This window comes from Ochotona princeps, chromosome 9 (genome assembly GCF_030435755.1).
Source record: "Ochotona princeps isolate mOchPri1 chromosome 9, mOchPri1.hap1, whole genome shotgun sequence".
NCBI classification, from domain to species: Eukaryota; Metazoa; Chordata; class Mammalia; order Lagomorpha; family Ochotonidae; genus Ochotona; species Ochotona princeps.
The window spans coordinates 45650094-45786703 of record NC_080840.1 but is presented as its reverse complement, the minus strand read 5'-3'; the positions used below and the strand labels follow the sequence as shown (position 1 = coordinate 45786703).

At 42.6% G+C, this 136610-nt stretch overlaps 3 protein-coding genes across 5 annotated transcripts; 2 read left to right on the top strand and 1 right to left on the bottom strand.

The window, feature by feature from the left end:
* Nucleotides 1–27580: 27580 nt before the first annotated feature.
* On the top strand, nt 27581–108876 carry NSMAF (neutral sphingomyelinase activation associated factor). Of its 2 annotated transcripts, none has more exons than XM_036498407.2 (31): nt 27581–28149; nt 45357–45446; nt 58422–58500; nt 58595–58662; nt 58739–58775; nt 63860–63910; nt 66910–66981; nt 67261–67308; nt 67417–67469; nt 82034–82163; nt 84960–85031; nt 87374–87482; nt 89583–89759; nt 91062–91141; nt 91666–91756; nt 91853–91916; nt 92818–92869; nt 92963–93083; nt 93432–93563; nt 94421–94463; nt 94762–94925; nt 97724–97823; nt 100072–100130; nt 103007–103074; nt 103819–103886; nt 104264–104387; nt 105265–105348; nt 106214–106364; nt 107019–107121; nt 107236–107345; nt 108176–108876. In XM_036498407.2, exons 1-31 carry the CDS (start codon nt 28091–28093, stop codon nt 108268–108270), a joined length of 2754 nt encoding a protein of 917 aa, XP_036354300.2. In that variant the 5' UTR covers nt 27581–28090; the 3' UTR covers nt 108271–108876. The 2 variants fall into 2 exon arrangements, with proteins under 2 accessions (XP_036354300.2, XP_058524631.1); XM_058668648.1 differs by having other exon boundaries at nt 27582–28149; nt 97715–97823.
* LOC105941566 (mitochondrial import inner membrane translocase subunit TIM14-like) lies at nt 84202–84585 on the top strand (the record flags this gene model as incomplete). The annotated part of the gene is given in 1 exon segment (XM_036492244.2): nt 84202–84585. A coding segment is annotated over 1 exon segment (384 nt), but the record flags the coding sequence as incomplete, so codon positions are not given.
* A 571-nt stretch (nt 108877–109447) lies between the features above and the next one.
* On the bottom strand, nt 109448–135297 carry SDCBP (syndecan binding protein). Of its 2 annotated transcripts, XM_004580573.3 has the most exons (9): nt 135207–135297; nt 125733–125797; nt 120716–120794; nt 119298–119407; nt 116192–116353; nt 114345–114520; nt 113349–113520; nt 111397–111488; nt 109448–110602 (listed from the first exon to the last, which is right to left on the bottom strand). In XM_004580573.3, exons 2-9 carry the CDS (start codon nt 125781–125783, stop codon nt 110548–110550), a joined length of 897 nt encoding a protein of 298 aa, XP_004580630.1. In that variant the 5' UTR covers nt 125784–125797; nt 135207–135297; the 3' UTR covers nt 109448–110547. The 2 variants fall into 2 exon arrangements, with proteins under 2 accessions (XP_004580630.1, XP_004580631.1); XM_004580574.3 differs by lacking the exon at nt 135207–135297 and having other exon boundaries at nt 116192–116350.
* Nucleotides 135298–136610: the final 1313 nt, after the last annotated feature.

Below are 136610 nucleotides of genomic sequence, written 5' to 3'. Positions count from 1 at the left end.
CTTTACAATGGTCAATACTCAGGAGTTCTTCATGATTGTGACTTCATAGTTTTAACAACAAATATATGGAGGAATCATCACTGCCTGTGTGATTAAATGCTCTCCATGCCAACAAACACTAAAAAGATGAATGTCTTCATTTTCCTTTGTTTATAGTGTCTTCTATTAGAACACCTAGTGGATGCCTTCTAAGAGGGAAAGAATAGCCCTAATAACTGCCCTAAATCTACCTGTTGGGAGCTGCATACAACACGTGTATGCTCTTTTTCATTTGGCATGGAGATCAGGAGGCAGGGATGCAGAAGACGATGTTGACCTCTGTCTGTGGGAGGAACTTCGGAGGTTCTTGGGCCTCTGCATCATGTGGGAAATGCAGAACAAGCTCCTGGCTCCTGGCTTTGGCCTGGCGTAGCCCCAGTCATTGTGCTATCTGGGGAATAAATCAGTGGATAAAGTTCCTGCTACCCCCCAACCCCGTCTCTCTGTAACTCTTTCAAATTAAAAAAAAAATCGCTTTTGCAAAAATAATTATCTTCATGCATGGCAGAATCCTAGAACAAGCATTAAACCCCAACTTCTGCACTCTATGGTTGTTGTGGGCTACTGAGTGAGTGAACAGGGAACTGGAAAAGTGGAAGGTCCAGCTTTAGTTCTCTCTTCCCCAAAAATAAATACACACACACAAAAAAACTTTTAAGTAGTAATTAAAAAAAAACTCTTAAAAAAAACTCAGAAGTGCATTACCTTGAGATTCTAAAAATACTAACAAAAAGTTAAGTATACCATGAATGTATAAAACTGTTGTTAAGTCTACTTCATCATTTATTGCCATGGAATATACACAAATCTATTTAAAAAGTTAAAATTCATCAAAACTAAGGCACACACTCTATATGTAGTACCATTCAAACTCAAGACAAACGTGAACAAACATGAACTTGCGGTACTATCATAATTGCACCAAATTCTCAACAGCGGTACCACTATGACAATTTCATGTTGTAATTGTGGCAAGTCAAAAGGTAATGTGGTGGCCTGGTACCCCACTCTCTGTGTTGTTTAAGGGTCTCCAACACCTTTGCTTTACTGAACCCTTATGGGGTTAAATTGAAGAAGTTGTGAAGTATTGATACAAGCACTCTCTTCTACACAGCTGAGACTCATGCTCTTTGGGTAACAGATTTTAGCACATTTATATGCACTAACATATGCTTAGATGGAGACTTATTCATATTGGGGATCTTTGGTTACAAACACAAAACAAGATGTTGGGGTTCTGGTTTGCTTGAGCAAAAAAGGGACTTTTTAAAATGTTTCTAATCTACCAATTTATGAGACACTAAATGAGCTGTGACAGGACTTAATGAATGAGCAGTAAAACAAGTGGTCAGAAGTACAGTAACAGCAGTAAGCCCAAGCCATCACCATCCATCTGGAGTAGCACTGAACGGTTCCTGCTGTGGCTTAGCTGTGTGCAAATATGCAGTATGGCGACAGTCCTTTCAGCCCAGTGCTGTGTAACAGTCCATTTAGCCTCTGCAGGCAACTGTTGGAGCCTGAGCATTGAAGGAGTCATTGACTCAATTAACTGGCATTAAAGCTTGATACCTCCAGAATCATAACCAGGGAACACGGTCAGTTACTCTGGAAAACATCAGACATTTTCCCTACCAGGAAGAGAGGGCAAATTAAATTATACAAAATAAATTCCCAATTCTCCATGTGTGAACTATCCAGAACACAGATGATCAGTTTGAGACCTGCTATTTGTCACAACAGCCATGACCATGATCCTGCTACTCTAACAGTTGAGAAATTATATGTGTAAAAATTATACTTCTCTTGCTATTTCAATTGCACACTTTTCAAAAACTACAGGAATAAAAAGTGCTTCTTATAATAGAGGTTTTATTTTACCTGGTCCCACATTCTTGTTTGAAGTAATTTTTCAACCACATTAGAAACTCAACTCTTGGGCCTGACTCAGTTTTCTAGTGGCTAAAGTCCTCACCTTGCACACACCAGGATCCCATTATGGGTGCCAGTTTGTGTCCAAGAAGCCCCGCTTCCCATCCAGGTCCCTGCTTGTGGCCTGAGAAAGCAGTCAAGGATGTTCCAAAGCCTTGGGACCCTGCACCTGCATGGGAGACCCGGAAGAAATTCCTGGCTCATTGACTTTGGATCAGCTCAGCTCTGGCCATTGCGGCCACTTGGGGAATGAATCAGCAGACAGAAGATCTTCCTCTCTGTCTCTCTTCCTATCTGTATACATGACTTTCCAATAAAAATCAGAAAATAAATCTTTGGTTAAAAAAACAAAACAAAACAAAACTCAAGTGTTTTCATGCTCTATAATCTTGCTCACAACAGGTTTCCTGATGTATATTTTCTCTAGGATGGTCCCATAGGTGTCTTTTGTTAAAGATATGCTTATTTATTTGAAAGATAGAGTGACAGAGTGGGACAAAAACACAGAAAGACATCTTCAATCCACTGGTTCACACCCAAATGGCCTGAAGAGTCAGAGCTGAAAGCCTTATCCAGATTTTACACTTGGGTGTTAGAGCCAAACACCTGGGCCATCTTCTGCTGCTTTTCTCAAGCCATCAGTAGGGATTTGCATGGGTAGAAGGGCAGCTGCAACATTTAATTGGCACCGGAGATGCTGGCCTCTCAGGCAGCAGCTTTACGTGTTACACCACAACAACAGTCCCAGCCACCAAAATTTTATTTTTCTATATCTATCTCCAATCATGTTTCTTGTGCCTTCTTGTAGCAGGCGCAGTTTCCTCTTATAGCGAAGGGCCAGAATCCCTTTGTGAACCATATTTACCCTTACCTTTGAATAATAAGGTGCCCATATTTGCAAATCAGTGTATCTTTTTTTTTAAGATTTATTTATTTTTTATTGGAAAGTCCGATATACAGAGAGGAGGAGAGACAGAGAGGAAGATCTTCTGTCCATTGATTCACTCCCCAAGGGCCAAAACGGCTGGAGCTTAGCCGATCCAAAACCAGGAGCCCAGAGCTTCATCCAGGACTTCCACGTGGGTGCAGGAACCCAAGACTACGGGCCGTCCTCAACTACTTTCTCAGGCCACAAGCAGGGAGCTGGATGAGAAGTGGGGTTAGAACCTGTACCCATATGGGATTAGAACTTGTACCCATATGGAATCCTGGCACATGCAAAGCAAGGACTTTAGCCACTAGGCTATTGCACTAGGCCTGCAAATCAGTATATCTAATAAATAAAAATACCAACAATTATGTGGGTAACTGGAGCCGGCCCGACTGTGATATTTTTAGCAATTCTTAAAATGAAGAGATACTAAGCAAGACATACAAACCAATCTTTCAAAATTTCGTTGTCAGAAGCTTTTGGATTCTAGAGATTCTTCATGGTTTCACTTTTTAGGCAGATCCCAAATCTTTTGCTCTCCTAACTCAGCTAACTCTCCTAAATCTTTAAAAATAAAAAATAGGGCCCAGCGGTGCGGCCTAGCTGTTAAAGTCCTCGCCTTGAAAGCCCCGGGATCACATATGGGCGCCGGTTCTAATCCCGGCAGCTCCACTTCCCATCCAGCTCCCTGCTTGTGGCCTGGGAAAGCAGTTGAGGACTGCCCAATGCATTGGGACCCTGCACCCGCGTGGGAGACCCAGAAGAGGTTCCAGGTTCCCGGCTTCGGATCGGCGCACACCAGCCCGTGGCGGCTCACTTGGGGAGTGAATCATCGGACGGAAGATCTTCTTCTCTGTTTCTCCTCCTCTGTGTATATCTGGCTGTAATAAAATGAATAAATCTTTAAAATAAATAAATAAATAAATAAATAAATTTGAAAAGAGCTTTTTTAGAATGACTTTTTGTTTGTTTTGTTTTAAAGCTTTATTTATTTTTATTGGAAAATCAGATTTATAGATAGAAAGAGCGACAGAGGAAGATCTTCTGTCCAATTGTTCACTCCCCAAGCAGCCACAATGGCTAGAGCTGAGCCGAACTGAAGGCAGGAGCCAGGAGCTTCTTCCGGGTCTCCCACATGACCCCAAAGCTTTGGGCCGTCCTTGACTGCCTTCCCAGGCCACAAGCAGGAAGCTGGATGGGAAGTGGGGCTGCCAGGATTAGAACCAGCACCCAAAATGGGATCCCGGCGCGTTCAAGGCGAGGACTTTAACCACTATGCTATTGCGCCAGGCCCTTTTAGAAGGATTTATGTGTTTTAGGGGCCTGTACAGTAGCACAACAGGTTAAACTTCTGCTTGCAAAGCTGGCATCCTGTACGGGTACCAGTTCAAGTCCCATCTATCCCACGTCTCATCTAGCTTCCTATAAATGTTCTAGGAAAGCAGTAGATGGTAGTACAAGATGAGACCAAAGGAGCAGCTCCTGGTTTCTGGCTTCAGTCTGGCCTAAACCCAGTTATTGCTAACACCTTAGGAATAAACCAGAAGATGGAAGATCAGTGTGTGTGTATGTGTGTGTAGCTCTGCGTATGTCTTTCCCTCTCCCTCCATTATACTTTCAGATAAATAAATCTTTCAAGAAATTTTCACCAAAATTAATTCACTTTTACAAAAGATTTGCCTATTTAACAGACAGAGTAACAAAAAGAAAGGCAGAGATACAATAAATCTTCCATCCGGGGGTTCACACGGCAAACAGCCAGAGTGGGTTATTTCAGGAACCAAAAACTAACTGGGTTCTCCAGATGGAAAAAAAATGAGTAATTGGGCCATCTTCTGCTTCCCAAGCACATTTGCAGAGAGCTGGAACTGAAGAGAATCAGCCAGAGCCAGAACCCTTCTCCAATATCCAATCTTACAAAAAAAAATGACAGTAATGGGACACATTACTGTTGGCACAATGGATTAAGCCACCACTGCAGATCAGCATTCCACACAGGCATTAGTGTGTGTCTTGGCAGCTACACTTCTTTTTTTAAGATTTATTTATTTTTATTGGAAAGTCAAATATACAGAGAAGGCAAGAGACAGACAGGAAATTCTTTAGTCTACTGATTCACTCCCCAAGAGGCGGCAACAGCCAGAGCTGTGCCAAACTGAAGGCAGGAGCCAGGAGCTTCTTCTGGGTCTCCCATGTAGGAGCAGGGTCCCAAAGCTTTGGGCCATCCTCGACTGCATTCCCAGGCCACAAGCAGGGAGCTGAATGGGAATTGGGGCTGCCAGGATCAGAATTGGCACTCAAATGGGATCCCAGCACATGCAAAGGTGAGAACTTCAGCTGCTATGCTACAGTGCTGGGCCCGGCTGCTATACTTCTAATCCAGTTTCCTGCTAATGAATTTGTGAGGGCAGCAACTGTGGCCCAAGTGCTCAGGGATCTACTACCCATGTGGCAGTCTCACAGCAAACTTCCTCCTTTTAACATCATTCTGGCCTAGGTTTGTCCACTGTGGCCATTTGGGGCATGACCCAGCAGACAGAAGACATCTCTCTTCTCTCTGTAACTCTTTCAGATAAATAAATCTTTAAAATAAATAAAATGGGAATAATGGGGCCCATGTTGTGGCCACTGCTTTCAATGCTGGCATTCCATATTGGCATACTAGTTCATTCAAATTGCTGCATTTTCTTTTTTGTTTAATTATTTTTGTTTTTGATGATTTTTACATAGTTTACATAGGGTGATAATGATTGAGGGCTACAGGAAGGTGGGTGAGATCACCATTTCCACATTCTCTCTCTCTTTTCTTTTTAAATCCCTGTATCTGGGGAGGGAGATAAAGAGAGAACCCACACCCAGTCTCCCACTATCCCAGGGTCCCAAGTATGGGACATGCTCTGAGAGTTCTGTTCAAGAGGTTTTCATAGTTCAACAGTTCTGAATTGCTGCCATTCTTGCCACTTCAAGCATAATGAAATCTCTCCAGAATCCACCGGTTGACATAGTTCAACTTAGAGTCTCCATTTGCCCAGATACTTACTGCTAACATCTGGCTGGGGAAGTTGTTAGATTTGTTCTGTCCTCTGTTTTCTGTTGTGGTACTAGGTATTCTCTGCAGACTCCAATGTCTTTCCATATCCACCATGTGCACCTGTATATGCTGGTCACTGCTCTTTCTAAGCCACTAAGGAGTTGCAATTCTGACACATATGGTCCACGGTCAGACCATGGAACCTGTAATTCTCTCCATTGTTGGGTTCTGAGTCCAGCAATTCAGTTGGAGGGATCCCAAAAGAAACCTCATCTGAGGTGATCCCAGGCCGGATTCTTGTGTGTGCTTGCTAATACAGGGTTTGGCACAGTCTGGTGCCCCAGTTAGCTTATGCATATGCTGGTGGCTGCAATTGCTGGGACAGTTTTGCCTCCAGCCCTGTCTTTTACAAAAACCAATGGGTGTTGTAGCTCAGCCCAATCCTGCCCACTGAACACTTGGCCCTCAAGCAAAACAGTGGGAGTTGTAGCCTAGTTGGAGTGACCTGCAATAACCCTCAGCAGGTCCATCCCCCTGCCCTGGTTGCCATGCTTGCCAGTATGTACAACTGGCTGGTCCAGTCCATCACACATCCCACTCAGGTCTCATACATGTCAATGGACCTTGAAGCCTAGTTCAACCTGAGCAGCCCCACTATCCAGCCCACACACATGCTGATGGGTGCCACTCTGTCTAGCCATTCCTGCCCCAGTCCTGGTTCTCAGGCTCTCCAGTGGGAGCGGCAACCCAAGACGGAAGTGCCTATCTTTTCCCTACTAGGCCCACTCCCACTCCTGCATCCTGTGCTCTCCAGGTGTTTCTGCAGTTTAACTTGACAGAATTTGCCCCCAGTGCCAGCATCTGTTAGCTGATGCTGTGGCAAAGCCCAACCAATCCAAACCCACTCTGTCTTATTCATGTACCAGTAGGAACAGTCAACCTAGCCTAGCTTTCCATGATCCAGCACAAATGAGTCCAACAGCTGTTATTGCCCTACCTGGCCTGGTCTTCCCTCATCCCAGCTCTCACACTTACCAGTGGGAGTGGTGGTCCAGCAGGGAAGCCCACACAGCCACCCTACTGGTTTTGACCCCTTCTATCCTGTGTCTCATGTGTGCTGGTTGGATGCTGCAGCCCACTATAGCATGGCCCACCTCACCTCGGCACTTGCCAGAGGGTACTATAGCCTGACTGGGCCAGGTGCAACCCCAATTCCAGCTCATGCTGGTTGGGGCTACAATCTACCCCGGTCCATCCAGCCCCCAGTCTAGACCCTCATGTGAGATGTCATGTGTTGTGGCCCAACTTGGTCAGATTCACACTCCATTCTGGTGCTTGGATTCGCCAATAGGTGATATGAACCGGCCCAGCCTGGTTCGCCCCCAACCTGCGCCAAATTTATGATCATGGGTACCATTCCCCACTGGGCTGCTCCCTACTGTTTGCACTCACTTACAGGGATTGTGTCCCAACAGAGGAGTTTCCCAAACTCCTGCATCTGAACCTCTCCCAACGCAAGATCTCATACCTATCGATGGAGCCACGGGCCAGCCCTACTTAGTCCACCTCCTATCCTAGCAGGAACAGTGGCCTTTCCTGACTTGGCTTCACACATTCCAGTTTTTTACCATTGGGTGTTACAGCCCAGCCAAGCCTTATCCACACCCAGATACAGCTCACACATGGCTCAGCAGGGGTAGAGACCTGGCCTAGCCCATCTTACACCTATCCCAGTTCTCATGAGAACCAATGGGGGCAGGAGTCTAGTCCATTCTGGTGCATCCCAGACCCAGCCCACACCTGTGCTGAGAGACACTGCAGCCATGTCCAGACCAGATAGCAGCCCCGATTCTGGCCCTCACACTCATCAGTGGCAACCACAACCCAGCCAGGATGTCCCCTTAGCTCCCCAATCAGGCCTGATCCCAGCCGTAGATCTTGCATGTGCCAGTGGTTGCTTTGCTTTGACCCAGCTTGACATAGTCTCTCACCTCTCTTGGCCTTTGCCTTTGAGTGCTGTAGTCTATCCTGACCCAGCCTAGTCCCAACTCTCACTGGTAGGTGCTGGAACCTGGCCCTGCTCAGTCTGCTCCCTTCCCTGGCTCATGCAAGCCAGTAGGTGTGACAGCCTAGTCTGGCATGACCTGTGCTCCAGCCTGGAGTTTGTACTTGCCAGTAGGCTAACATTTTTTAGCCCTACCTGGTCTGCCCCCTTCCAAAACCAATCCACACATTCGCTAACAGTCGGAGCTATCTTGTCTGACTTTCCCCACTCCCATGTCTGGACCACGTGCTTCCCAATGGGAGCTATTACCCACTAGAGGAATTTCCCAAGTTCCCCCACTCAACCCACTCCCAGAACCAGACCTCATGCATGCCAATGCCTCTGGGACACTGCCCGGGAGGAGGGCGGAGCTGGATTATGCTGAATAAGGACCTAGCACCTGCTGGCACACATCAGAACTGGGTCTGGGTGTGGGCCTGTTGGGGAATTTGGGGAACTCTCCTGGTGGGCTATAGCTCCCACCAGTAAGCATGTGAGTCAGGCCTGGATGTTGGTGATGTCAGGCAGGGCTGCTCACTTGTCAGCAGGTGGCTGATTTGGCTCTGGAAGGCAGACAGGGTGAGGACATGCTAAATCATAGTACATTGGCATGTAAAGGATCCAGGATGGGGTGTGGGGCTTGATGGGCTAGGCTATTACACCTATTGGTTTGCTTGAAAACTAGAGATGGGGGAAAGCTGGGCAGGACTAGGCTACAGCACCCACCATTGAGTTGGGACTGAGGGAGGCCAGGCAAGGTCAGGCCCGGCTGCAGCACCCGATGGAAAAGGCAAAGATGGGGAATTGGCTATGTCAGCCTGTGTTGGAGCAACCAGTGCATACACAAGATCTGTGACCAGGAGCAGATCTAGTCGGGGATTTAAGGGAATGCACCAGCTAGGTTGCAGTTCCCACTGGGGAGAGCAAGAGCCAGAATGGGAGCAGTGAACTAGGCTGGACATGGCTATAGCATCCTTCAGCATGGGTGTGGACTGGGTTTGAGGTGTACCAGTCTGGGTTAGGGTCCAAATGCATTGGTGCTCACAAAAGCCAAGGTGGGTATAGGACAAACTATGTAGGTCTTGGTACCTGTTGAACTACACAAGAGCTGGGTCTGAAAGTAGACCAGGTAGGGCTAAACTGTAGCACCCAATGGTAAGAGCTGGATAGGGTATAGACCAGTCAGGCAAGGCCATTGTATCTGCCAAGACAGGAGGTAGGCCAAGTCAGGCTGGGCCAAGAACCAAGCGGTGTGCATAAGACAGACCCTAAAGGTCAGTACAAGAACCTAGGACGGGAGCAGCCCAGACTAGGCCAAGTTACAGTACCTGAAAGCATATGTGTGGGAAGATCTGGAAGTGAGCCAGAATAGGCCAGTTCATAGCAGCCACTGGCAGATGTGAGAACCAGGATGGGGAGCAAGACAGGTCGGATTGAGCTTCAACATCAACCAGTTCATACTTAATAGGGCCAGGATTGAGGGCTGGCTAGGGTGGGCAAGGCTGCAGCATGAGCTGAAATTGGTGACATGCTTGGCTGAAATAGTCTGCAAAACCTGCTGGGAGGTGAGGCAAGCCATGCTAGACATGGCTACAGCACACAGCACATATAAGATCCCCTGGGGTGAGGACAAGCCCAGTAATGGGACTGTGGGGACTCCCCTAGTGTGCCAGTGCTCCTGCTGGTGAAATGGAAAGCTGGGGCTGGGGGAAAAACCAGGCTGGGCAAGGCTGCAAGCTTGTTGGCCTGCAAGTGAGCTAGGTTGGGGGAGAGCCAGTCTGGGCTTAGTGACTATATCCACTATTATGGGCCAGAGTAAGTGCAGGCTGATAGAGCCTTGTCTCAGCACCAGATGGTAAGTGCCAGGAATGGAAGCAAGTCCTATCAGGCTAGACTGCAGAACCACCTGGAAAGTACAAGATCTGGGGCTGGGAGTGGGCCTAGTAGAGAAATTGTGGGCACCCCTTGGATGGGCTGCAGCTACCACTGGTGAGCATAAAAACTAGGGCTGGGGGTGGGCCTAGCTGGAAAGACAGTAGTAGCACATGTCAGCATAATTGTGGACTGGATAGGGGGTCTGAGCTAGGATGCAGCACCCTTTAATATATACAAAAGCTGAACAGGATGCTGGACAGACTGGATTAGTCTGCTGCACATACCAGCATGCACAGGAGCCCAAGCTGAGAGCAGGCCTGTGGGGGTTATTGGAGATCCCACTGCAGATCCCACTGGTGTGCATGGGCTGAGTGTGTGGTGGGCAGGGTTAGGCTGAGCAGTAGCATCAATGGTTTGCATGAGATAAGGCTAGGAACAGAAGTGACCCTCAACTACAACAACCAGTGTGTGTGTAGAATGATGTGGGTGAAGGACTGAAAAAGACTCACACTGGCTGGCACACACAGGAGTCAGGTCTTGGGTCATCTCTGGTGAGTTTCTTCGGGGAAGCCCTCACTGGACCACTGGACTCAAAACTCCAACCATGGGGAAAATTGCAGGATCTGTGGTCTGACCATGGAGTGCATGTGTCAGAACTGGGCCTCCTCGGTTGCTGATGTCTGTGTAGTAGACAGCATGCTGAGATGCACATGGGGGACATGACAGCTTACTGAAGCCCTTCAAAGAATGTCTACAGGATGTACAGTAGAACAAACTGGACAATTCTCCCAGCCAAGTTTCAACAGGAATTATCTGGGTGAACGGAGACTCTAATGTGGACTAGGTCAGCCTGTGGATCTTGGAAGGATTTGCTCAATCTTGGAGCAGTGAAATCACTAACATCTCAGAACTATCGATACCACTTAAGCAGTACCTCAGAACATGCTTCCACATCAATGAGGCAGGGATGACATTGAATGGCTGTCCCACATGCAAAGGTACTGATGTGGTTAGCATGCTGGGTGTGGACCTCACCCCTTCTCTCCTGTCTTCCCCCAGACACAGAAGAAAAACAAAATTGGAAGTAATTGTCTCATCCACTTTTCCCTATCTGTTGACCTTTTCTACTCTAATAAGGTTTTCCAGATGGGTACGCATCTGCCGGAGTCCAGCTCCAGCTGAGTTCAGAACTCGAGAAGGGTACATGGAGCAAGCGTAAAGAGTAAAGAAATGGACCACTAGGATTTCAGGATCATAGTGGACAAATGCAAGAAAGGGGACCCTTTATTTATACAGAAACCCTCACAAGCTCTGGCACAGACTTTTGACATCAAGGTCAAGTGGGTGTATCCAAGAATAATTCTGCCATTTGTTTCACCTAAAAACTCAATAGAAGTTCCTACTGCAATTCTTATTCTACAACTCAATCTTGAATCAGTTAAGGGACAAAATGTATCACAAATCCTAAACATAGGTTCCTTGATTAGCATGAGGAAAGAAATGTATCACAAAGAAAAAGAGAACCTAAAGATCAAGGAAAGAGTGAAACCCTAAACATAGGTCCCTTGATTAGCATAAGGTCCACAGGGACAGCACGAATAATAAAACGCCCTTTTGCAAGACATTAGCAAACATTAACCTCCAAACTCAAATTGATAGTAAAAAGCCAACTCCACAGCAGCAAACAAAGCCTGAATAGATTACAAAATTCTTCTGCAGGACGGGTCGGGTGTCCATGGAAAGGTAGTTGGAGCTGCATTCAGGTGGTTGTGGAGATATCCACTGGCCCTGCCACACAGCAGGAAATTCCTTGTGGCCCTGCCTGCAATGGAACAATACTATTCACACCTTCGTGTTCCCCACATCCACTGCACGGACCCCAGCATGCATCCTTCTCAACTATGTAGACATCATCAAACAATTTTTAAGTACATTTTAAAAAGAGAAAGATATGTGTGGGTTTATACATAATACAAAAAAAATACAAATACCAAAAAAAAATGGCTTTTCCAGATCCTTGTGATATGTGTAATTTTGGTTGAAGGATGTGGCAATATCCAGCCTTATATTCAGATGCAGTTATAAATTGGAGAAGGATTTGATAAGGAAACAATTCTCCTTTGGTCAAGCCTGGGACTCTAATAGTTGTCACTTATTTTTGCATGTGGCATCAGTTAAGAATCCAACTCCATTCTTCGCCATGTACATTCTCCTTACTTATGTCTCTATTTTACTTCCAAGCTGTTTATAAAGTTTTTAATAAGCTTAGAAATTAGGGGGTGTCCTTAAACCTTGGCCTTTTTCAAGTTTGGTTTGGCTAGTCAGGATCCTTTGATACTCTGTGTGAATTTTAGGATATAATTTTCTATTTCTTCAAGAAGTATCATTGAGATTTTGATAGGGATTACATTAAATCTATTAGCTACTTTCCATAATATTGACATCTTAATAATATTAAGAACACAGAAGTGTTTTCATTTAATTTTGTCCTTTCTTAAGGTTTCAAAGTTCTGTCAATTCTTCAGTGCTTTATTTCTTGATGCTATTATGAATTAAATGGTTTTCATAATTTCCTTTATAGATTTTTTTTATTGTTAGTCAGCAGCATCATTTAAACAATAAAGCAAAAAAAAAAAAAATGCACTATACTGGAGCTGGCAGAGTAGCCTACTGGCTGAAGTCCTCGCTTTGCATGCACTGGGATCGCATATGGGCACCAGTTTGTATCGCAGCTGCTCCACTCCCCTTCCAGCTCCCTGCTTGTGGCCTGGGAAAGCAGTCAAGGACGGCCCAAAGCCTTGGGGACACTGAACCTGCGTGGGAGATACAGAAAAGATCCTAGCTTCGGATCACATCAGCTCCAGCCCTTGCGGCCACTTGGGGAGTGAACCAAGAGACAGGAGATCTTTCTCTGTCTCCTTCTCTCTGTAAATCTGACTTTCCAATAAAAATAAACAAATCTTAAAAAAAATTTTTTAATGTACTATATTGCCTGAAGGATAACTGAGAGGACAGAAACAGTGGGCAAGGGAATCTGGATTGAAAGAACAAATCATAAAATGTGGAGTCTTCAGTTTATCAGGATATGACTAGTAAGACACATATACTCTAGCACACGAAATCTATAACACAGGCCTGGCATGGCAGCCTAGTGGCTAAAGTCCTCACCTTGCACACACCAGGATCCTATTTGGGTGCCAGCCCCGCTTCTCATCCAGCTCCCTGCTTGTGGCCTGGGACGACCCAAAGCCTTGGGACTCTGCACTCACGTGAGAGACCTGGAAGAAGCTCCTGGCTCCTGTCTTCAGATTGGATCAGCTCTGGCCACTGCGGCCACTTGGGGAATGAATCAATGGACAGAAGATCTTTCTCTGTTTCTCCTCCTTTCTGCATATCTGACTTTCCAATAAAAATAAAAGAAAGAAAATCTATACCACCTATACAGGGCAAAATGTTGTTTGAAGGCAAGTGTTCTGAAACTTGAACAAAATGACAATAATAAATAGGAGAAAGTCTAGCTTCACAAAGTGGGTAATAACCTAGTGGAACTGTAACTCATGCTTTCTACCAAGAGTAACTGGTGAGATATACATGATACAGAACTCTGCTAATTGTCAGGAATCATGAAAAAGAAAACTAGGCTCTGTTGTTAGGTAGCTCTTATTAGAGCAAAGTGAACATGCATATACATGAATAATTATGTTTAGATGGCAGATATTTGTCAAATATCATTCATTTGCTTATAATTGGTCAAATTCTACTGGATTTGAATTATATCTCAATATAATTGAAAATTGACTTGTGTGGTGGGCATTGCTGTGCCGCAGGTAGAGCCAGCAGTGTTGCTCCACTTCCCTGCAAGTGGCCTTGGAAAACATCAGAAGATTACTCAAATGTTTGGGCTGCTCCTGTCCAAGCAGGAGACCATGATGGAGCTGTAGGCTCCTGGATTTTATCTGGCCCAGATTATACTGCTGTTACCATCTAGGAAGTGAAACAACAGATCAAAGATTTCTGTCTCTCCTTCCAGTTTTTAAAAATGGATTTGCAACTATATAATTATAAATGATTATTACTAAGAGAAACTGAAAAAAACAAAAGCTTTAGGATGTTGGCAGAATTATTAAACCTGAACTGTCTGCTACCCTTTTCTGTTGATACTTCTGTTTTCTGCAAAGACTGTTGAGATAAGAACTATGAGATAGGATTGTTCAGATCTACTCTTACACATCAGTATGTTGTGACTTCCCTTTGTATATACAGACAGGATTAGAGAACAATTTATTTCCTGCCAGGAAAACCCCTTGCAGCCTTACTCCAAGTAATGAGGATTTCTGATTCTTATCAGTTTTTTTAAAGGCCTTATAATTGTTGTTGGGGACAAATAATTGCAAAGAATGTAGTCTCAGGCAGACATGGGATGAAATCACATCATTGCCATAAATTGAGTGGTATTGTTCACGTTATTAAACTGCACAAAATCTTACTTGTCTTCTAAAAATTTGAAATAATGGAACAATACCATGAAGGGATACCAAAGATTTGTCAAGAATCTAGAAGGTTTTTTTTTTTTTTTAGGTGATGTTTATGTAGTTGATCAGAGTGGGAAGGATCAAAGATTAGGGAAAAGTGGGTGTGATCATTGTTTCTAAATTTTCTATTCTTGTTTATAGGGGGAGTGAGGTTAAGGGGGAGAAGCCATATCCAGCCTCCCAACTGCCCCAGTACCCGAGGATGGGGAATGGCCACCCGCTATCAGTCTAGGGTCTCAATGTGGCACACGCTCCGAGGATTTGCCCAGGTCCTTAGGATAGTTCTGAAATGTTGTTGATCTTGTGGAATTGATGTCCACTCACTAACACAGTCAACCTCAGAGCCTCCATTCACCCAGGTATTTGCTATCATCCTTTGGCTGGGGTAGTTGTCCAGTTAAAGTCTAGCAGTTTTAAGGAACAGGAGATGACAGCTCTTAGATGGGTTTTCCAGATAGCCTGGCTGGCTAGAAGATGCACAGTTTATTACTTATGGAAGAGCAGAAGAGCCAGAATCCTAAGCTTGATGTTTCCACTAGTTTCTCTTGCTCCTCAAGCATGATAAGAAATGGGCCAAACTGGAAACCATAATGCTAAGGGAAATGAGCCAATCCCAAAAGGTTAAATACCACATGTTTGCCTTAATTTAAGATGATATGATGTTATGTATAACATGTTATGTTTTGAATGTTATATGTTGTGTATAAACTAAAATTGAAGTATAGGTGAGGTGGTCACAGAAGGTGGCTGGGAACCCGCATTTACTTTTAACATATTGGTTACTCATTACTATGTCAATTAATTCCATAATGATGTAAATTTTTGCTGATGGTATGTTGGAGCTTTCAATTGACTGGGATGATACTCTGCTGGCTCTGTCATCAGACCAGAGAGGGTATACCTAAGAAGCCGTTGAACTTGACGGGACAATAAGATGCTGGACTCTATGTTTGGTATACGCTTGCAATGGGGAAATCTCAACTGAACTTGAGCTGTGGTTATGCAGCAAGGTGGAGGAATCCACCATGGTGGGAGGGTTTGGGGAGGGGTGGGGAGAACCCAAGTATCTATGTAACTGTGTCACATAATACAATGTAATTACTGAAGTTAAATAATAAATAATTAAAAAAAAAAAAAAGAATGATGCATATAGGGCTAGATGAATGCTGCACACACAGTGGTTCTGTGTGAACCTGAGGAACAGGCCTTCTATAGGAACTTCTCACAAAATCTCTTTTGGAGGCCTGGTGCAGTGGCCTAGCGGGTAAAGTTGCCACCTTGAATGTGCCACAATCCTACATAGGTACTGGTTTTAATCCTGGCAGCCCCACTTCCCATCCAGCTGCCTGCCTGTGGCCTGGGAAAGCAGTCAAGAACAACCCAAAGTCTAGGGATCCTGCACCAGCATGGGAGGCCTGGACAAAGTTCCTGGCTCCTGGCTTCAGATCAGCTTGGCTCAGGCCATTGTGGCCACTTGAGGAGTGAATCATCGGGTGGAAGACCTTCCTCTCTGTCTTTCCTTCTCTCTATTATCTGACTTTGCATTAAAAATAAATAAATCTTTTTAAAAAAATGTCTTTTAGAAAGAGATATTCCATTTTTAATCCTGGGATATTAGTAAATATGTCTTGGCATGTTATTTTCACTACTTTTGAACGGAGAGAGACAGAGGGAAAGAAAGAGAAGGGGAGAGAGAGAATGTAAATAATTCTAAACAAGTTGATTATTGATGTCTAGACATAGAGGAATCTTTGACATTCACAGAGAATTCTCTTACCACCCAATAAAAGAAAAAAAATAATGTACACTATTGAACTATTTTGCTATAATCACATAATTCAGATAGAAATATTGACAATTATAATAATAGTGGAAAATACCATATTTCCCTAAATATGGCACTATCATTCTTTATAGGAAGTGAATTATATAAGGAAATTTTTGCCTGGTGGCGTGGCCTAACAGCTAAAGTTCTCATCTTGAACACGCCAGGATCCTATTTGGGCGCCAGTTCTAATCCCAGCAGCTCCACTTCCCATCCAGCTCCCTGCTTGTGGCCTGGGAATGCAGTCGAGGACGGCCCAAAGCCTTGGGACCCTGCACCCATGTGGAAGACCTGGAGGAAGTTCCTGGTTCCTGGTTTCAGATCGGCGCAGCACCGGCCATTGTGGTCACTTGGGGAGTGAATGATCGGACAGAGGCTTTTCCTCTCTCTCTCCTCTCTGTGTATCTGACTTTGTAATAAAAATAAATAATGAATCATACAAGGAAATTTTTAAAGTTCATGAAAATTGGCCCAGTGCGGAAGCCTAACAGCTAATGTCCTCACCTTACACGTGCCAAGATTCCATATAGGCACCATTTTGTTTTGTTTTTTAATATTTATTTATTTATTTTTAAATTTATTTATTTTTATTGCAAAGTCAGATATATATACAGAGAGGGCAAGGAGACAGAAGAAGAGCTTCTGTCCGATCATTCACTCCCCAAGTGACTGCAACGGCTGGAGCAGGAGCAGGATCCAAAGCCAGGAGCCAGGAGCTCTTCTGGGTCTCTCAAATCGGCGCAGGGTCTTAAGGCTTTGGACCATCCTCAACTGCTTTCCCAGGTCACAAGCAGAGAGCTGGATGGAAAGCAGAGTTGCTAAGATTAGAACTGGCGCCCATATGGGATCCTGGCACGTTCCAGGTGAGGACTTTAGTCGATAGGCCACTGCGCCTGGCCCTAGGCACAGGTTCTAATACTGGTGACCTGGCTTCCCATCCAGCTGCCTGCTTGTGGCCTGGGAAAGCAGTCGATGACGGCCCAAACCCTTGGGACCCTGCATCTGTGTGGGGTGGCACATTCAAGGTGAGGACTTTAGTCACTAGGCCACTGCGCCTGGCCCTAGGCACAGGTTCTAATACTGGTGACCCCGCTTCCCATCCAGCTGCCTGCTTGTGGCCTGGGAAAGCAGTCGATGACAGTCCAAAGCCTTAGGACTATGCACCCACATGGGGCAAGAGGCTCCATGCTCCTGGCTTCAGAGCAACACAGCTCTGGCCATTGTGGCCACTTGGGGAATGAATCAGCAAACCAAAGACCTTCCTCTCTGTCTCTCCTCCTCTCTGTATATCTGACTTTCTAATAAAAAAAAAAAGTTCAGGGAAATTGAATTAAAAGTTTTGATGTACAAAAAACCTTCTGAATCTGCGCATAGTTTTCCATAGTATGAGTTATCTATGATCTCTTGAAGATCTTTATACTTGTTGGAAAAGTGTATTGATCAAGTATTTGTAGCCAAATGTTAGCTTCCAAGGGCTATTATCACAGCTATTGAGAATAGGATGGAACTATTTGCTGTGATATCTGGTGTATAGATCTATACCAGGTGTACTAATTTATAGTCAGTATATTGGTACTACAATAAAATACCGCATCCAACTAAGCTCGTGAAAAGATAAGGTCTTTTGGCTCAGAGTTTTATATGTTCAAGGCCACTCTCAGGAAGACCCACTGGATAAGTAACCATTGAGGGTGGCAGATGACAATCATGGAAGGCATAGAGAGGATATCTGAGAGAGGAGAGAGAGAGAAAGAAAAAGGAGAGAGGCAATGCCATAACTCGGGCTTTGAAGTAGTAACTTTCTCGCTGGAACTACCCAATCCATATCCCGAATCAGGTCCTGTGTCCTAGGTCTCACACCTGGAATAGGTTTCTGTCCTCAGAGCACCATTAACATAAAATTTGGGACACTAAGTTCCTGAATACTCTTCCTTGGAGCAATGCAGACTCAACGGTGAGTGGAGTGGGGGAACAAATATCAAGGATCAAACTATAGCTCCTGAAAAGGAAACCGTGGTTCTCAATATTTCAAAAAGTGCGCTCTCAAGATCAACGTAGGCATTTTCTGGAGCTTAACAGAAGTGCAGATTCTGAGTTTGTACTTTGAACTACTCAATTAGAAACTCTAAGGCCCCAGAAACCCAAGTTTTAAACTGATGTTGCAGGTGACCCGAGTGAATCTTTACTCAGAATTAAAGTTACTATTTTAGAGAAGAAATAAAAGTGGATGTGAGAAAAAAGAGAAAGGAAGAAAAGTAGAAGGCATATGATTGGACTCTACTAAAATAATACCTTCACCTTACTTATTTGTATTTATTTATTTTAAAGAGGGATAAATAAAGAGGCTTTACACTTGCTTTACTCCCCAAATGCCTGCAACAGCAGGGCTGGAGCCAGGCTGAAGCCAGAAACTTGGAATTCAGTCTAAATTCTCCATCAGTGGCAAGGACCTAAGTACTTGACATGTCACCTTCTGCCTCCCAGGATGTGAATTAACTGGAACCAGAGGCAGTGCTGGATCATGAAACCACATATTCTGCTTTGTGGGATATGATGCCTAAAGCGGTAAGTTAGTGCTATTCCAGATTCCCTGTCTTGGACTCTTCATGGGAAAAATAACATGAAAGATCTTCACTGGCAGACTAAAGGTCTCAAACCATAGACAGGGAGAATGAGTATGCATTTTGAAAAGGAGTTTTCACTGTTGAATATTCTACCTTCTTAGGGTTATGTCTATCTATAGAGTCTAGGATACAGCAGGGCTGGGGAGGAGGCGGTATCTTCACTCATTTTGTATTATTGCTGATGCAACACAACAGGTAAAGAAATGAAGCATATTTGGCTCATGTTTCTGTTGAGAGGAAAGCCAAACAGCTTGGGGCTGGTATCTGGCAAGGGTCTCCTGGCTATGTCACAACATAGCAGATGGCTTCACATGGTGGGTCCATGTAGGAGAACGGTCAGTGCATGTGTGGAAGACAGCAAATCCACAGGATACTTGTTGTGAAACAACCTGTCCTTGCAACTAATCCAGTCTTGAAAGCCCTAACTCATTCCTGTAACAATAATAAGAGGTAGGTTTGGTGCATGATTAAGCACCACTTAGGATACTGCTAGCATCCCAAATCAGAATACCTAGGTCAGAGTCCAGGTTGATTTCAACTCTTTCCTAATGTATACCCTGGGAGGCAACAGGCTGTTGTTCAAAAGTGCTTGAGACCTGTCACTCACATTGTAGATCTGAATTGAGTTCTCAGCTCCTGACATCTTGAGGGTGAACCAACACAATCTCCCACAAACTAATCCACCTGACACTTACATATTTTTACCATGTTACTCTCATTCTTTGGGAAGAACTAACTCCTGCTTCATTCAAGTGAAAGCTCTGTCTCATGCCACAGAGCATTTATTCCTCTTGCCAGAGTCCTTGATTCAGGGAGGTCAGGCGACCTCACAGGAACAATGAAGGTGACTGTATTGCTGCAAGGCATGCTCTTCTCCACCTGGCTCCTTGCCCTGAGGGAGAAAGCTTATAGCTACTTTGATACTGGCAGCTCTACACCAACAACGAGAAGACAGTGGCTAGTCTTACAATGTACTTTTTAGTGTTGAAGGCCTAACACAGAAGTAGAAGGAAATCATGTTTTTTAAGAAACTGTGACCTCACTAGAATAATAAAAAGTGAAGTGCATCATATTTCTGATTTCCAGGTTCCTGAAATTCTTGTGCTAGGTACTTCTGCATGTGTCAACTTGACTGATCCTGCTATTAGGTTAAACATGATTCTAGAGTGTCAGAGAGGGTGTTTCTAGATGATACTGACTTGGATTTGGCAGGCTGAGTGGAGCAGATGGCCCTCTCCAGTGTGGATAGGCCTCACAATCTGTTAGAGACTAGAGAAAGGGGCGAAATATGAGAGAATTCTCTCTCAATGTCTGTCTTTCAGTTTCTTTTCCCAGTAGACTTGAGTTCAGCTGGAGCTTAAGCCATCAACCCTACTGGGCCTCAGGCTCTAAGACTTGGGCTCAAATATACTAGTCTTAGCATATGTGTGAATTATAAATACCCAAGATACAATTTTAACGTAGCCTAATACATAATACCATACAGCCGATAGGATTTTGGAGAATCCAGACTAATATAATTTCCTGTTATTTAAGCAAAGAGTAAAAAAGTAAATGGATGGTAAACTTTCTATATTAACTTTTCATGATGTTCATAGAAATTCTGACCTATCAGGCTAACAGTGGTCATATTTAAAATCTGTCTCAGATCATGCCATGCCCTGCTCTTAATTCTCCAGTGGCTTCTGTCACACATTAATCATAACAACAGTAATAATGAAGAGTCTAGTGCCCTTTCTGCCCTTCACACTCTGGGCCCTGGACCTTCAGCACCTCACTTGCTCTGTGTGCTCTAGCTGCTAAAGCTCTCATCTCAGGACAGCTGCCCTTGCTGCTCCCTCTGGATGGAATACCTTCCTGAGATCTTCACAAACAAGTCTCAATTCGTTTACCTAGCAGATCAAACAGCAGACATCAGAGGTGCCTTCTCTGACCCTTTCACCTGAAGCAGTACTCAACCCCTCCATGCTCTATCCTTCCTCAATTCTGTTCCTACTCACGATACTTATCCTTGCCTGAAATCATCATTATTTCTTTATGTATTGGTTTTTGCGTTTGGGAGGCAGAAAGACACAGGGAGAGAACTGTTCAGACTGACAAAGGGTGGGAGACAGAGAGGGCACCCTCACCTACTGGTTCACTTTCCAATGGCCTGTGGCAGCTGAGGGCTTGGGCAAAACCAGGAGCTTGGAATTCATTCCAGGTCTTCCATGTGGGCAACAGAGACTCAGCTGCTTGAGTTATCACAGCTGATTCTCCAGGTCTGAATTGGTAGAAAGCTGGAGCCAGGAACCAGAGTCAGACGCAAAGCCAGGTACTCAGAAACGGAATAAAGTCTTAACTGCTAGGCCAAAAAAATACCTTCCTTACTTATTTTTAAATCTGTCACTCTTGTCACAATGTTGCACTCATCAGAACGTAAGTTCTACAACGATAAAGATTTTATTTTTCCCGTGACTGTGTCTCCAGCATCTAGAATGTTTTCTTGTACACAGATGATTAGTAACTAAAAGAGAATGTGGAAACAATGGTCTTACCCACTTTCCAGTCGCCCTTGACCTTTTCAGCCCTAATCAACTATGTAAACATTATCAAAACAAAAAATAAATAAATAAATAAATAAAAAGAAATTTAGTAACTATCTGTTGAAGAATATGCAAATGATAAACTGCTGGTTTCAGGTGATACCTTATGAAGAACTTTCAATGTGTAATCCTGGCTAATCTTCATTTTAGCAATGGGAAGAGTACTGCATGTTAGACGATGCAAGAGCCATTCCCAAACCCCTTGTGCCTGGCTGCATGCCACTGACTACTGAGGCTGTAAGACTTAAATATTTGTTTTTCTATTTCCAACATCTACACTAGATTTCTGGCAAATGAGCTGTAGGTAGAAGCTTGGAGTGTTTCTGGGAGAGTTTTTGGTTTCTGGGCAAAAGGGACAGGTAAGGCTGACTGTGTTTTCTTCTTATTTCCTCTAAGAAGCTGGATGTAGTCATGGTGATAGAGTGGTAATCAGTGAAAACAAAGCTAAATGTGTAAAAGGCAGACTTTCACCGCTAAGCTATTTCACCAGTGTCAACGACTAGAAAGCAAATTATGACTTCTGATGGAATCATAGTAGACACTGGGCTGTAAAAAGGGCACTATTCAATCCAAGAAATATTTATTGGGCTGACACTAAGTAGAAGACATAGTATTGAGTAGAAATGTGGATACAAAGACCAATAAGTTATTATTGTTCCCTAAGTATTTAAAAAAGATTTATTTTATTTTTATTGGAAAGTCATATATACAGAGAGCAGGAGAGACAGAGAGGAAAATCTTCCATCTATTGATTTACTCATCAAGTGGCCGCAACAGCCAGAGCTGAGCCAATACAAAGTCAGGAACCTGGAGCCTCCTCTGGGCCTCCCACATGAGCAGGGTTCAAAGGCTTTGGGCCATTCTCTACTGCTTTCCGAGGCCACAAACAAGGAGCTGGATGGGAAGTGGGGCCTTCAGGATTAAAACCAGCACTCATATGGAATCCTGGTGCATGCAAGGCAAGGACTTCAGCTGCTAGGCTCTAAAAACTTTTTTCTAACCCCGCCGGGCCCTAAAAACATTTTATAATATGTACAAAACCTTTGAAGTTTATTTTAAAATATGTATGTACGCATGCATTTACTTGAAAGGTATAAAGACAGAGGGAGGAAGAAAGGGAAGGAAAGAAAAAGAGAGAGAGAGAGAATCTTCCATTTGCCAGTTTACTCCCTAAACAGCCATAGCAACCACAAAGCCAGGGTTGAGCCAGTCTAAACCAGGAGCCAGGAACTCCATCTGGGTGTCCCACGTGGATGGATCATAACCTGCTGCCTCCCAAGGGCATTGGTGGGCAGCTGGATAAGAAGCAGAAGAACCAACTTAGAGCCAACACTCTGACATGAGGCCAGTGTCTGTGTTGTAAGCTGCAGCTTAAACCACTGTGTCTCAATGCCTGCCCATGTTCATAATATACCAAGTTAAAATATTATGAGGGCACACAATGTATTTGTGACAGCAACATATCTCCAAATAAAAATTTTTATGGGAATAAGAATTGGGGACGAGGTTTCTCTCAGAGCTCACTACAACTGAGCTTTTCAGTCACTTTCCCACATGGAAAAGTATTACAAATATTTATTCAGTTACACAATACACACCCCTAACCTCCAAAGACAACTTACCAATGTACAAATGGTTTCGTGTTGATGGGAGTTTTATCCTGGTAAAACACAACAAACTTACAGTATCAGACATTTCTTTCCTCAACATCTGTTTGATTGCTCTAGCATGGAACTGATAGAAATTATGTTAACATTGAGCATAGAGAACGTTCATTTAGAGGCAGAACAGCAGTGAAACCAGCCAAGGAGACTGAGGAAGAAAGCAAGATAGGCGACGTGGTAGGATTTTGATAGTAATGGGGGAGAACAGGAGCTATGTTGAATGTGATATCCAACTACATTGGATTCTACTGAGAGTTCAGAAAGATGAGGCTACAAAGGTGATCAATAAATGTACTGACTTGTCAAGAACTGCTTTAGTGAACTAGAAGAAACAGAAGTCCAACTGGATGAAAGAGAACACATAACAAGAAAATGGTGACATATTTGGGGCAATGCTTTAAGAAATTCTGATACGATGCAGAGATGGGGCAGATGTAAGAAAAGGGGAACATTCTCTGAAAACCATGCTTATTCAGATATAAGGCAAGAAACATAAACAGACAAATCAAGAAAAAAAGGTTAGTTATAATGGCTAAATTGTTGGACGAAAGGAGAAGTTGGCCTTTTAAGGGGAAAATACACTTGAAATAGCAGAAATAAACACCAGGCATGGATGATTTGGTGGAGGCAAGAGGGAGTGTTAATCTTGAGTTATCTCTCACTTCTCCACAAAGACAAACTCTGTTATAACAGAAGTATCTCTCTTCTCAGCTTTTGATCCAGAAAATATTTTCAAATGTGTTTCTTCTCATCTTCTTTTCAAAGAGAAGACCAGACCATTGGGAGAAGGCAAACGGCAGATTTTAATCAATAATCCACTATGGAAATAGGCAAGAGGACTCAGCAGAAACTGAGATCACTTTGGTCAATGCAAAGGTGAGGCTAAACATTCTGCAGGGAGAATGAGGAAACAGAGAGCGGAGCTGTTGGGGTTCAACAGAGTCAGGGAAGTGAAAAGGGACATGTCAGTCAGTGTAAATGTGAGGAAGCCAGTGCTAGAGCAAGCTGGCAATGGCCAAATTTAGGTGTCTGTCTTTCCAGAGAGACTAGGAAAAAGTGACCTTAACTTTCATTGTTGTTACATTGCCAAAAAAAACAAAGGCTTTTAGGTCCTTGAAAAAAGAACTTGGACATTGTAAGACGCCCACTCATTTCCAAGGGACAAAGGAATGAGTCATAACTGTAAGCCTTTCTTAGGAAATGTTCTAAGAGATGGGGCTGAGCTGTTGACTGGAGCTAATGATACAGTATTTGGGTAGCCTGGTCCCTCAAAGACAGACACTTACAGCAGGATGAGGCTTCCCCTGAGAGGTGTGCAGTCTTCAATGTTAGAAACTGCACTGGCATTACAGACTGACAACGCAGGGGGAGGGGAAGGATGACATTATCTGTGCCATCTGCAGCATTTATAGGCCAACATGGAGGTCTACTTGGGAAGAGAACTTAGAGGAACCCAGCTGGTGTTAGGTCACAGAGAGATTTTTGTTATTCTTCAGCCATCAAGACCATATCTGAATTCTTGAACTCACAACATCTACTGTAGTTTCTCTCATAGAGAAACGTATCATGCGGCATTTTTAAAAAAGATATATTTAGGTTTTTTTATTGGAAAGAAGGATATACAGAGAGGAAGATCTTCCGTCCAATGGTTCACTCCCCAAGTGAGCGTGTTGGGAGGAGCCAGGAGCCAGGAGCCAGGAGCCAGGAGCCAGGAGCCAGGAGCCAGGAGCTCCTCCGGGTCTCCCACGCAGGTACAGGGTCCCAAGGCTTTGGGCCGTCCTTAACTGCTTTCCCAGGCCACAATCAGGGAACTGGATGGGAAGCAGGGCCGCCGGGATTAGAACCGGCAACCATATGGGATCTCAGCGCGTGCAAGGCGAGGACTTTAACCACTATGCTATCGTGCCGGGCCCTCATGGCATTTTGAGGGCAGATTTTATCATCTTATTTCATCTTGTTCTTGCCCTCGTATTTATATCTTGGTTACCTTACAGGATCACAGTTTCCTACAGACACATAGAGCCAATGTCAGTCACCTTTTCATCTGATATTGGTTCTATGCAACACTAGGACACAAGCAAGGGATTAATTCAAAAGTGCCAGGTTCCTGATTCATTCCCAAACTCTTAACAGTGCCTGCTTTATGCAACACATTTTGTCCCATGCTGTTAGGGATCAAAAAGACCTAGGGATAGCCATGGTGCATGTTAACTGCTTAACCTGCAGCAAGTGAACTTGGAATTTGTGCAGTTGGCTTCTCCTATTCCTAGCTACTCCACTTCCCATCCAGCTGCCTGCTACTGACCCTTGGGAAAGTAGAAGATAAAGCAGGTACTTGAGTTCCTTTTATCCATGAGGAAGACCTGGATGGAATTCCTGGCTCCTGGCATGGGCCTGGCCCAGCCACTGCTGTTGTGGATACTAAAGGGAGTGAACCTCAATCTTTCTGTCACTCTGCCTTTCAAATGAAGAAATATTTTAAAAGATTCTGCCTGGTTTTATCCTGTTTCTTCAACCTTTCCTCAAATTTCTACCGCTTTCTACAGAGCTGAGATACCATTCACATTGAACATTTAGAAAATCCAATCCTTAAGACAACATCAGATGACATTTTAGCACACCCACAACTTGGAAGCTTGTTATTCAAGAATCCTTCATGTTAACTGCCTGGCAGTGATGGACTTGGTGCACAGAGCTGATAATCACACACATGGACTACTGACTGATGGTCAACAGCTGAAGGTCATTAGTGGCATCAGGCCTTTATAGACGGAGGGTCACACAGGCTAAGGGAGGAGGCTTTGAGGAGCTAACACAGTTCCCATAAACCTGTCTATGGAATCCACCCATTGTTTCCACACCCTAGCCTGGAAGTATCTCTCTTTGTTTTGTATATCCAATCAGTTGTCCTCCCACACCTTTGTAGGTAAACAGGCTCATTCTAAGGACATATTAAGTCAAAACCACAAAGAAATACCACTTGTACCCACTAGGATAGCATTAAAGTCAGAAAATAACAGGTATTGGTGAGATGTGAGGACACTAGAACTCTTCTACCCTGCTGGTAGAATTAAATGGGCAGTCATTTTGGATTCTAACTCTCCATTCACTAGAAATGAAAACACAGGAGTACCTGTGCAAAAAAGTTGTGAATGTTTATAGCAGCATTATTCATAACAGTCAAAAAGTGGAAACATTATGCTCAGTGAAATAAACCAATCCCAAAAGGACAAATATTGTATGTTCTCTCTGATATAAGCAACTTTCATACAAAATACAATAATGGGGCCTGGCGCAGTAGCTTAGTGGCTAAAGTCCTTGCCTTGCACACATCAGAATTCCATGTAGTAACACTTCATATCCCAGGTGCTCTACTTCCCTTCCAGCTCCCTTCTTGTGGCCTGGGAAAGCAGTCAAGGATGGTCCAAAGCCTTGGGACTCTGTACCCACACGGGACACCTGGAAGAAGCCCCTGGCTCCTGGTTTTGGATTAGCTCAGCACCAGCCTTTGCGGCTACTTGGCGAGTGAACCAGTGGACGTCAGATCTTTTTCTCTGTCTCTCCTTTTCTCTGTAAAAACCTGACCTTCCAATAAAAATAAATAAATTGTAAAAAACAAAATACAAGATAAATGGATATATAGGTAAACATGCATATACATATATCTTCACAGATGAACTGCATAATGCAGCTAGCCCACCAGGAGGTGAAGTGATGTTGCCGTATACATTTCTACTCCTGAATAAAAGGATTACCAACAAAACTGTGAAGTATATCTTAGACAATAGCATAGACAATAGCTTAGACTAGCCTTTCTACCAGTGTATATACCTACAATACCATTAACAATTAAATAGCACAATGTTGGGCTTGTGTCTACTGTCGCAGGACAATACTGTTCCAGTAACATGGGGGAAAACAGTCGAAGGGAGCAGAGAAGGGGGAAGCTCTGTCTATGCCGTCACACTGTGACAAATAAACAAAAGATTGGGAGAAAAAAAGAAAATATCACATTCAAGGTTTTTTACTATCATGTGGATATATACAAAGAAACATAAAATTTCATGTAATTGCTGGTGAAAAAGTGGAAATAACTGAAATACCCATCAAATGATTTACAGATAAACAAAACGAGGTATATCCATCAGCAGTAAAATGGGAGGAAATACTAAGCCATGTTATCACATGGCTGAACCTTGAAGAATTAAAGAAACTGGACAAAGAAGGTCACACGTTACCATTGCATGACTTCAGTTATGGAAAAAGTTAGGAACAGGTACATTCATAGAAACCAGAAAGTTGTCCTTTGCTGGGAATGAGGCTCAGGGGGAGGAAGGTGTAGGAGTGACGGGTAGCGAAGATTTTTCTTTCAAAACAATAAAAAAAAAAAGAAAACAAAAAATGATATTCCTTTCTTTCGGAGGTGATGAAAATATTCTAAACTTGTGGTTATAGTTGCACCTAGCAGTGAAATTGTTTACTATGCGAATAACAACTCAATCAAGCTGCCAGGAAAAGGAAGTCACCCAACCAATCATTTGAAGTAAGAGGCCAAGGACTTAAAAGAGCATTATTTGAAGTTTCTGTGGCCAACACATTGGAAGTTTTTAGGGAAACATCTGTTTTCATGCATAAAATATTAAACGTGAGAAACGGCAGCGGCGGGTGAATCGGCGAAAGGTTTGGGGCGGAAGAAGGATCCTGGTCTGGCCTCAGGTCCTTGGAGGGCCTTTGGGGCGGCCCTCTTGGGGTGCCCCGGGTCACCACGCGCCCCTCCTCCGGGCCTGAGTCACGGCACCGCCAGAGTCCCCACGCGGGGATGCTGCGGTGAGCGCGGCCAGGACGCTGCGGGGCCCCGGGGCAAAGCGTCGGGCTCTCGGCCACCCAGCGGCGCCCGCACGGAAAGCCAGGCCCGCGTCCGCCTCCCCGGCGGCGGCTGCTGCTCCGGAGCTCCTCGGCGGGCGGCGGCGGGGCCTGCCCTGGAGCCGCGCGCCCGCCGCACCTGCCCTCCATGGCGTTTATCCGGAAGAAGCAGCAGGAACAGCAGCTGCAGCTTTACTCCAAGGAGAGGTGCGCGGCGGGCCGGGGCAAGCTGCGGGGCTTGGACTCCAAGGCCGGGATACCGACCGGAGCCCTAAGGGACGGAAGCCGGCGCCTGGCGTGGGGGGTGGGGGGACCAGGCACGGAGCCGGGGGGTCGGGAGTGCGTGCAGGGCCGGTCCAGGGACAGTGGGCAGAGCCTCGGGTCGCGGTCCACAGCCGAGAGGGGCCGGGCCGAAGGCCTGGGGGCCGAGCACAGCGAGGCGGCGGAGCGAGCCGGCAGCCCGAGCCCGGTGTGCGGCTCAGCTCTCCCGGAAGGCCGGCGGCGCCGGAGCCCCGCAGTGCGGAGCCGCGGAACCCCTCGTGAGGGTGGGTCGGCGTGCTCCGCGTTCTCCCACCTTGCCCTGACCGCCTTCCCCAACCCCTGAACCGGCGTCGGGAGCGGCACCGCTCGCTCGTTTGCCCGGACCGGACGGGGCAAACACGGGGGGAGGGGGTGGAAGTTGACACCTCACGGCGCGGCGCCCTTTACCCGCCGTCTTCTTCGGGCACCTGGCAGAGGCAGACTCCCTGCCGCCGGAGTGGGCCGGGAAGAGCGCCGCCAGAAAGGCCGCCTTCTGAGGAAAGCCGAGGTCTTCTCGGTAAACGCTGGCTCCCCGGGCGATTCTGAGTGTGTTCGAAAGACTGCGCTCCAAAGCGCTGTGCGGCGCGGCGGGACTGGCGTCATCGCGGGCGCCCTGGAGAGGACTTGGAGGTCCCGCTAGGGGAAGTGTAAATGGGCTCACAGCAGCGTCGCTTCAGGCTTGTCCCAGCCCGGAGAGAAAGCTCCTTCTGTGACCGAAATACCGTGCTGATCCTCCGGGAGTGTGGTCCTGGGTGCCAAAGCAACCGGGGCAGTGTTTGGACAAATTGGGCTCCGGTCCCCAGAACTGCCCGCTTCTCCTACCACTGCAGTCTTCCTCGCCCATATAGCTGCAAACTTGAGTGAGTGTGTGCGTGTTTGAGTGGTTTGGCAGTGTCGACTTGATCCTTTACATCCAAAAATTCACGGGCCTAAAAACCACAGGGCTGCTTCAGAAAGTTTGCGTTTAAGTAGAAGCAAAAAGATGACTGGGTGCAAAAGAGATCAGAAGTTCACACATAGTTTTCCTCATATAATGTATGTTCCATGTACTCTGAGGCCCTCTGGTATCTTGCATCTGGTCTCCGAAAGTGTTTTTGGTAAGGCGATTCAGTCACAGAAAGGATTTTGTTTGTTAAATAACAACCAGATTATAACTAAAATAACTTACACTTGAGGATGATGATGTGCCTGCATTTACATTGTGTGTTTCCTGTGGAAAGAGTTTGCCGGGGAGTTTCTTTATTCATTGTCATCACCACTAAGGCATGTTGGCATTCTGTATTGAGAATAAACGATCAAGCCTTAAGCTGTAAGGACTTTGAAACGCCTGAGTTGTCATCCAGCTGTAAGATGTGTCACTTGTAACAATTCTTGGCTTGCTAAACGAGAAAAACTGTTGTCTTTAGAGCTGCTTGTTATTTAGGTGAAGGTCATTTGTGTTTGATCGGGTTAGCGTAGGTAGCAGCGTGGTGTAACACACGTCTTCAAGTCTGCACTTGTCCTTGAACATCTAAGCTGTATTGTTAGTGTTCCATTGATCAGACAACAACATGACCAGCTAGGAGCTCTTACAGCCACACACTGATGCTCAGGAGGCATCGGCTGCTTCTGAGTTTCAGTCATCTGAAAACATTGATGCCACGTGTGTTGTATTTCTTCCCTCTCTTGCTGACGGCTCAGATCCTTTAATGCTGCAGCCTTGGGCTGATGCGCATGCTCCAACTAGGGTGGTGTTAGACGCTTGATCCAAAGGACAGGAATCTGTTCACACAGTCCGACTCGGACCAGAGGCAAGCAGGCGCTTTAGAAGTCACAGCTTTATTGGGCTTCAACATTCACCATTGCCCCCACCCCCATTTTTTTTTTCTGGCTTATTCTTTGGAGACGGTGGATACAAATTAGTGAAAATAAGTGATGAAGGTGATGCCTCCAATTTTCTCAGAGAACTGTTGCTTTCCTTGGGAAAACTGAAGAGTTTGCCAGGGGTTACCACCGGAGGCCTCACCTTTTTATTGTGAGTTCCTTGAAGGTAGAATTTTTATTTTATTTATTTCTTTGTTCATTTTTTACTGGATGTTGTATTTAGAGTAAGTGATATATTTTCCATGAGGAAAAAAAGACTGATTGGGAGATTCTTACATTAGTGGCATAAGCCAAGATGGTGGCAGAAAAAAAATGGAGAAAAGTGCACAGATTTTAGCTATTTTGGGGGGTGGGATGGGGTAGAATTGGCAGGTTTTGGTGAGGTGTATAGCGCAAGGAGATGTTGAAGAATCCAGGTTCATATTGTCAGATAAAATGCAGGATACACAGTTAACTTTCAGTAAACAGACCTGGTGTGATGGGATGGCTCAATTGGCTAATCGCCCTTCAAGCACCGGGATCCTATATGGGCACCAGTTCATGTCCCAGCTGCTCCACTTCCCATTCAGCTCCCTGCTAATGGCCCTGGAAAGCAGTGGAGGATGGTCCAAAGCCTTGGGACCCTGCACTCATGTAGGAGACCTAGAATGGGCTCCTGGATCCTAGCTTTGGATTGAGGTCTGGCCACTGCGGCCACTGGGGTAATGAGCCAGTGGTTGCAAGATCTTTGCCTTACCTTCTCTCTGTAAATCTGCCTTTCCAATAAAAATAAATAAATCTTCAAAAGTTTTTCCGATAAGCAATAGTATTTTACTATAGTCAGGACCTATAGGTATTTTAGTAGAATGATATTTATTGCTTATTTGAAATTCAAATTTAACTGAGCATCCTGCATTTTCATTTGCTAAACACTTGATCATGGCCAAAAATCCAAAAGTAATAGAATTGCTTTTGACTAAGATCAAGTGTAAGTATGACTATTCTGCTATGTGAATAACCTTACAGTGGTGCCATTTATTTGTGACATTTATAAAGTCGAGGTTGGGTAATTTTAGAATTACAAAACACACAAAAACTTGGTCATTCACATTGTATACTGAATTGTCCTCGTTAAGATTTAGGCCATAGGACCCAGTGCCATTGCCTAGCAGCTAAAGTCCTCACCTTGAACACGCCGGGATTCTGTATGGGTGCCAATTCTAGTCCCGGCTGCCCCATTTCCCATCCAGCTCCCTGCTTGTGCCCTGTAAAAGCACTGAAGGATGGCCCAATGCCTTGGGACCCGGCACCCACGTGGGAGACCCAGAAAAACTCCTGGCTTCGGATCGGGGCAGCACTGGCCATTGTGGTTACTTGGGGAGTGAACCACTGGATGGAAGATCTTTCTCTCTGTCTTTCCTCCTCTGTGTCTATCTGACTTTGCAATAAAAATAAACAAAAATCTAAAAACAAAAGAGAAAGTTTTAGGCCATAGCACCCATATTGATTTTATTCATTTTAAAAGTCCAGTGCAGGTGTTGATAAAAAAAAAATAGAGTTTACCTGTTTCCCTTGATATTGTAAACATTCTGTACTGGTGATAATGCAGTTGTTTCCCTGTTGGGAAAAATGATGTTCAGGGCAAGTTTCTTTGGAGGGAGAGCTGGGTTCTTGTCCTTACAATGCCATAGAATAAATCACTTGGTTGTGGTTTGTAAGCTACCAGGCAAGGCGAAACCAACTGTGGTCCTTAATTCTTTTGGGTGTTTGGATATTATATTTATAGTCTTAGAGACACTGCTGAGATTTCAACTTTGCTGCTCTTGGCTATTCAGTTATTAAATTTCTTTTACTCAACATGTTTGTTTCATCAACTGAGTTTGTGTTCATTATATTAAAAACTTGTTGAGAGGACAAAGTGATTTGTTACACGCCAGTGTTTAGTTTTTCATTTCTTAGGCTGATCAGACAGACGGCATCTTTTTAGGACATACCAGGTGTTTAAAATAGATAAAATAGATGCAGGCTTAGACTGCTGTTTTTAATCTTTTGTGTTGTTTGTCGTTTGCTTAGATATGGATTTCTTCTTTGTTCCTCTTACCTGGGTTCCTAAACTGAAATAGTTTTAGAAAATGTGGAACTAGCTCTTGGAACATTACTTCTTACATTTTTGTATATGTCTCAATGAGTCTGTGATATTTTTTTTTCTGTGGTCTACTGGGGGTTACTTAAATCCATTTTATAATTTACTAGATTTTTCTCCAATTCCCTTATTTGCTGTATAACCTATAACTTACATTTTAGTCTTAATTATTTTTGAGTTTTTCATTCTACATCGTTCATGTTTATACCTATTCTTTTCTTTAAACTTATAGAATAATTTGCATGTTACAGAATATTTGTAGTCTTTACAAGTTAGATTATTTTGTTTTCTGACTTAGTAATTCTACTTTCTTGTGTGTTGTGATTTTCGATTGTGGTTTCTTTTCCTGAAAGTTTTTCAGTGGCGATTGTAACAAGCACAAATTTAAAGGGCATTTTTTTCAGAAGGTTTATATTTTTTTTCTGCTGGGTCAGGGTAGGAGCCACATTCATTTTTCTTGGATTTGATTGTGCTGTCCCCTTGAATGTCTTTATAATAAATTCAGGGTCACTGTTCCTTGAAAAGCTGAACAGAGACCCCAGGAAAAAGCCTGCCTTAATGCCAAATTCTCTAGGTTTATGTTTTATGTTTGTTTTGCACTTCTAGGACACTGCATTAGTTTTCCCTTCATTCCAGCTAAGCATTTTAAGATTTTAAACTAATGTATCCAGCAGTTTCAGAAAGCCTATAGTTAATTATTTTATGGATAGTTGAACTGATACCACAAATGAAATTCGTAATGATTTCTTTGTGCCGTTTTATGTAATAAATCTAAGACTGCTTAAGAAAGGAATTTCGAGATAATTTAATCTTTATCTCTCCCTAATTTTATGTTTGAAGAGCATGAGACCTAAGTAAGTAAAGTGATTCAGTTAAGGTCAAATAGCTATGTTATGAGCCAAGGCTAGAACTAATGTTCTCTGGTCCAAGTTCAGTCCCTTTCCACTGTGACGTACAGCTTTTGTCTTACACACTAGACATGAGTGCTACTGAGCACTGCTATTTTTCTGCGGTATCTAAAATTTATAGTGATTCAGAAGTGATTGAAACCTGGTTTATGTTGATGCTAGAACCCTTGTGATGAAAATATGGACCATGGGAAAAGTGAGGGTCTAAATTCCTCTTCCAGGCCCTTGCCTTTTACATAGAGAGTCTTTGTAAGTATTGACATTTAGATGGTACACAAAGCAATAACAATATTTAGAAAGTAAACACACATGCATACACACACACACACACACACACAGGTCATAGATGGAATGGATCAGAGAGGAAGTGGGGGAAGGGAATCAGAGTAAGGATGAAATACTGTGCGCCTTCTGAGCCTTGTCTCCAATCAGACTGAGCACTTCTCAGAATCTCCTTTTATGAGGCTGTGTGATCACCAGGGTGATTTATGATACTTCATACAATTGCACGTGGAGCTTAATATGCAAATTTACATGGTGACCTTCTCCAGGTCCCCTGTGAAAATAGGGCATCATAAGAAAGGAATATTGTGACAGGATAGAATTACACAGAAGAGGACAGGACCTTACGGGTTTTTAAAAAAATTTATTTTTAATATTATTTACCTAGTTGAAAGGGATGCATGACCATGTGAACCTCTGGTTATGGTGAGGAGGGTTGAGGTATGGAGAAAGGTGAGTGGGATAAGTGTTCCAATTTTTTTCTTTTTATTCTCCTGTTCTGCTGGGGGAAGGAGGATAGGAGGGGGACTGCTCCTTTCTGTCAAACTGCTTCAACACCTGTGATGGGGAATGGTCATTTGATGGCTTCTTAGAGACCCTGATGTGGGAAAGAATGTTTTGAGTGTTACTTGATGGGTTTGATAGATATTTTGATAGTTCTAAGCAGTTGTTGATTTCATTGCTCCAGGGTTGAGAAAACTTTCCAAGGTTTGTTGGCTGACAAAGTCCACCTCATTGTGCATCCATAGCCCCAGACACTTGCTGCAAAGCTTGACCAGGAAAGTTGTCCAACCTGTTCTGCTTTCCATCCTCTGATGAAATGCTCAATGTCCTTTGCTGGCCTAGATGAGCTGGCTGTCATGTTCTGTCCCCCTTGTGCATCTGGACTTGCAGTCCACTGCACAGGCATACCTAGTGGCGGTATGTGCACTCCAAGATCAGACAATGCATCTTGTGATTTTTTTCCCCTATAGTTGGGATCTGAATCCAGCAGTCCAGTCAGACAGTCCACCAAGAAACCTTGCCTGGGGTGACCTCAGACTTAAGTCTTCTGTGTACCATCCAGTGCAGGGTCAGGTATGGTCTGTCCCTTGCACCAGCCTACTACATATTAGTGGATGCAGCTGCCTGGTCAGTTCTGCTGCGATCCCCATCTTTCATGTAAACTGACAGGTACAACAGCATAGTCCAGCCCAGACTGCCACAGGCCCTATCTTCATGCACACCAGTGGGTGCTACAGCCTATTTGGGACTATACTTAATAACTGCACCAGGCCTGCCTAGAGTCCTGGTTTTTGTGACCTAGCCTGGGTCTGTCCTTCATCCCATCTGGCTTTTGTGCACAACCATGGGTGCTACAGCTTAGCTCAACTCAACCTGCCCCCAACCCAGCCCACACATATGCTGATGAGTTCTGTAGCCTTGCCTGGCCTGGCCTGCCTCCAGCATTTAGATGGAGCTGTTGTGCTCCCCAGTGGGAGCTGTGACCAGTAGGAGAGTTCGCCATTGCCCAAACTATACCAGGAGGGCACTTAGTTCCAGATCTCAGGAGTGCCTTTGTATGTTGCTCCCCTGCTTGGTATGGGCTGCTGTCAGTCCCAGCTTTTGTATATGCTGATGGCTATTGCGGCCTGGTCCAGCCTGGTCTCCTCCTGGCCTTGGCTTTTACAAGAGTCAGGTGAGTTTCTGTCATGTGAGTTTTGTGGTCCAGCCTTACTCTACCCTTCACCACTCCCAGCTCTCAAGGAAACAAGTGGGTGCTATAGTCCCACAGAGGAGAGCCCACAAGTCCCCTACAGAATCTGCCCCTACATCTGATTCTCTCATGTTGTTGTTGGTGCTGTGGTTCAGCCTGATGTGGCCTATCCCCTACCGTGACACTTGAGGTTAGGTGCTGTGGCCTAGCCTAACCAACAGGCATTAGGTAATGATATTTAGCCCAGTCCAGGTTTCCCACGTGGGCAGGTGCCTTAACCTGACCCAGGCATGCTCTCCAGTTTTCTGCTCTAAAGCACCATTCTCAACTCCCTTACCTACCTGCAACTGCTGTGTGTGACTGTGTCTGTAGGAGTCCCCAGAATTTATTTCTCCCCTGTCAAATATGCCCTCAGCTACTCTTACTCCTAAACGTCTGTAGAGCTTCTTCTCCAGGCAGTCTGCAGGCCTTGTGCCTGGGAGCCCGGGTGATGTGCCCCAACCCAGCATTCTCCACCTTCCCTACAGCCCAGCGCAGTGGCTCAAAGCAGGCTCCTCCCTTCTGGCTCCAGATCGGCTCAACTCCAGCCGTTGTGATCATTTGAGATTGAACCAGTGGATGGAAGATCTTTGTCTCTGCTTCTGTCTGTCAATCTGCCTTCCAATTAAAACAAACAAAAAAGCAAAAACACCTGAAGATACATGTTGGTACAAATTTGGCATTAACCTGGCCCAGAATGCCTGACGGCTGTTGACAACCCAGGTAGTTACCTATAGTTGGGGTATGGTTTGTGACCTTATCCTATGTCAGTCTGGCAACATGTACTTACCTAGACTTGTTAGCAGAATCCAGAACCCCGCTCCCAACCCCAGACCTGCATTCGAATCTGCATTTTAACAGGAATCTCAAATGTCGTATGCGAAGATGATTGTTTGAGAAGCACTGGTCTAAGTAATAAAGTATTCCTCTCGCTTTTCTTGTTCCTTCTAATTATTCTTTCATATTCTTGATTATAGGAAAGTGATCTGCTGTGATCCTTGTTTTAAAAAATCTTGAAACACTCTTATTTATTAAACTTTTTAGATTTTTTTATGATGTTTATGTAGTTGATCAGGGTGGAAAGGATCGAGGGTTAAGGAAAAGTGGGTGTGATCATTGTTTCTAAATTACGTCTTCCTCCTGTTTCTGGGGGAAGAGAGGAGATAAGGGGATGAGCCATGCAGAGCCTCCCCAGTACCCGAGGATGGAGAAAGGCCACCCGCTCTCAGCCCAGGGTCCCGATGTGCTGCACACTCCGAGGGTTCTGCTCAAGTGGCTTCAGTAGTTCTCAGGTGCTTTGAATCTCACCAGTCTAAGGATGAGGAGCCCCTTCCGCCATCCGATGACTGACATAGTAGACTCTACAGTCTCCATTCAGCCAGATTTTATTGTCATTGTCTGGCTGGGGTTGTTGTCTGATTTGTTGAAACACTGTTAGAGCATAAGTTATGTGTTTACCATTTCTTCTCATTGATGGTTGAGACTTGAATGTAGAAAGAACTAGCTTTGTAGATGATGTCCATGTAAGGAATTTTGGTATCTGAACCATATTGGTGGGAAGCACCTCATTGCACGTAGTCGAGGGAGAATAAAATGTCTTAGTCTGCCTGAAAGATGGAATGGAAGGGAATGGCTAAAAAAACCAGACTTTAAAAAATGAAATTTGGGCCCAGTGCCATAGCTTAGTGGCTAAAAGTCCTTGTCTTGTACGCACCTACATCCCAGATGTATGCCAGTTAGTGTTGCAGCAGCTGCACTTCCCACATAGCTCCCTGCTTGTGGCCTGGGAAAGCAATCAAGGACAGTCCAAAGCCTTGGGACCCACACCTGCGTGGGAGACCAGAGGAGGCTCCTGGCTCGTAGCTTCGGATCGGCTCAGCTCCAGCCATTGCAACTGTTTAGGGAGTGAATTAACAGATAGAAGATCTTCCTCTCTGTCTCTTTGTATATCTGACCTTCCAATAAAAAAAAATAAATCTTAAAAAAAAAAAAGAAATTTGTTTTACTGAACAATAGCAGGCATAAGATGAAATGCTGTGTTATGGAAGGCAGGGTCAGCACTGTTCCTGGGAAAATAACTGGTACAGGAGCTGCATATGATATTTAGTGACCGTGCTATCTCTTTGAACATGTGTAGAGCATGGACAATAAAATGAGTTGGGCTTTATCACAAAGATTCATGTCCGTTTTAGGTGTTATTAGGACTCAAGATTGGAGTGCTGACAAGCTTCAGGCCTCGTCCAAAGGAAGGACTCTTGGGGTGAGAAGCAGTGTACTCTGAATGCCAAGAATATGCTCGTCTCTAGGGGAACGCAGGACCATAGAGGACACACTCAGAGGAATAATAACATAGTTGTGTTGATTTGTTACAGGCCACCATTAAGTAGGTGGGTAACTTGGCAGGTGTGTAGTTGATGTAGGTGGTAAAAGAGGAAGTGACAATACAAATGCTCACAGTATTGGTAGCAGTTCCTTGACTTACCTAGTCAACTTCAGAACTGAGTTACTTATTTTTTTAAATGAAAGATTTGTTTCTGTATTTGAAAGGCAGAGATAGAGAGACAGAGACAGATCTCCAGTCCTTTGGTTGACTCCTCAACTAGGGAGACCAGGAGCCAGCAGCTTCTTCCAGGTCTCCCGCATGGGTGTCAGGGGCCCCAATCATTGGGCCACCTTCCATTGCTTCACAAGTACGTTAGCAGAAAGCTGGTTTGGAAGCAGAGCAGCAGGGACTAAAACGAAAGCTCGTAAGGGATGCTGATAGCGCAGGCCGCAGCTTCATTCTAGCCAAAAGCAACTTTACTTAGTTCTGAACAATAAAGAAAAATTAAGATGCAGCGAAAGGTATAAACTCTCTAGGTGAGTTTGTATCAAAATATACATTGGTGAGACTCATGGGGAATAGATCATAGTAGAACCCAGATTCTTTTAAAAAAGATTTATTTCATTTTTTATCTTATTCGAAAGGCAGAGTTACAGAGAGATGTCCTTCAGAGAGAGAGAGAGACACAGAGAGAGAGAGAGAGAGAGAGAGAGACTTCATCTGTTATTCATTCCACAAATGGTCACAGTAGCCAGAGATGAGCCTATCTGAAGCCAGGAACCAGGAGCTTCTTTCAGGTCTCCCATGTGGTTATAGGGGCACAAGGACTTTAGTCATCCTCTCTGCTCTGTTCCCAGGCCATAAGCAGGGAGCTGGATCAGAATTGGAGCAACTAAAACAAAACAAAACAAAACAAAACAAGCAAACAAAACAAAAAAAGAATTGGAGCAGCTGGAGCACAAACTGATAGCCTCCTGGGATGCTGGCACTGCAGGTGGAGGGTTATCCTATTACAGCATGGTGTGGGCCCCGAGCCCAGAGTTTAAAAAAAAACAAGTCATCAAAGTTTCAAAGAAGGAAAGGACACGTATGGATGAGTGGACCATTCTGGAAATATTATTGACCTAGGAAGTTTGTCCAGACTTACTTCAGAATGTCTGGTCCAAATGGTGTTTTCAGAGGAGATGAGGCAGATCAGAGAGGAAAACAAAGCAATGGGAAGGGATCCTACAGGCAGTGTTCTTCCAGCTTATCTTAAAAATTTAAAAGCAAAGAAGTCTTATGCAGTTAGCTTTCAGAGAGCCAAAGCTTCTAAGCAAATATTGTGAATTAAAAAAATAGCAACAAAAATAATCTTCTAAAACTGTTTTTGAAATGAGGAAGTCCTGGGCTACTGCCTGGGGCTAGCATGCTAGTGCAACGCTGATTTATGACAGAAAATGTGGCTCTCATTTTCTGTTCTGTTCCTGATAGCATCAGACTGAAAGAGACAGTCTTTCCCAAGATGTAGGAGGGTGCAGAGGGCCCCTGTGTGTTTGTGTCGCCTGGTGTTAGCTCCCGGGAGAGTTTGCATTTAGAAACACAAAGCTGTTTCAGTGATCCAGCAACTGTGAAAGTTCCTGAAAGGACATATGGACGTAAACAAGTCTAGTGCTAAATCTGGAAGAGGCAGATTATTTTTAAACTCCTGGAAGAGGAGGTGGTCCCTGGACTCCAGCATCGAGTCGCTACGAAGTCATATATTGTTAAACTGTTCAAGTTCTGGCATGCAGATCGGGAAAATGGATTAGATTTTGTTAATATGAACTTGGGCAGAGAAGAAGGGTTAATTTTATTATGCCTTAGCAGGTTTAAGAAGGAAAACATGAATGATAGCACAATTAGTTGGAATAATGTTGTTTGAGTAGCTGGATTGAGGGATCAAAAATGAACCCCCCAAAGCATGGTGCTTTGGCACACACAGAGTGCTTCACACTGCCGGGGGTTGGGAGGTCCCAGAAACAAACAAACTTTTCTTGCCTTTTGGTTTCCCACCTCTTTCTTCCCTGAAGTGAGTCATGGAAACTAGAACTTCTCTTCCCCAAAGTTAACCACAAAACTTGGTAAGATTGTGTTCGCCCTTCTCCGTGTTGGAGATTCTCATTCTAGAGAGGTCCTGTTCCATACCCAGGAAGAAGAAAGGCCACACACAGAAAATCAGAATGAATCTGGACTGACAGGCCTTGCTGAGCTTCCTTCCTCAGTCTTGCTATGACATGCCTGTTTGTCTAATTGGATTTCAACACAGAACTTAAAAATGGGCACCCTTAGGCCCAGTGCAATAGCCTAGTAGTTAAATCCTTACCTTGCGTGTACCAGGATCCCAAAATGAGGTTCATGTCCTGGCTGCTCCACTTCCCATCCAGCTCCCTGCTGTGGCCTGGGAAAGCAGTAGAGGATGGCCCAAAGCCTCAGGACCCTGCATCTGCGTGGGAGACATGGAACAAGCTTCAGGCTCCTGGCTTTGGATTGGCTTTTAGTTCTGGCCATTGTGGTCACTTGGGGAGTGAACCAGTGGATGAAGATCTTTATCTCTGACTCTCCTTCTTTGTAAATGTGCCTTTCAAGTAAAAATAAATAAATCTTAAAAAAAAAAGGGGGTGCTCTTCCCTGTGTCTTCTTTATGGTGGAAGCCTCCTGTGTCAGGTACACTTGTTATACTTTTCTCTTGTTAGCCTGTCTTTTGCTATACGACAGTAAGGAAAAAGATAACCGCCTCCATTGCCTTAACTCCTTGAGCCTTCACACTGCTGTCCAGTGAATTGCCGGAAGATGCTTCCAGTGGTTGCAGGGCAAGGTGGTGGTCACAGTACTGTGGTCTTAATCTAGGCTAACAGTTTACTTAAATGTATTGCCTATTTCACAAATAATTTTTAGACGCTTGTAAATGTGTCCAGTTTGTTGAACCTAATCCTTTAATGAAGATGTGTAGTTCAGCTTGACCTAAGGATGCTGTTGGGGAATTCAGAGCAGAGATCGCAACACCAACGGCCTTTCTTGCCTCCACGTGTTTCACCTGGGGAGTCCCAGAATTCTCTCCCCTTGAGCTGGTGTCAAACTCAAGACACTGAAGCCTGTTTTATATCGCCAATCTAGAGAAATGATTGAGTAGCAAAACCTTCTTAATCCCCTGTCAATACTGATCACCAACAGGGTGTTGAATGATTGTAAGTGACCATGAATGTGGTTATTCCATAAGAGCTGAGTGGAGATAGTTTATGTTGTTCTTTGGTTTTAAATAGTATGCTTTAAAACTCATTGACATGAGGCCTGGTACGATAGCCCTGTGACTAAAGTTCTCGCATTGCATGTATCTGGATCCCATATGGGCACGGTTCATGTCCTGTTGGCTCCACTTCCCATCCAACTCCCTGGTTGTGGGCTGGGAGGGCAGTGGAAGAATGCCCAAAACCTTGGGACCCCGCACCTGCATGGGAGTCCTGGAAGAGACTCCTGGCTCCTGGGTTTGGATCAGCTTAGCTTTGGCTGTTGTGGCCACTTGGGGAGTGAACCAGTAGACAGACGCTCTTTCTCTCTGTGTCTCCTTCTCTGTATATCTGCCTTTCTAATACAAATAAATCTTTAAAAAAAAGTAATTTTAGTCTAGTACAGTACTAGTGGCTCAAGTTCTCACCTTGGACGTGCCAGGGTCCCATATGGGCTCCAGTTCGTGTCCCGGCAGCCTCGCTTCTCATCTAGCTCCCTGCTTGTGGCCTGGAAAAGCAGTCAAGGAAGGCCCAAAGCCTTGGGATCCTGTACCTACATGGGAGACCCAGAAGAGGCTCTGGGCTCCTGACTTCAGATCAACTCAGCTCTGGACATTGTGGCTACTTGGGGAGTCAGCAGACGAAAGATCTTCCTCTCTCTGTCTCCTCCTCCTCTCTGTATATCTGACTTTGTAATAAAAATAAGTGAATATTAAAAAAAAGTAGAGCAGCTGGGACATGAACCAGTGCCCATATGGAATGCTGGCACCACAGGCAGAGGATTAACATGCAACAATACTGCACTGGTCCCAAGATTCAGACAGGTTTTAACTTTACATGATAAAATTTAGTTAGTTCTTTAGTGTAATTTTGCATTTCATTAAAAATGTGCACATTGAAAAACAGGCTAATTATGCCTATGAAAAATATGACTTTAGTTGTAAAATAACTGATTTGATTACATTCTAATAATCATGTGGAGGAGCTAATTGTCTCTGAATTCTGTTTGCTTCCTAGTAATATAATTATGCGATGGTCTTTTTTAGGATTTTTTTTCTTCGAAAGGTAAGAGATGTCGGCGAGGGTGATGGAGAGAGGGAAGAAGGCAGAGAAAGAGAATGAGAATTTTCTATCTTCTGGTTTACCTCCCAAATGGCCACCAGCCAGGGATGGGCAAGGTTGAAGCCAGGTGCCTGGAACTGATTAGCAGGCAACTGGGTTGGAAGTGAAACAGCTTGGACTGGCATCAGTACATATGAAATGCCAGCATCACATGTCTGAGGTTCAACATGCTACACCACTATGCTGGCTTGCCATGGTTCTTTAAAGCTTATTTACTGGGCGTGGCGGCGTGGTCTAGCGGCTAAAGTCCTTGCCTTGAACGTGCCCGGATCCCTTATGGGCGCTGGTTCCAGTCCTGGCAGCTCCACTTCCCATCCAGCTCCCTGCTTGTGGCCTGGGAAAGCAGTCGAGGACGACCCAAAGCTTTGGGACCCTGCACACGTGTGGGAGACCTGGAAGAGGTTCCAGGTTCCCAGCTTCGGATTGGTGCAGCACCGGCCGTTGCGGCTCACTTGGGGAGTGAATCATCGGACGGAAGATCTTCCTGTCTGTCTCTCCTCCTCTCTGTATATCTGACTTTGTAATAAAAATAAATAAATCTTTAAAAAAAAAAAAGCTGATTTACTTGATTTTCTTATCTCTCCAAGGAGACGGGAGGAAAGGTTAGGAGAGAGAAAGGAGAATTGTATAATTTCCAGCCCAAGGAAAAGGTTTCTAGTTATCAAGATATGAAGTAAGCCATATTAGCTAAAAATAAGGGGTGAGGTAATTAGTGAGGGCATCCCTGATTCCTGCCTTCCTGGAAATTATTGGAGTCACGGAAGGACTCTTGCTAGCAATCCTATACCTTAATCATATTGACATCTGTATTATGTATTGATAGTGAGCATTTATTGTTGTACTCCAGCTTATTATTAGCTCATGACTCATTCTTGTTCATAGATTTAAACTATGGAGGACAAGTCAATAAAAGTTACCTAGTAGGATGGTGGAACTGGTTCTTGCTATCATTATTTAAAATCTTACGAGTTGCTTTTCTTTCTGTTCACATTTTTAAGATGAGCAAGCTTTTGTGTCATGAATGTAATTTCTTCTGTGTAAGGATGTTAATTATAGTCTTTTGAACTTTGTCGTTTGCATTGTCTCCAGGCCTTTCAGTTGATTTCCTGCTCGTCTTGGTTTGGTTGTTTTGCATCCGAGACTGGCAGTCTTGTGCTGTCTAGTCATACTTGGCCGTGAAGCATGTAATTCTGTCGCTGAGAGTGGGTTTTTCCTGTGGGGCTTTGTTGTGGGATGAAGGTGTAGACACTGGACTCTTGGAAACGCCCCTTTCTACAGGTATTTTCTCAGGAGCTATTGATGTTTCTTCTTTAAACTAATTTACCAGACTCCTAGCTGGAGTGGTATTCTGTTTTCCTGCTGGTGTTCCTGTATTCAACAGTTATTTTTATTTGTTTTTAATTTTTTAATTATTTTTTATTTATTTATTTATTTATTTTTATTAATTACATTGCATTATGTGACACAGTTTCATAGGCTCTGGGATTCCCCCAACCCCTCCCCGTACCCTCCCCCCCATGGTGGATTCCTCCACCTTGTTGCAGTATTGCAGTTCAAATTCAGTCATGATTCTTTCATTGCAAGCATATACCAAGCATAGAGTCCAGCATCTTATTGTCCAGATAAATTCAACGGTTTCTTGGGGAGACCATCTCTGGTCTGAAGGCAGAGCTGGCAGAATATCATCTTGATCAATTAAAGGCCACAACATAACATCAACAACAATTTACAACATTATGGAATTAATTGACATGGTATTGAATAATCAATATGTTAAAAAATGCAAGTTCTTAACCTCTTCCTGTGACTATTTCAGTGACATTTCAATTTTAATTTATATACAACTGGCTTATATACACCTTAAAACAGCTATAGGGTACTATTCAACTGTCTCATGTCTATTTTCATTTTAGTATTTAGCAGTTTATAGTGTTGAAGCATAATTTTGCTGAACTTGGCAGATTTTAGGATAGTCTAAACTGGGTTATAACTCTAACAAGTTGAGGTGCAGAACAGTTTTAGGCAGGGTGTGCAGAGAAATCCCAATACCCTAGTGAGGAGTAACTAATCTTTGTGTCCTACCTAGTGTGTGAGTCCACGCTGACCGTTACCTTCTGGTTCTAAGCTTTCCTTATTGTTCTCTGTCTATCTATTTTAATTTTGTTGTTGTTGATGTTGTTTGGTGGGGGCGCTCTGGAGCTACCCTGATGGTCATTGCAATAGAGGGTGGGGATCCAAAGTTGGAACTAAGTAAGGACCAGAGAAAGCTCCTCTTCCTAGTCCCGAAGTCAACAGTTATTTTGAGTTTTTCGCTTGATTGCCCCCATTTCATATCACTCCCCCGCTGTCTGCCTCATGTCTAGTTTGGAACTGCATGCTCAGTTTTTATATAGAAAAGCCATGCGCTGCTGTGAGATAGGGATACTTTACCGGGGGCAGAAACTGGAGCCATCACCCCAGTCATATTTTAACCTGTCCCCCAGTGCTGCCTGCCTGCGCGCTTGGCACCTGATCTGCAGTTTCTGAATACTCATGAACTCCTTGGTGAGTGTTTGTTTTTCTTGCATGAGCCCTTTTCTGTGAGCACTGGTGATTCCTCTCATCTGTTTTTTGTCTTAGAGATTTGCACATGCCTCCTGTCTGCTTTGATGCTCTCCACCAACAGGATTTTAGCCATCTGTGGCTATACCATTTAAATAGTGCATTTATTCACATTTTGGTGCTGTTTCAAGAGGAAGTGAAATCAGCATGTGTGTCAACTACCTTATTTAATCTATTTGTATCTCACATCAGAACAGCAGGACACATCCCAAGTCCCTTACTTTTAATGAAAGCATTTCCCCTTAACTTTATGTGGTGTTGTGGTTTTTTGGACCTTAACACGAAATAGATAAACTCTTGTTTTCACTTCTTTGCCCTGTATTTGTTTCTGTGACCACATAGCTAGACTAATGTATGCTTCTTATTGTTTCATTTCTTAAGGTTTAAAACACTTTAAAGCGAAAAAGAAGTATATTTTAATTCTACTCAAGTAAATTGATTTATTTTATTTATGTGTAACACCCGCTGTCAGAGAGGACTAGTTGAATTTAATGGTTGAATAACTGAAGATCTGTCTCCAAGATCAGATAAACTCAAACAGCTATGTGGCCTGGCACTAGAGCGGTGTCGGGCAGGGAGAGGGTGTGCAAACCTAGCGTGGATGGGGAGCTCCAAGGTTTGTGCAGGCAACAATAATCTTAATTTCATGAAGTTTGGAATTTCTGTAACGAACTAAGTACATCCACCTGACAGGTGATTTTAATTTCGGCACAGCAGTGATTTGACCCACATAGCAGGCCTGTTTGCATCTTTTCCTCATACTGAATTGGTGGAGAGGAGTGCCTGGCATGAAATAACTCTTCTGAAGTGGAGGTCACTTAAGGAAAAGCAAGAATTATGTTAAATGCACTGCTTTCATGTTCATGCTGAAAGATGAGTGTAAACTAAAGCGGTTTTCTCTCCCTAACTGTAGATTTTCCTTGCTGCTGCTCAACTTGGAGGAGTACTATTTTGAACAGCACACAGCTAATCATATTCAACACAAGGGCAGCCATGATGAAAGGTAAGAAAAAGCTGGGTTGTTTCATGGACTAACAAGTGTTTCTGATGTCTGGCATTTTAAAAATCAAATGCATGATCATATAGGGATTTCCGCCTTCTTTGTTATGGGGAAAGTAATGAGAAGAGTGGATTTAGAAATTTGAGTCAGGATGACAAATATTTTTCAGAGCTTATTAAGTGTTTCAGTTCCCTTAAGGCTATCTTTATTTTTAAAAATTTTAGTTTTCTTTTTAGTGTTGCTTACATAATTGAGAGGGATGCATGCCCATGTGGAGCTCTGATTAGTGTACACATCAGGTGTGGAGGAAGCTGGTTTCATGATTTTGGTTCTCCTGTGTCCACGGGGGAGAGGTGCAGGAGGTTGCTCCTTACTGTCAAACATGGATGGGGGATGGTCATTTGATGATGCCTTAGAGACCCCAATCTTGGGAAGAGTATTCCCAGGGTATTGAATAATTTTCGTAGTTCCATGATGTCATTGGCTTCAGTGCTCCAAGGATGAGAAAATCTTTCCAAAGTTAACTTGTTGACAAAGTCTACCTTAGTGCATCCACAGCCCCAGACACCTGCTGCAAAACTTAGCCAGGATAGTTGTCCAACCTGTTCTGCTTTCCATCCTCTGATAAGATGCTCAATGTCCTTTGCTGGCCTAGATGAGCTGGCTGTCCTGTCCTGTCCCCCATGTGCATCTGGACATGCTGTCTGTCCTCTGCAAAGGCATCTGCAACTAAGGAGGTCCAGTGGTAATGTCCTGTCCAGCAGGACAGTCAACGGGGTCGCAGCCACCTAGGAGAGAATGAAGGGACAAGAGACACAAAGAATGGACAGCAAGACAGTAGGTCTGATCAAGCTGTCAGTTTATTGATTTCAACTGAGGGTTTTTATATTCTTCAGTAACTAAGGCTCAGGGAAAGAGAAGCTGGGACGCAAGCCATGGTCTCAAGACCGATTGTTCTTGAGCAGCCACCATATCAACAATAGTAACCAACATATCGACAATAGCATAGGTAATCAGTAACAAGATGTTGGTAAGTACAGCATCAATCACATTCTGAAACAGTTGCTAGGAACAATTGAAGCTAAGCGTGTGATTAGTTTCATAACTTCTTTCCCAAGCATCTAGCCAACCGGGGGTTTCCACTGTCCCATAAGTCTATATTCAAAATGGCTTCAGTGTGGCTATAGTGCACGGCTCCTGACATCTCCCCCTTTTTTCTATATATCAATGAAAGCGGCGAAAAGAGAAAGGTTTGTGAAGCAAGATAAGCGCTGCCTGTCTTAGGTTCATTCTGAGGGACCCTCAGCTCTTACCCGTCTCTGGGCAGCCCTGCCAGTCATCCAGGGCTCCCTGTCTTAGGTTGATGGGGTATCAGAAAGGTGCCCGTCATTGGCTAAACACTTATCTGGCAAAGGCTGTGCCCCATTATATTAGACAAGCCTCTTTGAAGACTGGAGCCGCATGGCATGATGTGGGGGGTTATCACTTGGAGAGTCCCGTCAGATCTTATCCGTCTCTGATCACCTATTAACACATCATGCTCAGCCAAACTTGAGCGCTAGGATTTTCCACAGCCAGTGCCATCACGGCTTGTCCAATGACAACTTGCTCCCAGGCTTGCTGTTTGTGTATGCAATACAGGAAGAGCATGGCAACTACTAGTGCAGCAACCATCGAGGTTTCTAAGGCCATAATCCTGCTCCATTCCTTGAACATGCAAGCTGCCAATTTAATGCCATTTAGAATAACTTCTCCTGACATGGGTAGAACTCGGGTCTCATTTACTTTAATTATACTGGTGGCTAACTGGTGAAATTTAGGAAGGCACTAGACCATTGTCCCTGGAGGTATTGATTGATTTTTATCACTCTGGCCAAAACATTGTGGACTTTTACTGGAGTGACACATATATGATGGTATATTGGGGAGTAGCTGACTGGTGAAATTCAAAAAGACATATTTAACAATGTACAAGTATTGTTGAAAATACAAACATTCAAGAATCTCATAACACTAACATTGTTACATGTACACAAGACAGTTTTACCAGGAACCGGGGACCCTAACTGCCCATTATCCCATCTAGCTCCTACATTTCCAAACACAGAAATGGACCCCAGCTGCTTTTAGGGAAAAGGGACGCCGTCATCTGTTCTTAACTACTTCCTGCTGAGAGGGGGGCGCCGTTGGGTAACAGCAGCTGTAGGGGATCCATCTAGTGGTTCCTGATAGAAGGCAGAAGTCATTAGGTGTTCTATGTACATTCTGGCACGTGAAAGGTTTCTCTTTCTTGAAGTCTAAATAACAAGACATAACATAGTTAACTTTCCCAGCTTAGCAGGTTGTGAGTTCGGTTAGCAATTTGAATACTTGAGCTTCAGAACTTAGATGTAAAAGAATTGTTAGCTTTCAATCTTTGTCAGAGTAAACTTTAATTTAAGACTGTGGACTAGATTTACACCTGTCTAAATTAACTCCTTGAAGTCTCAAATTTTGGAACATATTCAATAAGCTCAATGGAATACATGAAACTTCTTTTAGCTGCATAAAATTGCTAACCTAGATCAATCAGAAGGCACAGTAACAATGCAAGGATTAGCATACAGCATCAGGATATAAGACCATCACAGAACAGGTAAATGCAAGCTGACTTCTTAGAGCAAAAGAGTTAAATATTCAGACATAATAAAAAACTGAGATAATAAATCTTTATACTAAAATACAGCAAGGTGTACTATTAATTTTACTATGACTGAATATACAGTCCTGCATGGGAAGCCAGTGTACACAGTGACTCTAGTGGATTAAACAAATTAGCACTCTTATATGTGACGTCAGTTATCACCTGAGGCTCCAGACACGCAATGTTTAGGCTGTGGAAGCCTCTTGAATCAACAACAACCCCATCAGACCTGGCAACACACAAAGTGGAAGTTCTCTCCTCCATTGAGAGAAGAGCACAACCATCCTCGGTGGTTGCTTCTTTGCACTGGGGCGTGGACCACTGAGTTCCTTCACGGAGGGACACTCTTAGCAGCAGCGTCCTGGCTTTCCACACCTGATATGCTTGCTCTCTTGCTGGCTCTCCTGTCAGATCAGAATGCCTTTTGGGCTGATTCTGAGGCCACTGAGTGCTGCTTAAAATTGACAGTCTATGAGTCTGCTGTAAGAGCTGTTTCCCATGTTGGAGCATTTTAACATTCTCTGACATCTGAGTTATCATTAAACACTTGCATACATATACTCATATATTTTCCATCTAGCTTATGAGGATTTGGGCTCCCATGGCCAATCTTGAAACTGTACGCTAGCAGTAAGTCCATTTAAAATCGTGTAGAACTATTAAGCTGAACAGATCTTGTAGGTCCTAAGAAAACAGTAACAGACATGACTCTCTAAGAGCTTAATTATGCATCTATACATAATTTTTAAAAAGGATTTAGCTTGGCAATTTTCATTCATAAACATGTACATGCATATCAGATAACACACATAAAACAAAACAGCTTTTGTAACAGCTACTTGAGAATTCTGTTAAGTATGTTCAAGTTACCAATTATTTAGAATTACATTTTGCTCTTAGTAATCTGAATAAACCATACCTATAGTTTACAATTAAACTTTAGCTTTAATGGATGCAATAGGCTTGCTAGAATCCTAGAAAACAAAGTATCTATGTTTAGCTCTGATACCACCTGTAGGATTTTACACACTCTTGTACTTTTTAGACTTAGCTGTCCTGGCTCCCCACTGGCAAGGTTTCCCAATGTCTTTTCTGCAATTGCCTCTCACCCCCAATTTAATTTTTTTTTTTTTAGATTTAATTAATTATTTGTCTCACAATTAACTTCATTAGCAGAAAGATACAACCTTTGAAACACATTCTTCTGAGTTTGAGACTGTCAGGGGCCTATTTAGAAATTCCAGAACCAGAAGAGTTAAACCTATTAAATATGCCAAGAGTTCTTAAAGTATCTGATCAAAGATTCCTCATTATAATATCCATTCATTTAGTCAGACTGATTCAAACAACACATCAAAAAAAAATTTTTTTTTATCACTTATAAATGATCACCCAAACATTTTAAAGTAAGTACATACCAGAAAATACCCTTAAACACAGTTCTTTTAAATCATGAGAATTTAACAAAGACAATATACAGAACACAAGGGATTATCTAACTGAAAGGCAAAATGTATATTTCCTTAGTCAGTCACCAAAAGGGAGATATAACCTTAAACATGGGAATTAGTGCATAAAATCATCTCTTAACTGTTTAAGAACTGTAACAAACTCAAAGGTTGGAACAAGAATAGAGCTTACTGAAGCTGGATAGACAATTGACAAAGCTACCCATTAAACAGAGACTACCTAAAGTTCAATGTTTCAATTTTTTTTTTTCAATGCTTCAATTTCTTAACAGCTTTCAAAATTGGAGATATTTTTATTTTTAGGTATTTACTAGCATTGCTATGTATACACACTTCAAAAACTTTTTTTGAATACAGATATCAATTCTAACATCAGCATGTATTAGGTATTAATGTTAAAGATTTACACAATGTTATAATAGTATCTTTAAAATTATAGCCAATTATATGTAAAGCTTACAAGATTCATTCCTCAACTTTTCTTAAGACAGTTTCTTAATAAAAGGATACCAACTTTTAAATACAATGGCTTTAAGCAATTTTCAATCATTTCTCCTAATTCATGGAAACACATTTTAGCACAAATCCTCCTCAAAACTGGGAAAGAGAAGTTTTTTCAGTCTTCTTCTAGCTGATTTGGAAATTTTTCCCTTTTAAAATGAAGGCAGATAAGAATCACCACAACAGGGACAAAGTCAAATCCCAAATTCTTCAAAGGGCAGACTCCAAGCACATCCCTTCCTTGTTTTATGGCTGATAGGCCTGGAGCTTCCCCTAAGCTTCTGTTTTACTGAAGTCAAGAGAGCTGAAAAAACTTAAATTTAGCTGTTGTCTTGAGAGACTACCTTGGAATTTACTGAAGTTAGTTAACAGGTTTGGTTATCAATAAAATGAAAATTACTTAAAAGAAGATGTTAAAACACTGTTTTTCACAAAGAATCAGACTTCAACTCCATTGTTTTAAAGGCAAACATTCAGAAAATATACACATTATGACCCATTTTACTATACATCTTTAAAGAATCCATTGTTCTCCTGCAAGGCAAAATTTCACATATTTCCTTATAAGTAAGAACACAAGTAATTTACAATCTGGATCAATTTCATGAGTAGGAAACATTTTGACCAATGAACATAAATGCTCTTCTATTTTAACAGCATATATGATGCAATAAATTTAGCATAATTTTGTAATATTGTGAGATTATAATCCAAATTATTTTAAATGACAAGTACATTATTTAAATTTTGTCTCAATCTTTGAGAGTTCCAGGGATCCTACTGGAACCCCCAAAGTCATGAGATTTGGTTTAAAACTCTGAAGAATTTAGAGGTCTAAATGAGTTAAACAAAAGTACCTTTAGCATTTAACTGAACATGTTGAATACTGTATGTTAGACTTAATCAATGCCAGGACAACACTATAAGCTGAAGACCAAATAGCAAGAAAATTACACACGAATTTTTTTTCAGTGGAGGTGGGGAGTCCGGTCTGGCCAGGTCCTGTTAAATTTGTTAGACCTCTCTAAAATTATTTACCAGGAGAGAGAAAAAGGGTTAGTCATGGTCCGTCCCATCTCGTCTGTCAGTCACACACGCACCCAATTCAGAACAAGAACAACAACTTAACAATTCAAGACAAAGACACAACTGGAGAAAGAATATTAAAACAAAATTTAGTTTTGTCCGGACAAAAATAATAGAACACCAAGAATATTGACAAAACAAACATAAGCACAAACACCAAACATGTCAAAACAGAGACATATAACTCTCAAACCTGTTGCAACTTCCAGACTCTTCTTCAAAATACTTTAACCTGGAGATATTTTATAAAACAAGCACACATAGGTTCATCTCATGCTTTAAGTTAATTTAACAGTGGATTTGGATCACTCTTTATCAGATTACTTTTGTTACATCAAGTTACAGAACATATTTTTCTTTTCTTTTTCTTTTTCTTTTCTTTTCTTTTTCTTTCTTTCTTCTTTCTTTTTTTTTTTTTTTTTTTAATAAACCTTAAATGGCTTATCTTACCCTGCCTCTCTCAGCTAAGGGGTTGGGTAAAGAAGTGGGAGATGCATGCCTGAAAAGGACTCAATAAGGGCAAAGGTAAAAGGTGTTTGAGTGCCATAATCTTTCACTGCTTGCTTAATATTTTTTAGAACTTTAAACTGCAGTGGTTGATGTTCGTGGCGTGGTGTCCACCACCTCGTGCAGGGATGTGAATAACAGGGCAGCATATTACACTCTTCTTGGGGAGATCTGAAGCCTCACTCTTACGGGGTTCTATTACAGGCTCCTCTTCTAGTAATGAGGCAGGGGCTGAAGGAGCTGCTGCTTCTGAAGCATAAGGTAGAGGTGGGTGAGAGGCGTCGTGAATGACTATTAATCTGAGAGCATATAGTTTCTGGGGCAGATTGCTCAGGGGCTTGGCACTGGACTCTGCCTCAATATCTATAATGACAGAAGATGGTCGAGAACCTGGGGAAGGTGAGGGGATAGGTGTGGACAGCCGAGAGTGACTCTTTTTAAGAGATTGTTCTCCCTCAAAAGCCAGATCCTGTAAATCTGGATGCTGAGACTTAATCTTTAAAATATCATAAATCAAAATCCAATAATTAAAAGCCGTAACAGGAATTTTCTCAGGTCCAAAAACTTCATAATAATCTTTAAAACAATCACCTACTCTACACCAAGTTTTCTCATCAATAGAACCGTCCTGGGGATGCCAGGAACAAATCAGACCAACAAAATCCAAAAAGGTTTTGAGGTCTTTCTTTTTCACCCTAATTCCTCGTGTCTTGAATGAATCTATAAGACCTTGCAAGAATAGGTCATGTTATGAGAATGCTTGTCCCATCTTACCTTGGCTCCGTAAGATTTGCGCCGTGAATATTTCCCACGAGCTCGACTTCCGGCGGGTCAACCGTGAAACTGCTCAACCGGTGTTCCTTTCGACACCACGAGAGGCCTCTCCATGAATGATGGCACGGCGTTCTCTCTGTCGGTGGTCTGCACACATCCACGTTGGGCGCCAATTTGTCCTGTCCAGCAGGACAGTCAACGGGGTCGCAGCCACCTAGGAGAGAATGAAGGGACAAGAGACACAAAGAATGGACAGCAAGACAGTAGGTCTGATCAAGCTGTCAGTTTATTGATTTCAACTGAGGGTTTTTATATTCTTCAGTAACTAAGGCTCAGGGAAAGAGAAGCTGGGACGCAAGCCATGGTCTCAAGACCGATTGTTCTTGAGCAGCCACCATATCAACAATAGTAACCAACATATCGACAATAGCATAGGTAATCAGTAACAAGATGTTGGTAAGTACAGCATCAATCACATTCTGAAACAGTTGCTAGGAACAATTGAAGCTAAGCGTGTGATTAGTTTCATAACTTCTTTCCCAAGCATCTAGCCAACCGGGGGTTTCCACTGTCCCATAAGTCTATATTCAAAATGGCTTCAGTGTGGCTATAGTGCACGGCTCCTGACATGGTAATATATGCACTCCAAGATCAGACCACACATCTAGTGATTTTTGCCTGTAATTGGGGTGTGAATCCAGCAGTCCAGTCAGGCAGTCCACCAAGAAACCTTGCATGAGGTGACCTCAGACTTGAGTCTTCTGTGTACCAGCCAGTGCAGGGTCAGGTATGGTCTCTCATCTGTATCAGCCAGTGCACATACTGGTGGATGCAGCTGCCTGGTCAGTTCTTCCATCAGCCCCGTATCTCATGAAACCGATGTGTGCTGTGGCCCAGCCCAACCAGCCCACCATAGACCCAGTTCTGATGTGTACTGGCAGGTACCATGGCCTAGTCAGGATGAACCTCCTCAACCCCCGCCAGATCTACCCCAAGCCTGACTTTTGCATGTACCAGCCTATGTTGCTACCTAGCTTGGCCCACCCCACATCCATCCAGCTCTCGTGCATACCCACAGTTGCTACGGCTTAACTTAGTCTGCCCCTCCCCCAAACCCGGTCCTCACATATGTTGAAAGATGCCACTGCCTTGTCCAGCCTGCCTCATTCCCAACCCTAATTCTTTTTTTTTTTTTTAATTTTATGGTACAATTCCATAGAGTCTAGGATTCCCCCCGACAAAATTCCAACCCCCTCCGACTGATTTCCCATATTGTTACAATACTATAGTCCTTCATAAGGAGTTATAGTTCCATCAGCCTGCTCAACCCTGATTCTTGTGCTCAGCAGCAGTAGGCACAGCTTAACAGAGGAGTGTCCGCAGTTCCCCGGCTTGACATGCCCTGGATTTTGTGTCTGTCAGAAGGTACTGATCACAGACCGTAAGAGATATAAAATCAGCACTTTCTAAATGAATGTTGCAGTCTGAAGTAGAAACAAATCTGATTTTTCTTTATTTTCATAATTATTGCTTACCACACTATAAACACATGTTCCATGTCTCTAATCTTATCTTTTTTAAAAAAAAGATTTATTTATTTTTTATTACAAGTCAGATATGCAAAGAGGAGGAGAGACAGAGAGGAAGATCATGCATCTGATGATTTATTCCTCAGGTGAGTGCAATGGCTGGTGCTGTGCCGATCCAGAGCCTGGAGCCTGAAGCCAGGAGCCAGGACTTTCCTCCAGGTCTCCTACATGGGTGCAGGGTCCCAAGGCTTTGGGCCGTCCTCGACTACTTTCCCAGGCCACAAGCAGGGAGCTGGATGGGAAGTGGAGCTGCTGGGATTAGAACCGGCGCCCATATGGGATCCTGGTGCGTTCAAGACGAGGACTTTAGCCACTAGACCACGCTACCAGGCTGTAATCTTATCTTTGGAAAGCTGTGTGCAAAAGTGTGTAAAGAAATTTATTTGTTTAAAATTCCTACTTGAAATTTGTTAGGATGAAGTTTGTTCCAGCAATGATCTGCCCACTAATAATTTCCTGTAGGGAGATTACCCAACAATAGGCTGCAACTTGGAAAATGCTTTGATATTATTTGAACTTATTTTTTAGTGTTCTTTATGTTTTATCCTTAAGGGATCAAAAACATGTTACTACATTTAAAAACATAAGCCAAAATAAAAATGACTTTTTAAAAATAATTTTAATGAATTGTATATATTTCAGAGTCAGAGAAAGAGATCTTGCATCTGCTGGTTGACTCCCCAGATGCTCACTGGAGCTGGAGCTGGGCTAGACTGAAACCAGGACTAGGGAATTCAGTCTGGGTTCCCCACGAAACTGGCAAGAATGCCTCTGCTTGAGCCATGCCCTGCTGCCTTGTAGGGTGTGCAGAAAGAGGAAACTGAAGTCAAGACTGGAGCAGGGGCTTGCACATGGGCACACCAACATGGGGCATGGGTGTCCAAGCAGTGTCTTAGCTGCTGTGCCGAGTGACCGTCCCCATGGGCCTTGTTGTTTCATAGCTTATGACAGAAGTTGTTTGTTTACCATCAAATCAACTAGACAATTACGGTTCCCTGAAAACAGTATTTTGCATTTTAACATCTGGAAGTTTGCTCAAAAAAAATGTTTTTTCTTGATTCCACACCTTTTGTCTTTCCCACATTTTCTGTCCTGTATCATCATAATGTCTTGCTTACTAGTAAATAAATTTGTTATTAAAACACAAGTCTAAGGTAGCAAGCTGAAACTCATTTTTGTGATTTTGAAGTTGTTACTAAAGCAAAATGATACAACCTCTTGGAAGTAAATTTGACAATATCTAGAAAGACTGCATGAACATTAATATAGTGATCTGGTGCTGTTTCTAGAACGATGTCTCTAAAGTATGGGAAATATGTAAATGAGCATATGTACAAAGTTATTTTTTCTAGCACTGTTTGCAATGGATGGTAAAATATTGAATTCAATAGGAGACTGATTGAATATGCCCCAAAATGTCCACACGTGGGAGTACTTTGCAGTTATAACAAGAAATAAAGTTCTCCAGAAGCCTGTGGTCTGATCTCCAGGATGTATGAAACACAAAACATTGTCTATTATATGCTTTCTTTTTTTTTTAAAGATTTATTTATTTTTATTACAAAGTCAGATATACAGAGAGGAGGAGAGACAGAGAGGAAGATCTTCCGTCCGATGATTTACTCCCCAAGTGAGCCGCAACTGCCAGTGCTGTGCCGATTCAAAGTCAGGAGCCAGGAACTTCCTCCTGGTCTCCCACGCATGTGCAGTGTCCCAATGCATTGGGCCGTCCTCGACTGCCTTCCCAGGCCACAAGCAGGGAGCTGGATGGGAAGTGGAGCTGCCAGGATTAGAACTGGCACCCATATGGGATCCTGGTGCGTTCAAGGCGAGGACTTTAGCTGTTAGGCCATGCGACCGGGCCTCTATATGCTTTCTTTAGAAGAGATGAGATGAAATTTTTTTTTAAGATTTATTTATTTTTATTGCAAAGTCAGATATGCAGAGAAGAGGAGAGACAGGAAGATCTTCCGTCTGATGATCCACTTCCCAAGTGAGCGCTATGGCTGGAACTGAGGCAATCCGAAGCCAGGAGCCAGGAGCTTCTTCCAGGTCTCCCAGGCAGGTGCAGGGTCCCAAGGCTTTGGGCCGTCCTCGACTGCCTTCCCAGGCCACAATCAAGGAGCTGGATGGGAAGTGGAGCTGCTGGGATTAGAACCAGCGCCCATATATGGGATCCTGGCACGTTCAAGGCGAGGACTTTATCCACTAGGTCACAGTGCTGGGCCCCGGAATTGTTTTTAATGGGAAGAATAAAACAAATGCTACTGGCAATGCTTGTCTACCCAGAAAGAGGAAAGATTAGGGGTTATTCAGAGAGGGAAACTAGACTTTGTTCAATATAACCTATTTCATAACTGTAGGTTTTGTTTATAGATTTTTGAAAAAAAATTATTCATTTATAGTTTATTGATTTATTTGTGAACAAGACAGTGATACAGATGAGCTTAGGTTAGAGAGTGATTGTTTTAGATAAATTTGTTTTGCCTTATTTATCCAGCTAAAACTTCTAGCGCTATACATAGTAAGATCAAAGAGTGGACATCCTGGGCTTGGCGTCGTAGCCTAATGGCTAAAGTCCTTGCCTTGCACACCAGGATCTTATATGGGCACCAGTTCTAATCCCAGCAGCCTCACTTCCCATCCAGCTCCCTGCTTGTAGCCTGGGAAAGCAATTGAGGACGGCCCAAAACCTTGGGACCCTGCACCCACATGAGAGACCTGGAAGAGGCTCCTGGCTCCTGGCTTTGGATTAGCTCAGCTCTGGCCATTGTGGCCGCTTGTGGAATGAATTATCAGACAGAAGACAGTCCTCTCTGTCTCTCCTCCTATCTGTGTATCTGAATTTCCAATGATAAAATAAAAATAATTTTATTTTTTAAAGAGTGGACATCCTTATTAGAATCTAGATCTTAGAAGAAACGCTTTCAGAGTTTCTTCTTTTCAGTATGATCTTGGCTGTGGGTTTGTCATTAATAGGCTCTGTTATGTTGAGGTGTATTCTTGTTAAACCTAATTAGTTTAGGGTTTTCATCACAAATGGGTTTTGAGTTTTACCAAAGATTTTTTGCATCTCTTACAGTGATAATGTAACTTTTATCTTTCATTCTGTGATGTAATGTATTATGTTTATGGGTTTTTGTATGCCCAACCCTGCCCATATTCTTGGACTAAATCTCACATAGTCACAGTGAACGATCTTTTTAAAGTGTTCTTGGATTAGATTTAGTAGTATTGTATTGAAAATGTTTGTGATCACATTGATTTACAGTGTTTTTGTTATGGGGGCGTGCAAGTTGTTATATTCTAATCTAGTTTTGGAATCAGTAATTCTGGTTTCATAGAACAAATCTGTAGTAGTTTTCTTCTTTCACCTTATTATTGTTTTTTGAAAAATAGCTTGAGAATTGGCCAAAACAAGCAGTTATCTCTAAAATGTTTTAGATTGGGACCTGATGTGGTAACAGATTGGCTAAAGTTCTCGCGTGGCACATGCCAGGATGCCGTATGGGTGATGGTTTTAATCCTGGCAGTCCCACTTCCCATCCAGCTCCCTGCTTGTGGCCTGGGAAAGCAGTCGAGGATGGCCCAAGCCTTGAGACCCTGAACCCGCACGGGAGACCTGAGAGCGCCTGGCTTCTGGCTTCAGATCAGCTCAGCTCTGGCCGTTGCAACCACTTGGGGAGTGAATCACTGGATGGAAGATCTTCCTCTCTATTTCTCCTTCTATCTGTATATCTGATTTTCCAATAAAAAAAAATCTTAGAAACATATTAAAATTAAAAAAATGCTTAGGTAGATTTTCTTCTAAAATTTACTGACCTTGCATAAAAGTCCCAAAAAAGGATGGCAGTGGTGAAATCTATAACATATTTATTTGGTATTAAGGTACTCTTAAATGACTTATTATCATGGAACAAGTTTTTTTTCCTGGTGTCGTTTATGTTTCATATCTCTATTAGAGGCATTTCATTTGCAAAATTCATATTCTTCACCTAATCATTTTTATGTTTTAATGTTTACATCTGGATAGTTTTTGTGTGCGTGTTTTTTTGTTGTTGTTGTTGTTTGTTTTGCTTTTTTCAGATATAAGGAACTAAAAACCAACTGAATGTATTAGATAGAGGACAGATAAAACATGCATTGGCCTCTCTGGTGTTTTGGTCTTTTTGTTTCCTTGTAAGAGTCATTGTTTTTTTTCCCAGTGTTTTAAATCCTTATCTTTAATTATGTTGTTTATTATTTTTTGTGTATCATTATTTTTATTATCTTTACTGTGTTGTTTTTCACTAATTAGTGCTTTGATTAGTTAATGTGTTTTACGATTTAGGGTAAGTTCATTAAATAAGCACTGTACTTCTCCCCCTAGGAAAATCAGAGGCTCCTTAAAGATATGTTCAAAATCAGTGATTTTTGAACCAGACGCAGTGTCCAAGCCCATCATTAAGGTGAAAACATTTTAAATCTTAACAGAAACATTTCTAATTTTGTATGTACCTGAATTCTGTGTATTTTTATAAAATTTGCTTTTATTTCACCCAGATTCCTTTGAGAGATTGTATGAAAATAGGAAAATATGGAGAAAATGGAGCCAATAGACACTTTGCAAAGTATGTCATTTTCATGATTTAGCTTTATTTTGACCAAAGTATTTTATATATTTAATGTCTTTTATCTATATTTTAGGACAAAATCTTGGGGTATTTCACTTGTTTTCAGTCAGGTAAGAAGCAAATTATGAATTCTTTACTAATATGAATGAATATTATATCATGAAATTGTAGAAATATCAAATGAAGATCATTGGAGTAGATGTTTGAAGACTTTTTAAATTGTTCAGAATTTGTTTTAATAAGGTGGGGTTGCACTGGTGTTTGGGTTGTGATGCCTTGCAGGCCTGCAGTTTTGTGCTGGGCAGCTCTGGCAGTGTGTGGGGGTTGCCATGATTGTTCCTTTTTTGGCTGTGAGGTCACTGAGAGGGTGGGAGGCCAGCACCTTGATACTGACGTGTTCTTGGCTGACCCACAACACCCACGGGAATGACAAGGGATGAGCAGTCGCGTATCTTTATGACCTTGGGTTCATGACCCTCTCTTCATTCCACATTTATTCTACATTCGTTTAGGCACTCACTGCTCTGCTTCATCCTGAGATCTAATACCATTACTGGCGGTTTAAGATAAATTAAGACTTGGGGACTTTACACCTCACATAATTAGCATGTAAATTTCTACAGAGTTAAGAAGTGAGTAGAGAGCTTTTACCATTTTGATATGATTCTGAATGTCTTTTTCATCTTTAAAATGAGGCAGTTAGCGGTGTTAATTTGCAGGTTAGTTCACTGGTTTGTTAAGCAGCTCTCAGAGACCTATGGTTTTACAATCATGTTTGTGTAGTGCAGTGTGGGAATGAAGAGGCACACATACCTTTAACTTGGGATGCCATTCACAATGCTCATATATGTAGTCAATCTTGCCTCTGGACACTCAGAGGGGGACAGGGAGACAAAGCTCTCAGCTCACCAGGCCCTTATATTCTGATATATTGAAAATTATTTTTTTTAAAGATTTATTTATTTTATTGGAAAGGCAGATATATAGAGAGGAGGAGAGACAGAGAGGAAAATCTTCCATCCAATGATTTAGTCCCCAAGTGACCACAATGGCCGGTGCTGCGCCAATCTGAAGCCAGGAGCCAGGAAATTCTTTCCAGGTCTCCCACACAGATGCAGGGTCCCAAGGCTTTGGGCCATCCTCAACTGCTTTGCCAGGCCACAAGCAGGTCACTGGATGTGAAGTGGAGCTGCCGGGATTAGAACCAGTGCCTATATGGGATCCTGGTACGTTCAAGGCGAGGACCTTAACCATTACACTATCGTGCTGGACCCTGAAAATTATTTTAAAGAAAAGATAACAAATGGAATGATTTTCCTTTTTTCATTTTAATGATTGATTACTTTGAAAGGTAGAGTAATGGAGAACAGAAGGGGGAGGAGGAGGGGAGGGAGTGGGGAAAAAGAGGAAGAGCAATTTCTTCCATCCATTCCCCACATGAGGTCCAGGCCAGGCTAAACCCAAGAGTCAGGAGCCCTTTCCTGGCTTCCCACTGGGATGCCAGAAGCCGAGTCTCTTGGATCATCTTCTGCTGCCTTCCCAAGTACATTAGCAAGAAGTTGAGTCTGAAAACCAATAGCCAACACTTGAGCTGCAGCTCCAATACTAGAAGCCAGCACTGAAAGTGGTGGTTTAATTTACTGTGTCACAACACTGACCCCTATAGAGTAGGTGATTTTCTGTATTCAACTTTCTATGATTTCATTAACATAGAAAACATTTCTCAGAATGTCATGAACTTCCTACTGTTTAACTGGCATATTTCAGATATAACCATGTACTGCTTTGAGGAAGCAATGCCGCTACTACGACAGCTCTGGTCCACCCTGTGCTCACATGTCTGCCATATCATTCTGCGATGCATGGCTTTAGAAATTCCATAACGTGAAGAGGCACTTTTTCAGTTGGAAATAGGGTTTCCATTATCCAACCATTCATTTTTGTTAGTTACCAAAAAATCCTCCACTTTTTGTAGTTTGCATATGTTTTCTATCAGACATGCTTGAAATGAGCTTAACATCAAGGAACACTGGAACACAGCTACTCTCTTAGATGTTCTTCCAAGTTTCATTTGTCAGGTCCACAACCAGGTGACTCTTGTATGTTTTGATTATTTACAAACCACCTGGTTCTGTGATATGTTATGCTGTTTTACATTCCAACCTCTGCTTCTAAATGTTGCTACTAGAATAAAAAGGTGTGTGTAAATGATCATTTTGGCTCATGCATCCAGTGAAGATTGTATCCAAGGCTCTCTGGATATAGAGAAGAACAAAATACCCAAAGCAGCTTTCTTTGTGGACTTGACTTTCCAGTGAGGAGGCAGTGACTATCCTCTGGTGTCAGGTAGTGGTGATTGCTGTGAAACCAGTTTAAAAAGCAGGACCAAAGTCCTATGGGGATGCGTCCCTAGCTGTGCGTATTACCAGAAAAGCTCGGTGTGTTCTTTCCTCAGCTTAATATAGAAATAGAAAACTGTGAACAGGTTGCAGACAGAGAAGTTTTATTTGCAAAGTGACCAGGTGAGCATGGAAAGAAAAGGGAAGGGGAAAGCAGATCCCGGGAGCGAGCCGGGAGGTAGGGTGCTCTTGAAGGGAGGGAGGGAGAGACACCGAAGGTTTGAGGAAGGGTCCTGGGATCTTGAGCATTCCCTGACCCCTCCTTGTTGGGCCAGAACCTACTGGTAAAAGGTTCCCCATTGGTGGTCTCTTAACCAGTTAGGAAATAGGTGGGCAATGCTTGTGCCACCTACTTTAAGGTGTGACCAAGATTTCAGTAGGCTTGGATGGTCTCAGTATGTGTTTCAAGTTCCTGTTTTGCATAAAAGAATAACTCAAGACTGAATCAAACTTAAAGTGCAAGAATGGGAGCAGGATTCATTTAAAGGGATGAAGAGGAAGCACACGTTGAAACATGAGTGTGGATTGCACTGTGAGGAGAATCACACCTACCCCAATTAGGGGTAGTACCCTCACTGAATATTCAAATAGGTAGGTTTGGGTAAATTTTAGTGTTCATGCTAATCTGTGGGAAGGTTTTATGAAATGTCCATGTGGCATTAGCATACCTGTGTTCATTGTGGTGTTTTCATGATGGAGGCTGAAGTGCGTCATGGGAAAGTGGGTATACTGAATTGATGTAGTAGGGATGTGGCTCTTTAAAGGGTACAAGACTAAGGCATGAAGACTGCTAGAAACCTACCAGCTTCTTTGTCTTTCCAACTCCCTACCAGACTCCTAGGCAAAGGATGTCAAGTGAATATGCTTGTGCTGCTTTAGACACAGTGGCCACTGCTGCCTCCTTAGGCAGTACCATTTGACTAGGGACCCAGTGGGTGGGAGTGAGGCTGGGAACCCCATACTGCTCAGGAACAGAAGTATCACAGGTGTAAAGGGAGGTGATGGCGGGGTCACAAGTGGGTCTCTCCTGGGCAGGGGGATGGGACAGGAGTCAGTGGGCTGGGACCTGAAAGTTAAGGAGAGTGCTCTGAGAAAGGCTTGGAGAAAGGGTGAGGACCTTGTCACTCATGGCAGAGCAGGAGGCAGGGGATTTGGTTTGTAGGTGTTTGTCAATCTCCCAGGATGCTGACCTTTGGATACATACATCTGTCCTTCAGAGAGGGAACTGCTGGCTGTAAATTGGGGACCTGGAAGTTTCCAGAGGCTGTGTTGGCTGAGGTTTTCAAAGGAACTGCACTGAGAGGTCTGAGGACGAAGACTCTACAGCTCTGTAACATTTGAGATGGAAACAGAGCAAGATCTAAACAGAGCAGGCAGAAGACGCACTGAATGAAATCGTGGGTGTTGCGAGTTGACCATATCTATCCCAGAAATGAGCCAGAGGCAAACTCTTAGAAGCTCAGGAGTCTTTATTCACCGGCTGGCACTGACCAGTGAACTGTCCCATTCCACCACACGTGGAAGAGGGCAGCCTTGTTCAGGAATTCCTAAGCAGTGATCATCCAGTCAACTAAGAGAGCAATGGCACATGATAAGAGTCATTCATTCAACCAAGCTTACATCAGCACACAATACAAATATCCAATCAACTGCAGTGGTATGGAGCAGATACCTAGTTTAAGCACCATGCACTTGAAACTATCCAGTCAGAACAATAGAAACTGGCAAATAGGACCTCCCCATTCTGTTTACAGAAACCAGTTTGGGGCAGTCAGCATACTGATTTTACATGCCTGAGCTGTAAAAGAAAACCAAGATCTCATCCTGGAATGAGATAAGCACTTTCACTTCTCTTTTGGGACTTTCCAAGAACCCAAGGTTATGGCAAAGGTCAGGTTATGGACATATCCCAGGAGTGTTTCAGAAGACCTAGCATTACTGTCGCCATTTTCTTTTGTCTGGGCTGTCACAAGGGAAGCCAGAACCTGGGGCCAGGGAGACTAGGAAAATGCTTCAAGCAGAGCCATTGGCTTTCAATGGTTCTATTCAAGTTCAAGGAAGACTTTGGAATTCACCCTTGGATTTGGTGACATGAGATCTTGAGCTTCTGCTGTGACCATCTAAGTAGTAGTTTTGATGGCATGGTGGGGATAAAAATGTCATAGACCCTGGAAGAATTATAGACAGATCTTGTGGAGTGTTATCACACAGATGAAAATAAAATGGCATAAAGAGGCTGTGAGACCAGAGGGAGGGCGATGGGGTGTCTGGTCTGTGTAAAATGGGAGGGGGTGCAGAGTCTAATCTCAGGACATGGTTCGAGTAGCCTGTCCCACTGGCTCTCCCCGTACAGCAGGGGGAAAGGCAGGGAGGAGGACACCGCCGTGAGCAGCCTGGCAGCCTGGAGGGGGATGCTGCTGCTTCAACATGGTGACTAATGGACAGTGTGGGGACTGCTGCCATGATGGTTTGTTTTACTCATTTCTTAGAAAATTGGCACATAGATTCGCTTCCTTCCTGCGTACTAGCTAGAACTATGACATTCTTAAAGCATTTTGGGTATTCAGTTTCCAAAAATTCTTATAAACGTATTACTTGGTACTTTTCTTTAAACTTTGGTTTGTCATTTTAACATAAAACTTTACAGCCATACTACTAATAATGCAATATTAGGAAATACAGTTTATGTAACAATGATTTAAAACATTCAGTTTGTAATATCCTAATTTATAGTTTACTCTTTACAATTAAAAAATTTGGCAATAATTTTGTAAGCATTGATTTATCCATTTCAGGTATACTTCATTAAAGAACATAACATTGTTGCACCATATAAAATAGAAAGGGTAAGTAAGTTTTTCATGAGTTCCCTGCAATTTTCTCTAAAGATTTATTTATCTTTATCAAAAGGTAGATTACCAGAGAAAAGGGAGACAAAGAGAAGGAGCTTCCATCTGCTGGTATACTCCCCAAGTGGCCGCAGTGGCCGGAGCTGAGCCGATCCAAAACCAGGAGCCAGGAGCCTCTTCCGGTTCTCCCACACAGGTTCAGGTTGCAAGGCTTTGGGGTATCTTCTGCTGCTGTTGCAGGCCATAAGCTGGGAGCTGGATGGCAAGTGCAGCAGTTGGTACACAAACCAGAGCCATATGGAGTTCTGGTGCTTACAGGCTAAGAATTAGCCAACTGAGGCATCACATTATACCCACTCCCAGCAATTTTATCTTGTAATTTTGAGTAATTGTGAACCTATTAACATCTTTTATAATAATAATGGACATTAAAAGCTTATTACCTATCAGTTTTAACAAGATTGAAGACAACCATAGATGTTATAGTCTAAGCGAATTCAATAAACTTTGTGGGTTAGAAAAAAAAATGTACTTGATAGGAAAAGGTTAAATGATTAGGTTAGAAATTGAAATCCTGGAAGTTTAGCAGCACAATCAATAATCGCAAAAACTTGGAGAAAACCAAAATGCCCATCATCAGAAGACAAGATAAAGAAACTATGGTTCATCTACTCGATGGAATACTACTCAGCTATTAAAAAATGCATTTCTTTGTGGCCAAATGGGCCCAACTGGAGACTATTATGGTAAGGGAAATGAGCCAATGCCAAAAGGTGAGACATCACATTTTTGCCTAAATGTAAGATAAAATGATGTCAAACCAAAGGAAAAAAAAAAAAAAGAGAGAGAGAGAGAGAGAGAGAGAGAGAGAAATTGAAATACAGTGGAGGGGAGGAGAGTTAGGGAGGGTGAAAAGGGAAATCCCTGAACATAAGGAACTGTCATGAAAACAAAAAAAATAGAAATCACAGTATGTCTAAGATTATTTATAGACAATTATTGTGAGTTTTACCTGTCAATACTTTATTAAAATGTGTTTTTAAGAATATTAAAGTTATAAATATTAAGTTATAAAATGCCTTTATCTGAGAATTCAGCAATAATTCTGTAAGTGTTCTTAATTGAATAAAAATTATGAGTAGACTTAAATACATTATCTGATTTTCCAGGGTTTTCCAGTAGGCATAGGTCCTCCATTTAGTCAATGTGTGCTTTATTTCCATATGTTTTAACTTTAATTATATATAGTGAAAAAATAACTCCTAGCAAAAGTTTTGACAGGACTTTACTCTTCACTGTGGACCTACCTTCAAACAGACTTCAGCCAACCTTGAGGGCCTCTGTTACACTGCTCCCCCTGCTGTCCTGCTGTTGTAACAGCAGCTCCACAGACACAGAAGCCCCTTGGGCCATTTGGGACCCCTGTCCACCAAGTTGGGAACCATTGCCTAGAGTGCCCTCCCTCTGCTGCCTCTGTTGAGAGTGGCCTGAACTGTAGGCCGTGAAAGTTATAAATACTAGGGGTTTTTAGAAAGTTTATGGTTCCAGTGCTTAATGTGAAGAAAGCAACGTGGATTTCAATTCTTTTAAGCCAAAATAAGATTGTCTTTTCATTCTGTTTTTCACAAACTTTATGAAGCATCCTCTTATATGTATTAATCTTTCCTCCAGGGAAATAGAACTAGAAAGTTATACACATGCCAGGGATCTTTAAAGAAATTCATTGAAAAAGTGAAGTATACTTAAGTCCATTTTCCATGAACTTTAAAAATTCCCACTGGGTAGGTAGGTATATAAACACATATGCATAGGTGTGTGTGTGTGTGTGTGTGTGTGTGTGTGTGTGAAGGGCAAGAGAGTGCTTTATTATTGTGAGGGATTGACACATGAGCCTAAGTGTCTGAGAAGCCCAGACCCAGGAGAGCCGATGGCATAAACGCCCAGCCCTGTATGAAGATGTAAGACGTACTGCAGTTCAAAGACAAGCAGACAAAATTATTTTTCGAAACGGATGTGCCAGCTGTCAGGCAGAAAGCCACTCGATGGCACCAGGTGTGGAAGGAGATGTTCATATAAGACACAGAGCAAGGAAAGCAGCAGGTGTTGCTGGATTGCCAGACTCCCCGAGGTGTTCGGGATGAAGTTTCTCATGGGTTGTGTCCAGTTTCCAGGTGGGTCTGCAGTGCTCATGGCCCTCCTTCAACTCTCTAAGGGAATTTGGTGATGGCAAAGTGGCTGCAGTCAGTGCGGGGGCTGCTGGAGACCCAGTGGGCCGACGGGACGTCCACGGGACCTTGCGTCTCTCCTGCAGCAGGGGGACCTGTGTTCTAAAAACTGTGCACCATTCTCCAAGAAGAGCATGTGACAGAGCACAAAGCAGGCCTCAAGAAATTTCAAAGTCAAAATCCTAGATTTCCGACCTCACGGAAGTATAAATAATAGCATAAGGAAAAAGAAAAATTCACAAATATGTGAAAACTAAATGCACTTGCAGCTAATAGTTCAAACAAATTGACAGAACAGTTACAAAGTGTTGTGAAACAAATGGAAAGCATGGGGTATATCAGGAAGGTGTGGAAATAGTGGTCTCACCTATTTTCCCCTACTCCTGGGCCCTTCCCATCCTAATCAACCATGTAAACATCATAAAAAAAATGAAAAGCACAACATCCCCCAAACCCTATTGGATGCAGCAAAAGCAGTAACAAAAGGAAGTTCATAAACACTTCTTGTTAAAAAAAACTTCAGTAAAAAAACCCCAACTCTGCACCTAAGGAATTAGAAGGGGAGCAAACTGAACCTAACAAAAAGGAAGCAACAATTGAATTTAGTAGTAAATTTTGTAGACCTGCTCCCTAGAACTCTGGCCTCCAAGGAGAAGGCACACGAGGCAGAGAATGTAGAATTTAGCAGGTGCCCCACTAATTCTCCTGCAGTAATATGGTTCCACAAGCCTCTTCTTTACCTTTGTTCTGATATCTTCCTCTTGTTGTTAGGGCAAGATGGAATATGTCTTTGAATTATCCAACTCAGGAAAAGTAGAAGATGTTGTGGAGACGTTGCTTCAGGTAAGTCCCTGACACGTCAGACACCAGGCAAGGCAGGGAATTCAAAGCAAATTTTCTAACGAAAAAATAAAGTACTTTAAACCATGTTCTTTTTTCTAAATGTGTAGCAGATTTACCTGAGTGTATTGAGTTTGAAAAATCAGAACAAGAAACAGTAGATATCAAAAGTACTTTTGACCTTTTCTAAGTGGCAAAATAATTGCTGTTTTTCATGACGTCTAAAGAAATACTCAATCTGTGGGGGGAAAATTCAATTCCTTTGTGTTTGTGATATTGTAGCTTCACAGAGCGTCCTGCCTTGATAAACTGGGTGACCAGACTGCCATGGTAAGAGTCCCTGTAATGATTTGTATCGTTGGCTGTATATTCACTTGTGTAGACAGTTTACTCCTAAATGCTTACATCTGTACTTTTTAAACACTTCTGTTTTAATAGATTACAGCTATCTTGCAGTCACGTTTGGCCAGGACGTCATTTGATAAGAACAGGTACTTTTTTTAAACATTATTATTATTATTATTATTATCATTTTATGATACAGTTACATAGGCTCCTGGCATTTCCCTTATCCCAGCCCCAATTCCCTCCACTCACCCCACCTAGTTGCTCCATATCATTACTAAAATATAGTTCTTCATACGCAGTCATATGTCCATCATTGCGGGCATGGACAATGGCAGAGAATCCAGCATCCTATTGTCAAGATATAGTACACAGTTTCATTTTAAGTCCATCTTTGTCTGGAAGTAGAAATGCATACAACATTGTATCCTCACATCTAGATATGTTAGTCTCCATTTCACAGCTACTATACATCCCCTTAAATGAAAAGTCATAATACAAAATCAACAATAGAAAGAAAAATAGAAATTTATAATGTCATGAAGTTAAATAACATGTTACTAGATATGACAGTCTCCATTACACAGCTACTATACATCCCCTTAAATGATAAGCCACAAAACAAAATCAACATCAGTAAGAAAAGAGAAATTAACACCATGAAGTTAAATGACATGCCATTAAATGACTAACGTGTAGCTGAAGAAATGAAAATCAAGAACCTTCTTGCAGAAAATGATGCTACTCTGTGATCTATGAGTCATTGAATGATTTAATCAGAAGAAAGTGTTTTGAAGAGATAAAACTAACCGAAAACATCAAATCCCATGTGATATAGTTTCTGCTGACTTTTGTTGGTGAAATGTGTCTCTTCTAGACAACAAATAGATGGGTTTTGTTTTTCAATGCAGTCTGCTAATCTATGCCCTTTGATTGAGCTTAATCCATTTACATTCAGGGTTAATATGTATGGGTGTTACTTTGGTCCTGTCATTCTAGGAATGGGTTGTTCATTGATTCAGTCTTCTGTTGTCACTTTACTGGGATGTTCTTCACGTTTGCCTTTGGTTTTGTTGGGTGTTATTCCTCTTCTCTGTCAAGAGAACATCTTGAAGTATCATTTGTAGGGCAGGTTTGGAAGAGACAAATTCTTTTAACTTTTCTTTACTGTGGAAGAATTTTATTTCATCTTCAAAGACGAAAGAAAGTTTTGCTGGATATGTTATCCTAGGCCAACAATTTTTTTTCTTTTAGAATCTGGAATATGTCACTGCGTTCTTTTCTTGCCTGTAGAGTTTCCTGTGAGAGATCTGTGAGTTTAATTGACATTCCTTTATAAGTCGTTTGGGTTTTTTTCACATGCACATTTCAGGATCTTTTCCTTATGTTCAACTGAAGAGAGCTTGATGATCATGTGTCTTGGTGAAGATTGCTTTTGATCAAGCCTGTTGGGAGTTCTGTGCCCCTCCTGGATCTTGTTTCCCAATTCTTCCTCTAGATTAGGGAAATTTTCCTTTATTATTTCATTAAATATATATGTAAAACCAGTTTCTCTTTCTGCACCTTCTGGGACTCCCATAACTCTTAGATTTGGCCTCTTAATAGTGTCTTTCAATTCTTGAATACTTTTTTTGGCCTGATCCAACTCTGCTTCCAGCTTTTTGTTTGCTTTCCCCAGATAACAGGGAATATCTTCCAATTCTGAGATTCTTTCTTCTCCTTGCTTCATTCTATTTTGGAGACTCTCCATTATACTTTTCATTTGCTCTACTGTGTTCTTCATTTCTGATATATCAGCCTTGATTTGCTTTATTGCTGCTATTGCTTGTGTAAAATATTCCTTAAATTCTTTGAACTCTTGTATGTGCTTCTCATTGTTGATCAGAAGCTTTAAAATGAGTTTTCTGAATTCTGTGTCCCCCATATTCTCGATTTCTTCCTCAGTTAACTCTGAGGTTGGCATAGGGTTTTGCTCCTTTGCAGGGAAGTTTTCAGTAATATTTATTGTGCTTTTGTCTCTTCTTTTGCTCTTCGTCCTTGTGCTTCTGGTCAGCAGAGTCTTCTCCTTGGGGCAGGTTTCTAAGCTGTGTCACCCACAGGTCTACAATGCGATTTTACTTATTGCAGTTGGTACACGACTTTTCTTGCAGCCAATTGTGCCACAACCTCCAGTGAGTTCCAGGTCTGGGTTCTTATGTCAGATTTCCACCGTGGTCTCCACAGCCACAGCTCTTGGCTCACCAGTCTCCACCTCCTGTGATACCGTGTTGAGGCTGCACTGTTGTCTCTGCAACCTTTCTCGCACTTTCAGTTGGAGCAGGTCCCAGGATTAGAGAGACACCAGGTATCCTATATAGCTAGGTTGTTGGTGGTGTTGATCTTGCTGGAACCTGTTGGACGTTAGGTCTGGGTGCCACACGGACCTATTTTGACCCATACAGTGCCACAGTCGGTATTATTTTCCTGCAGGAGCAGTGCAATTCATGGAACTCAGTGAGTTCTTGTGAGCTCAGCACATGCACAATTCACAGTTGTCCCCTGCAGTCCTAAGGCTTTTGCCACAGTGTACAAAATGGCACCTGACATACCAGTACTAGAGTTCTTGATCTGCTGGCCGTCAGATCTGAGGGCTACCCAGACCTGTCTTGGGTGGAACCTGTAGAATGCCACATTGATGCAGTTCACTGAGTCAGAAATGAGTTCACTCCCAGCTCAGTGTATGCTCAGTCCTTTCTCTTGCCTTTGCTTCCTTAGGCAAAATGCTGCCCAGTTCAGCTCTAGGGGGCTGACTGGGCTGTGAGATCCATCCTGTTCTCGCACTGTCCATCTGGGATTTGCTGCTCTGTCTCTGCTCCTGTTCAAATCAAACTGCCAGCAAGACGGGCATTTCTTTGTCTGGGTTCACCTCCCAAGCTCCCAGTGAAAGTCCCTTCCCACCTCATTGCTGCTGGAGTTCTGGCTGCTGCTGGAGTTCAGATGGCTGTTAACTGAATGCCACTGGAGTATCAGTCACTGCAACACCATACCGTTATGTCTGCTGCATTCCTGTGTCTGTCAGTCCCCAGGGAGTCCTCTGCTGTTGTTCTGTCCTCTCCTATTTTGTGGAATGTGTCCTCTGTGCTTCATCCTGATTAAATGTTTCTCCGTCCGTTTAAATGTGCCCTTACCCTGTTCCACCATCTTGATTCTCCCAGAACAGGTATGTTGTTAATGGTTTTGTTTCCTAAGTACAAAAATGGAGGACATCTTCATCTGTGTGCTTCCCTGTGTCCAAAGTGATGTTCTCCTCACTTTTCTCATGCCAGCCTTGCTTGTCTTGGGGAATGTGCCAGCCTTAGAGCAGGAGAGCTCTCATGAGCTCCCTCAGCTCTTCTCATCGTGACATCTGTCATTCAGACCCCTTGGCTGATGTCTCTAAGGTCTCTAGTCTTTCAGCTTCTGTCTTGTCCCATGTTATTTTTCCACTCAGCACCGTCACCTCCCACTGGGAACGCAGTGCCAGCTGCTGGCTCATCTCCCTGCATCCAGTTCCCCCCTCTTCTTGAGGATGAAGTGTCAACACCCCATCACACACACAGCCTCTTGTGTGCAAGCTCTTGTTGACTCTTTAACTCTCTGGTCCGTTTTGAATCCCGTGCTCTGATCGTTTGCGTTGCATACAGTTTCTATTGTAGCATTCTTTTACCTTTACATTTACAATGATTGCATCCCTGTGCTCCCCAGCAGGGATGCAGAGAGGATGTTCTTAACTGCTTAATTCACTGATTTTCTTGACTTTTTAGGAAAAAAAGTTTACTTGTTTTTACCTTGTGTTAGGTAGATTTCCTTATATGGTGTAGATATTGGCTATTTGTGTCTTTCTCTTTGATCACATCTTATTAATTTCTGTAGTTTTATAATTATTGATACCTGGTATACAGTACTCCAATGCTTTTACTTTTTGAACTTCCATCCTTACTATTTCTGGTCTTAGGCCCTTCCATATACATTTAGAATCAGATTGACAGTTTCCATTAATGCTGAGATTATGATGACGGAAGATTTACAGCCTTCTCTATTCTTCAGGTCTTCTTTAATATCTTCACATAGGTCTTTCCTGTCTTATGCTAATTTCCTACTTCACATTTTTGATGGTATTCTAAGTGGCCTGTTACTAATTTTTTTTTTATTTTCTGTTTGTTAATAAAGTGAATTTAGCAGATTTTGGTGTATTCATTTTCTTTTCAAAAACCTTCCTGAACTCTATGATCAATTCCGTTAACTTTGCACTTATGTTTTATATGTGTAAAATATTGTCTGTGACATTCTGGTAGTGTTTCCTCACTTGCATGTTTAGTTTGGATTTGGATCTGTGCTCACTCACACTAAGGACAAAGTAGAAAGTATTGGTTGAATAGATTCATTCATTTCTGGATTGCTTTTTGTCAGTCTTTTGCTAGAAGTCTATGTTTATAAATGAGATTAGTTTGTAATATTCTATTACTGCCTGGGAGATTTGGGAATCAAAGTGATCCTGGCCTTTTCTCCACATTTTACAGTGTTACAAAAACTTCCACTCAGTCTGGCTTGGAATGAGAATTTGGGCTTATGTAAAGTGCTTTCTCTGTTTCGCTAAATAGCATTAACATTCTTTCTTTTTTTAGTGGGCAGGATAGATCAGGTAACTGGATTGTCAAAGGGAGAATAGTTTCTATTTTACAAAGGAAAAGCAGTAGTAATCAGAAAAATTACCTGCTTTTGACCTACTTAGAAACTGTTTCCTAAGCAGCAGCTTATGCCTCAGTGCTGGCTGCAGCATGGCGGTTGCCTAAAAGTGGTTCACTATGAAGTTTTAATTTATCCAGTCTCTAAAACGCTAGACTGAAAAATTGGGGGGATAAGAGTTTAAATATTGCCAGGTGACACCAATTTTATTAGACTTCCAAATAACCAGCTTTTTCTACTCTTCATATTTCTCTATTTTTCTACTCTTAAAAGTTGATTTTCAGTTTTATGATTCCCTCTCTTCATTTTGCTTTTGGTGTAGTTTGTTTCATTTCAAGCTTCCTACGGACAAAACTTGGATCACCGATTTTAAGCCTTCTTTTGCAATAGAACTGCTTAAATGTATAATTATCCTGTAAATACTGCTGTAACAGCATCCCACACATTTTGCCATTATATTCTCAGTGCAGTTATGTTAAAATAGCTTGTAGTTTCCTTTGTCTTTTGTTAGACCCATAGGTTATTTTGAAATATGTTGTTTGACTTCTATATGTTTGGGGACTTTGTAGAGAATTTGTTTTTTACTGATTTCTGATTTTTAGTACTATCTATCTAACCAGGAAATATATTCTGTATGCTTCAGCCTTCTGTTATTCATTAACATTAGTTTCATGGTTCAGGGTATGGATGGTCTGGGTGAACATTCCATAGACCCTTGAGAAGAATGTGTGCTGTAGTTGTTGAATAATGTGTGTATAAATGTAATTTGGGTACCTTTGATTGGACACTTGTATGAATTACTGAGAAAATTATGTTAAAATTGCCAAGGACCCAGGGAGGGCAATCCAGGCCCCAGTGAACCACCCCCATCCACCCTCGTCCCCAGGGTTCATGGACCTGGCACCCACTGCACAGGCAGGCCCAAGGACCTGTTGCCAGGCAGCCTGGGCCCTGCCATACCCCCTGCCTCTGGGCTCACAGACCCAGCAACCACCATGCAGGCAGGTCCAAGGACATGGGCCAGGCTACCTGGGCCCTGCTGGTGCCCCTGCCCCTGGAGCTCATGCAACCAGCACCCGCTGTGCTCAGACTGGCATAGCTTGCCTCACCTCAACATCCACCAGCATTTGCTTCAGCCAGTTCCACCTCCTGCTGTTGGGTGCTTCAGCCCAGTCAAGTCCAGCAAGCCCTCTGTCCTGACCCTAATGTGGACTGGCTGACGTTGTGGTCTAACCTGACCTGACCTGTCCTGCACCCTATCTGGTATCATGAACTAGTCCAGCCTGGCCCACCCCCATACCTGACCCACATATTTGCTGGCAGGTACTATAACCTGGCATGATCTTGACTGCTCCTTGCCTTGGTTCTTGCGCTCACCTGCAGGGACTGTGTCCTGACAGAGGAATTTCCCAAGCTCCTATGTCACATCTCACAGTGGCAGATCTCATGCAAATCAGTGAGTCCTTGGCCCAGGTTAACTTTGTCCACCTCTTGTCCTAGTAAGAATGGTATCCTTGCCCAACTAGCCAACACCCTTTCCAGTTTTTACTGTTGGGTGTTACAACTCAGCCACAGCTCTCATGTGATTCAGTGGGAGCCAAGACATAGCCCAGCCAGTTCTACATCCACCCTGATTCTCATGAGTACCAGTGGATGCTGGAGTCAAGCCCAGTCTGTCGCTCCTCAGACCCAGTCCACATCCATGCCAAAGAAGAATGCAGCCATATCCAGCCCAACCCACTGCCCCAATTCCGGCTCTCTTACTCACCAGTGGGAACCCCAGCTCAGCTAGGGTGTTCCCCTAGCTCCCAACCAGGCCCTGTTCCCAGCCACAGATATTGTGTGTGCAAACAGAGATTGCACTTGCGCAGCAGTGAGCTCATATACTCCCATGACATTCTGCCCCCCAGACCTGATTCTCTTGTGTGCCAGTCAGTGTTATAGCCCAGCCCAACATTACCCACTCCCTGCTCCAACTCTAATTGGTGAGTATTGTGTTCAAGTCCTGCCAGGCAGACTACTAACCCTATATTCAGTTGTGTGCTAGCGAGTTATATGTGCTATTCAGTTATGGTCAGTGCTAACTACCTCAGCTCAGGTCTTCCATGTGTGCTGGTTCTTCATTCTGACCGTTAAAGGTCTCCCCATTACCCCCTCTAAACCTCTCTGTCTCAGCACCCTCACCTGCCTGCAAGTACAGTGGCCATGTCCACGGAGGTCCCTCAGTAGTCATTACTCACCTGGACATGAACCCTCAGGTTCTCACCCGGCCTCACTTGTGCCATACCTTACAGTCATGCCACATGATCCAAGGCTGCCTCTGCCAATGCTGAGTACGTGGAGGTGAGAGGGCCCTGTGCAGAGCCACCCGGAGTCACCTGCTCACCTGCTGGGCACATGGGGTCAAGATGACCACAGGCAGGCCCAATCCAAGGCCACCTGTCACAGCTGTTTTCTCATGTGTTGTGATTGCATGGTGTATGTGTTTCTATCCTGTTACTTTTAACCAATGTATGTCTTTGTTTCAAAAAAAAAAAAACACTTCAGATGTATAATTGAATATTGCCTTTTGTGTGTTCTGACACATTTCTGCTAATTGAAATGTTTATGTTTTATTTTATTAAATTGAGATAATAATTTTTGATATTTTGACATTATTTTAACAAGTTTTAGCTGTTTTTAATCTCGCAATCTTTTTAGCATCTCTTTGTTTCTCTCTGCTTCCTTTCCTGCCTTGCAGTACTTTTCTTTCTTTTTTTTTTGTTGTTTTTGCAGTATTTTCCACTACTGAATTATTTTAGCTGAATCACTTTATATTATAGTGATTATAGAGAAATTTAAAATGGACCTTCCAGCACAGTTATCTTCAGATGATGGTAAATTCTGCTTCACAATAGTGGAAGAGCCTCACTCTGATGTATTTCTCTATGGCCTCTCCTACCTCTGGTGATCATGTCTAATATTCACTTTCCTGGTTTTATTTAATTTGCTTTTTGTTCAATTTCTTCATGAATCTGAAATACTCAATGCAGTATTCTTATTTATGGCTTAAAAAACCAACAGCTTTTTAAAAGAATTTAGGTGCATTCATGTGTCTTTGTGAGTTAACAATACTGAAAAGTAATGCTCTTCTATTTACTCAAATATTTAAGTGTTTCTAGTGCTTCAGATACAATGTTCTATATGACATCTTTTCTCCTTAGAACTTTCTGCAGCATTTCTTGTCATGTAGAGCTGTTCCAGAGTAATTCTCCTAGCCTTGTTCATCTATACATATCTTGCTTTATCTTTGTTTTTTAGAGTATTTTGGAGGTTTGGAATTCAAGCTAAAGGTTATTTTTCAGCACGATATGCTTTAATACCATTGTTTCTTGTGAAAATTCATATAGTTTGTATCATGTATATATAAAATGCAATTTCTTTGTGCTGCTTTTTAGTTTTGTTTCTTTTCCCCAGCCCAAGCAATTCTCTAACTCTGGCTGAGTGTCCTGCAATTCAGTGCAATTCTGACTTTGGTTCCTGTAGTTAGCACATAACACAGCTGAGTCTCATGAGATTTCACCTGACCATAGGAGCCAGTCACAAATGCAGGTGCTTCTGAGCAATTGGCTGCAGATCAGAGGGTCCTATGGCCCCCTCCCTGTGTCCAGTCATTATGGTGTTAAAAAGCACTTGTGGCATAAGCCTTAAATGTTGAAATTATGAAGCATATAATCTTTAAATCTGAAAAGATCAAGATCCCAAAAAGTGTAATTCTGGAAAAAAAAAAGAATCAGTCCTTAAGAAGCACTTCTTGGGCCTGGTGCTGTGGCCTAGCAGCTAAAGTCATCGCCTTGAATACACCAGGATCCCATATGGGCGCTGGTTCTAATCCCGGCAACTCCACTTCCCATCCAGCTCCCTGCTGGTGGCCTGGGAAGGCAGTCGAGAATGGGCCAAGGCTTTGGGACCCTGCACCCGCGTGGGAGATCTGGAGGAAGTTCCTGACTCCTGGCTTCGGATCAGCACAGCACTGGACGTTGCGGTCATTTAATCGGAGGGAAGATCTTCCTCTCTGTCTCTCCTCTTCTCTGTATATCTGACTTTCTAATAAAAATAAATAAATCTTTTAAAAAAAGAAGCACTTCTTTGGAGCTGGCATTGTGACTCAGTGGAATAAGCTGTCACCTACTCCACTGGCATTCCATATAAGGTACCAGTTCACATTCTGCCTGCTCCATTTCCAATCTGGCTCCCTGCTAATGCATCTGGGGAAGTAGTGGAATATGGCCCAAGTACTTGTTATCCTACACCTGTGTGGCAAACCCAAATGAAGCCTCTGGCCAACTGACCAAATGAAGCTCTGGCCCAACTCTGGCTGTTTTGGCTACTTGAGTGAATCAACAGATGGATCTGTCACTGTCCGTCTCTGTCTCTGCCTTTCTCTGTCACTCTGGCTTTCAGAATCAATAAGTACATCTTTTTTTTTTTTAAAAGAAAAATAGAAATTTACAATGCCTGAAGTTAAATGACATGTTACTAGATATGACAGTCTCCATTACACAGCTACTATACATTCCCTTAAATGAAGAGCCACAAAACAAAATCAAGATCCGGGAGAAAAAAGAAATTAACAACACCATGAAGTTAAATGACATGCTATTAAGTGACTAATGTGTAGCTGAAGAAATGAAAATCAAGAACCTTCTTGAAGATAATGATGCCACTGCATGATCTACGAGTCATTGAATGATTTAATCAGAAGAAAGTGTTTTGAAGAGATGAAACTAACAGAGAATAACAAAACCCATGTGATATAGTTTGTGCTAATCTTTGTTGAAGTGTGTCTCCTGCAGACAATATGCAGATGGGTTTTGTTTTTTAATCCAGTGTACTAATCTATGACGTTTGATTAAGCTTAAACCATTTACATTTAGAGTTTAATATACATGAGTGTTACGTTGGTCCTGTCATTTTAGGAATGGGTTGTTCGTTGGTTTAGTCTTCTGTTGTCATTTTACTGGGATGTTCTTCCCGTTTGCCTTTGGTTTTGGTAGGTGCTATTCCTCTTCTCTGCCAAGAGAACATCTTGAAGTATCATGTGTAGGGCAGGTTTGGAAGAGACAAATTCTTTTAACTTTTCTTTACTGTGGAAGAATTTTATTTCATTTTCAAAGACGAAAGAAAGTTTTGCTGGATATGTTATCCTGGGCCAACAATTTTTTTCTTTTAGAATCTGGAATATGTCACTGCGTTCTCTTCTTGCCTGTAGAGTTTCCTGTGAGAGGTCTCCTGTGAGCTTAATTGGCATTCCTTTATATGTCAATTGATTTTTTTCACGTGCACATTTCAGGATCTTTTCCTTATGTTCAATTGATGAGAGCTTGATTATCATATGTCGTGGTTAAGATTGCTTTTGATGAAGCCTGTTGGGATTTCTGTGCCCCTCCTGGATCTTGTTTCCCAATTCTTCCTCTAGATTAGGGAAATTTTCCTTTATTATTTCATTAAATACATTTGCAAACTCAGCTTCTCTTTCTGCACCTTCTGGGATTCCCATAACTCTTAGATTTGACCTCTTAATAGTGTCTTTCAATTCTTGAATACTTTTTTTGGCCTGATGCAGCTCTGCTTCCAGCTTTTTGTTTGCTTCCCCCTGGTGACAGGAAATACCTTCTAATTCTGAGATTCTTTCTTCTGCTTGTGTCATTCTGTTTTGGAGACTCTCCACTGTACTCTTAATTTGCTCTACTGTGTTCTTAATTTCTGATATACCAGCCTTGATTTGCTTTATTGCTTCCTTAAATTCTTTGAACTCTTGCATGAGCTTCTCATTGTTGATCAGAATCTTTAAAATGAGTCTTATGGATTCTGTGTGCCCCATTTTCTCGATGTCTTCCTCAGTTAACTCTGAGGTTGGCATAGGGTTTTGCTCCCTTGCAGGAGAGCTTTCGGCAATATTCATTGTGCCTTTGTCTCTTCTTTTGCTCTTGATCATTGTACTTCTGGTTAGCAGAGTCTTCTCCTTGGGGCAGGTTTCTAAGCTATGTCACCCACAGGTCTACAATGCGATTTTACTTATTGCGGTTGGTACACGACTTTTCTTGCAGCCAATTGTGCCACAGCCTCCAGTGAGTTCCAGGTCTGGGTTCTTATGTCAGATTTCCACCGTGATCTCCACAGCCCCAGCTCCTGGCTCACCAGTCTCCACCTCCTGTAATACCGTGCTGAGGCTGCACTGTTGTCTCTGCAACCTTTCTCGCACTTTCAGTTGGAGCAGGTCCCAGGATTAGAGACACCAGGTGTCCTATATAGCTAGGTTGTTGGTGGTGCTGATCTTTTCAGAACCTGTTGGACGTTAGGTCTGGGTGCCACCCGGACCTATTTTGACCTGTACAATGACACAGTCAGTATTATTTTCCTGCGGGACCAGTGCAATCACTGACGTCAACAAGTTCTCGCGAGATCAGCACATGCGCAGTTCACTGTTGTCCCCTGCAGTCCCAAAGCTATTGCCACAGTGCCCAAAATGGCGCCTGATGTACAGCCACTAAGGTTCTTGATTTGCTGGCCGTCAGATCCGAGGGCTATCCCAGACCTGCCCTGAGTGGAACCTGTAGAATGCCACGTCATTGCAGTTCATCGAGACAGAAATGAGCTCACTCCCAGCTCAGCGCATGCTCCGTCCTCTCCCTTGCCCTTTCCTCTTTATGCAAAATGGCGCCCAATTCAGCTCAAGGGGGCTGACTGGACTGTGAAACCCACTCTGTTCTCGCACTGACCGTCTGAGATTTGCTGCTCTGTCTCTGCTCCTGGTCAAATCAAACAGACCAGCAGAATGGACAGTTCTTTGTCTGGGTTCACCTCCCAAACTCCCAGTGAAAGTCCCTTCCCACCTGGCTGCTGCTGGAGTTCAGATCACCGTGCTGGAGTATCAGTCACTGCAATACCACACCGTTGTGTCCGCTGCTTTCCTGTGTCTGTCAGTCCCCAGGTACCCCTCTGCTGTTGTTCTATCCTTTCCTATTTCCTGAAATATACCCTCTCTGCTTCATCCTGGTTAAATGTTTTTCCGTCTGTATAATCGTGTCCTTACCCTATTCCGCCATCTTGAATCTCAGTAAGTACATCTTAAAAGAACATTTATTTACATTTTAAAGTATATTTATTTAGAAATATATAATAGAATTCTTCATAGGATGCCTCACACAATACCCAAGGGCTGGCATTTGGCCTAAAATACTGCTTTAAACTGCCAAACCTCTTACCCGGTGCCTGGGTTTGACATCCACATGTCTCACTGTTCTCATTCTTCTAGTAACATGCACCCTTGGGAAGTAGTCACGATGACTCAGTTGGTTTGGTTCCTGCCACCCACATGGGAGAACTTGATTGAGTTCTAAGCTACTTCTTTTTTTGTGATTTATTTATTTTTATTGGAAAGTCAGATATACTGAGAGGAGGAGAGACATAGAGGGAGATCTTCATCTGTTGATTCACTTCCCAAGTGGCCACAATGGCTGGAAGTGAGCCTATCTGAAGCCAGGAGCCAGGAGATTCTTTCTGGTCTCCCACGCGGGTGCAGCGCCCCAAGGCTTTGGGCTGTCCTCGACTGCTTTCCCAGGCCACAGGCAGGGATTTGGATGGGAATCAGGGCTGCCGGGATTAGAACCAGCACCCATATCGGATTCTGGGAGTTTAAGCCGAGGATTTTAGCCACTACCCTGTCACACCTGGCCTGAGCCAGCTGGTTTTCAATAGCGTTAGCCATGTCTCGCAGCCCTGCAGCACAGTGCATAATTGCTGCTTTTACTTTTAGAGCGTGGTTGTGTTTGGAAGGTACATTCACATTCATTTCCGTATCTCCTCTGGAAACCTCCTCACAGAAACAATCCAGAAAAGCCTTCACTGGGTTTCTACATATCCATTTAACTTAGAAACAGGAAATGCATGAATCCTTTCCCTAGGATTTTACTTTCTTCTCTTTCTTTCTTTTTTTTTTAAAGATTTATTTATTTTTATTACAAAGTCAGATATACAGAGAGGAGGAGAGACAGAGAGGAAGATCTTCCATCCAATGAATTACTCCCCAAGTGACCGCAAGGGCTGGTGCTACGCCAATCCGAAGCTGGGAACCAGGAACCTCTTCCAGATCTCCCACGCGGGTGCAGGGTCCCAATGCCTGCTTTCCCAGGCCACAAGCAGGGAGCTGGATGGGAAGTGGAGCTGCCAGGATTAGAACTGGTGCCCATATGGGATCCCGGTGTGTTCAAGGCGATGACTTTAGCCGCTAGGCCACGCCGCTGGGCCCTCTTTTTCTAAATAGCCCAAACAGTTGTGTTGTGGTGGTTTTCCCAATGGGAATTGCAGTTTTGTGGATTTCATCATTTTCAAATTTTAGTTTTCGGGGAATCTCTATTTTCAGAAATTTCAACTTCAGCCCTGATTTTGGGCCACTGGCACATTTTGGGGTCATGACTTTGGGGACTATAGCTTTTGGTTCTGATTGGCATTGATTGCTGCAGCAAATGCTAACTGATCCATGTGACAGCCAGACAGAGAGGTGCGCAGAGGTGAGGCCTGGAGGGGCCAAACGCAGGAGCCTCTGCTGCTGTGGAGTTGGGTGCACTGTGATCCACCACCAAGGTCAGGAGTTTTTATGGTGATTCCATTGCACAGGCATTAGCAGTGATTGACTCAGTCTCCTCCTGCGGTCCTCTTTCCTGTGGCTCGGGTGGGAGTGACCCTTTCAAGCTTCTGATCATGACTGCCCAGGGACCGGTCCCTATCCTGTTTCCTCAGTGGAACAGAAGATGCTCCAATGGAATCAGGACCAAAGGTCAATCAATGTTATACCAAAAGATGTACCAGACTCCCCCATTTTTTTCATGACTGTTCCATGTATCCATTGGTTCTGCTTGTTATGGTGAGAGCTTTGAGAATCTCAGCTTTCAAATCCTAGCTAGCAGAGCAAGTCTGCACTTTTTTTGGTCCTGTTGCTTATAAGGAGGTTTAGTTTTAATCCCAGATGTTAATTAATGTCGGTGATTTGCTTATTCTCTCAGCAAATCAAATAGAAAATTAAATGTTTTTGATTAAAAATTTGTGAAGGGCCCAGTGCAATGGCGTAATGGTTAAGGTCCTCTACTAGCACGCACCGGGATCCCATATGGGCACCAGTTCTAATCCTGGCAGCTCCACTTCTCATCCAGCTCCCTGCTTGTGGCCTGGGAAAGCAGTCGAGGACGACCCAAAGCCTTGGAACTCTTACCCAGGCGGGAGACCCAGAAGAGCTCCTGGCTCCTGGCTCCTGGCTCCTGGTTTCAGATTGGCACAGCACCGGCCGTTGTGCTCACTTGGGGAGTGAATGATCGGACGGAAGATCTTCCTCTCTGTCTCACCTCCTCTCTGTACATCTGCTTTTCCAACGAAATAAATAAATCTTTTAAAAAATTTTTTTGTGGAGTGGACAGTGGAGAGATCATTACCGTGATCAAGTGGGATTCATCCCGGGGTGCAAAGATGGTTCTACAGAGGGAAACCAATGTACCTGACTGCTTTTACTGCAGTCAGTCTACAAAAGAATGTGCTTTGGAACTGACAGTTAAATAATAGTGATTATGTGGTCATAGAATTAAAGGGCACAGTGTAAAATGAATGCCACTTGTGTCAAGTGTCTTCCTCCTATGACTATAAAAATAGGTTTTCATGACACAAATTAGAATATTATGTTAATGTGACAATAATTTCAAAGTCAGTTTATTTGGGGGAGGAATGAGAGTTCAACTGAAGGGTTATTAGTATAATTTACTTGTTTATTTTGCTTCTCTGATAGATAATCACATCTGTTTCTTACTGGGTTTAGCAAGCTATATCAAAAAACCTAGATATAAGCAACCTATTCTTACTGCCATTTTTCCTGTATTGAGTGTAATATTTTGACAAATGTTCTACAGAATTACACTGTAGATAAATCTAGCAAGTGGATACATTTTTGATATTTTTCTGGAAAAAAATGTATTTGCAGATTCCAGAATGTTTCTGAAAAGTTGCACATGGAGTGCAGAGCAGAAATGGTGACGCCCCTGGTGACCAATCCTGGACACGTGTGCATCACAGACACAAACCTGTATTTTCAGCCTCTCAATGGGTACCCGGTACGTAGAAGGTGGCATCAGGGACAGAGCCACTGCCATCCGTGAGCAGCTTTCCCGGGAGCTGGCCTTCACAGCTACAACGTTCTCGTGTTTGGACAAGGATTGAAATTCCTTGTCCCCATTTCAGCGTCTGTGTGTAGTCCTGGTCCACAGTTGCCCAAGTTCCGGTTCCTACATCTGTCAGTAATAAATCAAGGAGCCCTTCCTCGCAGTATGATGAAAACCCCACCCCTCCGATGTTGAATGAAGGGCTGGTAGAGATATGTCTGAAAAGGATTTGCAAAATGTTTTACAGTGAATAAAAAAACAGATATTTCTTGAGTACTTGCTTTGAAGTGCAGAAATGTTGCTGGCTCTGCTACCGAGGAAGCAAGGGGACCTGCCCTCTGTATTTGCACTGGACTACAGTAGTCTGGCAGCCACGGAGCTGCCGCTAAGGGCTTGGAGTTCTCACAATGACTTTGGACTTACTAGGCTAGAAAGTAAAGAGAAACTCAGATTTCTTGTAAAGACTTGAGACTTATCTAGATCTGGCGCTTTTTTGAAGTGGTTCCCTGAAAGAACAGAAATCCTAACGCTGGTAGTGCAGCTGGGCCATTTGGCAGGGTAACTTCAAGGCTCTTGAGTGCCTTTTTTTTTTTTTTGTCAGAAAGCTACACCCTGGAAATTCTCCATGCTGGCTCTAAAATGTCTTGGTCCTTTGAATGAAAGTTGTGCTGTAACAATTCTTCCCACTAGGTGGTGCAGTACACACATCGAGTTTTTCAGTGGATCTACTGCACTTTGCTGGTATGGCGTATTTGGTTCTGTAATAAATTGCCTTAGCTACTACTGTTACTAATGTCTGGGTAAAAAGAAAAAGCTTTTAGAAGAATGGCTGAGTATATGCCGTAGTATGAGCAGTTAGCCCTTTCCAGATCTCTGGGCAGGTGTGCTTGCCTGGCTCAGAATCCTCACATTTTCCATTATACACAGTGTGACTTCTACAGGCTACTTATCCTTTGCCCCGTTGAGAAAGAATGTGGAAGCGATGCCTTTTAGCCAATCCAGTGTCTTGTCTGTCCTTGCTCCTTTCAAAGTTCTGGAGAAATAGGAAAAAATTGCTTCTTCAGTAAGAAATAAAAAAAATAGAAATTCCTGTTTTATAACATATTAATTTTTAAAATCCATACATTTTTTAAAGATTTATGTATTTTATTACAAAGTCAGATATACAGAGAGGAGGAGAGACAGAGAGGAAGATCTTCCGCCCGATGATTCACTCCCCAAGTGACCACAATGGCCGGTGCTGTGCGGATCTGAAGCCGGGAACCTGGAACCTCTTCCGGGTCTCCCACTCAGGTGCAGGGTCCCAAGGCTTTGGGCCGTCCTCGACTGCTTTCCCAGGCCACAAGCGGGGAGCTGGATGGAAAGTGGAACTGCTGGGATTAGAACCGGCGCCCATATGGGATCCCGGTGCGATCAAGGCGAGGACTTCAGCCACTAGGCCACGCCACCAGACCCAAATCAAATCATTTTTAATTGCTTAAAATTATGTAGGAGATAAATGATAGAGTTAGGACAAGTCTTAATTTGGAGTTCTTAACTACAGAAATGTTTTCTTATACTTTAAAAAGTTGTTTAGACTACAGTTCCATAGGCTTTGGGATTTTTCCCTCCCGCCCCTGCCTTTCCCCACCCTGCCACTGTTTCCCATATATTATTATGATGGCAGAGTCCTTCAACAGCTGTCACAAGTCTCGTTGTGTTGTTTAAGTGTATCCTGATATTGTAGGTATAGACAATGATAGAAAGTTCAACATTCCATTGTCAAGATATATTTAACAGTTTTACTGGGAGTCTGTTTTTTATTCAGAAGGAATATAGAAGGGCATAAAAGGGTTCTAGAAGTGCGCCTGCTTGCTGCTGGCGGGTCCTAGCTTTTAGGTAAGGGCATCTGGTTGGTGACCGTGGCCTGTGGACTGGGATGTGCATGCTGCTGGTGAAGCAGGGGAAGGCACGGGGACCGAGCCATGGCCATTACAGTGGTAGCACTTGAACTGTTGCTGCTGAAGGATTTGCAGGTCGTTATCTCTTGCAAACTATCAAACAGGTGGAGCCTCATGTAAAACAACTTTTTCAAAGTCTAGCAATATCCACCTCGAGTGGTGGCTATTACAGAGGTGGATTTGAACCCAAAATGACAAAACAAGAAGCAATATTAATACTAGGGGTGATCCCAACTGCCAGTAACTGAAAAATAAGAGATACACATCAATGAATCATGCTCTTAAATCACCCTGACAACGGAGGATCTCCTTGTATCGCAGCCAAAATCAGTGAATCTAAAGATTTACTAGAAGGTCAAGCTAAAAAAGGAAGTAAACATAAATTTTCAGTTCACATTAGTGTGTATGAGCAACAACTTTTTGTAATAAAATAACTCAGAGCTATATTCTTTAAAATGGAAAAAGGATTCTAAAAAAAGTGCTAACCAACTTACTGATCTATGAATAGACACCAACATTCATGAGAATTTCTCTGCACTGCTGATTTTGTGTTCTTTAGCACTCAACAATCTTTACATAACCCGAGAGAAAGCTGACTGCATTACCATTTTAATAGGAAGGCTTGTCTAATGGAACAAAGCTAGTGAAAAAAATCCCAAAGCAGGATGTCAGAGCCAGTTGGGCCCTGTTCCTTCACTTCCTTTCCAGGTGTTCACTTACACCACACCAGAGTCCTCCCTGTGATAAGAAAGCAAATTGTGATTATGTCAGTGTGTTGATGTTTAAGATGGCTTTTCTCCTTTTAAAGAAACCCGTGGTGCAGATAACACTTCAAGACGTGCGCCGCATTTACAAAAGGAGGCACGGCCTCATGCCCTTGGTGAGTTGCTGGTTGGGGTCTGCATGATGACTGTTACGCCTGATCATTGTCATTGCAATTTATTGACTTGGAAACTCCTAGGATGCTCCTGAAAAGGGCAAGTATGTTGTATTGCAAGGAAATGGACTCTGGTTCCTGCTCCTCTTTCTTTTAGATACACTTGGAATTGACAGAGGAGTAACTCCTGTCCTTGAGACATTCTGTTTTGAAAAGGGTTTTGGCCCCAAGTGCAGTAAGTCTATTGAGATTCTCATAGCTGGAATGTCGGCATTCCTGGGCTTAGGTAATTACAGGCAGAACCAATCCAGTGCTACTTGCCCCCATCCATTCATGGGAACCAGGTATCTAGTGGCAGATACTGCATTAACTGGCAGTGTAACTGTAATATATTCACAGATTATGTTAGTTGAGTTCTGCCTGTGGGTCCAGTGGGACAGAGAGATAAAGTAACTATTTAGGGGCCAGCACGATGACTCAATTGGCTAATCATTTGCCTGCAAATGCCAGCATCCCATATGGGCTCCAGTCCATGTCGCTGATGCTCCACTTCCCATTCAGCTCCCTGCTTGTGTCCGGGGAAAGCAGTAGAGGACGGCCCAAAGCCTTGAGACCGTATACACACGTGGGAGATCCAGAAGAAGCTCCTGGCTCTTGGCTCCTGGTTTCAGATTGGCTCAGCTCTGGCCAGTGTAGCTCTTTGGGGAGTACAACAATAGATGAAGATCTTTCTGTCTCTCCTTACCTTTGTAAATCTGTCTTTCCAATGAAAAATAAGTAAATCTTGGGCCTAGCAAAGTAGCCTAGTGGCTAAATTCTTTGCTTTTTATCTGCTGGGATCCCGTATCGGTGCCAGATTGTGTCTTGACTGCTTCATTTCCCATCCAGTGCCCTGTTTGTGGCCTGGAAAGCAGTTGAAGACGACCTAAAGGCTTGGGGCTCCTCACCCATGTGGAAGACCCTGAGGAGGTTCCTGGCTCAAATCAGTGCAACTCTTGCCATTGTGGCCACTTGGGGAGTGAATCAACAGACAGAAAATCTTTGTGTCTGTAGATCTGACTTTCCAATCAAAGTAAATATAGGCTTTAAAAAAAAAAAGTAAACCAAAAAAAAAATATGACTGTTTAAATCACATGGACAGTTTTCCTGCCGTTCCTGCCGTGATCTTGGGCCCACACTTGATGTTTATCTTTTTTTTTTAAGATTTATTTTTATTACAAAGTCAGATATACAGAGAGGAGGAGAGACAGAGAGGAAGATCTTCCATCCAATGAATTACTCCCCAAGTGACCGCAATGGCCGGTGCTGCGCCAATCCGAAGCTGGGAACCAGGAACCTCTTCCAGATCTCCCACACATGGGAGCAGGGTCCCAAGGCATTGGGCCGTCCTCGACTGCTTTCCCAGGCCACAAGCAGGGAGCTGGATGGGAAGTGGAGCTGCCGGGACTGGAACCGACGCCCATATGGGATCCCAGGACGTTCAAGGTGAGGACTTTAGCCGCTAGGCCACGCCGCCGGGCCCACTTGATGTTTATCTTATACACTTAGGAACCAGTCCCTATGTTAGGTGTGATTCCGAAGTGTTTTCTTTTGACATCAGCATAAATTCTGTTATTTATTAATGGAATGAATTATTCAACCTTTACATAGTTGTTGTTTATATAGGAAAGCTGTATTGGAAGAAGAGGTGTGAAGACATGAATCAGCTAATTTTATTTTTTTTTACTTCTTTTTATTATTATCATTTTATGATACAGTTCTATAGGCTCCTGGTATTTCCCTTATCCTCTCCCCAATTCCCTCCCCCCTCACTGAGTTCCCCTATATCATTATTACAGTATAGTTCTTTATACACAGTCATATGTCCATCATTGCAGGCATGGCCAATGGCAGAGTCCAGAATCCTATTGTCAAGCTATAGTACACAGTTTCATTGGGAGTCCGTCTTTGTCTGGAAGTAGAGATACATACTGCGTTGTATCCTCACATCTGGATGGGATAGTCTCCATCACACAGTTACTATATATCCCTTTAAATGAAAAGCCACAGATTCAGCTAATTTTAAATTTCAAAATAGTAAATCCATAGAAGACATCATCAGTGAAAGCATTTAACATGAAAGGGGGTTTATTTTACAGAGTTTACAAAAATCTGTAACCTGTTGTCAGAAAGTTGTAACACAGCTGATACTGATAGGTCTCACTGAATCAAATGTATAGATGGGAAACACACATACAGGGCCTTCAAGTAAAAAATAGTGATTGAGGGGCTTTAATGCATGTACATTAGGGTTGCATGGTGAGAATGGTAATACTTGTTTTCTTCTTTTCTTTCTGGACTTACAGGGCTTGGAAGTATTCTGCACTGAAGATGACCTGTGCTCTGATATCTACCTGAAGTTCTATGAACCTCAAGACAGAGACAATCTCTATTTTTATATTGCCACATACCTAGGTTTGTTGCTCACTGTTCCTCGTACCTGTTAACACAAATGCTGTTCACTTCCCGAGGAGCAGGAATAGGAAAGGAGAAAAAGGCCTTATTTCGTATCACCTCTCTGTGATTCTGCTTATTGTTTCTCATCCGGAATTATAGTTGCCAAAATAAAATTTTAAAAACTAAAGGAAATATGAATTTACTTTGATAGTATTTCACTCTAATTGTACACTTTGGAATTCTTGAAAAATGTGTTGACATTTCTCCATGTTTTAATGACTTTCAGTTTGAATGGATTATAGGGAGTTTGCGGAGGTATTTTAAATCCAATCATGCTTTCTACTAATTTATGAAAACAGACTCCATTTCTTAGTGTGAAATGTTGAGTTATCCAGCCAGGTTGTTATCACTCACCATGGGCTTAGTCATGAAGCTGGAAGATAAGGCAAAAGGAACTTTAGTGGCAGCTTGCTTTTAATAGATGTTAGTTCCAGTCTTTCATGGAAAATAAGAATTTCCTAAGAAGGAACATCTGTGTTTTTCTGATCAAGCATCTAAATCACTTCTGTTTACATCATTGTTTGATGACGACAATCGAAAGTTCAAAATGAATGCTGGCATTTTATTCGTACAGTCTGAAATGGATTTGCTATTCTCACGTAGAGTGAAACCAGGCTGTTTTTCTTCAATTCGAGTAGGAATGGTTTACTTTCAGTATGGGATTAAAAAAATTTTTTTAAAGAAAGCTTCTATTATTTAAGTTTTTAGGTTTTTTTTTTAGTTTTGACAGATTCATAGGTAAAATTCAAAAAATATAATAATGTTCTTCTGCCACCTCCTCCTCCCCCTCTAATTAGGGCTAGATTTCATTTACAGTACTTTTACAGTTGATACATTTTTGCTTTACACATAAAGCAAATCCAGTTAACTTATCGAATCAGTATAAATTCGGTCTGTGTTTGTGTTTATTCCATGCCCCCTGGACTTTTTGTTTGTTTGTTTTCTAACTCGATCATGATTGCAACATAAAATTCAGCTTTCGTGGGGAGTCCTGAAATCTTAAGTTAAAAGCCTTGCTATGACCTGCAGCACATGTGTTCTTTGTTCTTTGATTTTATTACTAAGCTTGTTTATACTGCTCCTGAAACAGTTCAAGAAAAAAAAAAGGTTGGGTGGCAGAGAGAGGTGTTGATTTTTGAAGCCCTTTCCTGGTAAATGATTAGAGAAGAAGCTTAGAAAGGTAAATAATGGTAAATATTGAATCAGCACACGAATTCAGTTGCGTGGTGCTTCCAATAAAAGCAGACTTTTCTAAAACAAATGGGAACTCCATTTGCAGGACAGTTGATCCATGCTCTGCAATGAGGAAAGTTCTCATTATGGTGTGCTGTGATGCCATTTTTCTCAGAATTATTTTTGGGTTTGGCCTCTCAAATTTGATTTTTCTGCCAAATAAGTTTTGTTTGTTTGTTTGTTTGTTTTAGTCACTAGCAACGTCGGGTCTTCCCAGTCTTCCACCGACGCGAGCAGCAGTGCAGTTCTTTGTTCATATCTAAAGGAAACAAAGATGGCTTTGTTTTGATTTCATAAAAATTTTGGAAATAAACTTTCACGCATGGCCATTTACAATTTTATCTTTAATATTTCTTTAATAATATGCATTTTCTATGAACTTTTTGAGACAGATAGAAGAGAGAGACTGAGAGAAGAGCGTTCCTTTGTGCCGAGTTACTCCTCCAGTGCCTGAAGCAGCTGTGGGCTGCAGCCTGGCAAACACCGCTGGCAGAGTCGCAATCCAGGTCCCACACAGCCTAATTAAGCCATCGTTGCTGCCGTCAACAGGCTGCAGTTAACAAGAGGCTCTGGTGTGGGATGCGAACATCTTAACCCCTAGCCAGAAGCCCTCCCTTCTCATAGTCTTTTCAAGCATTGAACATCAGTGAATTTGCAAGGCTCTTTGTAATCTGGGGCAGTAGTTTTACCAGGCACCATATGGTATTTATACATCTGGTCCATACTTTTGTATCTGCTTAGGTTCTGTCATATTCGGGGCTAGAAGAATAGTTCAGAGACTAGTGTTGTAGTTCAACAGGTTGAGCGCGGCTCCTCTTTCTGCAGAGCACCACTTAGCTGAGCACACTGCCGAGAGCTACATGCTGCAGTGGCAGCGGGGACACCTCTCCAACTACCAGTACCTCCTTCACCTCAACAACCTGGCCGACCGGAGCTGCAACGACCTCTCCCAGTATCCCGTGTTTCCCTGGATAATCAATGATTACTGCAGTTCAGACTTAGGTAAAGTCCGAGCGTGAATTCTGACAGAGCGGAATTGAGTGTAGTCATCTTCACTGTTTTCAAAAGGAAAATAAATCACAGGAACCGTATTAAAATTTGTTTAAATTCTGGTGATGATAATTGCCAATTTCCACTCCAGCGTGCTAGGTGGTGTTATGCAAATTATGTAAGTGCTTTATTTATGTGTATTTCCAAATTTCATGAAGAAATGCATGCTGAAATATGTGCATAATTTCAATCCCTTGTTTTCTGTAAATGTTATGTTTTAAAATATTCATTTCTCACTGAAAATTATGCTGTTTTATTTTAAATTTGTATTTAAAATATGGTTACACAAATAGATAATTTCATTATAATTTATTTTTTATTTATTCCATGGAGGACATAAACCATTCATAATTATAATATTGAGAAGTACCCATTTGTTTAAAGATTTATTTATTTTTATTGGAAAGTCAGATATACATAGAGGAGGAAAGACAGAGAGGAAGATCTTCTGTTCCAAGATTCACTCCCCAAGTGACTGCAGTGGTGCAGCGCTGATCCGAAGTCAGGAGCCAGGAGCCTCCTCCAGGTCTCCCATGAGAGTGCAGGGTGCCAAGGCCTGCTTTCCCAGGCCACAAGCAGGGAGCTGGATGGGAAGTGGAGCTGCCGGGATTAGAACCGGCGCCCATATGGGATCCCGGGGCGTTCAGGGTGAGGACTTTAGCCACTAGGCCACGCCGCTGGGCCCCATTTTTGTTTTGTAGTATATTTTTTCTCTCTCTCAAATGATTTTTAGCAGAAATGTGATCATTCTTTAATTAAATTTTGCAATATTTTCAAATCTTACAGTGAATGATTAGTTCTTGTGACAGTTTACCAAGCTGGATACTCATTCTTCAACAGATAACAGACTTTTCCGGAATATAAGAATTTATGTTTCTGATAATATTCAGATCCCAGTTCTCAAATTATGCTAATATCACAGAATAATAGTATTCACTATATTGTAATCTTAGAAAGTACATCTTAGTAGAAGAATAATGACTTTCTGCAAGTTGTTGCTGTTTGTTATTTTACTTCAAACATTTTTAAAAATCTGAAGGTCTTTTTAAAATATTCAGCTCATTGTTTTATTAGAGATAGTACACTTAGCAAGAATTTCCGAAAATTTTAAACATTTCTTTGTATATAATTTTTCTGGATTTATCTTAGTTTTAAGAACTATATCAGTACGTGTATATGTTTGAATCAGCTCAGGAAGATAATGCTTGTGACCAGAAACTGAAATTATGTATATATATATTTTTTAACTTATAGATTTGTCGAATCCAGGAACCTTCCGAGACCTGAGCAAGCCAGTGGGGGCGCTCAACAAGGAGCGGCTGGAGAGGCTGCTGGTGTGTATCTCACAGCTCCGTGGTTTCCTGATTCCAGCAGAGCCGTGGTTTGTGTGGGTGGAGAGGCATCAGAACGTGCTGCCCTAAGGCTTAGGGGAGAGAACTCACTAAGCAGCCTGGAAGTGGTTTTTACTACTGTTTTCTCCACCGTGACTTCAACTGCTCACAGACAGTTGCTTCTTTTGTCAATAGTTTGGGAAAAGGAGACATGTTTCACCCGTTCATAGAATTATTTTCACCAAAGTGCTCAGTGGTAAGCTGCAGGGATGCATAAAATCAGTTCTGTTGAATCCAGTCCCAACAGGTTTGCCAAAGTAGGTTACTAGGAACCCAAAATACTTTCTACAGTATTGTCCTTCAGTTACAGATTTTCCTTCCCTCTTTTCTTCTCCTTTTTTTTTTAATCAAAGAGAGCAATTAAGAAATGTAGGTATCTATGCCATGATTTCTTTTAGGTTATTGCTTGAGGCATGTCTTATTTTATCATCAACAGTCGGTATGCTTTTCTCTACCCTTTGTTGTAGACACGATACCAAGAAATGCCTGGGCCAAAGTTCATGTACGGAAGTCATTACTCTTCCCCAAGTTACGTGCTTTTTTACCTTGTTAGGATTGGTAAGCTCTTTGTTGTTACCTTACTCAACACTTGACTCCACTTGGATTCTTAAATGTTGCTGTGATCCCTTGTAACTGTGATTCTTTTGCCTCTAGCCCCTGAGTATATGCTGTGCCTACAGAATGGAAGATTTGATAATGCGGATAGAATGTTCAACAGGTTTGATAGAATGCCTCGCTATTTTTAACCCTGTCTGATTCTGTGTAAACAATATACCTCAAAAAATTAGATATAAACAGAAGTATAGATTTTCAGGATTTTTCTAGACATGTGTTGTACATGTGTATGTGTATAAATGTGAAAGCGTATTTTAAGTAAAATTTTTGCTCTGCTTCTCATAGCTTAAACATTACATGTTGTGTTTTCCATATAGTTAGAAATTATTTGAAACTGACATTTATAAAACATTGTTTTATTACATTCTTACATATGTTATAATTTATTTCAAGTAATTTTATTTAATATTAGACATTTAGATCAATTCCAGCATTTTATTATTGTGATGTGGTTTATATAAAGCTTCCTGTGAGTGTTTAAGTAGCTTTACCTTTTTCTATTGTAAAAGCAATGTTTTCTTACAAAAAAGTCAGAAACATTAAAAAAAAAGGAATGTTCATTTGGGATTCCATTATACTAGTAATAATTGTTCATTTGGGGTCTGTCTTTCCAATCTTTTTATGGGCTCTACATGCATCTGTTTACAATTTCTTATGAAATGAACTGATAAAATAACAGATTTTCTAGTGTTTAGGTACATGTCTCCTTTTGTCTATTAGACTAGACTGTGGGGATGTGGTGGCTGATGGTGGAGACACAGATTCCACATTCACTCTGTTATTTCAGAGAAATTATGTGAATTCCTCAGGCTTGATTTTTTTTCCTGCTAAAGGGGCATCCTCAAGTGAATGTTGAGAGAATGATGAACGAATGTCAACACTGAGTGAATGCAGCCAGAGGACAGAAAAGCAGACCAGTGCATAGGATACATTGCTGACAAATGTTTCGTAACTCAGACTTATATACAACTGTTTTTTGGTTTTTTTTGTTTTTTTTTACTTAGTATTGCAGAAACTTGGAAAAACTGTTTGGATGGTGCAACAGATTTTAAAGAGGTAAGAAATGAATGAATGAATGAAGCTTATATCCTTGCGTTATGGATTCTGTTTTAAACATTTGTTGCTGTTTTCCCCCTCTTCAACTTTCAGTTGATTCCAGAATTCTATGGTGATGATGTCAGCTTTTTAGTCAATAGCTTGAAGTTAGATTTGGGCAAGAGGCAAGGAGGGCAGTTGGTTGATGATGTGAAACTTCCCCCTTGGGCCACAAGTGAGTACCACTGTGAAGGTATTGTACACCAGGTAGTGCTGTTTCCATTTTGTTAATTTATTGCTTAAATGTTAACAATGTAATTCTTTGTGTAAATGAGAATCCTGTTACAAATCTGAAATGTGTATTTTGGATACCTGAATGTGAGAATTATTCTTGCCTTTTTTTTCTTTAAAAAGCTTGTATTTCATACACACACACACACACACACACACACACACACAAAGCCTCATTGAGAAGTATCTACACCTCCGGTCTACAGTAGAATTTTTATCTGTATATGGGTTAACAAATGGGAGCAAAAGCAATGGAGACTATGTGATGTTTTAATTGATTCTAACCTGCTAGGTCCTGAGGACTTCCTGCAGAAGAGCAAAGAGGCACTGGAGAGCAGTTATGTGTCTGAGCACCTCCATGAATGGATTGATCTCATATTTGGCTACAAGCAGAAGGGGAGCGACGCTGTTGAAGCCCACAATGGTATGTCACGTCAGTAACTGAGGAGGAAGGAGCAACACCATTTCCGAGGTTCCAAGAGCCCTTTCTCTGATGTCTTCTCATTTTAGCCTGGGTACCATTACTTGGACTGCCTGGGGAATTGGTTCGAGGACCCATACAGGTGGAAAAGTCCACTTAGGCTCAAGTCCCTTATGGAAAGTGGCTCAGTGTTTGCTTATCACCCCTCACTAATCCTCCCATATACTTCACATCAGCATTAAGTTCCTTATAATGCCCTGTGAGGCCAGGTAGTGACTTGAGTCTCTTGCTTGAGGAATAATGGTTTGTTAGGTTTTTTTTTTTTTCCCTTCAATTGGTTCCACAATGCAGTCACCTGGTTATGGAAGGTTAACTGCGTTCTCCATGTTATTCAATCCTTTCAGTTAAAACTCAGTCTACATATGATGGACAGTGATGTGAATTCTTGTAACGGGCTCCAGAGTTTCTGGTTGAACAGAAGGAGAACAGCAGGAGCATAACTCATCTTCAGCTCACTGCTTCTCTCCTGCCAGAGGCACAGTGTCGGTGTCCAGCAGCTCGAGCTGGAAAGTCAGACCTGACTTCTCACTGCTAGAACAGAGTGGTACTGTGGCTTATTAATGCTGATTGAGAAATACACTCAGGCCTGGGCTATAGAACCTGCCAGTTAGATTTCTGTTCATCAGAATATCGTAATTCAAGTTGAAATTCATTCAAGTTGTATATTGGTCTGCTTTGCAAAGGGAAAATTCATTACTTTGAACCCAATTGTAGGTTTTTGGTTGAGTTATTTCAGTTCTTAGCAGAGCGTTTAACGAAATAGCGCATCCTTCAACAGTGCCTCACTATGTCTCTTCCAGTGTTTCATCCCCTGACCTATGAAGGAGGCGTCAACCTGAACAGGTACTTTCACATTTACCACACATTTTGAACTTAAATTATGGAATACATCTCTACCTGAATCATTATTGTAGTTATGTCAGAACGTTAAGATACGGCACTTTTAAAATATGTTTTATCTTGCTTTTCTCATCCTGTTAGCTACTGAGTGAGCCTCAGAGATTTAAATACATAAGATATGAGCAGTAGTTGCTGGCCCCTAGTCGCTGTTAGCATTAGAGCTCACCTCTCTTGTTGATCGGCATCATTTGAACGTGTGCTTCCTGGTAATTCACCACATGCTATTTATTCCATCCCAAAGCATTGAGGATCCTGATGAGAAAGTGGCCATGCTCACCCAAATCTTGGAATTTGGACAGACACCAAAGCAGCTGTTTGTGACACCCCACCCTCGGAGGATCACGCCGAAGTTTAAAAGTTTGTCTCAGACCTCCAGTTACAGTGCTCCTGCAGCAGATTCCCCGGGTGAGTTGTGTGGGGAGAATGCTTGCGGGCACTGCATGCTTCTCTGTTGCCATGATGAGGCTTCTGAAAACAAGGAAACTCGAGTGCTGTTGTGCTGCTGAGGCATGCTTGGATTTTACTGCTTCACTGCTGTTCTCCCCAAACAAGCATTTTTGCTTAACCGATTTAAAGGAAGTCAAATAGCTTATATTTTCTGGCACTTTAAAATGGATAAGACTTGAGAGTGTGTGTGTGTGTGTGTGTGTGTTCTCTTGCTTTCCTGTGGTGTGTGTGTGTTCCCTTGCTTGCCTGTGGTGTATGTATGTGTGTTCCCTTGCTTTCCTGTGTGTGTGCGTGTGTGTGTGTCCCGACCAGCAGGACAGTCAACGGGGGTCGCAGCCACCTAGGAGAGAATGACTGGACAAAAGACACAAAGAATGGACAGCAAGACAGTAGGTCTGATCAAGTGTCAGTTTATTGATTTCAACTGAGGGTTTTTATATTCTTCAGTAACTAAGGCTCAGGGAGGGAAGGAGAAACTGGGACGCAAGCCATGGTCTCAAGACCGATTGTTCTTGAGCAGCCACCATATCAACAATAGTAACCAGCATATCAACAATAGTAACCAGCATATCAACAATAGTGTAGGTACAAGATGTTGGCAGGTACAGCATAAATCGCATTCTGAAACAGTTGCTAGAAACAATTGAAGCGAAGCGTGTGATTAGTTTCATAGCCTGTTTCCCAAGCATCTAGCCAACCAGGAGTTTTCCACTGTCCCATAGGTCTATATTCAAAATGGCTTCAGTGTGGCTACAGTACATGGCTCCTGACATGTGTATGTGATGCCCGCCTTTTCTTGCTTCAAGTCCCAGCTGTGATTGCATTAACCGTCACTGCCCGCCTTTCTCTTCCACCACTGACTTCCTCTACCTCTGCACTCAAGTCTAGGTTAATTCAAATCACTGTGTTTTCATATGCAACTCTTGACAAGCATTTGGAGAACAAGTGTATGTGTTCTGTGCCAGACATATATAACGTACTACAATGGGTTTGGCCCAGTTCTTGCATCTGGCACTCAGAAGGGAGGCAGATAACACACAGCCCCATGCAGTGAGCCACGTTTTCCATTTCACATAAAACAGCTCCCACCCACAGCCTCATGGAAGTGTGGGACTCTGGAACGTTGGGAACAAACTTACTTAATTCCCTCTTGTCTCTAGTTCTGCTGCCAGTGCCAAGCACATCTAGCTTGTTAGGCAAACAAAGCTGAGCACCCTGTCAGGCGTGGGTGATTAGCTGCCTGAAGCTCTGCGGCGCAGGGCCGCCAGGAGTGCTGCTTTAAGAGAATGTGCTGCATTCATGGGATCATCTTGTGATGCAGTTTCAGACCCTGCTCTGCTTAGTCACCAGGCCCTAACCACTCTCATGTGATTGTTCACAAAGGGTGATTTGTCCTTAAAGCCACAGCAAAAGGATTAGCTAGCTTATCCTGTGCAGAAACACTGGAGTAAGTGATTTCATCTCTACCTTCTCCACCACAAAATCAAAACTACCGGGTTTTGCAAACATTTCTGGCCAGGAAATGGTTAGGTCGTTTCACATTGCCTGACATTTGGAGGTTAGCAGCCACATGAAAACTGCAAACATTGATAAAAACATACAAATACTACAGGATACAAATATAGTTTTAATGCTTTCCATGCACGATTTTTTTTTGAAATCTAACAAGGGGTGATTTCCTTTTTAAGATTTATATGTTTATTTTTATTGGAAAGTTGGATTTACAGAGAAAGAGAGACAGAGAAAGATCTTCCGCCTGCTGGTTCACTTCCCAAGTGGCCGTAATGGTCAGAGCTGTGCTGATCCAAAGCCAGGAGCCAGGAGCCTCTTCTGGGTCTCCCACGCAGGTGCAGGATCCCCAGGCTTTGGGCCATCCTTGACTGCTTTCCCAGGCCGCAAGCAGGGAACTGGATGGGAAATGGGGCCTCCAGGATTAGAACTGATGCCCATATGGGATGCTGGTGCATGCAAGGCAAGGACTTTAGCCACTAGGTTACCATGCCAGGCCAACTGTACTATTTTTTCCCTTAACTAACATGGAGCTGCCCGACAGGCAAAATTGAAAGCAGTCATATTTTTTTTTAATTATTTATTATTTAACTTCAGTAATTACCTTGTATTATGTGACACAGTTACATAGATACTTGGGTTCTCCCCACCCCTCCCCAAACCCTCCCACCATGGTGGATTCCTCCACCTTGTTGCATAACCACAGCTCAAGTTCAGTTGAGATTTCCCCATTGCAAGCGTATACCAAACATAGAGTCCAGCATCTTATTGTCCCGTCAAGTTCAACGGCTTCTTAGGTATACCCTCTCTGGTCTGATGACAGAGCCAGCAGAGTATCATCCCAGTCAATTGAAAGCTCCAACATACCATCAGCAAAAATTTACATCATTATGGAATTAATTGACACAGTAATGAGTAACCAATATGTTAAAAGTAAATGCGGGTTCCCAGCCACCTTCTGTGACCACCTCACCTATACTTCAATTTTAGTTTATACACAACATATAACATTCAAAACATAACATGTTATACATAACATCATATCATCTTAAATTAAGGCAAACATGTGGTATTTAACCTTTTGGGATTGGCTCATTTCCCTTAGCATTATGGAGAAAGCAGTCATATTTTAATGGGGCTTTTTTTTTCTTGGCTGTTTTGTTTGGTTTTTTATAAGTAGACAGTGTTATCTGACATGGTTGTGTTAGCAATTTAGTTGGCTCAGTGATCTAATATAGTGTCTCCAGGTGAAGAATCTTTCGAAGACTTGACCGAAGAAAGCAAGACACTGGCCTGGAGTAACATTGCCAAACTACAGTTGCAGGAGCAGCACAAGCTGCACAAAGAGTAAGTGTCTCTGTGCTTCCCAGCAGCCAGGTGGTCTCGCATGGGATTGGATACTTCTAAGCTGAGTCTATGGGGAGATGTGTTTCTGGGTTGTCTTCATTGCTTTTTAACGGCCCACAACATCTGCAGAATTCTGCCTTTGAGACTGTGTAACAAAGGCAAGTTGAGCCCAGAATGATATGTGGGAACTCACCGCTCTGGAATGCCACAGGGAATCTGCTGGCGACAGGTGGTTTTATACCTCTCAGACCCTGACGGTGTGAAGCCTTGGGAGAGCCCTCACACATCTCTCTCAGGTGATGAGTTCTTCCTGTGATGTAACGCATCCTTTGAAATGCATAGCTTTGAAAAATGGTAGCAACCATGGAAATGCACAAACATATGAACACACAGGTAGGTGGGGAGAACATTGTAAAGTACAAGTGAATTTCTGAAACAGTTCTTCAAAGGAATGAGGCTTGCTGCCAGTCCTCAGGGGATGGGAATGCCCCTGCCCACTGCCACTGAGGATGTTCGCGTATTCTTATGGAAAGGCCTGAGCAGCATGCATCATGCCCAGTGCAATCTGGAAGAGGAAGAAAGTGCAGGCCTGGAAATCAGGCTGCTGCCTGCTCCCCGCTGTGACTCCTGTTTGCAGTTTTGAGAGTTGTGCCTGAACTAGGCCTCTGGTTGTGCCTGAACTTAGGACGTGCTGGTCTGTCTGAGATGGCTGTCTCTAACTCGGAGTACAGCCTCCTAAGCAGAAACAGCTAGGCTCACCTCATTTTTGGGGACCTGCCTGCCTTTCTTTCCTTCTTGTTTCCTTCCTTCCTTCCTTTCTTCCTTTTTCTTTTTTCCTTCCTTCCTTCCTTATCTTTTTTGCTTTCTTTGTTGTGAGGAGTGGCTGACCCCACGTGTATGTTAGGTGGTCACAAGATGGCGGCAGGCCGAGGGCCAGGAGGCGGGATTTTTCTCGCCAGCAGGTGAACAGGATAGGCTAGTTCCCCCACTGCAATTGCTGGCCTATCAGACAGCCCTGTGGACCACGGGCAGAAGTGATTGGTGGAAAAACAATATAAAAGTAGCCGGTAAAAGCTGAACAGACGGACGAAGACAGGGGACAGGGCACGACTGGAACAGATGGACAATAGAAGACTGGGGGGCGACGAGGAGACTGGGGAATGAAGCAGAGAGTACAAGAAGAAATGTGGGAAGAAGAGTGGAGGAAAACGGGAGGAAGGGTGGCGGAAAAAGCGGGTAGGAAAGCTTAGACAAACGGGGACAGGAGCAGCGGAGAAAAGGTTTTTAAACACAGCCGTTTTTGCCAGTTTTTCCCCAGACCTCCAAGAGTATGACTTGGCGTTTTTAGTGTCGCCGCTGCTGCTGAGCGACGGCGACACTTTGTTTCTTTATTTCTTCCTTAATTGAAGATTTGTTTCATTTTACTGGAAAGATTTACAGAGAGGAGAGACAGAGAGAAGTATCTTCCATCTGCTGTTTTACTTCCCAAATGACTGCAATGACCAGAACTGAATTGATCTGATCTGAGGGCAGGAGCCAGGAGCCTCTTCCATGTCTTCAATGTGGGTTCAGGGTCCCAAGGTTTGAACCATTTCTATTGCTTTCCCAGCCCACAAGCAGGGAGCTGGATGAAAAGCGGAACAGCTTGGTCACAAACCAGTGCCCACATGGAATACTTGTACTTGCAAGCAGAGGATTAGCCAAGAGAGCCATTGCACCAGTCATTTATTAGTGCCTTTCTTTAGTTTCTCTCAATGGCAAGTGGAAAGAGACAGTAAAATGAAGCCATGAATGGGTCTTTAGTCTTTACACACATAATCTTGAATGAACCATGTTATCTCCTTTAAGAGGGCATTCTAGAGCCAGATAGCTGTTTCATCACTGAGCAGATGTGAGATGTGAGGTGAGTTAGAGCGAGCAATGAGGCAAGTGAAGCCACATAAAGAGAGGTTCAGGCAGTTTGATGATGGCCAAAGAAGACGGGCTCAAAGGAGAAGCATTTTACAGTTGTCAGGAAAAGCTAAGTCCTGACTGTGATGGCTCAGCAGACAGAGAACGGGGATCTGCTCTATCCACGAGGGACTCAGAGAAGAATTGGAGGTGACCAGTTGATCATTTGGTGATGGCCAAGTGTGTGCAGGGACAGACCCAGCAGACAAATTGTGAAGAAAATCATTAAGAAAACTTGGGAATGGGGCAGGAGTTCTAAGATGTCGCTGATGGTAATTTATGAATCTTTGTTTAACAGGACAGTCACTGGGATAGCAGTCACTCTCAATGGGGCCTCAGTCTTCACAACTTCACAAGGTATGGTTTCCTGTTTCCTGCCTAGAAAGTGGTTTAGCTGCTATCAAAAGATCTAGACTGCTTTTTTTTTCTTAAAGATTTTTGAGAGAGAATAATAGAGGAGAGACAGAGATATTTCATCTACTGGTTTCATTCCCCTAGTAACCACAGTAGCTTGCATCCTGGAACTTCTTCCAGCTCTCCCATGTGGATGCTGGAGCCTAAGTACTCAGACTGTCCTCCACTGCTTTCCCAGTCCATTAGCAGGGTACTGAGTTGCAAATGGAGCTGCCAGGACTTGAACTGGCACCCAAGTTGGATGCCTGTGCTGCAGGCAGTCTTAAGATACTACACCATGGTGCTAGCCCCAAAGTCCAGGCTTCTTTACTCAGATCAAGGGCTATACTTGCAAGCATTGCTTCCAGGCAAGGTAAATTCAGAGCAGTTTGTTTATATACATTTAATGCCATTTAATATATATTTGGGGGCAATTTTTTCATTGTAGTCATCTCAAAATTGGTTTTTTTTAAAAGATTTATTCATTTTTATTACAGCCAGATATACACAGAGGAGGAGAGACAGAGAGGAAGATCTTCTGTCCGATGATTCACTCCCCAAGTGAGCTGCAATGGGCCGATGCACGCCGATCCGAAGCCGGGAACCTGGAACCTCTTCCGGGTCTCCCACGCGGGTGCAGGGTCCCAATGCATTGGGCCGTCCTCGACTGCTTTCCCAGGCCACAAGCAGGGAGCTGGATGGGAAGTGGAGCTGCCAGGATTAGAACCGGCGCCCATATGGGATCCCGGGGCTTTCAAGGCGAGGACTTCAGCCGCTAGGCCACGCCGCCGGGCCCATCATCTCAAAATTGAATTCAGATATTATTAATATGGTTATGTTTTATAACAACCCCTGCAGTGCAGTGCTGAGCTGATAAGGACTTGTAACTATATTTTAGTTGATACGTTGGAATTTGGCTGTCTGGAGGCAGGAATTGTGACTTAACAGGTTAAACTGACAGTTACAACACCCTCATCCCATTTGGAGTGCCAGTTAAGTCCCAGCTACTCCACTTCTGATTTCCCTCGCTGTTCATGTGTCTGGGAAGGCAGTGAATGATGACCCTCTGCAACCCATGTGGCAGATCCTGAGGGAATTCTAGGCTCCTGGCTTCAGCCAGGTCCATCCTGGCTGTCATAGCTGTTCCAAAGATGAATCAGCAAATGCAAGTTATCATTCACTCTCTGTCGCCTCCTCCCTCTCTGGGACTCTGCTTTTCAAATAAATAAATAAGTCTTAAAGAATTGAATATCTTGACCTTAAACAAAAATAAGCCGTTGCTGTATACTCTATTGCTTTCCCTAGAACTCTATAATATAACATACAGTTAATTAATGTATGTTTTGTCCCTGTTAGGTTCAGAGCCCCTGTCCTGATGCTCTGAAAGGTGTAGGGTGAGAAGGGTGGTGGCTTAGCTCTTCAGCTTCAATGATAAAGTAGCCAGTTTTCGCAAAGGTAATCACTGCCTATTCTAAGTTTTTATCCTCACTGGTTATGTTCTGGAGGCATTAACCTAAAGGTCTTATCTAACTATATACTTGAGCTGCATCAGAGTCACTGGTTTAAGAACAGAATTAACACCCAATGACATTGTTTGATACTGGAGGCATTTCATTTCTTTGACTGCCAAATACTATCTCAGATTTTTAAAACAGAATTTTCACAAAGCAGAGGAAGTAAGTCTCACAGGTGGACCAACTGGGAGTTCCCCGTTAGGAGCCACTGGAGCTCATCAGGGTAACTCGAATGGGTATTCTGGTGGAAGGAAACCAGGCTCTGCCAGGATTTCTGCCAGCACCTTGGCCAGCCTTGTAGTACCAGCAACAACAGCAGAGCCTGTGTTTGTACGTGAATTTGTCTGGCACTGTCTGTTGGATCCCTGAACACCTTCTGCTACCATGACCTGGTGAGCCCCAAGTTTTATGAGGTATCCAATGTCACCTGCATTTTAAGCATTATATTATCTCTGTGGATTTACCCAAGCAAGGATACTAAAAAATTAAGTTTTTTGTTTCTTCTTAGATTTTCCCAGTTTGTCCTATGTGTATCTGACCTGTTGGTCAACCAAAGTGACATTTCTTCCTCGGATATACACGTGTTTAAGTGTGCATACTTCACGGTGCCTAGAATCTGTATTAATAACTCTCACTGTAATTTTTGTCGCTATTGTTTGAAGGTTTATTTATTTGAAGCAGACAGCCTGACAACTTCCAAATGTCTGCAAAAGCTGGGATTGAGTCAGTCCCAAGCCAGGAGCCAGGAACTCCATCTGAGTCTCCCACGTGGGTAGCAGAGACCCGAGTACTTAAGACATTCTTGGTTGCTCCTCAGTCATGTTGGCAGGGAGTTGAACCCGCAGCTGAGCTGTGAGCACTGCACTGGCTCTGGTACGGAATGCAGGCATCACAAGCTGGCCTCACTTCACCCACCTGCCCCATGAGTTTTGTCTGTTGAGGGGCTGCTATGAAGAACTTCAAAGCTTCTGTTACTTGTTACTTATTCGTTCATTCATTGTGTAAAAAAAAAAAATCTTAATGTTGTCAAGGTCTTCTTTAAAGTTAAAATAGTTATTTTCCTCTTGGTTAAATTTTATCTGATGTGAACTATCTGCCTCAGTTCTTTCGTGTGCTACAGCATGCCCTGTCTCTGCTGGGTTTTACATGAATTTCACTGAGTTGCAGATGATACAGTCTTGCTATCAGATAAAGCCTCAGATTATCCAATTCCAACTCTCTAGAATTTTCCTGCCTAATGGATTACAGGAACAAGAAGAGCAGCTGTTCTTTTATGTCTGTATTATTTAGGAAATCTTTCCAATGTCTGTTTTCTTATTTAACCAGATTCTACTCTGAAGATGTTTTCTAAAGAATCTAAAATGTTACAAAGAAGTATGTCATTTTCAAATATGGTGAGTTCATTTAATCAGTGTTGTATAGAAATTCATGTAGTTTTGTGAGATATAATAAAAGTGTTATTATGTCTCAAAATAATTAAATTTATTCTTCTGTAGTGTCTACAGAATGCCTTAATTAGAGACTAATAAGTTCAGTTTAAAATGTTTTTTTTATTGAAAAAGAATTTATTATGCTTTCATTTTTGGTCTTAAATGCACTTGAAGAACTACCCAGTAGAAAATATTTCCTTTTGTTTTAACTGTCAGATCCTGTGTTAATGGGCCACTTTGATATCTTTACATGTTTGAGTTTGTAGGAAGACATCTAATATGAAAAAAAATTGTCTAAAGGAACACATTTCTTTTATTTTTAAACTAAGTTTCCCTGAACACTTTTGACATTTCCTAAAGCATTTTGGAAGTTTGCCGTATCCTCTTACATCTGTAATCCAGTTGTTGAGGGTACTTCCCTGGCCACCGAGGCGGGCGCCTCTGGCCCAGCACAGGGAAGCCACCACAGCCTGGGTGTCTTCAGGAGTGGCCAGGCGTGGTGACACACCTGGCCATTTCTCCCTTGCGTGGAAAGGAACCCTGCATCAGGAATTAGCCGTTTGAGAAAACCTGTACAAACACAAAGAGGGCCATCACAACAAGCGTTTGAGCTTTGATTTGAGGGGCTGGGACTTAAAAGATAGCTTTGCCCTGGTAGGGACTTAGTGGTGGTTGTTAATTATTCATGTGGGATCGTTTGCATTTCAGGCTTTGTCGTCTTGCTTGCTTTTACCAGGAGATGCCACTGTCATCAGTTCTTCTTGGGATAATAACATGTATGTACTGGTGCATGTTGCTTTGTTTGGCCACGTGCAGAAGCGCTGCCTGGGTGGGTGTGAGATACAGAGGGACAGGGTCTTCCCTGGGTCATTGTTTGAAGAAAGCCAATATTCCGAAGGGAATAAAGGTGAAGATGTTGTTGAGGTACTTGGATGTTTATTGGAATCTGGTAGCTTCTCCAACCAGAATCCTTTTTTTAAACCTATGTTTTAAATGGAAAACATTTGCAACAATTAAATACAACCAAGCCATTTGTGATTCTTGTTGGCTTTAGTAAGTGCAGAATTAAACCGTATTATACTTCTTGAATATGTGTTTAAGTGTCTTGTCATCAAGCTGGAATACTGTTTTAATACTTCTCATTATCTTTTAGCTATTTTTATTCCATAGCATTTGGAAGATGCCAGGACACATTAATGGGGCATGATGATGCTGTTAGTAAGATTTGCTGGCAGGACAACAGACTATATTCTGCATCGTGGGACTCTACAGTAAAGGTTTCTTTATCATTTTTAACTTAAGATGTTTGGATGTGCATATGTTATCTGCTGTACAGCTGCCTGTTGTCACTTCACTGTTGCACAAAGGGTATGGTATATAAAGATGTTGAATATTATTACCTCTTTTTTTTTTAAATTAGGTATGTCTTACCACAATGGGTGCATTTAAGTATAGGATCACAATTTCTGTACTGTGTATTCACCTAGTTATTGAATAGTTTGCATAGCAGATTGGGAAAAAAAAAAAATAGAGTAGCAACCTTTTGTGTCTGACATGATTTGAAGTAGTGGTTGATCAATTAATCAGAAAAATGTCAACTTAAGGTGAGGAAGCATTTAAAAATTATATTTCAGTTTTAAACTTACAAATGCACTCATTCATCATTCTGTTGATATAGGACAATGCTGTACCTTTTCTATATAAATCTTGTTGGTATTCATCATCCTGTTTCCAACAAGCACTTTTAAAAAGAAAGCAAGAATGGAAAAGAAATAGAATTCCTTTTGGAGTTCTTCAATTTTTTTCCCTCCATTCTTTGCGATAAATTGTGTATAGTTAATGTTAGTAAATTTTCTTCAGTGACTTCCCTTTGAGTATTCTCAAAGCATAAAGCACCACAAGGCTCCTACACTCATTTCTTTAGTTCATACAATAGTTAAGTCACATAGTTAGAGCAGCAGGTGCAAGGAGTGGAAGCAGACACGGGCACCGTGACTCTTCGGAAGCTGGTGATGGAAGCAGGGGTTGGGCCGGAGGCGCTGCAGCGCTGTCAGCTTAGCTCCGTCTGTGCAGTGAAAGCTGGTCAAGACAGTTTTTTCTGAATGCATAAAAAATGATTTCATCTGAAACAGTTAATAGTGCTTTCTATCCTAGGTGTGGTCTGGTGTTCCTGCAGAGATGCCAGGCACCAAAAAGCACCAGTTTGACTTGCTGGCTGAGCTGGAACACGATGTTGGCGTGAGTACCAGCGAAACTGTGGTGGGAGTGAGGAGGTGGTCTTTGGTATTATCTTTATATTATTTTGCTTACTGGAGAATGTAGTTCAAACTTCAGTTCTTTTCTTTGGTGTGGCTCTCTAGGTTTCCAAGTCTACTTACCTTTTATTTCCCTAGTTTGCTTCTTTGCACATTTCTTGAAAATTATGTGATCCAAATAATTTCCCAAGTATCAGTTTCTTAGCAGGGCAAGCATGGCATTGAATTTTTGGGTAGCCTCGAGCTCTTCAGGGCAACATGATGGACGCAGAAAGTGCAAGGGATCTTCCCTCAGGAAGCCACCATCCTACAGTTGAGGACAGTGGCAGAGACGGCTAAAAACACATGCCATGCTGGCCAAGCACTTAGCTCTCACTCATTCTGCTCACTGGGTCACACCACCACCTCCCAGGCTGTGTGGTCCACAGGGCTCCATTCCCATAATGTGAGTTCAAGCTTAAAATTAACGGAGGTTGTGTGTGAGTTTGACCTTGTGGAATTCCCTGGTCCGTGAGGTCCCGCCGTGCTGTGGGCAGTTTGGATACAAACTCCAATCTGTTCATCAGTTATCTTTCTGAGACGATCAGCTTTTTAAGGCTGGTTTGAAATATTCTGTTTGCCCTTGCATTTTCATTCCTGGTTGTAACCACAAAGATATGGAAAATGTTACTTTATGTTGAAAGAAATGTTCATCAACAGAATGTTGAAATATGTCAGCACTAGCTACACCATCATGCTGCATGGTAATTTATTCCACACCACTCCAATTGCATATTTCAGTCTCCCAGGGGAACACAGCTGGTCACTGCAAACCTACATGGAACAATTCTCTCTCTTTTCTTGCTTAGGTAGATACAATCAGCTTAAACACTGCAAACACACTGCTGGTTTCAGGCACGAAAGACGGCACAGTGACTATTTGGGATCTCAGTACGGCCACCATATTGCACCAGCTTCCCTGCCATTCAGGGACTGTGTGTGATACGGCTTTTAGCCCAGGTAGGCACATCCATTTTGTTTTTAAAAAAATGATTTATTTGAAAGACAGAGATGGAGGGGAAAAGAGAGGAAGTGAAAGAGCGCTTCACAGGGACCAAGTGTTTGGACCTTCTTCTGGTTTCCCAGGCACGTAGGGAGCTGTCGGTAGCAGAGCAGCTGAGACTCAGATCAGCACCCATACAGGACATGGCAGTGCAGGCAGTGGGTTTAATCACCATGCTACAACACCGACCCTGTTATTATCCTTTGTAATGAAGATAGTAGATAAATTGAAATTTTGAGTCCATATTTTGAAGTAAACATTATTTGCTGATAAAAGGATTTTGGCTCTAGCTGCCACTGCATTATGCCAAGATACAATAGAAAGGTGCTTCAGAATCTGGCAGTCCATGCATGGACCTACCTAATAGAACAGCAAGTTGGATATTGTTTTTTGATTGTTCAACTCATTCAAGAACTTAACTAAGATGTAAATGAACTCATCCTTAAGCATCATCTCAGTGTCTTAGAATAGTGTTTCAGTGACAGCACAGTCCCTGCTTAAATCCAAGGAGCTCACAGAAAGTGGAGTGTGGCCATTGGTCTTGCACGGGCCATCTCCGAGTAACCGGCAGTGAGCCCTGAAGCTGATGTCTGCCTCGCCCTGTGTTGCAGATAGCCGCCACATCCTCAGCGCAGGAGCAGACGGCTGTCTAAACGTGATTGATGTGCAGACGGGGATGCTCATCTCCTCCATCGCCTCAGACGAACCCCAGAGGTACGGCACCTGAAGATGCTTAGACAGGTTCATGATCATTGCACTTGGGCTTCTCTGACAGCACAGCGTGGCCATTCCTTTGTTAGGAGAATGATTTCCAAATCATTCTTGCAGGTGCTTTATCTGGGATGGAAATTGCGTCTTATCTGGAAGTCAGTCTGGTGAGCTGCTCGTTTGGGACCTCCTTGGAGCAAAAATCAGTGAGAGAATACAGGGCCACACAGGTAGGCAGTTTCACAGCTGTCAAAGTGTATATTCCTAGCAACCTGAACCCAAATCTCTTTTCTGTTCGGAAATGCTCTGGCCAGGGAGAAAGCACCTCACATGTATTGCAGTAAACATTTCTAACATCATGGTTGGCCAGGTGACCTGCCATCATATACAGTAGAAACAATTAGGATATGTAACACATATATATCATTTACTATATATATGTATACATTACATATACAATGCAGTAAAAAAAAAAAAAAGTGATAAATTGGAATGAGAACCAGGGCTTCGTCCCACACTGACCCCTCTCCTGTTCCTAGAGCACCTTCTCCGGGGTGTGCGCTGATGAATGCCAGGCAGGTGTTAGTGTGTGTGACACTTCAACTGTGACAGGCTCACCTGCATGGGATCTCCTGGAGATGGTGCTGTGACATTTGCTTGCCTCCTTCCTCATCTGCTGGGAGGACAGTTTGTAATTCTAGCTTTGCTTCCCTCCCAATGTGAAGCATCTGACTTCATTGTATTCCTTTACTGTTTCTTATGTTTACACCTTACAAACTATGTTATCTATACTTTTCTCCCGTCAGCTAAGTAGATCTTGTTAACACCTGATCCCTTCCAATGGAAAAGGAAGTAAAATCGGCACTTTTAGCTCCAATCTCTTTTAGTGCATTCAGTTTTGTAATTCTTACTTGTGTTAGCTTTATATTTATACTTAAGTGATTTCTTTCCAAGCAGTTATTTATATGTAGAAGGACCTGTAATAGAACTTTGAAGGCAGTCAAGGTTGCCTTCGTGGGTCTCCCAACTGACTTGCTAACCAAAATGTCCTCTCCCTCAGGTGCTGTGACGTGTATCTGGATGAACGAGCAGTGCAGCAGTGTCATCACAGGAGGGGAAGACAGACAAATTATGTTCTGGAAATTGCAGTATTAAGTGCCTTTTCCTCTCTTGACTATTAAGTTGAACTCTATTTAAAAGTATTTTTAAACCAAACTTTTAAATGGTGAATGTACAATGGTAGAAATTAGAAGTTTTACCACAAGTAAAATTTGTGGGTTTTAAACTTTCTAAATCATAATGACTTGTCTGAAAGCCATCCGTTGCCATCCTCTAAGGCAGATCCAACATGGCAGTGTTTAGGAGAAAACATTACATTTGTGAGGCAGCAATAGCGGTTAGAAGACAAGACTGCAGGGCAGAAAGTAGCTCAGATACACCAGGTCGGGTGGGGAAGCATCAGCTAGCAGTGCAGTTTACCCTTTGCCAGGGAATGTGCCGTATTCTCTGCCACTTCTGAATCACCATTTTGTCACCCTAATCTACCCCAGTTGCTGCCCACGAGGTTTTTAGCAGTGTGTTTTCATGGAGTGGTTACTTTCTATAACGCTGTATCCAGATTCTAAGAACCTGGGAAGAATTAGAAGTTCTTGTAACAGTAAGTTTACTGTATATAGGAACAGTTTGTATTTCACTAAGCTATTAACTGCTCATCTTTTCTACATTAAAAATATTTTTCTGTACTGAAAGAAGTTTCCATTTTTTAAAAAAAGCATTGATGAAAACCAGGTTTAGTGATGCGGACACAGTTACAGTACTTTGGAAACCCAAGACTCACGTCCAGAGAGCAAGATAATCAAGCTGTGAGACGCCAATTAGGGTCTGCTTTTCTGAACATCAAAACCAGGTTCACAGTACAGCTGCAGCACTGATTTCACAGTCAGCGTTTCACTCACAATACAGCAGTTAGCTGAGTAATTAATTCGGATACAGGTGTGTCTTACAGGCAGTTTGAGATGGGAGGAGAACCTTGAAATAGACCATGGTAAGAATTTCTCAGTTTTGAGTGTCTTAAATACTTCCTGTGTTTTACTAGTGAAATAAAGAGCCTAAGCACGCGGCCTGACTGGCACACATGTGACCCAGTTCCTGCCCCCTGGCATTCCCGGCTGGAAGCCCGGCTCATCTCTGGGCACTGGTCTCAGGGTCCCTGCATGGCAGATTCTTGGGAAGATGACTGCTTCCCAGGGGCAGACTCCTCATGCCCTGTCCCTCAAGGCCATACGCAAAACTGCAAGGAAGCTACTGACAACATCCAAATGATGCAACAGACTAAAATTTCACTTACACAGTATTTATTTAGGATAGGCATAAACCAAAACAGAAAACAAATCAGGAAAAAGTGTGTCATTGTCATTCTGTTTGGAGGGAGAAACCTGGAAATGGAACAAACTACCAGGAAAGCATTTCAAGATTATCCTCAAAGTAGCTAGGTTACATAATATTGACATTCAAATGGCAAAATTATCATTTTGCTTCACCTACAAATGAAAGGAGGAATCAAAAGTTTATCCTGTTCAAAGTAGAAACTTTACATTAAATATATAGCGCTTTGTTTCTCAGAAAGCAGTACTGGCAATTTTGGAGAGGAAACATGTTTCCATATGTGATGTCTAGAAAATGTCAAATACAACTAAGCAGCTGTGCTATAGCTCAAGAAGTACCGTTAACCTCGTCTGGGCTAGGGTACATCTCAGTTTAATACAGAACTACATTTTGAGTTTTAGGAAGGCAGCAATGATTATATTTTGGCTTTCATTCTAGAGCTTACATAGTTAAGGCGGCAGTTGAAGCATATAAGTGAAGGTAGTTAAAATGTAATGACAATCATCTCTTAAAACCTACATACACTGAATAATGCTTACATGGAATGAAACCAACAATTACCTAACTGGTTTTTACATACATACAGGGTACATGGGTGGGGGGGCCATCTACAAAGGCAATCATTCTAAATGTACTACCCCGTACATATTAAAAATGCAAATATACCAAGAACTAAAATGACATGACGAGCACTACTCATTACTTGGAAGAAAGGTAACTGGTTCTCACACAGAGCTAAGCTGGTATCAGCCATCCTAATCAAAATGGCTTATAAAAGCATCGGGTTTCCAGTAGAAACTATTCTAGGAAAGTCAGTCAAATCTTATGAAAGTTTCACAGCCTGTAAAACCAGGATAAGGCTACAACTATCGTGAAAGCTGAAGAACAGATCAGGTGAACCAGTGGATGCCAGCCACGGTGGAAGACGGGAATGCCCTCATGCAGCAGATGCTCCCTGGCTGTGGGCAAGCTTCACGGGCATCGCACAGAGGTTCTTGGGAAAGGAAAACCAAGCTGCTCAGCAGTGTTTCCGCTGTGCTGCAGCTGTTAAACCTCAGGGATGGTGTGATCCATCAGGCTTTTCATGATGCTTGGTGCCATCCTACAAGAGAATCACTTTGATTATACAGAGATTTTCTTTTCAAAAATGTCACGTTAATCCAAGTTAATTCAGAACTTGTGGACATCAAGCAAGTCTGAAGGAGACAGGGAGGGTCACTGAAACAAGTTCAGAGCCACAAATCTCTGATCTTCTAGTTAATAGTGGGAAGGCCCTCTATATTCCTGACTAGAAGGTTACTAGGTCAGGTGTGAGATTAAGTCCTCAATCCAAGGCTGGTGATTAAAGAAAGGGACATGGATGTGCTAAGCTGGGGAATGTATCAGAAAGGAAGGATTGGTTACCACTGGTTTCAGAAAAGAGAACCCTAGAACAGTATTCCAGGAAAGTTACAAAATAAAGGTTATATTTATGAACCTTTAATCTCATTTTCACATTCTTATTATGATTCTGAAAGGATTTTTCCCAGTTGGCTTAGCTTAGCAAAGACCCCATGATGGACACTAGGGTTTGAAAAGCGCGGGAGAAGGTCACTTGCTAGCCCTGTTCTACTAGCGTTGCAGTCCATGTGAACAGACAGCACCGCTTAGCCCTACCTGCCACCTGGGATACAGGAAGGATTAGAACTGTTACTTGTAACATGCCACAGCTAAGAATTCTCCTTCCTCAACTGGGACCAAATGTGTCCTAAGCAGAACGACATGCGCTGGCAGTCAAGCCAAAGCTGACAGCGTGCCCTGCTCTGCTTGGTACCCTCTTCAACTACATGCTGAAGCTTAGCAAGTAACAGAAGAGTGTTTACATACGTTACATAACCACGTGAATCGTGTACTGACCGTTTAATAATATGTTCAAAGATAAAGGCAGGCATGATTGTGATGGTAACCACAGTCCCAGACGTTGACAGTATGTCTGCAATTTGAGAGTCCTGATAAAAACAGAATGAAAATCAATTTTACCAAGGCTTTCATAAAATAAATGTCTAAAAAACCCGTTCTTGGTTAAAAAAAAATATGCAATATACCTCCTGTTATGTTGTGCTAGATATCTAAAATGCCGACCCCTGATTTCAGATATTTTTGTAGTTTTCCTTACCAAACCTTAGTCTTTTTTTAAAGATTTATTTATTTATTTATTTATTTTTACTATTACATTGCATTATGTGACACAGGCAGATATACAGAGAGGAGGAGAGACAGAGAGGGAGATCTTCATCCGATGCTCACTCCCCAAGTGACCGCAACGGCTGGAGCTGAGCCAATCCGACGTCAGGAACCAGGAGCCTCCTCCAGGTCTCCCATGCGGGTGCAGGGTCCCAAGGCCTTGGGCCATCTTTGACTACTTTCCCAGGCCACCGACAAGGAGCTGGATGGGAAGAGGGGCTTCCGGGATTAGATCCGGCACCCATATGGGATCCTGGCACGTTCAAGGCGAGGACTTTAAACCACTATGCTATTGCACCGGGCCCAAGATTTATTTTTATTGGAAAGCCAGATATAGAGACAAAGACAGAGAAGAAGATCTTCCGTCTGCTGATTCAATTCCAAGTGGTGGCAACAGCAAGAGCTCAACCAATCTGAAGCCAGAAGCCAGGAGCTTCCTCCAGGTTTCCCATGGGCCTGCAGGGTCCCAAGGCTTTGGGCCATCCTCGACTGCTTTCTCTGATCACAAGCATGGAGCTAGATGGGAGGCGAGGCCGCCAGGATGGGAACCAGCACCCCTATGGCATCCAGGCATGTGCAAGGTAAAGACTTTAGCCATTGGGCTACAACGCTGAGCCCACCAAGCCTTATTCTACAGAAACAATTTTGCAGCTGGTAATAAAATTGAGTTGAGGGCCCAACACGATAGCATAGCAGCTACAGTCCTCCCCTTGAACATGCCACAATCCCATATGGGCACTGGTTCCTATCTACCTCCCTGCTTGTGGCCTGGGAAAGCAGTGGAGGATGGCCCAAAACCTTGGGATCCTGCAGCAGCATGGGAGACACAGAGGAGGATCCTGGCTCCTGGCTCCTGGCTTCGGATTGGCTCAGCTCCAGCCATTGCGGCCCCTTGGGGAGTGAACCATTGGACAGAGGATCTTCATTTCTGTCTCTCCTCCTCCCTGCATATCTGCCTTTCCAATAAAAATAAATGTTAAAAAAAAAAACCCTGAGTTGAATATATCAGAAGAAAATAATTTTCAGTTTCCCTCATATACAATACTACAATATTCTCAGTTAACTCCAATCTAAACCAAACTTTTTGAAATATGCAGGTGTATCTTAACATCTTCAGACTTTTAAGACAAATTTACTTAGGGAATTCAAAATGTTAATGCAAGCGTGTACGATGATAAACTATACGGATTTAAGCTTTTTTCACTAAAAAACAATTCCATTTTTCTATAAAAAAGTTTTGAGTTGCCCTCATATTTAGCAATTTTAAGGGGAAAAACAAAACAAAAAGTGAATGTGAACCAAAGCTTGTACTCACTACCCATATTCCCGGATTGAAAAAGAATTGGGGATCCATTCAGAAAACCATCCAAATCCTCACTGCTCCCACCTTCCACCAAGTGTTAACTCCATCATTCTGTCTAGCCCCTTCCCACAGGAACGACAGTTCCAGGCACCAGGAGAGAGAACCCATGACCAGCCTGAGAGCACAGTTAGCTTGGGCCAGAACCCCAGGTCTTATCTCTTTCATCATTCACTTAGTTTCTCTATTTTGAAGCATGAAAACTGTCAAAGAGAAAGACACTTGCTAAAGTTAAAAAGATTGAGGCACGAGGTCCGCTCCTTACCTTCAATCCAATGACGTTCTGGCCATTGACTTCACAGATGTTATGTTCTGTGAGAAGCCCATTTCTGGCTGCAGAGCTATCTTTGACTATGGATGTTATTTTCCCATTTTTAAAGATAAAGCCAACATGCCCAGTGCTATCTTTATGCATGGTAATTGTCCGTTCAAAAGGCCTATAAACATGAATTCAGTTAAGAAATTTAAACTCAAGGTGAACATTTTAATGGATTTCATATGCAATAAATTCTGCCATTTGGATAGTTTCTATAATAAAAACCATGTTTCTGAATAAGAACTTACTACAACTGATAGTACATATTGACAGAAAACTTTTACTTTTCAAAAAAGAAGTGTCTGTGTTTGGGATATCTTCATAATGGCTCAATTCACTAATCAAGACTTCCCTTGAGGCTGGCCTTGTGGCATACACTAAGTGGCCACCTGCGATGCAAGCACCCCATAGGGGTACCTGGTCATGTCCTGGCAGCTCCACTTTCTTTCTGTTGCTCTGCCTTTCAAAAGAATAAAATTTTCAAATTAACTTTAGTTTAGTGTCTTCCACCCTACATGACCAGATGTGGTTTCCAGGATTCTCAAACCACTTTAGAGTTCTACACTGGTTCTGACTCTCCTAAAGGACCCTAGCTAGCACTGTGGATAAACCTCCCAGGCTGGATACTTAAGCAGAGGATTTGGGGTGAAACCAGCTACTTTTCCAATACACCTTTTACTATTTTCTGAAGAGAATGAAGAGCCCATTTAGACGACAGATTTCTATAAGCCCAGAAATGAGGTGCATGTTGCAAAATCAGAATGCTATTTTTAAAAGCTATACTATGTAAAAACAACCTTTATCACATAACTGCAAGAATGTAAAACTTATCCATAGCATCTGGTCATTTTCTGCAACAAAATTCTATTTCCACAGAATCCTGGAAGCCAAAGACAATGGAAGTCTGCTTGGACTTCCTTTTGAACTGTTTACGCAGTGGCTCACCTGTCACGGATGGTCATGGTGATCTTCTCGCCAAAAGCCTGCTTGAGCACTTTGTGAGCTTTATCGGAGCTCCAGCCTGCACAGTTTTCACCATTGATCTGAAGTACTTGGTCACCAAACCTCAAACCAACCAAGGAGGCTGGAGAATTTGCCTGGACTAGCTGAACAAATATGCCCTGGATGATAAGAAAATAGCTTTGGTCATTTACCAATGTTATAATGACTTTAACACACTGAAAAATTAGGAAGCAGCTGTTTGCATTAGACATCTAACTCTAGTAACAAACTGACAACAAAAAGGAGAAACAGTGTGATTTAATGTGTCAAGTCATCCCCTGAAAACAATCTAAAAAATTTATCAAGCCAATAACCTCCCAAAAAGTGAGACCTGAATCATGCATGACCCACTAGGCCAACCTCAATTATTCCTCCACCACCCTGAAATAATTTAATACCCATAATTCCCGCATCAAGTTCTGACTATTCCACTAGGTGATCCAGCCTCCTGATATTGGCCTGGGGAGATGGCCCAAGTACTTGAGTTCCAGGAGAAACTTTTTGATCTGGTCCAGCCTTGGACATTGCGCTCTCTAGGGAAAGACCAGCATATGTAAGAGATCTGTTTGAATTAAATAAATAAATAAATCATTTAAGTGCCAATAACTAAGCATTAAACCCTTATGGATATTATATAACTCTCAAATGTTTAACAAAACATAAATAGGCAAATGTAAAGGAAAAGTAAGCCCAGGGAAATAAATTTATAAGGTTAAACTCTATCTATACAATTTAAAAGTACATCAGATGAGCTTTCTTCTCATCTGTTAACCTTGGGTACTAAGAAACAACTAGGTGGCATTCCGTGAAGTAGCCAGTGGACAAATGCACTGCCTCGATCCCCACAATGTAGGACAGTTAACCACAAAACATTTCGAGGTCAGCACTTTAGTGCAGTAGGTCCAAGCACCACCTGTGACACAAGCATACTACAAGGGTATCAGCTCAAATCCCAGCTGCTCATTTTTCTGATTCAGCTGCTTACCAATACACCTGACAAAGCTGCAATAGATGGTTTAAGTAACTGAGCCCTAGCTACGCACATGGGGGATGCAGCCTCCTGGATTTGGCCTAGCCCAATTCCAGCCACTGTGACCACAGTGGGAGTGAATCAGAAAATGGAGTGTGTGTGTGTGTGTGTGTGTGTGTGTGCACGCGCGCACACACGCTCATCAAATAAATCCTAAACAAAAGAAAAAAATTCAATAGATAGTGGCTATAAGCTTGAATTAGCATAAACCCCTCTATATCTTTCACAATTAAGGATTCCTCCAAGACTGACCCTATCTCATTTCTCCAGTATGATGAGAGGTAAAGCAATGACTGCCCAATTAAAATGTTTTGCCACAAAAATGACATATTAAATTTATATCTTAAAGATAGAACTAATGAGGCCGTAAGATAATCTCAGAATTCAAATTACCATTTGGTTTAAAAGTGAAAACACTGATTATCACTGATTAGACATTTCTTTTACGTATGTTGCCCCGTTTCTATGTTGGAATTTTGCTATACCAATTACAAGGTACATAGGTCACTGAACTTTATTTCAGTTACAGAACACAAAATAAGACACACAAATGAGTGTGCCTGGAAATTCCAGTTCTGCTTCTTCAAAATAGGGCATCTCTAAGTAAACAAACTTGGATTAGCAGATTTAAAATATTCTCAATTCTAGATATACCATTATAACCAATTAAAGCATTTTAATTTCAAATTATTGTAACATGAATCACTTAATATTCTGTAACTTACTTAAGCAAATTCAAATAGACAGTAAACATACTTACATTATCTACAGATTTAAGCCGGAGTCCGATTTTTCCATCTTGATCCTTACATAAAATGACTTCACGGATCCCTTGCTTAATTTCTGCTCTGCGAATCCCAACATCATTTCCAGTTACAGGAGCCACCATATAGTTCATACTGGAAGGCCTTGCTACCAACTGCTGACAAAACATGTGCCAACAGAATAATCTTTGATAATCTTATCCATTCAGAGCAACATTCTTATCTTAGTGTTAGCTGAGGATTAAAAGGGCATGTTATATACGTTCTAACACACATGAGAAAGTCAACTTTTTTTCCTCATCCCCTTTAATATCAATATGAATTTTAAAAATCAGATATGCAAAGCAGACTGCTTCAGAATGGCTATATACTAAGAAACTTGTGTAGGTATCACGTTTCTCATTTTTTTTTCAAGTTTTCTCAAGAAAAAATGATTTCCTGTTTTAGGGGGACTTTCTCCTCAAACCAAAAAGACAGGTGGAAAGAAAGGGCTTACCAAGGGTTCTTAATTGCAATTTGTGATACGCTCAAACAAATTTTAATAGATTAAAAGCTCTGATCTGTCACAAACTGTGATGCCCAGAGCAGTGGTAATAGGAAAGAACTTCAGATGAAAATATCACAGATTCAAAAAATCTAATTCCATTAGAATTCATAATTCCAACTGCATACTATAAAGCTGACAGTCTTAACTGAAGTGTCACTCACTAACATACCACTACATTAGAAATCAGAATACAATCACAGAAATTATAAGGCAAAAGACACTGCATCTACAGGAGGCATAAGAAAATCAGGTAAAGAAAAAAATTTAAACCAAATTAATTCTTCAGTTATAAATCACATGCCTCAAGGTTTATGAATTTTAAAGGTGACAATCTAATAGGAGGAGAAATACACAACCAAAATCAATGCACAATGGTTGAAATGTGCTACAATAATGGATTTAGTACTCTCACAGCACCACAAAAACACGGTAACTATGTAAAATGATAGATGTTCACTAGCTTGATTATGGTCACCATATCTATCTACCTACTATGCCTATGCCTATGTACCATGCTGTATACCTTTAGCATATAAAATTCTCATTTGCTCCTGTGAAGAGAGGTTAGAAGGTGGGAGGATGACCTGGATAGCGCTGAAACACAAGAAATATTCAGTGAGATGAAAAATCAGCTAGGGCCCAGCACAATAACATAATGGTTAAGATCCTCGCCTTGAAAGCCCTGGGATCCCATATGGGCGCCGGTTCTAATCCCGGAAGCTCCACTTCCCAGCCAGCTCCCTGCTTGTGGCCTGGAAAAGCAGTCAAGGATGGCCCAAAGCCTTGGGACCCTGCAATCGCGTGGGAGACCCGGAAGAGGTTCCTGGCTCCTGGCCCCGGATCAGCACAGCACCGGCCGTTGCGGCTCACTTGAGGAGTGAATCATCAGACGGAAGATCTTCCTCTCTGTCTCTCCTCCTCTGTGTATATCTGACTTTCCAATAAAATAAATCAATCTTGAAAAAAAATCAGCCAGACAGAAAAGCTACCAAAAATCTTTAGCATGAAATGAAAGCAAAAGGTAGGGCACTAAGAGCCCTAGCAATTCAGATGCCTCAAAAACAGAGGTTTAGGTAACCCTAATAAATGAAAAAAGACAGCCAGCTCAAGTGCTGGCCGAGGAGCAGTGGAAGCCGTATACACTAACTGCAGCCTTGAAGCCCCTTGAGATACTCAAAGCAGTGATGACTACCTTCTCCGCTTGGATCTGAAAAACACTTGTAAAGACAAAAAATAACCTTTTTTTGCTTCTCATACTTCCTTTACACATGAATTATTAGCCATGGTTAATCCACATTTTGTTTCTTAAAACTATTGGCCTGAACATGTGAATTATTTAGGGTAGTAATCAATAGCATGACCACGGTGATGAAAGGCCATGTGAGAACTGTGCCTTTCTGGAGAAATGGTGATGGTACTACGTCAGGGGTTGATGCTTGATTTTATAAACTCCTGAGCTGAGAATAATTTTTGTATTGTTTTAAAGTTGTAAACAACCAGGAGTATGAGATAGACATCATGTGTGCTAATGAGAGCCTAGAATAGCATTATGAGATGTTTATGAAAAAGCTTGTTGAATTCTGGCTTTATGAAGCAGAATTGTATCCCCGAAGGGGAAAGTATGAAGTTTTTAATGTCCTACCAACTTGAAATATTTGTTGACATCCGTGTACAGAATAGAAGGAATTAAAGAAACAAATGGTATAGGCAACTCCAAAATTCACTCTTCTAGACTCCCTGGTGATGCTGGGGTTTGAATTTTATTTCCTCTGACAGTGTGTTTCTGGTCAGCTTCTACTACTTAAGCATTACACACTAAAAGCCTAATATCTTCTTGCTTCCTGTGAGCACTGCCTGGGCCTGTGAGCGCTGCCTGGGCCTGTGAGCACTACTCGGGCCTGTGAGCACTGCCCGGGCCTGTGAGCGCTGCCTGGGCCTGTGAGCGCTGCCTGGGCCTGGCTGTAGCCCTGAGAGTAGCAGCTGGGTCTAGCCTCCAGCCGTTACTGACACTCCTAGAGCCAGCCTCTGCACAGCTCCTCAGGGGCACTAGTAGCTCCAAGCTCCGAGGCCCAGCTCCATGGCTCTCTCCCCAAGCTTCCACCTCTGCTAGTCTAATCTCTTCCTTGTATTTACGGTAATCCTAGCGGAAAGAGGCAACTTTCTGCAATTGCACAGGTACTCCATACTTACTTTCTTTTTTTCATTCATTTAACTTATTTATCCAATTACTTAAACTACCTCTGTCAAAAAGCAGGATTTGTTTTCCCACCTGTATACTAAACAATAGTTTGTTTCTAATAAATATTTGACAGTTTATTAGCACTACAGTTATGGTGGCTAGACACACATGGAACCTATTTTCATGAATTATTTGATTGTAATTACAGTAAGTGCTATAAAGTACTATGGTCTTACAGCAATGATTTAATATTATCAATACATTAAGCCTAATGTCTGGAAGCTAAAATACAAAGTGCTTCAGATTTCAGAGAAGGTTACTATAAGCCAAATTTTATGTAATTCAAAATTAAATCCACCTAATTAATTATACATACCCCCTGAACTGGTGCTCCAGGGACCACTGCCATATTTGCCTGGATTTCTTCTTCATTTAAACTCAGTCCCATGTATTGAGAAAGTTCTGGATACAGTTTTGGATAAAGACCTGATATAAAAAAATAAAAGAATCAATAAAGAAAGTAGCACTGGTATGTTACTGCAAATGAAAATGATCATTTTATGGTTTCTACCTGTGCTAAAAGGTACATTTAAGTTAAAAAAAAATCTAGATATAATTTAAAGTATATATCCACAGGGGCTCTTCCTCATTTCTACAATAAGAAATGGAAAATGCAGAAAATGAGATCAAAGTAAAAAAATATAAAAACATTCAGATGTCTAAATATAGTCATCTTCAATATTCACAGAGGACTGGTTTGAATTAAAAAACGAAACCAAAAAATCAAAGTTTATCAATTTATTTAGTGTCATGTCACATCATTTTAAGAATGTTAACAAGGGCTGGTGTTGGGGCAAAGGAAGGCATCCCATACAGGCACCCATTCAAATCCAGGCTGCTCCACTTCCAATCCAGGTACCTGCTAAAGTGCCTGGAAAAGCAAATCATGGCCAAGTGCTTGGACCCATGCACCCATGTGAGAGACCTTAATGGGCTCCTGGCTTTGGCTTGGCCCAGCCCTGGCCATCAGTCATTCAGGGAGTGAACCAGAGATAGGGATCTCTGTCTCCCTGTGACTCTCTTCTTTCAAATAAGTAAATCATTAAAAAATGCTTACCCACATTCCAGTGAGATATTAGAAACAGCCGTTTAAAAGATTAACTGTGACTTTTTAGTATTCTAGACTTTTTAGTACCCTATTTCTAACAGCTCTTTTTCACAGGATTTGTAATTAAAATGGATTTTCAAAAAGAAAGTCATAGTTTTAAGACGGCAAGTACAAACACCTGACATTTCTTTTATATCTGAAGTCATATTACTTAGAGGTTATGTCCCGAGTCCCTCTGAACTTTGAAGTAAGAGGATACAGACCCTCAAACGAGCCAAAGACTGCATATAGAACATGAACAGCCTGTGGGATTGGGAAAATGCAAAAATAAGGAAGTGGCTGGAAATTTTAGAAGCTCTGTCAGCAAAGAATTTCTTTCCTAACAGCAGCATGAGGAAACTTTAGTTTGCAAGCAAGGCTTTTTTCACAAATGAGATAGCCATATTATACAGCCTTTGAGGCTAACATCGAATGTCACTAAGCCACAAAGCATATCTTCCTATTAACAGTTTACTGTACACAGTCATTTTTAACCAAACCCCATAGTTTTCTTATTACTGAACTTCAACCGTTGATTTTATATAGTATGTCAACATAATTAGGGATATATTGCACTCTCTATTTCAGTAAAAGAAGATTTGGCAAATATTTGTTCTTGTAGAATGAACCCAAATGCAGAAACCTACTTCCATCCTGAGGGATGGGAGCAGAAGCTTCGGACAAAATTGCTGGGTTGGCAGGGTTTGCAGAAAAAGCAGTTTGAGCCTGAAAAACATAAGAAAATCCAAATAAGATGCTGTGCTATAAATACTTACATAATTTCTAAGTGAAACCCAGTACAACCAAAAACACTAACACACTGAAGTTTTATTCAAGAAGTTTAGTTTCAATACATCTAGCAACACATCTTTATTTATTTTAGGTAAATATCTATTCAAGTTCTTTGCCAATGTCTTCTTTAAATTTTTTTAAATTTTATATCATTTTATGACACAGTTTCATAGGCTCTGAGATTCCCCCAGCCCCTCCCCAAGCCCTGCCCCCATTACTGAATTCCTCCATATTGTTACAGTAGTATAGGTCATATCCAGTCATGATTCCTTCATCACCAATACATATTTACTTTTTTTTTAAAGATTTATTTATTTTTATTACAAAGCCAGATATACACAGAGGAGGAGAAACAGAGAGGAAGACCTTCCGTCTGATGATTCACTCCCCAGGTGAGCACAACGGCTGGTGCTGTGCTGATCCGGAACCAGGAGCCAGGAGCCAGGAACTTCCTCCAAGTCTCCCACACGGGTGCAGGGTCCCAAAGCATTGGGCCGTCCTCGACTGCTTTCCCAGGCCACAAACAGGGAGCTGGCTGGGAAGTGGAGCTTCCGGGATTAGAACCGGAATCCATATGGGATCCCGGTGCATTTAAGGCGAGGACTTTAGCCGGTAGGCCATGCTGCCGGGCCCACCAATACATCTTTAAAGAGAAGTCTGTAACTCAAAAAATGCATTTTGGGGTGGGTGTTTGGCCTATTTATTTATTTTTAATAAAGTATACTTTTCTTACATTCAATTTTATTTTTAAAGGACTCCTTTATTTGAAAGGCAGAGTTCATTAATGGTTAACTCCCAAATGGCTACAACAGCCAGGGTTGGGCAGGCACAGTAGCAAGGAGCTTCATCAGGGTCTCCCACAAAGGTGCAGGGGCCCGAGCCCTTGGGCCATCCTCCACTGACTGCTTCACCCAGCACAGCAGCAAAGAGCTGGATCACAAGTGTAGCAGGGCAGGACTCAAACCTACATAGAGGTGGGAGCTGGTGCTGCAGGTGGTCGCCTAGGCTGGGGCACCACAGAGCTGGCCCTAGTGATTGCAACAGTAGCATCCCACACGGAGTGTCTAGGTTCATTTAACCTCTGGCTGTAGTTCTTGACTGGTTTTCTACCTAAGATGACCCTGGTTCACACAGTTGGGTTCCTGCCACAGACACAAGACATGTGGACTGGGTTCCTGGCTTTCGCGTTAGCTCTTGGAAGCATTTGGGGATAGAAGCAGCAACAGGAGATTTTTCGTGTGCTGTCATTTTCTCTGCCTCTCAAATAAAGGCAGCAACCTGGCTTTGCTATGGCGTCCAAGGCCAGAAAATGAGAAAATGAGTATTTGCTCCTCTATAGTATCTTTTCTGAGCCACAACAATGACAACAACAACAAAAACAAAAGTATCATTCACCTTAGAAAATGAAGTAAAAAATATATTGAACAATTTTAACAGCTAGTTTATTTTCAAATCTAGTGGGAATAAAGAGCCCTACCCCATGTCTTACCACCGTCCCTCCCTACTCTGCTCTGCGTCGGCTGGCAGCCAACCCTCTGCTCTGACCATCAGAGGCGCTCCTAATGGATACTCGCGCAAGCTGCTTCTCTCAAGATGGCAGCCCAAGAGACACTGGAGCCCTCTTTCTTTTTCAATCTGACATTTGTCAATCTCAACTTTTTCCTGCTATTTTCAAAATTCAAAGTGTCTACTCAAAGCTATGGTTAATTTAATTTAATTTAATCTCAGAAAAATTCAGTCCTCCCCCGCCTCAGAACAAAGTACAGCCATTCTTTTATATGCACCTGTACATTCTTACCAGATAATGTACTGATGTCTTATTAATGCCCAATGGTTATTCTAGCAAAATGTTTCAGCTCAAAGCCTTTTAAAAAGGAAGCACTTGTCCAGAAAAACATCAGAGATGTAAGAAAACCACATGAATAAAATACTGACGAAACAGGAGTACTTAAAGAAGGGCAGAGCAGACCATTTAAGGACAGCGAACAGACCACTTCCATCTCCAAGGCATTGAAGTCCTGCTAACTGAAGTGTGGATTTCAGACATGTTATGAACCACATTTTAATGCTCACAAGGCAGCTGTATCAGCGTGTAACTGGTCATGATTCCCTTCACATAACAATTTTCTCATCCACAGCTACAAAGTTATCCTAGCAATAGGCTACTATTCATTTCTTTTTCCTTTCACACCAGTAAAGGTTTTCTAAACATTCATTGTTTGCCTAAAAATTCTCACACATTTGTAACACTTTCAACACATTAATGGATTAAGACGTACATCTTACATGCAATTGAAGTCAGGGGCTCAGTAAAAATGATCTTCAGGATAAGGAGTTCTGAAATACTATACAAACCCAAAATGAATTGTCTCATAACTACCATACTAAAGTTTTAGCAATAAAGAGTTATAAAGGAGTTTGGTTTATCTTTCCAAATTAACAAACAAAAGCCAAACAGGTTCTAAGTTTGCGAATAAAATTAAAAGTAAATTGTAAACAGATTGGTTCATTACATGTTACAATTTACCATCACAAAAATGCTCACATTTTGTAACAATGAGAACTGATTGCTACCCCATACTTTTTTTCTTTTTTTAAACATATGTTTTTATTGCATTTCATTTTTTTTAAATATTAATTACATTGCATTATGTGATACATTTTTTATGCACTGGGATTCCCCCCCGCCCCTCCCCAGACCCTCCCCCCACGGCGGACTGCTCCACCTTGTTGCATTTCCATAGTTCAAATTCAGTTGACATTCTTTCATTGGAGGTATTTACCAAGCATAAAGTCCAGCATCTTATTGTCCTGGTAAGTTCAATGGTTTCTTGGTGAGACCATCTCTGGTCTGAAGGTAGAGCCGGCAGAGTATCATCCCAATCAATTAAAAGCCCCAACATAATATTTCCAACCATTTATAACATTGTGGCATTAATTGACATGGTATTGATTAACCAATATTTTAATAGTAAAATGCAGGTTCTCAACCACAACCTGTGACTTCTTCATAGACATTTCAATTTTGGTTTATAAAAAAAAAAATTGGTTTATATTCAACCGTGTTCTATACACCTTAAAATGGCTTAGATTGCTATTCAGCTGTCTCATGCCTATTTTAATTTTAGTATTTAGCAGTTTATAGCATTGAAGCATGTTTTAGCTGAACCTGGCTGTTTTTCAGGTGGTCTAACTTTATAATTCTAACAGGATATATGTCAATAGTTTAGGTGAGCATGTTTAGGAGGGGTGTGCAGAGAAATCTTCCATACCCCAGTGAGGAGTAACTAATCTTTGTGTCCCACCCAGTGAGTTATAAGTACATCCCCGCTGACCGTTTCCTCTCTGTTTCTAAGCTTTCCTTGTTGTTCTCTATCTATTCTAGTTTGGTTTGTTTGTTTGTTTGTTTGTTTTGAGGGGTTTCTGGAGTGCTCCTGATGGTTATTACAAGAGGGGGTGGGGACCCAAAATTGGAAGCAGGCAAGGACCAGAGAAAGCTCCTCTCCCTAGTCCCGAAGGAAATTTACTGTTCTTCTGTTTCTGCGGACCGCTCAGGGATCTACCCCATACTTTAAAAAAAGAAAAAGATTTATTTATATTTATTTTTATTGGAAAGGCAAACATACAGAGAGAAGGAGATACAGAGGAGAAAGATCTTCCACTTGCTGGTTCACTCCTCAAGTGGCCACAATGACTGGAGCTCAGCCAATCTGAAGCCAGGAGCCAGGAGCTTCTTCTGGGTCTCCCACGCAAGTGCAGGGTCCCAAGGCTTTGGGCTGTCCCTGACTACTTTCCCAGGCCACAAGCAGGTTGCTGGATGGGAAGTGGAGCCACCAGAACACAAACTGGTGCAAATATGGGATATTGGTGCATGCAAGGTGAGAAACTTAGCCACTAGGCTACCGCGCTAGGCTCATTTTGCTTTGTTGAGCAAAAATGCATGTCTTCAAAGCTAATCACTGCACGAGGGACCATGCAATTCAGTGGCATGAGGAATACTGTAGTTTCTAGTAGTTCCTTAGAGAATAAGCAAGGAAAATACCTACTACTTGATTCTAATAGAAAACAAATCACAATTTCCCTGTGTTTTTATGCTACCACTCTATTCTAAACGAAGCATTTACTCTCCCATTTGCAGCCACAATCAGGAGGTACAGAATTAAAGATGCTATACTTAAAGATCAGAAGAAAGAGGTACCAATTTTACACCAAACTATGAACATCCACAGGATGCACTGCATTTTATTAAATCTATTTCATGCAATTTACATTTTTGTCAGAAAAACCAAGCCATTTTTGAAGAATTTATATCGAATTCTAAAGAACGTATATTGCATGACTATTAATTCTCATTGAAATACAAAGAAAACTGCTAGGTGACTGTGAGGTGGCATAGCACCCTGTTCCTCTACCTGAGGTGCTGGCTTCCCATTTGAATGCGTTTGAGTCCTGGCTGCCCCACTTCCCATCCAGCTTCCTATTCATGGCCTCGGAGAGCAGCAGCAAATGGCCAAGGCCCTGGGTCCCTGTCACTCAGGTTGCAGCCCCAGAAGAAGCTCTGTGGTACCAGGTAAAGATGAGACTAGTCAGACCAGTCCAGCTCTGGCCTTTGTGGTCATTTGGGGGTACAAAACAACAGATGGAGGATGCTCTTTTTCTTTCCCTATCTCCCTCCCTTTCCTCCCTCTCTCTCCATAACTTTTCCATGGAAAACAAACCAATCACTGCCAGTTTTTCTGTAACTTTTCAAACTACAATAAAACCAAACAAAAGCTTTGAAGTATAAAAACAAATACATCTGCTATTTCAGTTTCTTCCTTCTGCTACAACTAGAATGTGTGCTATAATACATTCTTTCCAAAATCAACATACCTGAATTACTTTGTCTACCTTCAAGTCTTCAAGAGATGGATAGAGAGACATTTTTGCTGATTTATCTAGAGAGAATAAAAAGTTATATTATTCAATTGTCTTAAGAATTAAAATACTATGTATAAACCAGGAACAACTGTTTAACACAAGAAGAAACATTTGAACTTATAAAAGGTTTCCAAACTATCCCCTCTGCTACAACATGAACTATACTCAGCACACATTAACTTTTAACTTTCCTTCAAATGAAATTTCATTCATTTCGCAAGCTTAGAAAACCAAAAAGAACAGTCATGTGAATTACTCCTAGCTTACACCAGTGCTTGGGGATGAGCCTGGATTAAAGACACTATCTTTAGTACAATGAATGCTCTTAGGCACTGCACAAGGTCTTCTTACAACAAAAGCCTCAAAGCAGATCAATGTATTAAATATATAAAGCAGAGGCAATACCAACAAAAAACTCTATACTAAGAAAAATATATATGTATATAGATAAAACAATGTATACAACTATTAAAGTTTTACCTGTAGGATATAACATAATCAGCAATAAAATGTAAACTTTTAGTTACCATGAATTGCTTTTTATAATATAATATTATAAAACAAAATTCTCTGAAAGCATTACATGGGCACACTGTTCAGTGCTAGGGTCCGGGCAGTGGGAGTGGAGGACAAGAAGGTGTAAGGGCCACTCCCCTGCAGGCAAGGCCAGGAGGAGCTTTCCGCTGCCAGGCAAGGCCCAGAGGATGTCCCTGCAACCACCTCAATGCAGTTCCACCCCTCTTCGCATGGACACCAGACCACCCCACTGAGAATTCTGTAATCTGCTAATTCTGTTTGCCTTTGTGGAGTTGGTTTTTGTGGAAGTTGATGGTGCTGGTAACATCTTGCAAAAGGGCCTTTGACAATCCATGCTGTCTCTGCTGCCCCAGTGCCCATCCTTGATCTTTACGTCCCTCCTTCTGGGATGCATTTCCTCCCTTAACTGATTCAATGTGTTACTGATTGATATGCACCATCTATTCAGGACTTCCCGACCACAGGGTCAGGATGGATAACATCCTGCTTTAAGGTGAAACAAACGGCAGAAATTATCCTTGGAAATACCTACTTGACCATGATGTAAAAAGTCTGTGCCAGAGTTTGTGACTGTTTCTGTATAAATAAAGGGGGGAGAGTTTTCTTGCATTGTCCATTATGATGCTGAAATTGTAGTGGTCCATTTCTTTTCTCTCTGTGCCTATTCCATGCACCCTTCTCGGCTGGAGCTGGCCCCAAGCAGTTCAGCCACTCTGAGACGAATGTCTGATTCACTCCATGCAACAGATTATACTAACTGGGTTTAGGGTTTGACATATATTCTTGAGCCAGGTACCAATCATTTCCCATCTCCAAATCAATCTTGTTGCATGTTCTGCAAAATTGGAACTGTGTCATTTAAATATTAATATTCTGCCCATTGTTCTCAAGACTTGTCAGAGGAGGTACCCTGGAGAGGGAAGATATTTCACTTTCTCTGCTTTCAAAGTAACACTCCAGCCACGCTCCAGCAGCACCTTTGCCAAGCTCACAGCAGCACACCCCAGCACTCGGTGGAGCAGCCTGGTACCAGTGACACCAGAGAGGCACACCCCTTTCACCACCCGATCTCTCAAGCACTGTTCCAGGTGCTTCTGCGCTGAACACCAAGGGACAGAAATGCAAGTTTCAGCATGGTCTCGGGCAAGTTCACCATACACCTGAGTTCCATCTGCTCTCTCTAATATGCACTGGATCTCAACCCTAAGAATTAGATTCTTACTTTATTTACACTGCAGAAACAACACACGAGGTGGCTCAAGAACAATACATACTTATTTCTCACAATTTTGGATTACAGAAGTCCAAGAACAGGGTGTCCTCAGGTTCACTGTGACAGATGGCCTCTTGTGCATGTGTCCCCACAGGGTAGGAGCCGCGGCCCTGCTGCCTCTTTCAGGAGGGCATTCCTCCCGTCCCAGGGTTTGTGCGGCAGCCTGTGAGGAAGGGGGCTTCCCACTTCCTCAGGTTTTCAGTTAAGCTGCAGTGGCTGGGAGTTCATGATCCGCCTCTTCTTGATCCTATTTCGTCTCCTCTTTGTTTTCCATCTTACAACCTTATATAAAAATAGTTTTGGAAGTGATCCTTTTTTTCAATGCTTTGGGTAGTTTAAGAAGGCCTGCCACCAAGTCTTCAAAGGTTTGGCACATTTCTCTAGTAAAGCCACAGGTCTAGTCTTTTCTTCATTGAGGGGATTTTTAACATAATCTTCTTATAAGTTACGGATTCGCCTTCTGATTTTATATATTTCTTCATAATTATTTTGTCAGATTGAATGTGCTAGGAATGTATCCACATCTTTTGAGTTTACTTTCCTTTTTTAATTACTTGAGGAATAAAGCCAGGCTATTTGAGATCTTTTGTTTGTTTGTTTGTTTTGTTTGTTTGTTTGTTTTCCTCTTAATGGGGGTGGTTACCACTAAAAATATCCCTCCTGGAAATGTTTTTGTTGTGTTTCCTATTTTCGGCATATTAGTTTCTGCATATTCAAAATTATTTTTCTAATTCCCATTTTATTCTGACTCCCCAAAATAATCAGTGCTATGTTAATTACTACATAATTATAAATTTTCTAGTTTTCCATCACTGTAGATTTCTAATTTCACTTTTCTGTGTGTGTGAATAGAAATGTGGAATGAATTCAATTGTGTTAAATTTGCTATCATTTGTCCTGTCACCTTGTGTTTCAAGAAAATCTTTCATGCACACTTAATAAAAACACATCCCATTTTACTGAGAACATTCTACACGTGTCTTTACATCCATCTGGTCTACAGTATTGTCTAAGTTCTCTGTTAACTTATTCATAGTCTGCCTGGATGCTTTTTTTACCCATTACCAAAACTGTGTTACTGAAATTTCCCATGAATGTGGTCCTCTTTCTCCCAAGGTTTCTGTGTTTGTGAACTTAGTAAATATAATAATCTTTCTTCCTTCCTGTGAATTGACATTATGAAAAATGTCCTTTTTTATCTCTTGTCACAGTTTTGACTGACATTCCTAATCTGGCTTCCACTTTCATGGAATATTAAATGATACTTTGCTGGCAGTTCTTTTGGCATTTGGAGGCAATTAGCTCACTTTGTGGCACGAAAGGTTTCTGCTGAGGAAACTATAAGATTCTCATGAATGTTCCCTTGTACATAAGCTGCTCTTAACTCTTACAGCTTTCAAACGCTGTTTTGACCAACTGATACCAGTGTGTCTCAGTATGTGTAGATGGCTTTGGATTGCTCCTATTGGGAGTTCATTGGGTTTTTTGAATCCAGGTATCAATTTTACTCCCCAGATTTGGGAAGTCTGAGCTTTTCAACTGGCTACCTTTATCTCTTTTTCCTACTTCTGGAACTTGCACGACAGTATATCGGTCCGCTAAATGTCATTCTATTCCCATTCCGAGCAGTCTTCAAACTCCATTTGTTGTTGTTTGTATGATGAAAAGAACTTTCAAGGGCCCGGCAGCGTGGCCTACCGGCTAAAGTCCTCGCCTTGAACGCCCCAGGATCCCATATGGGCACCGGTTCTAATCCCGGAAGCTCCACTTCCCAGCCAGCTCCCTGCTTGTGGCCTGGGAAGGCAGTCGAGAACGGCCCAATGCATTGGGACCCTGCACCCACGTGGGAGACCCGGAAGAGGTTCCAGGTTCCCAGCATCGGATCAGCATGCACCGGCCCGTTGAGGCTCACTTGGGGAGTGAATCATCAGACAGAAGATCTTCCTGTCTGTCTCTCCTCCTCCCTGTATCTCTGACTTTGTAATAAAAATAAATCTTTAAAAAAAAAAAAGAAGAACTTTCAAGTGATCTTTGGCTTTGCTGATTATTTCTTCCACCCAGCAAGCACGCTGTTGAGCCCCTCTAGGTAAGTCTTTTAATTTAGCTGCCACACTCTGCACATTCAATTTTTCAGATGCTTTTAAAAATTACTATTATCATTTTGTTTACACATTATTTTCCTGAGGTAACCGAGGAAACCTTTGTGGACCAACTGAAATACTTGTTTCCTTAGGGACAATTCCTGAAAATGTTGTTCCTGAGATTGTGTCCTGCTCCCCAATTCTTTATACATTTCACACTGGGGTAACAATGTGCAAAACCAGACACCTCTCACAATCTTCATGGACTGCCTCTAAAGGGACAGGTCTTCACCAATCACCCTGGCTAGGAAGTCTGCATATTTTCAAATATTTTATGGTGGCTACATCATCTCTGGTTTGTATGTATAAATATTTGTAGGAATTTGTTGATTTTCTTTTTTCAGAATCCCCAGAATCCCTTTGGCAGCTCTATGTGGTACTTGAGGTAACCCGGAACTACTGTAAGCCCGTAGCTCTCTTGTCTGCAGAGGTCCTCTGGCTTCGAGAGCCAGCAGGTGCAGCAGTCAGCTGGGCACACTCCACCTTTCTCTCCCACTTTGCATCCCATAACTGCCCGAGATGCAGGACTGCAATAGTCATGTTAGCCCCGTGGAGTAAAACCAAGTCCCGCATCTCAAGGGCCTCAAGAATCCAGACTATGCCAGTTTATGCAGGGCTCCAAGACAAACAATAGAGAAATCACCCTTAGGATAACATGCTGAAAGGCAAAACACCAGACAACGCACTGACTCCTAGCAGTGCTCCAAGACAGCCAGGAAAGTCACTGAGCAAACTGCTTAAGAGACAAACATTCCAACTTTCTCCTTCCCACGATAATAGCAGGCACTGGGAATTTTCTCATCCTTCTTCAATACCACAACATGGAAGGAATCTTGCTGAGTGTATACAATTTCAATTGGGCCTCTGGGGGAGAGGGAACAGTGTTGTGGCATAGTGCGATAGCTACTCCTGGAGACACCAACTGGTATCCCTTAGAAGCACTGATCAACACACGGCTACTCCACATCTGATTCAGCTCCCTGATCTCCCTGATACTGCACCTGGGAAAGCAGCAGCAAATGACCCAAGTACTTGGGTTCTTGCCACCCACATGGGAAACCTAGACAGAATTCCAGATTCTGGCTTCAGTCTGCCCTAGCTCTGGCTGTTAAGGCCATTTGGGGAGGGAACTAGCAGATATAAGACCTCTGCCTCCCCCTAAATCTTCCTTTCAAACAAATCTTAAAACACACACATACATACATAGACACACACACACACACACACACACACAAAACTGGTCACCTTTGTTTTCTGTGCCCCACAACCTGCCCCTTTCTCCTCTGTGCTTAAATTTTGTAACAAAAGAACATAGTCCTTCAGGCATACTCCTAAAAACACTAGATGTTTAGGTTTTTTTCTTTCCTTCTCCAGACAACTCAGGAGCATTAGTTTTCTCCAACTCACATTACACAGAGGAAGGGGAATTATTACAATAAATACGTGCCATGAGATTTCCCACTGGCTCACATGAGGTGAGCCTCTTAACTGTTTATGTACTTCTTAAGGGAAATGGTTTAGTAACAATGCTGAGATAGTTCCTTTAGCTCCTCTGTGGGGAAAAGCAGGGCCTGGGCTTCCTATGTTGCCTTCATGATGAGGCATCAACTGTCTTTATTTCTGTTTTTTGACAGATTTCCCTGGTTATAATCTCCAGTTCAATACTGAAAATGAAGTGGCCTGGGACTTCTTCAGGAAAAAGTAAGATCTAGATTTACCAATAAAATACAGCTTTTAATGAGAAACAATCAAATATTATGTAATTCCATGAATCCAGGAAAATAAAATTGAATACCCATATTCAATGAATCAGCTCCCTAGCAGCCTTTCCTTTCAATGCAAGGTTTTAACTTTTGGCACTTTCATCAATATGAACAAATACACTATTACCACAAACAAAATTGGATGCTAGATACATAAAATCAGGAACTAAAATTCACTGGACAGGATATTTCCCGGCAGTCTAGAATTATTTCTATTTTTGTTCCTATGTTCTGCTTTACCACTGGCTAGTAGCAAGATTCCTTTGTCTCCATGAAAAATGAACTGGATGAACTCGGATGGTTTTCTAGAAGTTTCTCCTCAACTACCACCTGAAATAGTCGAACAATCCTCAGGTTATCTAGAATCACCAACCCAAGGTTAGAAATCAGCTTTCAGAACTTTTTGTAAGATAACATATATTACGCCAATTTATATTCTTGTAAAAATTTAGTTTTAGGTTTGTTTTAGATGTTCTAACTCAACTAACTCTCAAATTCTGTTGTCAAGCATAATATATTCCTCTAAGACTTAACTTCCGTGACTTAATTTCATCAAATGTGTTTGCTAGCATGAAGTATTTTTGTTACAACTTACCTCCTAGTTGCTGCCAAGGAATGTATCCCCTGTGCCAACTCATCAATGCAGAAGGTGTTGTGTTTACCTGGAATGCCCTTCCTGACTTTCCACCCATCAACATTCTCCACAGCCTTGAGGTCTAACTCAAGAGACATTTTTTTTAGTCTGGCAACCTCTGTTCCTCAATTCTGCAGTTTTGCTATTGCCTCATTACGTTAGCAACAAGAGCAAGGACAACATTCAATTTGTTATGAAGTAGATCAAATGCTTCATCCTCGAAGGCAACAAATATTTATCAACTCCTTTGACAAATAAGATCAAAGTAGCACTAAGTGTCTAACTTAATGAAATCAGATCCAGCTCCCCGTTAATGGGTTGGAAAAAAAACAATGGAAGATGGCCCAGGTGTTTGGGCCTCTGTCATCTTTTTTTTTTTAATTAAATTTATTCTTTAATTACATTGTGTTGTAATTTCATAGGAATTGGGATTCTCCCCACACTTCCCCACACCCTTGCTAAGAGGGAATCTCAACTGAACTTGAACTATGGTTACGCAACAAGGTGGAGGAACCCACCATAGGGGAAGGGTGTGGGGCCTCTGTCATCTTACCTTCCCACAGTAATGGCTTCTTTTATCACAATCTCCCTTACAGTAACAGCTTCGTTTCCCTGGACTAATTTCCTGGAAAGAACTGGTGCCCTCAGCCTACCATTAAGGCAGAACTGGCCTACTCTGCTCCCTGCTGTATCCTGACACTGCCCTTGCTTTCCAAAAGGCCCCTGAAGTGCTTCACTAGGCTTTAGAAAACCACCTCTCAGGGCCGGCTTTATAGCATAGACCACAGGCAAGGGGGCTTGTCTGAGGCCCAGCTGTTCCACTTCTGAACTGGTTCCCCGCTACTGTGCCTGGGAAACGAGCAGAAGATGGCCCAAGTATTCAGGCTCCTATCCCTATGTGAGAGTTCCTGATGAAACCCTAGTTCCCTGGAGTTGACCTGGCTCAGTCTTCCAGGGAAATGTTTCTCAAACTTGGCTCATGATCACATTAGAACCACCTGGGGCATTAGTTAAAAATAGTTTGCCAGGATGACACAGATTTTATGAAGAGGGTTTAAGAATCTTCTATTTAACAAATACCTAGGGGAATTTTGCACATCAAGTCATAGGAAATTTCATTTCTGGCCTACTGGACAATCAAAAACCCAGTTTAACAATACTCGCTGACAACAAGGATTTGAGAAACATTTACACATTATCAGCTTTCAGAGTATAAAAATCCAATACAATTTTTATGAACAAGTGAGTTGCCTGGTATCTATCAAAATTATAAATTCAGTTCCCCGACCCACAGCAACGTCACTTCAGGTCTTCAGTGAACAGATACGCTTATACATACAAAAAATTTTAAAAGCTCCAAAATACTTTCACTGACTGTAAAAAAAAAAAAAAAAGGCATGATGCTTAACAGCATACATTCTAATATTCATACTAAAAAGAAAGGCAGAAATATATTTAGCCGTTGCCTGTACAGGGATAAAATCGCCCTGGATGAGGTCCAAGGAACTGAAAAACAGTGGGCAGCCTACTAAAAGGCAATGCAGTTGGCTAGGGGACATAAACAGATTCTAAACACTATACCCTTTGGAAATCTATACCCTTTGCATCAATCTTTAGCAGTGACCGCTTACCTTATCAAAGAGAAAATACACTTACAAAAATAAAATGCTGGCAGCACTTGGAAAGAAATTAGTAAATGATCAAGTTATTATTAGCTGAAGAAAGTATTTTTAAAGTGATTAGGGGAATCTTTCTAGAATCCCAACTTTTATTACCTTAAAAAAAGTACTCCAAACTTACAAAAAGAGGAAAAAAATACAGTCAGGCACATTTCAAGGAACTGTTTAGCTAAAACTACTTTCAAGTGTCAACCAGTAGCAAATTCTTTCCCTTTTGGTCTTGATTTTTATATTCTTATGTATAATGCCCAAACATAACTAAGCATTAATGTTGCCACAGTTAAATTTGAACCATAAAAAGGTGACCATTCACTGAAGGCTCCACACATCATTTCATTTCCTCATGTTTATTCTCCGGCCCAAACCACTTGATGTGTTATACTTACATGTCATTTAAAGCACAAAAGTGAACACAGCTGAGTAAAAGAGGTTTTTACTATTTGCCACAGGAGAATGAATACACAAAGCAGATCTGAGATGAATGAATACACCAATCACCCATTTAGAAATCAATCTAATTACAAGGCCTGTGGCAGCTTTTCAACTTTTCCCCTTTTAATCAACAGTTTCCTCTTTTCAAAAAATTAACAATTTGATAACCCACTAAGTATTGCCCTTAAATGGGAAGAAAAAAAAAAGTAAACACAGACAACACATCTAGACTAAATCATCCTAGAAGCTCTTTTCAAAAATTGGCGCAATGCAAAGGCTAGGGATTCCAGAATCCACTGCGGTGAAAGAGAAAAGTTTCCACATCCTTACTTCCTGCAGTTCCCCCAAATACAAAGGAAATCCTGAAACGAAAGCTCTGAGTCACCAGACCTCACCAGGATACGCGCGTTTCCTTCTGAACACACCCTACTGGGAACGTTCCTAGCTAGGCTCCAGCTTCTCCAAAAATAAGCTCACAGCCAGCGACCTCTTCCTCACCTTCTTCACAAAGTCGCGGCTTAGCCCGCCGAACAACACTGCCTCCCTCCTGGCCCGTCCCGGCCGCTCCCCGCCGGCCACCGCTTAGGTGCTGAGCTACAGCCCCAGGAATGCCGAGCACCTGGAGCAACCGCGGCCAGCCGCTCCTTGCTCACCGGTCTCCAGGGGAACCACCAGGGTCAGGACACCCGCCCGGGAAGCGCTGCCGGCGTCGCCCGGAGTCGGGCCTCGGGGCTCCGCGTTCGGTGAGACCACGACCCCCACTAGGTCCCGGGTCGGGAGCGCGCGTCGCTCCCCAAACTTTCCCTCCCGGGGCCCAGCCGGACGCGGAAGCCCCAAGGAGCGGGCGTAGCGGTCCCCGGTGACAAGGGCGCTCTCCGCTAAGCGGTTCGGCCCCCCAGCCAAGGTCCTTTGTTCCCTGGCCCGGCAGGCAGCACAGGCGGCCCGCCTGTCGCCAGGGATCACTCACCTGGGCAGACCCGCCGCCGCCTGGGTCCCGGGCACCGACTTGGAGACCCGAGAAGAGCGAACTGGAGCTCGCCCGAGGCCCGCCCGCCAGGCGCGTCACGGCGCCGCCCCGGGCCCTGGCGCAGGCGCACGGCGCCGGGTCAGGTGACGCGGCCCTCGTAGTAACCGGATGGCTGGGCTGGAACGGGCCCCTGGAGGGGGGCGCGGAGTGTGGGGCGGTGCTGTAGCTCCAGGGGTCGGAAAAGTGCCCGCTGACTCTGCTCCGCGCTTAAGCCCTCTCCCCATTCTCCGGATACCCTGTGCCCAATCGCGTGTCCTCACTGGTCACTGCCATGTGTACCCTGCCTGCGGTCACCTGGCTCGCTTGGCCTTTTAAATACCACGAGGTACTAACAACCCGGGGCTTCCTGTAGGAAGGTTTTTCTAACCCAGCTTTCAGCTTCGTCCCGCCGCTGTTCAGCAGTCACAACCCCCAGCTCCAGTTGCACATCACAGGCTGCCAACTTCCCTCCCATCACCCCTTCTTCGCTCCTATCCAGTTTATCTCTTGTAATTAAGACAATGTGGTATAGACAAAACAACAACAAATAGATCAGAAAACCTAGCAAATAAGTCAGTAAAATTTTAACAGAAAACCAATCCCAGAAATGGCTCACAATAACATTCAAAGGCTCTTTGAGAGAAGAGCACAGGCATTTGGTGGAGAAGTCAGAGCAGAAGTCAGGTTGGAGCACAGGTCATGCTGGGCTAGGCTCTTACACCTACTGATCTGCAAGAGCAGGGATGCCGGGCTATAGCATCTAAGGCAAATGTCAAGACAGGTGAAGGGCTATGCCAAGTTGGGTCACAGCAACCACTGACAAGCACACCATCTATGGCTGGGAACAGGCCTAGTTGGGGAGCTAAGGGGACACCCTTGCTTGGTTGAGGTTCCCACTGGTGAATGTGGGAGCCAGAGTGAAGGCTACATTCTGGTCTGGAAATGGCTGCAGTGTCCCTTGGCACAAGAGTGGACTGGAGCTGGGCACATTAAGCCAGGCTAGACTTCAGCACCAACTGATGCTCTGGAGGACTAGCGTAGGTGTAGGACAGAGGAGGCTAGGTCTCTGCCCCTACTGAGCCATGTGTGAGCTGTGTCCGGGTGTGGATAAGCCATGGCGGGGCTGAAACATCCAACAGTAAGAACTGGAATGGGTTGAAGGCCGGTCAGGAAAGACCACTGTTCCTGCCAGGACAGGAAGGGGACTAAGTAGGACTGGCCCATGGGCCCACCGATGTGCATGAGATCTTGCACTGGGAGAGGTTCTGATGGAGGAGCTTGGGAAACTCTCCTGTCGGGACACAGTCACTGCAGGTAAGCACAAGAACCACGAAAATGAGCAGCCTAGACAAGGCTAGGGAAAGG

What these genes read in the sequence shown, in the direction of transcription:
- SDCBP (XM_004580573.3), bottom strand. Translation starts at nt 125,783, where the DNA reads ATGTCTCTCTATCCATCTCTTGAAGACTTGAAGGTAGACAAAGTAATT. An exon ending in GGCTTAAATCTGTAGATAAT is followed by an intron (nt 114,521 to 116,191) that starts GTAAGTATGTTT and finishes CTTATCATCCAG; the next exon opens with GGCATATTTGTTCAGCTAGT. An exon ending in TTTGAACATATTATTAAACG is followed by an intron (nt 110,603 to 111,396) that starts GTCAGTACACGA and finishes ATTCTCTTGTAG; the next exon opens with GATGGCACCAAGCATCATGA.
- NSMAF (XM_058668648.1), top strand. Translation starts at nt 28,091, where the DNA reads ATGGCGTTTATCCGGAAGAAGCAGCAGGAACAGCAGCTGCAGCTTTAC. An exon ending in AGCGGCTGGAGAGGCTGCTG is followed by an intron (nt 91,142 to 91,665) that starts GTGTGTATCTCA and finishes CCTTTGTTGTAG; the next exon opens with ACACGATACCAAGAAATGCC. An exon ending in CGTGGGACTCTACAGTAAAG is followed by an intron (nt 104,388 to 105,264) that starts GTTTCTTTATCA and finishes TTTCTATCCTAG; the next exon opens with GTGTGGTCTGGTGTTCCTGC.